Source organism: Pecten maximus, chromosome 9, assembly GCF_902652985.1.
Source record: "Pecten maximus chromosome 9, xPecMax1.1, whole genome shotgun sequence".
Taxonomy (NCBI): domain Eukaryota; kingdom Metazoa; phylum Mollusca; class Bivalvia; order Pectinida; family Pectinidae; genus Pecten; species Pecten maximus.
Genome location: NC_047023.1, coordinates 26411783 through 26555961, shown reverse-complemented (window position 1 = coordinate 26555961; position 144179 = coordinate 26411783). Strand labels below are relative to the sequence as shown.

At 35.4% G+C, this 144179-nt stretch overlaps 4 protein-coding genes across 10 annotated transcripts; 3 read left to right on the top strand and 1 right to left on the bottom strand.

Annotated features, from left to right (window-relative positions):
* Positions 1-10336: 10336 nt before the first annotated feature.
* LOC117334159 (neuroendocrine convertase 1-like) lies at positions 10337-35594 on the top strand. Of its 2 annotated transcripts, none has more exons than XM_033893632.1 (15): positions 10337-10851; positions 22323-22427; positions 23898-24029; positions 24673-24781; positions 26138-26175; positions 26549-26625; positions 26950-27038; positions 29738-29910; positions 31339-31551; positions 31756-31856; positions 32484-32723; positions 33282-33439; positions 34437-34570; positions 34895-35086; positions 35420-35594. In XM_033893632.1, exons 1-15 carry the CDS (start codon positions 10687-10689, stop codon positions 35564-35566), a joined length of 2073 nt encoding a protein of 690 aa, XP_033749523.1. In that variant the 5' UTR covers positions 10337-10686; the 3' UTR covers positions 35567-35594. The 2 variants fall into 2 exon arrangements, with proteins under 2 accessions (XP_033749523.1, XP_033749522.1); XM_033893631.1 differs by having other exon boundaries at positions 10344-10851; positions 35417-35594.
* A 12298-nt stretch (positions 35595-47892) lies between these two features.
* On the bottom strand, positions 47893-52860 carry LOC117334158 (protein canopy homolog 2-like). 2 transcript variants are annotated; one of them, XM_033893630.1, is made up of 6 exons: positions 52753-52860; positions 51744-51849; positions 51133-51248; positions 50492-50686; positions 50035-50137; positions 47893-49431 (listed from the first exon to the last, which is right to left on the bottom strand). In XM_033893630.1, the coding sequence occupies exons 2-6, from the start codon at positions 51829-51831 to the stop codon at positions 49190-49192; spliced, it is 744 nt and encodes a 247-aa protein (XP_033749521.1). In that variant the 5' UTR covers positions 51832-51849; positions 52753-52860; the 3' UTR covers positions 47893-49189. The 2 variants fall into 2 exon arrangements, with proteins under 2 accessions (XP_033749521.1, XP_033749520.1); XM_033893629.1 differs by having other exon boundaries at positions 48985-49431; positions 51744-51861; positions 52753-52837.
* Positions 52861-52937: 77 nt separating this feature from the next.
* LOC117334157 (methionine aminopeptidase 1D, mitochondrial-like) lies at positions 52938-61158 on the top strand. Its single transcript, XM_033893628.1, has 7 exons — positions 52938-53065; positions 54350-54666; positions 55669-55860; positions 56411-56574; positions 57167-57264; positions 60430-60483; positions 60954-61158. The coding sequence occupies exons 1-7, from the start codon at positions 53053-53055 to the stop codon at positions 61094-61096; spliced, it is 981 nt and encodes a 326-aa protein (XP_033749519.1). The 5' UTR covers positions 52938-53052; the 3' UTR covers positions 61097-61158.
* A 17835-nt stretch (positions 61159-78993) lies between these two features.
* Positions 78994-140962, top strand: LOC117334459 (ankyrin repeat and death domain-containing protein 1A-like). Of its 5 annotated transcripts, none has more exons than XM_033894096.1 (16): positions 109124-109567; positions 116869-116941; positions 128081-128184; positions 128872-128970; positions 132082-132180; positions 132394-132498; positions 133470-133568; positions 134187-134285; positions 134802-134900; positions 135368-135466; positions 135718-135816; positions 136505-136603; positions 136988-137083; positions 137494-137692; positions 138306-138434; positions 139525-140962. In XM_033894096.1, the coding sequence occupies exons 1-16, from the start codon at positions 109526-109528 to the stop codon at positions 139593-139595; spliced, it is 1611 nt and encodes a 536-aa protein (XP_033749987.1). In that variant the 5' UTR covers positions 109124-109525; the 3' UTR covers positions 139596-140962. The 5 variants fall into 5 exon arrangements, with proteins under 5 accessions (XP_033749991.1, XP_033749987.1, XP_033749986.1 ...); XM_033894095.1 differs by having other exon boundaries at positions 109125-109567; positions 132394-132501; XM_033894100.1 differs by lacking the exons at positions 109124-109567; positions 116869-116941 and adding an exon at positions 78994-79209 and having other exon boundaries at positions 132394-132501.
* Positions 140963-144179: the final 3217 nt, after the last annotated feature.

The following is a 144179-nucleotide window of genomic DNA, read 5'->3' as shown; positions in this document are numbered from 1 at the left end:
TAAATAAAAGAATCCAACACACTGTGACATTGTTCTGTAAACAATATCCTCAAAACAATGCCAACTAGCCTAAATGGTGTTGCCAAAAAGCTAAAATAGCCGATCGTCATAATCAGCTTAGAACAGGTAGAGTTGGTCTTTTCAAAATCGGACAGAATTTAGTGCTTCTGATTCTATCATAGATGGCTGCTGACTGAGGAAGGAAGGAGGTGCGGGCCATAACCTTAACTGACCAATAAGTAACCAGCCCTTACATCAGTACGATGTGGTAATCAGCATCCAATAATCAACACGCAGTACGGCATGCCTAGAGGTACAGTGAACACTCAAAGCATGCCCAGAGGTACAGTATACACTCAAAGTATGCCCAGAGGTACAGTATACACTCAAAGCATGCCCAGAGGTACAGTATACACTCAAAGTATGCCCAGAGGTACAGTGGACACTCAAAGTATGCCCGGAGGTACAGTATACACCCAAAACATGCCCAGAGGTACAGTATACACTCAAAGTATGCCCAGAGTTACAGTATACACTCAAAGTATGCCAGGAGGTACAGTGGACGCTCAAAGTATGCCCAGAGGTACAGTATACACTCAAAGTATGCCCGGAGGTACAATGGACACTCAAAGCATTTATACTATTCACAACTTTCAACAGGAAATGTTCACGACCAAGGACGCCAGGAAAATATAAGTTATAAACAATTAAAGCTTGTTATGACGCTATGATCATACATAAGTTAATTACTTAGCTGCATTGTATAAATATAGCAAGTGTCGTGCATTCCTTTTGATTTTCTTGAAAACTAAAAGCTAACCATAAACATATTTCATGTTTTGCATATAATATAAAGTTATTTATAGATTATGCAAAAACAAACTTTGCTAAATGCATGCACTACTGTAATTACTTTATATAAACTATCACATTGAATTTTTGTATACATCCGGATATAACATAGAAATTAACTAAAATTACAGATAGACATTAATGTTATTTTGAATTATTAAGAACATTTTGGTAAACAAATATGACAGATAACTGCATGGTTGTGATGTCGCCATATGAACGCAAGATTTACAACCTCAAGTACAAATTTTAATCAATTTTATCAAGACTTATTATTGGATCTGTATTACTTTAAAGACTTATTTTATAGTGATGAAGCCAAACTGGTTATCAACAATAATTAGTTATTGTTTTGGTGACTTTTTGCATCACCGCAAATATAACAATGTAGCTGATATTGTTTTTGCGGTACATGCAGTCGGATGGAGATTCTAGTGTTAAACTTAATCACAAATGAGATGGTTCGTATAATACAAGTAAAACAGGTAGTTGAAACTATATTCTAAGCTTAGCAGGTTAAAATGATCAAAGCCCAGTAAATGGAAGCCTAATAACCTCCCTCATCTTTCCGGACGTCATAGATACTTGTTGGGGTATAGAACTTCCTTGTTAGCTATGTAGCATGCACAATGGTATTGAACACGTCAGCGAGTAATGTTTCGGAATATAACGTTACAGTGATACTCACCATTGTATCGTTCAAGGAGAAAGATATTTAGGTCTTTAAATGATCCTTAAAATGTTAGGTCTTTCCCTTGGCTAATTGATTAGAGATCGCAGTCGATTATCATGACCTGGTAATTATCGTTAAGTGAGCCGAATTTAGATAAACCAGAAACCGGTTTAACGTTTAAAATCCAAGTAGTTGTTCCATGCATCAAAGAAACAATGGTATTATTGGGTTATGAAAACATCTGTATGTACATCACAACAGGTCTGGATTTTGATAATGTTGAAGCAATAATTTTGATTAGGGACATTTTCCTCTTTTACAGCAAATTGTTGACACATGAGAACAAATACACGCTTAACTTGAAAAAATCTATTCGAATTGAACGCTTCTGCCTAAGCGAAATCAAAGTGGTCGTTTTGTGTGTAAGTTGGAACAAAACGATTAGAGGTGACTTTCAACCCTAATTATTATAGTTTTGTAATTTATATGAATCGAATATTTCGTCTTTCTTGTCAGTTATGCTAGGGACAGCAGTGTCTTAAAGAGTTGTAATAAATGTTAGCAAAGACAAAGTGACTAGTCCGACTTATAAACTTTTATTAATTTTGTTTTTGGCGTATTCTTTAATTTTACAAGTAAGGAGTATACTTAGTAGCGCTGAGAAGTAGCATGTGGAGTAGAGGTAAACCGCGGGAGAAAGTGAGTTATTACATCGTGATAACGGCCTCACTACTTCCCTATTTGGTGATCGTCGCATTCAATAAATACATGCGTATTTCAAATACGATCTATTTGTCACCGATTTCATGAATGTAACATGCAGTTGCGCATTTAATTACATGACCCAAACTGTGTTATAAGCAGTAAATTTGGACTTATTTCGAAATATCCTAATGCAACTGTTAGACATTATACACATGTAGGTGAGTAAATCAACATAAAATAAAGGTGACAATCCATGCTCGATTATATGATCTGTTTTGATTAATGAATCTAAGCATCAGTAGTGTCTACCTGAAGAGTATTGCTAGAGCAAAGGCTTAGTACACCCGGTTTTTAGCGTAACTACAAAGGTTTAGTACACCATGTACATAAACGTAACTACAAAGATTTAGTACACCCTGTTATTAACGTAACTACAAAGGCTTAGTACACCCTGTTATTAACGTAACTACAAAGGCTTAGTACATCCTGTACATTAGCGTAATTACAAAGGCTTAGTACATCCTGTACATTAGCGTAACTACATAGGCTTAGTACATCCTGTACATTAGCGTAACTACAAAGGCTTAGTACACCCTGTACATAACCTAACTACAAAGGCTAAGTACATCCTGTACATTAGTTTAACTATAAAGGTTTAGTACATCCTGTACATTAGCGTAACTACAAAGGCTTAGTACACCCTGTACATTAGCGTAACTACAAAGGCTGAGTACACCCTGTACATTAACGTAACTACAAAGGCTTAGTACACCCTGTACATAACGTAACTACAAAGGTTTAGTACATCCTGTACATTGGCGTAACTACAAAGGCTTAGTACACCCTGTACATCAGCGTAACTACAAAGGCTTAGTACACCATGTACATATTGTAACTACAAAGGCTTAGTACATCCTGTACATTAGCGTAACCACAAAGGCTTAGTACACCCTGTATATTAGCGTAACTACAAAGGCTGAGTACATCCTGTACATTAACGTAACTACAAAGGCTTAGTACATCCTGTACCTTAGCGTAACTACAAAGACTTAGTACACCCTGTACATTAACGCAACTACAAAGGTTTAGTACAACCTGTACATAACGTAACTACAAAGGCTTAGTACACCCTGTACATAGCGTAACTACAAAGGTTTAGTACAACCTGTACATAACGTAACTACAAAGGCTTAGTACACCCTGTACATAGCGTAACTACAAAGGCTTAGTACACCCTGTACATAACGTAACTACAAAGGTTTAGTACACCCTGTTATTAACGTAACTACAAAGGTTAAGTACATCCTGTACATTGGCGTAACTACAAAGGCTTAGTACATCCTGTACATTGGCGTAACTACAAAGGTTTAGTACACTCTGTACAGTAGCGTTACAGCAAAGGTTTAGTACACCCTGTTATTAACGTAACTACAAAGGTTTAGTACATCCTGTACATTGGCGTAACTACAAAGGCTTAGTACATCCTGTACATAACGTAACTACAAAGGTTTAGTACACCCTGTACATAACGTACAGTAACTACAAAGGTTTAGTACACCCTGTACCTTAACGTAACTACAAAGGCTTAGTACATCCTGTACCTTAGCGTAACTACAAAGGCTTCGTACATCCTGTACATAACGTAACTACAAAGGTTTAGTACACCCTGTACATAGCGTAACTACAAAGGTTTAGTACATCCTGTACATTGGCGTAACTACAAAGACTTAGTACACCCTGTACATAACGTAACTACAAAGGCTTCGTACACCCTGTACCTTAGTGTAACTACAAAGGTTTAGTACATCATGTACATTGGTGTAACTACAAAGGCTGAGTACACCCTGTACATTAACGTAACTACAAAGGCTTAGTACACCCTGTACATAACGTACAGTAACTACAAAGGCTAAGTACATCCTGTACATAAACGTAACTACAAAGGCTTAGTACACCCTGTACATAAACGTGACTACAAAGGCTTAGTACACCCTGTACATTAGCGTAACTACAAAGGCTTAGTACACCCTGTACATTAAAGTAACTACAAAGGCTAAGTACATCCTGTACATAACGTACTACAAAGGCTTAGTACATCATGTACATTAGCGTAACTACAAAGGCTTAGTACACCCTGTACATTATCGTAACTACAAAGGCTAAGTACATCCTGTACATTAACGTAACTACAAAGGCTTAGTACACCCTGTACATAACGTACAGTAACTAAAAGGCTTAGTACATCATGTACATTAGCGTAACTACAAAGGCTTAGTACACCCTGTACATTAACGTAACTACAAAGGCTAAGTACATCCTGTACATTAGCGTAACTACAAAGGCTAAGTACATCCTGTACATTGACGTAACTTCACAGGCTTAGTACACCCTGTACATAACGTACAGTAACTACAAAGGCTTAGTACATCATGTACATTAGTGTAACTATAAAGGTGTAGTACATCCTGTACATAACGTAACTACAAAGGCTTAGTACACCCTGTACATTAGCGTAACTACAAAGGCTTAGTACACCCTGTACATTAACGTAACTACAAAGGCTAAGTACATCCTGTACATAACGTAACTACAAAGGCTAAGTACACCCTGTACATTAGCGTAACTACAAAGACTTAGTACATCCTGTACATTAGCGTAACTACAAAGACTTAGTACACCCTGTACATTAGCGTAACTACAAAGGCTTAGTACACCCTGTACATTAGCGTAACTACAAAGGCTTAGTACACCCTGTACATAACGTAACTACAAAGGCTAAGTACATCCTGTACATAACGTAACTACAAAGGCTAAGTACATCCTGTACATAACGTAACTACAAAGGCTTAGTACACCCTGTACATTAGCGTAACTACAAAGATTTAGTACACCCTGTTATTAACGTAACTACAAAGGCTTAGTACACCCTGTTATTAACGTAACTACAAAGGCTTAGTACTACCCTGTACATAACGTAACTACAAAGGCTTAGTACACCCTGTACATTAACGTAACTACAAAGGCTTAGTACATCCTGTACCTTAGCGTAACTACAAAGGTTTAGTACATCCTGTACATAACGTAACTACAAAGGCTTAGTACATCCTGTACATTAGCGTAACTACAAAGGCTTAGTACACCCTGTACATTAGCGTAACTACAAAGGCTTAGTACACCCTGTACATTAGCGTAACTACAAAGGCTTAGTACACCCTGTACATTAACGTAACTACAAAGCTTAGTACATCCCTGTACATATAGCGTAACTACAAAGGCTTAGTACATCCTGTACATTAACGTAACTACAAAGGCTTAGTACATCCTGTACCTTAGCGTAACTAACAAAGACTTAGTAACCCCTGTACATTAACGCAACTACAAAGGTTTAGTACAACCTGTACATAACGTAACTACAAAGGCTTGTACACCCTGTACATAGCGTAACTACAAAGGTTTAGTACAACCTGTACATAACGTAACTACAAAGGCTTAGTACACCCTGTACATTGGCGTAACTACAAAGGCTTAGTACATCCTGTACATAACGTAACTACAAAGGCTTAGTACATCCTGTATTAACGTAACTACAAAGGTTTAGTACATCCTGTACATTGGCGTAACTACAAAGGCTTAGTACATCCTGTACATTGGCGTAACTACAAAGGTTTAGTACACTCTGTACAGTAGCGTTACAGCAAAGGTTTAGTACACCCTGTTATTACGTAACTACAAAGGTTTAGTACATCCTGTACATTGGCGTAACTACAAAGGCTTTGTACATTACGGTACATTCACTGGGTACAGTACGTTACAGCGGTTTGAACCCCTATTCTACTTACAAATTTTGACTTGTAATTCGCTTCTTACATCCACAATACTAATTTTCCAATTAGACATTAGGTTTGAACCTTACCTTAGTTAAAATAGTGCAAATTTATTTTCTCATGCAACTTGTTCCTGTACATTTTAAGTAATTTACAATGGTTTAGTTGTTCGTAACTAGGTTAAATCGATCTTATAGGCGTTTACTAAGACTTGTACAGTACATACTACACAAAGGCTTGTACACCGTACCTAGTTCACAATTTAGTACATCATGTACATTGGTGTAACTACAAAGGCTGAGTACACCCTGTACATTAACGTAACTACAAAGGCTTAGTACACCCTGTACATAACGTACAGTAACTACAAAGGCTAAGTACATCCTGTACATAAACGTAACTACAAAGGCTTAGTACACCCTGTACATAAACGTGACTACAAAGGCTTAGTACACCCTGTACATTAGCGTAACTACAAAGGCTTAGTACACCCTGTACATTAAAGTAACTACAAAGGCTAAGTACATCCTGTACATAACGTACTACAAAGGCTTAGTACATCATGTACATTAGCGTAACTACAAAGGCTTAGTACACCCTGTACATTATCGTAACTACAAAGGCTAAGTACATCCTGTACATTAACGTAACTACAAAGGCTTAGTACACCCTGTACATAACGTACAGTAACTAAAAAGGCTTAGTACATCATGTACATTAGCGTAACTACAAAGGCTTAGTACACCCTGTACATTAACGTAACTACAAAGGCTAAGTACATCCTGTACATTAGCGTAACTACAAAGGCTAAGTACATCCTGTACATTGACGTAACTTCACAGGCTTAGTACACCCTGTACATAACGTACAGTAACTACAAAGGCTTAGTACATCATGTACATTAGTGTAACTATAAAGGTGTAGTACATCCTGTACATAACGTAACTACAAAGGCTTAGTACACCCTGTACATTAGCGTAGCTACAAAGGCTTAGTACACCCTGTACATTAACGTAACTACAAAGGCTAAGTACATCCTGTACATAACGTAACTACAAAGGCTAAGTACACCCTGTACATTAGCGTAACTACAAAGACTTAGTACATCCTGTACATTAGCGTAACTACAAAGACTTAGTACACCCTGTACATTAGCGTAACTACAAAGGCTTAGTACACCCTGTACATTAGCGTAACTACAAAGGCTTAGTACACCCTGTACATTAACGTAACTACAAAGGCTAAGTACATCCTGTACATAACGTAACTACAAAGGCTAAGTACATCCTGTACATAACGTAACTACAAAGGCTAAGTACACCCTGTACATTAGCGTAACTACAAAGACTTAGTACACCCTGTACATTAGCGTAACTACAAAGGCTGAGTACATCCTGTACATAACGTAACTACAAAGGCTTAGTATACCCTGTACATTAGCGTTACAACAAAGGTTTAGTACACCCTGTACATAACGTAACTACAAAGGCTTAGTACACCCTGTACATTAACGTAACTACAAAGGCTAAGTACATCCTGTACATAACGTAACTACAAAGGCTTAGTACACCCTGTACATTAGCGTAACTACAAAGACTTAGTACACCCTGTACATTAGCGTAACTACAAAGGCTTAGTACACCCTGTACATTAGCGTTACAACAAAGGTTTAGTACACCCTGTACATAACGTAACTACAAAGGCTTAGTACACCCTGTACATTAACGTAACTACAAAGGCTAACTACATCCTGTACATAACGTAACTACAAAGGCTTAGTACACCCTGTACATTAGCATAACTACAAAGGCTTAGTACACTGTGTACAGTAGCGTAACTACAAAGGCTTAGTACACCCTGTACATTAGCGTAACTACAAAGGCTGAGTACATCCTGTACATAACGTAACTACAAAGGCTTAGTATACCCTGTACATTAGCGTAACTACAAAGGCTGAGTACATCCTGTACATAACGTAACTACAAAGGCTTAGTATACCCTGTACATTAGCGTTACAACAAAGGTTTAGTACACCCTGTACATAACGTAACTACAAAGGCTTAGTACACCCTGTACATTAACGTAACTACAAAGGCTAAGTACATCCTGTACATAACGTAACCACAAAGGCTTAGTACACCCTGTACATTAGCATAACTACAAAGGCTTAGTACACTGTGTACAGTAGCGTAACTACAAAGGCTTAGTACACCCTGTACATTAGCGTAACTACAAAGGCTGAGTACATCCTGTACATAACGTAACTACAAAGGTTTAGTACACCCTGTACATTAGCGTTACAACAAAGGTTTAGTAGACCCTGTACATAACGTAACTACAGAGGCTTAGTACACCCTGTACATTAGCGTTACAACAAAGGCCTGGCACACTCTGTACAACGTATTACGTGTACTTTGTAGGGTAACGCTACAACAAACTCTTAGAAGAGCACATCATTTTTCATAGCGTTACTGTGAAGGTTTACATATTATACGTGCAATAACGCTAAAAACAGTTTAATTTCGTTCTCTCTACATACATTGAGAATCAACATTACAATACACACACATATATATGTATACAATAATGATGTGCACAGCTGATAAAATAGATACATTTATATACCTGTTTATTGAGGGCAAACAGCAAAATATAAAAGGGATAAATTTACAAAATTGTTTAGCAAGTAAGTAAGTAAGTATTATAAGTATTCATTAAGGACTGGAATGTAGTTATATTTATTCTCGAAGAGAAATAATCTCTTAAATAAAACTTTATTTTACTGGTAAATAAAGTACAAATAGTGAAACTCGTCTCGAACGTAATTTATTTAAAATTAGACTTGTAATTTACGCTTCTCTACGATACAATACTAATTTCAATTAGATTGGGTTTGAACCTTACCATTATTAAATATGCAAATTCTATTTTCTCATGCAACATTATTCCATGTCCATGTTTCAATTATTAATTTATTAATTGGTGTTTAGTTGTTCTTAACATAGTGTAATCCGATCTTTATAAGCGTTTACTTGTACTTTGTACAGTAGCAATATCACAAAGGCTTTTCAGACGGTAACCGTCTCATTTGTTTCCGATTTCAGTTCAGCATCTATCAATATAATGCAGTATCTTTTAAAAGGATATGTGATTTTCACTTAACGATACTTTATTACACCAACGTCAGGACATGAAACTGTCCCACGTAGGTTTCGAACTCGCAGCCTCCACCACTGGGTTGCGAGTTCGAAACCTACGTGGGGCAGTTGCCAGGTACTGACCGTAGGCCGGTGGTTTTTCTCCGGGTACTCCGGCTTTCCTCCACCTCCAAAACCTGGCACGTCCTTAAATGACCCTGGCTGTTAATAGGACGTTAAAAAAAAAAAAAACCAAACAAACTGTCCTAGATCTCCTTAGGATAACCTAATTTGATGTTTGTCTTCGCTATCATATGCTGTCGCCCGCTGAAATGGCAAACAACGGGGCATCCTAAATATGTTGATAGTTATTAAAAACACTATAAAGGGCATTTTATTCTATAAGGCATGTGTTGTGTGTGCAGAAAATAATCAAGAAAGAAGAACTTCAGCTATTTCATTACTCTAAATATGGACTCGTGTCTATAGATTTCGTAGGCTAATGATCCGATAGGTATTTTCTAATAATTAGTATTTAACTCTAAATATCGTTTAATCGTTTCGTTATCGCCAACGTATTTAATGTCCTTTTCTGATATATATTTTGTGACCTTTTGATTGGTCATTAAATACATCATGATGAACACATATTTTAGCAGCTGTTACTTGGAATCTAATACTATCCCCTCTCCAAAGACGCCTTTAAAGAAAATGTCACAAACCTATCCAAACAATTATGTTAAAGCCTTATAATGAATGCTTCCACAGGCTTTATTGAAATTATGCTTATCCTCTTCAACGTCCAATAAAGTAGTTTGTATTCTATCCTGTTAAGGCTAGATTCAGAATTCAGTACGTCAGAAAATCTCATCAGCCGGCGACAATTAATGAAGGCCATGGCTTTGTGTTGTCGATTATCCATCGGGGACCAATCTAAGCCAGTCAATTGTTTCTAAAAGGCCTATTAATAATATGGACAAGTTGTACATTATTTTGCTAAATTGATATTTCCACAAATATTTTAATGTGTCCAGATTTCCATTCATTGCTCACACGCCAGTGTTACGGCTCTGATTAGGTCTGGGGCTTAGGAAGAGGTATACCATTAGATCGTGTAATGCGCGTATTATGCACACGACCGAATGAGCGGGCGGTTGGAAATGACATCGAATACATATATGTGTGTATTGATAGTACTGGTATAGAGGTTTGTCTCATTCTATCAGTACTTTCATTCTGTGACAGCTGTGAACGAGTACTACTTTCTCACTGAAGTCGTGTTTCGTGCGGTATTATTATCTAATACCGACCCCGACTACTGATATGGCGAGGTGACAGAAGATTAGGATACTTTCCTTGGTCAGTACAGCCATTCACCAATCAGGAGCTAAATAGAGATTTTCTGTGTTTAGACTTTCTTCCATATGACGTGATTAAGTTCAAAAATCTTAATTTCTCTTTTCGAATTTCGATCCTGTGTGGAGATTCGTGTATTATGAGAGAAGGAATTATACTTTCTTCTGTCTATTTGTTCGTCCTTTATGTCTACAATGTCAACGCTGAAAGTCATTATCTGAATGAATGGGCTGTGAAAGTTACAGGAGGGCGTGATGAAGTTCAGCGAGTCGCCAGACATCATGGATACGAAGTAGTGAAAGAGGTACGTTACCCGTCCAGAAAAAAATTTAAATGAATTTATAGAATTTAAACCATTCTCGACAACAATAGTGTTATCGACAATAAAACTTTAATCAAATTTATCCAAGCGTAAATTTCATAAATTGCTAAGCCATAGCAAAGATTCCAATCTTCATAAATGATTTCATTTTTGATATTGCCGAACAAAAATATTTCATCTAACTGGAAGCAAACATCTGTTTCATATAGTTGTAGCCAACGCTTATACCAGTCATGAAACTTGGCTAAAATTGTCCTCGCAATTTACATATCAAGCAACAATTTCCCAAATCACCCATGTAATTACAGTGTAGTTATAAAATGTCAGAGCTAGCATTTGCAAAGTGCCACATCCATGTGTATTGTGTATATAATATGTTGCAGTAGTTAGTATGTATAATATCAACTTAAGTCATTGTGATACAACACTGAACTGTCGTAGTGTCTACCGGAAAGTTACCTTCCATTAAAGTATCGATCGGCTAATTGTAACGCTCATTAGATGGGAGGATAAGATAACCAACACCTGTTGTATAGGTACATAGACACACATGTATACAGGTTGTTAACTGTGGCAATTGTATGTACAGTTTCAGAGGTGAAAGATGACAGTATTGTATCAAAAGGTCATCAACACATGCCTAGGTTCTACTGAATACTTGTAATACAAAGAAATATAAGATATGAAATTTCTTGGATGCTTATATCTATTGGATTCATCATAAGAGGTTTAATGTAACCGAAGCATTAAATCAGGTAGTTCACATAATGTGTGAGACATTAACAAGATAACATGCAAAGTAAACATTTAATATATGATATATTAAAGAACAAACATATAAGACTAGAATGAATATATCAATACAAAAATAATTATCATACTATAAAATATATCAATACAAAACCCTTACGTAGCGAACGAAACAGGTGTATAGTATAATACATGTAAATAAACAATATAACGTACAATACCTTTAGGTAATGTGATATACAAACCAGAATGTAGGGTAGAAGACGCAGGCATCATCGACACTTGTTAAGAGGAAGAGGTTTTGGTGTGAAACTAAGAAAGTGATGCAGTTATTAGCAGAGACAATTTCACTTTTCGGAGTCATTTAATCAAACCATGGAAATAAGACCGCACATGTTGTGGTATTCATTCGACATTGACTTTGTAGGATCTATGTATCAGCAATGAAGCTTTGTTTCACAAATCCTATCAGTGAACGTTGTCTAGTTGTTCTTAATTGAGCAGGTAAATGATTACGCATAAAAGGGTCAATGGAGATGAGAACGTATTGTGACTGCATTACTTTTCTTGTGATTCAGATTAGAGAATATTGTTACAGGCTTGGAAACAGAAAAGTTGATATTAGAATATAAAAGCACCATACTGTGTGTGATTAACTCTTTGTAAAAACGTCTATAACATGAAGACATAATGTAATACAGTATATATGTTTTAATTCTGACAAATTACGGGTATATTGGAGACATCAAAGATGATAATTAAGAGTCATATATTGAATTACAGAAACATATTTTTTGATCTGATATTAGAATAGTGTTAGTTCCAATAATGCACATCAAAGTATGCATAATATTATAAATAAAACAAATAAATGAATAAGATAAAATAAAAAAGGCCTTGAATGAAGAATACGTCCATTCCAACGTCAATACCAAGAATGATAAGGTATTTTAAAGTAAAAGACCTATAGTTATTAACTGCTCATTTGTGTGAAAGAGTAGGTGACGTTCGCCTTATAAACGATATATTTTTGTGTGGAAAATTAGTTTTTGTGCATGACGTGTTTCAAAGGTACGGTTGATTCTCGTTATATCACTTGTCAGACAGAAAAAATAAACCTGTGTTAGTCGTGATATATACAAAAATAACGAACATGATACAAAGGAAAGGAGTACATATATATCAGACGTTTTTAGTCGATATTATACATGTATCTGTATACAATGTAATACAATGTTTCCTTCCAGACACATACCGGAACGATGCGGCAGTTATTTCACTTTAAACACACTACGTGTACGACCAGTAGGACCTGATAAAACGTCCATATGGCTGTCGATAACAAATCATTTATTTTACCTTTAATTAAATCAGAACCTGCAAAAAATACCACAAAATACAGAGAATATAAATATAGACATTGAATTGTCCTCCAATGATATTCACAATAAAACAATAAATTCTATGTTCATATCAACTACTAAGTCTAGATGTCATATGCGTTTAATTAACGATTGGGGATTGTAATAAATCTGTTAAAGTGGTTTCATTCCTGCTTTGTTTCTAAAATGACAATACAGTGTTTAACCACACCCGGAATCCGGAAATGCTCTCCAATAAAGCATTATGATGTTTTAAACCATTTTCACCTTTTTTCCCCCAGAAGTAAATTATCAAATTTCTTTAATAAGATTGAAAATGCAGAAGGATCTTCTTTTCTTTCTTTATTGGACATACGTACCTCACCAATTCACATATTTTTAAAGTGGAAAATGCATTCATATGTCATCCCGTTTACGGTAAAATGTTGCTTGATTACGATTTTCTAAGTTAAGTACTGCAGTACTTACAGGTTACGGATCAGGAAACCTATTCACACCGATGGATTTTGGGGAAACTGGTAGTTAGTTAATTCACTTTTAACAAGGACGGAGCCAGTTCATCTCATTATCTCTCAATAAAATCACCACACCTAACTCTTACTTCTAGTAAGATATTTAATGTCACACTTGTGCCCTTTCTTTGTAGAATAGATACGAATCTGCTATATCGAGATTTAAATCTGTTCATAATTATGACCATTGCTTGCTTAATCGCTAACGTTTTGACCACAAATTTTCTCATTACTATGAAGATTTTCCTACTTTTTCTGGTAAATATGTATTGACAATTTGAAACGTAATCCATCATATCTGAAATCATCAAATACTTAGTATCATTCCTCCATAATGACACTGGCTTTCGGCAGATCGTTGATTAAAAATTCAAAGTCGATAAGAAGCAGCCATTACAGTAATTGCGATGAGTATCTCTTTCTTTCTCTTCCCTGTTGTTCGCCATCCCATGATAACGGTTGCAGGCTAATTTATGAGGCTATTCATTAAATATAGTTAAATGTCACGCTGTCGCACCCATCATACCTACAACCATGTACATGTATATAGGGACATTTCTAACAGAACCATAGAAATTTAATTTTGCTTGATTTGTCCTAGACGGAACTAGTTTGCAGGTATTAAATTTCGCGCAACACCGACTTCCAAACATTCTGGCGATAAGTCTATACATTTTCTACGTATATAAATATATATTTATAATTTACGATATAATTTATTGTTGTGGTATACTCAATGACCAGAATTATCAAGAATACTGAGCTGAAAACGAAATTACGAACTATACATATATCTCCTTTTATTGTTCCTGAAAATCAAAATATAAAGAACAGTTGTCATACAGAGACGAAGAAGAACATTATTTACAAATAAACAGATACAATAACCGTACTGTTACACCTATGTTTATCTCTAAAATAATACCTAAACAATGCCTACATGTGAGGATAAACTTCAGTTTATAGTTCAGTATAGTACCACGCTATCCTTCATATACTTAAATTATTAGGATCACCAGTAACATATTGGTGTGGACGAACATTACCTACATGTATAACTACACAAAGACCAGTATAACACTATCACTCCTATCTATATACATTGTACCTGTAAATGAACACCTGTCATAAATCGATTAATAGACAGAATTAGGATAACAACAGAGAGAGTATGGGTTAACATTGCCTTATTAACTAATGGACATCTTAGTATAGGTTAACATTGCATTATTGACTAATGGACATCTTTGTCAGTATGGGTTAACATTGCATTATTAACTAATGGGCATCTTAGTCAGTATAGGTCAACATTGCCTTATTAACTAATGGACATCTTAGTCAGTATATACATAACGTATTAACATTACATTATTAACTAATTGACATCTTAGTCAGTATTAGTTAACATTGCATTATTAACTAATGGACATTGTTGTCAGTAAAGGTCAACATTGCATTATTAACTAATGGACATCTTAGTCAGTATAGGTCAACATTGCATTATTAACTAATGGACATTTTTGTCAGTATAGGTTAACATTGCATTATTAACTAATGGACATCTTAGTCAGTATGGGTTAACATTGCATTATTAACTAATGGACATCTTAGTCAGTAAAAGTTAACATTGCATTATCAACTAATGGACATCTTAGTCAGTATGGGTTTACATTACATTATTAACTAATGTACATCTTAGTCAGTATAGGTCAACATTACATTATTAACTAATGTACATCTTAGTCAGTATAGGTCAACATTACATTATTAACTGATGGACATCTTAGTCAGTATAGGTTAACGTTGCATTATTAGCTAATTGACATCTTAGTCAGTATTAGTTAACATTGAATTATTAACTAATGGACATTGTTGTCAGTATAGGTTAACATTGCATTATTAACTAATTGACATCTTAGTCAGTATTAGTTAGCATTGCATTATTAACTAATGGACATCTTAGTATAGGTTAACATTGCATTATTAACTAATGACATCTTAGTCAGTATGGGTTAACATTGCATTATTAACTAATGTACATCTTAGTCAGTATAGGTCAACATTGCATTATTAACTAATGGACATCTTAGTATAGGTTAACATTGCATTATTAACTAATGGACATCTTAGTCAGTAAAAGTTAACATTGCATTATCAACTAATGGGCATTGTAGTCAGTAAAGGTTAACATTTAATTATTAACTAATGGACACCTTATAAGGTGACAAAACCAAATGTTAGTAGCATTCTACATGGTACAATGAAGAGCATGTGATGTTGCACGCATATCATTGTGATATAATTAAATTACACACTCATGTATGAATGTATTTCCTTGAATGTTAATTTCACACCAAGCTGTCCAAAGTAAGGCAAATGATCAATGAACTACATATACCTACATTTTTAGGTCGATATCCAATGTCATCCATGGTAAAGTGAATATACCATATAATATTATATATCGTCATGAAACATGTGTTTCCACTTCATCCCGTCATTCACAATAGTATTTAAGTGAAATGCATGTTTTAGAAGGCACAAGCGAACTTTATGGTGATCTTGTTTTAGAATTAACATAGCTTCATATTAAAAAAAGAAATTTATGTCGGGATTACGATATAGATAAAGGCAATCTTGTACGGTCATCACAAACAAAAATGTAGGACAATTTGTTTGATAAATGATCAGAATTAAAACCAAAAGAAATAAAATCTAATAGGTACAAGAGGGTCATACTGTAAATTGGTATGATCAACGATGATCTTTAACAGAGTATGGCACACATTGACAAAAATATCACTTTATAACCAATTAGAGCGTTGATTATTCATATAAAAATAAATAAAAGCATCCTTAAAAATAACTGTTTATACGAAAAAATGCACTTCTTTCACAGATAAGATGACAAAAAGGTGTTACAATTAGTAATGTTTTACAACAATCTGATATACATGTAGACTTATAAGGTAACGACGGAACTAAACGTATTGTACCGTATTCTGTCACAAAATGTAAGACCTGCGTATAGATGGACAAAGCTGTTTTTATTTAGTATTTCAGACTCAACGGTATATTTGTGCAAAATAAAATATATATGACAGGCTATATTTACAAATTGGACGGTGTTTGAATTACATATATAATACGTTAACATATATAGACAATTAACAAAGATTTGGACGATTTTTACCAATCTATGCCCTCATCTCTTTATATTCTATGGTGAACCGTCAGTATAAACATGTAACATCTGGATTTTACAGGGTATATACACTGTAGACAGGATAAGGGTATAAAATTTTTGATTTGCGATGCAGAGGAGCAAAACTAAAGCCAGTATATATATATAAACAATAATATTTGTACATCATTCTTCAGAAATACATTTTAGTGTGACGGGGGAAAATGACGTCAGTTACCACCAAAGTAAAGTAGAACTCAATTGACCTATTGGTGTTATGTTATCGCGCGTGACGTCGTGGCGCGATTCATAGGCAAATCATGGGGTATTGAGGTCAGATGGGGTTATTGACGTCATTAATAATCGCCATGAGGGCGTAATACACGTACATTTCAGCTTTAATATATGCAAATAATGTCATGGTACATTATATTTAACCTCAAATAAGAAGAAATATTGAATTAAAATTCTCTTCCTAGTAGACTCAATGAGTGCGTAACCATGGCATCTGATATTATTTACTATCAACTAATAAAACCAGGATTTTTCAACGTGTTTGTGTTAAATAACTTTACTTATTATTATTTAATAACAATTTCATTAAATTCTACAATTTTATTTTTCTATGAGAAATTATAACTAAAAAACATCCTTTTAATTGCTACATAATATGAATTATGCTTTTAATGGACAATGTATTTCATTAAAAATTTTCGTGAATCTCGGGTCAGGATTTGCAACGAAGAAAAGACTATGGGATTACAATGTAATTTTCTAAGCGAATCAGTAGCAAGCTACTATCGGGTGGTCGTTTGGGGCATTATTAACACACTCGCCTTTCACATTACCGGATACTTAGTTTTCTACCCTCATAATCTGTCATCCGGGGCAACACGAGGATAAGTTGACAACAATTTAATGCACCTTCACTGCAATGAAGAGAGAAAATTATTCGTCGCCTATTTGTATTGCTACTTATAGCGGGCAACTGCTAAAATAGGGATAAGACTTTACTGAAATTACCTAAAAAGGTGATAGACTATAATTGTATATTACAAATCAGTTGTGCTTTTACAACGGCTACATTTAATGCGTAATAACGGTATTTTGTTCATCTATGTTTGTTTTTCTCGGTAATGCCAGTGTATGTCTATCAAACCTGTAGTCGTGCTTTGTTGTAATTAGCATTAGATGAATATCAATGACCAATACGCTATCATAGGACACAACAAACTGGCAATCGATACAGAACTGTCAACCATGAACTGTCGGAAGCATCAAAGTCATTACCGGAAATTAAAACAGATGTGTGGGGAGGTTCTGTACGCACAAACGAGCCAAAGATAATATAATGTTACTAAACTTATTTAAAAAGTTTCAATTTGATAATATAATATGTTACAATGCTCGCTAGTTTATTTTATTATTTGTAATTATTTCGCTTTTAAGGATACCATCAGTTTCTGGAAATGCCTACATTGATAAAACAACTATTAGAACTATTCCGCGTTTTCTATATTCCGTAAAAACTAAACATCATTCGTACTTCAAAAGCGTGGTAAATCAACTTAACTTAGAGCGTCCATTATAGTATTGAAAATACTACCACAGCTATATTGGTTTGAGGTCATTCGACAATAGTTATCTTGTCCTTTTTAACTAAGCCAGATACTGTGAGGTTTATGACAATGTCCACAGCGTCCTAGACAATTGATGTCATAAGACGTCACGGCGGATGTCATATACGATCCAGAGATTGTTTTAGCTTCTTGAAATTCATGACACTTCAATATGACTTTCATTTCGATTTTGTGTCATCTACATCGCCGAGTTCTGGCTGTATCCGTTGTGTTGCCCTGCTTATTATTTGCACGTCAATCTATGAAGTGATGGTTATGTGATTCCTGGAAGGATTGCCTGGAGCTTTCACCTTCCCATGCCGTTCTGGGAAACTACTGACGCACCATGCCCTGTTTGGAAATCATATATCTAATGATGTATATGGTCGCCATTGCTTACTAGGCTGTAACCAATGTTGTTCATTCCCAAGATTTTCTACCGGGCAGTGTGTACATAGCAGTTCTGTCAATTATGGAACATATCTATCTGTATTTGTTTATCAATTATTTCGTTTTGGGTTCATTATGTACACAAATATGAACGATTACATCCAATTAAATATAATAATGATATTTTACAGTGAATAACCGATTATCGAAAACGAGATACAATTAGAATATTTTCCATACAAATTTTATAAGATTTACTGAAATAATATCGTCTACAAAAATAAAAAAATAAGAAAGATGGCAACTTTTATGTATTAGCCCAATGAAACGTTTAACAATGACATACTGTTTTACTGATGTAACGTTAACAATGACATACTGTTTTACTGATGTAACGTTTAACAATGACATTCTGTTTTACTGATGTAACGTTTAACAATGACATACTATTTCACTGATGTAACGTTTAACAATGACATACTGTTTTACTGATGTAACGTTTAACGATGACATACTATTTCACTGATGTACCGTTTAACAATGACATACTATTTCACTGATGTAACGTTTAACAATGACATACTATTTTACTGATGTAACGTGTAACAATGACATACTATTTCACTGATGTAACGTTTAACAATGACATACTATTTCACTGATGTAACGTTTTACAATGACACACTATACATATCTACTTTCCTATATTCTTTACAATTTCGTAAAATTCTTGAAATTTCTAGATTGTGTATGCTCTTTAACGGTTTGGTTTGGTTTATCTTGTTTAATGTCCTATTAACAGCTAAGGTCATTTATGGACGGCCTCCCGTGCGTGCGACATGCATGCGTGTGGCGAGTGCGTATGTGTGTTTTGGAAGGCCAAGCACATATAGCCTATATTGATTAAATACACTTTTGTCAAATTTAACTCTTTATGACTTAATGTGTAGTATCTTTATTTTCTACCGCAGTTACCTGTCATGTAAATGTGAGTAGTCATCAAATACCTCTATCAATACAGGAAACGGTCTGTGCTTTGACAAGAAGGATACTTACTACTGATTGAATACCATTAGTATCTATGTATTGATTTCTAGCATGTTAAAACAGGTCGATATGCTATGTCACTCAACTCAAACTTCTCGATGTCAGAATGACCAACATCGATTGAGGGTTTTCTATGGGAAACATATTACAGGCGTAGAGGGAATGTTAAGTGGTTACAATTAATTAACCTACCCACGCTAATGATCCAGTCTCTAGATGGATATAACGTATGAGTGATGGTCTAATAATACCTAATTCAGCCACTATACAGTCACACGTCACACATAATCTAGTCTGATCCTTTTTCCGTAGTAGTTTGGAGGTAAAATGTTGTTAATAACAAAGGATGTTTCACAGTGTAAACATTACGTCACTGATGTCTCGCAACAATGATGCAATATACATTTTTTTTTAAATTATTATTATTATTATTTCGGTGATATTAAACGTATAAGTGGTGATTTTTGCGTGGGATTTAATCCCGCTATTAATAACGATCTCTCTAAATACAAGCAATATAAATATCAATGAAATATGTGTGTAGTGAATAATAATCTCTGTCAATGTATATAATATGCCTGGATTAAATATCGATTCTATGAATGTTTACTTATTAATTTGTTTGTATAGTGTTGTTGCTGCTTGAAATAAAATACCCGAGAAATAGTCCAGGAGGAAACAGCAATAATATCTTAACACGGCGAAGTTAACAACTACATGTATACAGCATATGAATGTTTGGATCGTATGGCGTGCTCACAGGACACAATTTAACATAAATGTTTTGGTGTTATTTTAATTGATCTCCCTTTTCAAATAACTAGGAAAATGTACAAATGAACTCATTTTACATTTTTCCTTATTACCTTTGCAAACCTAATTTGTCGTCTGGAGCAAATCAAGATCGCTGTTTGCACTAATCGATACGGTTAAGGTATTATCATTCGTTTTAAGTGATGGCAAAACAGACGTAGCGTTCCAGATTTGGTTAAATGAAAACTTTTTTCAAATCATGAAAAATATCTGAATATTATTAAACCACCATACACCTTTTTCATCAGGTCAAGCACGACATTGCAGTATAACACGTACAAGCCTACTATGACCTTTCAGGGGGAATACTGATGATTTGTATTGACGCAACATGCATTACCGACCATACGAGACTAATCTACAACACGCTATTAATTGAACAACGAGCCATCAAACCTTTGAATTGATTGTGGCGCAAAGTATTATAATTGAAATCCGTGCAAACCAATCTATCTTGTTCCAGTTTACAATGATAGATTTTGTGATACGGTAGGGAAAGCAGTATCAATTTAATAAAGGTGATATAAAACAGGAGGAAGTTAACGTTTGAGCGTTACCTATGCGTCTAAACCATAATTTTCCTTATGGTAATGTCGCAGGTGATAGATATTGATTCAGTTAACATGTACATGAAACCATATCGCTGATATATTTCATATAGATATATAAAGTTCAAATAAGAGAAACACTTTGTGTATTGTGTATAGATATAAAAAAAAAAGGAAAACGTTAGCGATAATAACATGGAATTTCAGTTGTCGTTTTAGTAATTCATTTATATATGTGACATTGACGAATAACACTACTATGATAATATCTAAATTAAAGTTATTTTGATAAATTCATAGCAGTGTATAGTAATTGGAATAGATTCCTACATTTAACCAACTAAATCAAAATCTAGCATAATATGCTTCTTTACATTTCGACATGTAGCCGTGATCGCTAAATAATGAGCCTTTAGGAATCACCAAACGCAGTCAAACGTGATCTGCTGACCACTCGCTTCTGTAGGGGTTCCTCTCTTACTCGGGGCGATGTATGCTGGGTTTGCTGTCCACTCAATTGCACGGTGGTTTTTCCCTGTAGTTTTTCTCCAACATTGCCTGCAACAGTGGTCACAGCATCCACGGAGAAGCTGGACTGATATTCGTAGATGATACTTGTGTATCACTTCATTTGCATCCTTGAATATATGTCTTAGTGTTACGATATGTTAGCGGAGAAATACATACATACATACAGTCCTATATAAATGTTGTCCGATTGACTGAAGTAACATATACGGTGGCCGGGTGACAGAGTGGCACACTTGTCTTTCACCTAGGCGGCAGGAGGTAAATTTCGCGTTTGGATGTGAAAAGGGTACAGGTTCACCTACCCGATCGTATAGGTTTTCCACTTTGGTACGCCATTTTCCTCCCACAGTAAAACCCCCGCGCTTCCATCTGGGCCAACAGGAGTACATGTATGCTACAATGGTAACATGTGTCTATCACCACCAATTAATTTATGGCGAGATAAATTCAGCATGGTTTTCATTATTTTATCATTTTAACTTTTACTGTCTATCCCAGTCCAAATATATTTCAATTATAGATCTTTGGTATCACTGACGACTCCCAGAATGACGAAATACAATGTAGCTGTATGTTGAAGTTCAATTGATTTCTGGCTCTACTGTATCTAACGACTTTTTATATTTTATGTTTGTGTTACAAAATCTTTAATGTGTGTGTGTGTGCGTTTTTTCCAGCTCAAGCCTTTTAATGATCATTACCTCTTAACACATGCGGAAGTACCCAGTCGTTCAAAGCGTAGCGCTGATCACCACACATGGCGTCTCCAAACGGACAACCGCGTGAGTATTACATATACATGTAGCATATCCATGGCAACAGAACCCTAAATGTATTTGGCCGAACAACCGTACAGCTTATTGCTTTGATATTCGCAGGAAGAAAAACAGTTCTTAAACATAAGGTTATGATGTCAACCTTTTAGCATCTGGGAATGGGACATCGTGTTTTTATTATCATATCATATATTTAAAAATCGTTTATCAGGAAGTAGTAACATTGTTATGTCAGGTCGAACCGACAATGTGTCTTCTTTAAGGGACATGCATATGTAATATTACAGCTGTTTAGGTATAACTGTCCATTTGAATGTATTTATTGTCTCGCGTTCTGGTCAATCCTCCAGGAATCGATATTAACAAAGTCTACCTAGTTAGGGAGAAGTAATTCCCGCGTTTATCACACCCATACGTCAGTCATATGACGTTGTGCTACCGGATCTCGTCTTTCTAGAGTCTGAATACAAACGATGTTAGGATTATGTATTATTGAGATATGGCTATCCTTTATCAGAAACTACGGAAATGAAATGCAAAGTAATGTTGAAATGAACAGCGACTATTCGAAGTCTGTCACGTGAGCTTATCTCACTTCCGGTGACGGGATTAACGCCGTTCCCAGCATTAATGAATAGCCTTATGGATTTAAGCTTTGATAGAATAGAAATCACTTCATTGTCAGGAATCATTACATCCGATATAACTCTTGAATCATCAGATCCAAGCTATTGCCAATCACCTTGCATTGCCCTACATTATTCATAGTAACATTACTCTTGTAACAATGTATGAAACTTTACCATTCAACCTGTCGCAATATAATTGACAATTTATTTTATCCACTAGTACGTGCATATAGATTTATATCAATCACAACGTGACATGATTACATTAATATGCTATTCGAACGTTTAGATTGACTTTGGATGGAAAATACGGTTAAGATCAAACAAATGAGTGTGTATAAACGTTACCTTATTATGAATAAACCGTGCGGTCATTGCATCATGAGTGGTTACTGTTACATACCTACATACGTGAAAAATGTTCTTCAAATTGACGTGACGTCATCGTTTTTGTTGTTGTCAACAACAGCACGTCAATTTAGTTTCAATGTCGATAGTGTTATTGCGATGACATCTATCACGATATGTAGGCGTAGTTTATTCCATCAACATTTCATAAAATTGATCCGTTAATGATGAAATAGGCGATTGCAAGAGGTGATATTTAAAATCTGGCAATATAAGTATAGCATTTACTATATATATCATATTTATTGCACGGGTTCATTTCTATCTGTGATAATCTGCAAGTTTATTTCAATATACAGTATATTCAATATTTTGTTAATGGCATTTGCTATTATTTTAAGTAAAAACTTGATTCTATTTTAATATTAAGATTCGTTGAATACCATATTATTTGCATAACTATAGTGAGTACAATATGATGTTCTTTATAATACTGTAGGTACACTGGGCTGAACAACAGGTTTCCAAAACTAGAAGCAAACGTGGCATCATTGAAGAGCGAGCTAGAGAGGAAAGGCAGTATATTCATATGGAATTCAATGATCCTCTGTGGGCGAAACAGTGGTACATAGTATGTACGGCGTCCAATGTGACGATTTACTTTACTTCTCATTAAATTACCAAAATATTAATGGAATATTAGAGGCTAAAAATAAATCTAGATTACCTATCAATTATCGATGTACATGTAGAGCATATTAACTGAAGTATTCTCTGGATAAAATAGCGCTTCTTGGATGACGCAATAAAACTAGGTTTTGGTCTTGCGGTTATTGACTGGAAAAGTAGGCAGTAAAATAAAGAATCGTCAATAAGGCTCGCAAGCAATATCTTTACAGTATATCATTGTATCGTATATTTATTGATAGATTAGTTATAAATGTAAACAAATGTGAAGTAAAATATGTTAACTCGACGAAATCTAGCATGGTAACAATACCAAATATGGTATGCTGTTTTCACTGTATAACATTGCCATTATGCCTAGGGAAGGTATATTTAGGATTTGTTCACGTAAAATGTAATATTGATATCAGACATTATTAACGATCACCTATGTTTGCATCTACATTACACTTTACATACAGGAACCATGGGACATATTTTGAAAATAAGCTTTCATATATTGAAATTTTGCTTGGTGATTTTAATAATAACTATCATATTTTAAATCAAATGTGTATTTCATTGGATATGTTCTCTATAACTCACAGAAAGATAAAGTCCATGACCTTACAAAGCAAAAGTTTGACCTTCATGTCATCCCAGTCTGGAACCAAGGCATCACTGGGAAGGGAATTGTCATCACGGTTCTAGACGATGGTATGCACAATTTACAATAAAACAATCATCTTTCGTGCACATTTCATTTAACTTTTACATTTCTGATCAACGTAAGTTGGTATAACTTGTTTCGCAATTCTTGTAAAACAATACGTACATATCCATGTTGAAGTCTGAGCATTTGCATGGTTTCATAATATTTTTTTTTTTTACAATGCCCATTGCGCAAAACTGCCAGGGCTGATTGAAATACTGTAAGCCTCATATTGAAGGATTTGGATTTTGCCTGACATATTGTGTTATTTTTCAACATAATCCCGTTCGGTATCTATACAATTTTGTTATCGGTGTTTAAGGGCCTCAATGCTACTTTTATAGAACTCCTTTTTCTGGCTGTTCAGTTAGTCTTCCACTGCATGAATGAGGTCACCATCGAATTGAAAGTGGGTGCCTGAAATAGCTGTTTTGGAAATTAATGAAAGTCAGATGGTGCGAGATCAGGTGAATAAGGCGGCTGCTCAATCAATTTAAAGCCACAATCGTGAATGGCAGCCATGGCAATGACAGACTTGTAAACAGAAGCATCGGCCTGATGGAATAACACACCTTAAGTTAGCTTTCCGCGGCGGTTAAGTTTAATTTTAACCGTAACTGCCTCAGAAGTGAAGCATAGTGTGTGCCATTATTTGCTTGCACCTTTTACAGATAATCTATCAACAGAACATCATCTGTATCCAAGAAAACCGAGGCCACAACCTTCCCTGCTGATTGAAAGGTTTTACCTTCTTTGGCGAGGGGGCGTCAGGGTGCTTCCATTTCGAATGTTGTTCTTTCCAGGACGGGGGTCATCCTCAAGGCTCTGTCGACCGCGCTTAAATCCCGCCACCAATCTTTTCACTGTAGCATATGAAGGGGCATCATTCCCTAGTGTTGCTATCATATCATTATGGATATCTTTAGGTGTTAAACAATGAACCACTGCTCTTTCACCGATTTTGCCCATTTTGCAGAAGCCGCTTGTCTTGTTGACTTTAGAGTGCTACAGTCCTTGGGTTCACGGCTCTATATAGTCAGAGAATTGTATGACTTAAAAAAAACATCCTTGAGTACCTCCTTCAATACGAGGCTGACAACATATCAATCATCCGTCGTACGAAGATATTTGATATCACGATGAATGCTAAAGTGAATTCCCTACTACGAAAAAATCATGCATATTATTAAAAAATTGCAATAAGATATACGTGAAGATCATCAATTACTTATATATATTACGCAGATATAAGACATTGTTTTGGCGATAATGGTAATATTAGAGACAAAATAATATTCTAAATGCGTCTTTAATTACTAGTTATTGCAATTATTCAAATATTGATACATTTGTTGCTACAGGTATTGAGCACAATCATACAGACCTAGCACAAAATTATGTAAGTATACATCAGTTTTCTAGTATCCAATCAAGAAGGTACACTTCGCGTATTTCTTTTCCAAACTATTTTCTCGTTGAGGTAAAGTAGATGTTTAGTAAATCATGTCTTTCTTTCTTAATATGAATTACAAGATTGTTACTGTATTGTTTACTGGATTGGACGTTTAAACATGTATATTTAGTGCTGGAATCATTAGTTGACACTAAGTATATTGTAACCTAAATGTAACTGAATGCATTCATTCAAGAACTACCTTCATTTAAATGCACAAGCATGACACCAAACTACCTTAATCTTTATCCTATAAATCATTAAGAAGAATACCTCAAACATTATATGTTTACTGCATATACGTTATAAACTGTCACAGGATCCTATGGCGAGTACGGATTTGAATGGTAATGACCGTGATCCCCAACCACGATACGACGATACTAACGAAAACAAGTATGTAAATGGTGTGCCTGTATTATCGAAAGTGTAAACAATTAAAAATGAATAATGCATTAAAATTAATGAAACAACGATAAGATAAATGGACGTCCATACCCATCTGATTTCGATGATTATGAAACATGATTGTAAAATAATAATTGATTAAGTCTTACAGAATTACAAAAAAAACAACTTAAGACAAAATTTGCTTGCAATTGATTAATCTTTCTGCATAATGGTTCCATTATAACAATGATTCACACAATAATACTATGTAGACGGAAAGCTCTGTGTTATGTTGACAGTGAACATGTTCTAGCGTTTTATATCTTACAGACATGGCACCCGATGTGCTGGCGAGATCGCCATGGTGGCTAACAATAGCCTGTGTGGTGTCGGTGTGGCCTATAACGCCAGGATCGGAGGTATAACATCATCATTGGTGAAATAAGAACAGCTTCAAAATTGTTTTTCTATACTTTCTGGAGGACGAATCTGCATGGTGATGACATTGGCAATTTTTTAATATTACCATGGTTTTGACAAATTATCGCCACTCGATGAGTTTATTATTATTGCGCCGTGAGACCTATTACTATGGATATATACATTGTAGAGTATGGGATTTTTTTAAAAAGAGATATACTCACTCTCTCATTTCTCAAAAAGTGTGAATAATAAATTTGAATGCACGAATTTCCTTTTGAATTATATCGATGCATTCTTAATATGATGCATATACCTTTTTATGGGAAACTTCCAGAGGTCGATTCCAGTTACAAATTATATTAACTGTGAATGCCAAGTGAATGAAGCCCAAATATAAGAGGCCAGACAATCATCAAATTATTATTTTCTAGGAAATTAATTTGTAGAAGAGGCCTCCCTGAATTCCTTCATTCCTATTCACATATTGCTTCAGTTAAATAAAACGATATTTCAAAGAATACATTTTAAAGGCGTCAATCGTTTGCTTTCATTTTATTTGATACTACTGCTATGTGTGGGAGTAGTAAACACAAGCTGAAGTGTTTATTCCGTAGAGGTTATACCCAATACCTATATTAGAAAATTACAGGTCTCTTCACGATCAACAGCTAATGGATATGCCTACCTGTATTTAACATTGCTTGTAATTTATCAACATGTTGTCTGCTGTTTTTCTGCAAAAGTAAGAATGATCTTTAGACCATTCAAAATGATGTATCCCAGGAGGAAGATTGTCTTTGTGACAAGTGTATATTTTTCCAGTCTCCGTTTCAGACTCAGCACAGAGCAATAACGCTATGTTTTACGAGTGGCTTGAAAAGCCTCGCGGATCATAAAGCCAGTGTTATTACACTTCTCATACATCAAATTCGATATTAATAGTAGTAAACGTCGTCCTGATTTCCCCATTGCCACACTCGCAGTCAGGCCAGGGACTTTGCACTAGTCATGTAAATCAGCCAGTACATTATCATTGATCAAAGTGGCATATGTAAAGTGTATTTCAATACATGTAGGGAATTATTGATGCATAAAATTAAACATTCGATGAACTTTTAACCAGGACGTTGCAATCGCAATATCTCTTAGTACTGAAAGTTACCCAACGGCAAAATAAACAACATATGATGATGAAGGATTTAAAAAAGGCACACATTGATGAATAGCACATTTATACATGAATTTTATTAGTAAATATGACATATGTGTACAACCTATACATGTTTACCTGGTAGTCAATAAGGGTGGAGTTTACGGTATGATATGAACCAGAGCGTGGAATATTATCCAAAATGACTCCAACAAATACACAGAGAAAATATAAAGCAAAGAGGTGAACTGACATCATTTTCAAATACCATTCTCAAATAGGCCAATCAGATATGAGTATGAGAATCAATTTCATAATTATACTGTGTAGTTGGTAATATTTGCGGGTGTTTTATTTTTGCTATATTCGCGGTCAATAAAACAACAAACAATTCCAATCCTATATTAATAAACCGATGAAGATGAAAACCAAGAGGAAGCGGCATCATGATTTAATTTGGAATTATTATATGTCCGTGTGCGATATGAAACTAGACGTGTTTGATGCTTGTTGCTGATACACCCAGTGGTTTCGTTATCATCCTAACTCTATTTCAGAGTGTAACTTCACTCGCATTTGACCTACATTGTATATTTACATGTCGGGTGTCGTCGATTACTCTTCCGAAGCACCTGGTCTTATTATCCTTGCACTATTCCATGAGTCTCCATGCACATCTGTATTTTGTTTATGTTTTGCCTTGGCTTAATTGATTTTATGTTTGAATTATGGCGTCGTAATTATGTCGATATTCTTTGTTGTTTTAGACATGATATTGTGTTTAACTTAAATGTTATATGAGTGACAGTTTCAACACATCTGAACTGATTATTGCCTACACATGTAAACAAGGTTTATCTACTATTAAACACATCAGAACCTCAAAAAATAATTAATTAATAAAGCGAAGGCAAATATGAACAAAAATAGATTGGTACGGAGACTCTTGAAAATGTACAAGGGCAATAAATCCATGTTTTACAAGTACAAGCGATTTCTTTCTCATCGAAGACGCTTACCATACAAGATATAGGTCAAATCTGCGGAAAGTCACATTCTCAGAACGTAGCCACCAGACATATCAACAAATATTGTCTAATATAGCGCAAATATGCACAGAAAGGCATATAAGTGTTTACTGCATTACGCTTACAAGGCATACATATGCTAGCTTAGATACCGGGAACTAGTTCCGATTGGGACCACCGCAAAATATTTACCTCATTAACTTTTGCTATATCAAAACAGAATACATGGAAACAGAATTGATTTTGACGGATCAATTGACACTCTGTACTAAATTGTTGAGGATGACAATCACTTGTAAACAGTTCATTGATATGTTGATAGTTACCAGAAACCAGATCCGCCAGAATATATTCGGCATTATATTTTTCTGTTAATATACCAAACACTGCTTCATTTTACATGTCAAAATAAAGTTACCATATAAATGTAAAATAATGATAATTTGTTTCATAGTTTAAATGCTTATTTACGATCAATCTTCATCGTTTGTTTCATGTTGCTATTCCTGATTTGTAGGCGTACGAATGTTGGATGGAAGAGTAACAGACAGTCTGGAGGGAGAAGCTATTGCCTTTAACCATAAATATATAGATATATACAGTGCGTCTTGGGGACCAAACGATGACGGAGCAACAGTGGAAGGGCCAGGATTAATGGCACAGAGGGCATTCGAACTTGGTATCAAAGAGGTCAGTACTGATTTTGTATTGGCAACTAATAAATTGTTTGGGCTGCTATGATTTCTGCATGAAAACAAAATTTCAAAGCAACTGATTACCAAAAAAACTAGCGGAAAAAAGAAATGCAAGTCTGTTTTTTCTAATATAGCTTCTAGACACATTGTGTCAAAATGAGTAAAATCTGTGAACTATGCAAAAAAAAAATGGTGACCTCGCTCGACACTGCATGTTTTCAGCAGATTTTTCAAGAAAGCGTGCATCCGCTCTTGCCCGTCCCAGGAGCAGACGCCCGTACATTACGTCGAGACGTCAAGATGGAGGCATATATCTCTCGCACCTCCGTAACTGATTTCAGACGGTGACGAAGACGGCACGTCAAGTTGCCGGCAGTCATGGTTGGCCAGTGTGTCAAAGAACGGTTAGAAATCGGTTGTGGGAGTTTCATTTAAGGCCACGACGTCCCTAAGTTGGTCCGCCACTTACGCAGGGGCGACGCCAAAATCAAATGCGGTGGTTGCTTGCGCATGCACCTAATTGGTTTCGTGTAGCCCGTTGGAGACGCGTGCTGTTCACTGACGAGTCTCGCTTTACGTTTTACATGTCAAATGGACGACAACGTGCCTATCGACGTCGTGGTATGCGATGTTCTGTCGCTTTCGTAACGGAAAGCAGCAGTATGATATCGGGGTGAGGTCTTGAGACCACACGTTATTCCTCTTATCCATCAACGTAACCTTACATTGCAGCAGGACAAAGCGAGCCCGATTGTTGCTAAGGTTTGTCGTGACTTTCTGGCTCAAAACAACGTTCCAGGTCTTGATTGGCCCCCATTCAGTCCAGATATGTCCCAAATTGAGCATTTGCGGTACGAGATAGAAATGAGGGTTATGAAGCGCGCCAACGTTCCATATATAATGCCGCCCAATTCACACAGGCCCGTATTCAGGAGTGGAATAATATCCCTCGAAGGGCGATAAACACTTTGATGTGGTCAGTTTTAAGAAGGGTAAGAGTAGCGACTGATGCCGGGGTGGACACACACGCTACTGATGCCGGGGGTGGACACACACGCTACTGATGCCGGGGGTGGGCACACACGCTACTGATGCCGGGGGTGGGCACACACGCTACTGATGCCGGGGTGGACACACACGCTACTGATGCCGGGGGTGGACACACACACTACTGATGCCGGGGTGGGCACACACGCTACTGATGCCAGGGGTGGGCACACACGCTACTCATTTGGATCAGTAAAAAAAATTGTTGCCTCTCTTTTTTTTCTTTATTAAAACAATAACCAGTTATATAAAGAAACAAATAGGATAACTGCTAGCAACTCGCTATATATGTAACATTTATAAATAGTTTGAATAAGCAACTGTATCTGTATTTTCAAATTACCATGATATGGATTGATTTATTTACATTATCCAGGGTCGTAATGGAAAAGGCGCCATCTATGTTTGGGCTTCCGGTAATGGTGGTCGTTTAGGTGACAACTGCGACTGTGACGGTTATACCGGAAGTATATACTCGCTCTCCATCAGCAGTGCATCGCAGCACCAAACGACCCCTTGGTATGCCGAGAAATGTGCTTCCACTATGGCAACTACATATTCCAGTGGGGAATATGGTGATGAACGTGTGGTATGTTTATTATTTTTCTGTTTGTCATTTTTATTAAGTAATTCATACCCATCATTTCAATACTTTGTGATGTCGTTGATAACGTAATACCTTCATAATGCCTTAATTAAGCTACTTACAGGTACCACACATTTTGATGTGCACGTTTGCACATTTCGTTATTTCTATCAGTACAAATTTGAAAAAAAAACATCATTTTGACAGGCGAGTGCAGACTTACATGGAGGCTGTACAGTACAACATACGGGTACTTCTGCAGCCGCTCCATTGGCAGCCGGTATCTTCGCTCTTGTTCTGGAGGCAAAGTATGACTAGATTGATTACTAGCAGCTTATTAGAGCTTTAAGTTGTAAATTAGTCTATTACTATATCGCTTTTGTCGCGACTAACGTTTTGTAGTTTCAATTACTTCATATAACTTACGTTGTTATCGTGTACAACATGAAGCTGTGAGATCATTTTAAATTGCTATATTTTTAAGTATTACCAACAATGGTTCACTTTAGAAATACTGTAAGCCTAAACATATAAGTGGTTTTCTATCTCTTTTCGTGTTAAGGGACTTTCGCTAAATTATAATTTCGCTAATCGCAGTTGATTAATACTGTTTCCTACGGCTAGTACTGTTTCCTACGGCTAGTACTGTTTCCTACGGCTAGTACTGTGAATGCGAGGATTTATTATACGCGCAAATTTGAATTCGCTGAAACACATTTACAGTAAACCCTTATTCACAATTGTTTAAATCTTCTGAACTGATTCAATTATTAAGTTGGTGTATCGTTCCATATTAATTACGTTTTTGTCGGTATATTTTCATATTTTCCCTCTAGACTTTTGCTTTCCTTAGTTTTTTTTCTGAAAGACGAAATAGGTAAATTCTTCCCTGTACTGTTTGTACATATGATGATAACATATTGCTATTAATTCAGTCCAGACTTGACATGGAGAGACATGCAGCACCTAGTAGCATGGACATCGGAATACTCCCCACTCCAGCATAACGCTGGGTGGAAGAGAAATGGTGCTGGATACTGGGTCAACAACGCTTTTGGGTTTGGACTGTTAAACGCCGCTAGTTTGGTGCAGGAAGCTAATCCACGAACATGGATCTCAGTTCCGGAAAAATACATCTGTACAGTACATTCGGATTCCAACTCAAACTTACCTCAGTGAGTCAACACGAGACAGTATTTTGTGTTTCTAACATTAAAGAGTATTCATTGTCTTCTGCAATAAACCTAAACGTCAACTAGAGAGGTTTGAACTCCTCCCAACAATAACACGTACTTACCAATTTTGTATAAACTACATAAATATATCTTTACAAAAACCGTAGTGAAAGCATCACTCAGGCATTACATGAAATTACACTCAATCCTATATACGAAGGTCACATTGAAGGCTTTATACGTTTGTTTACACATGGCCCTAATAATGCAGTGTAACATTTGCAACCAAAACAAGTGGTCTTGATATGCAGGTTTTTGTAATACAAAAGTTGACTTTTATATGCAATACACCTGGTATATGCATGAGCTCTATAGAGCAGTTTCGACTATAGTTTTACACGATATACTATCATTCCTCACGTGCTTTTATACGTTTTTGTATATACAAGAGAAAGTAACAATTTATACTTATATTTAGAAATTGTTTTCTTTGTCTCTTTGTCTGTTCATTTTTTATAGAAAACTATTGATAGATAACACCGTCACATTTTATTTTAGGCCACTTTCCAGCGGCTACAAATTAGATATCGACATGACTACCAGCGGATGTAGAGGACAGGCTAATGAGATAAGATACCTGGAACATATTCAGCTGCGGACCACCATGGACTATTCCAAACGTGGAGCTCTCCATATCAGTCTAACATCGCCAAGTGGTAATTGTCCATTATATTTTACTTTAAATTGTATTTGTTTGTGGTGAATGAATTGACGAATTCGATCACGTAAGGTATGAACTTTTGTAAGTTTTTTTTTCGTGGTGAACGATGCAAGCCCTTTAGATCATGAGTCTCTTACTAATTTCAAACTCAAAATATTCTTGTCTGAGGTAGACCGTTTGGATTATTTGATAGCACACGGTATCTACGGAGAATCGTGTGTTTTATGTAACACATATATTTTTTATATAAAAGATTTAACCTATGTTTAAGAAACTGAAGCAAGTCTGGTATAATTTTGGACTGAGAACGTCGCCAGTATTCAGTGATTATGTATTGTGACCATGTCAGTGTACCGGGCCGGCTATCACTGCGCCATTGAAACGTTCTTTTTAACAACGTGGATGTGTCGCAGCAGTATAGCTGTGGATATCTCTAGCTATACTTTTTAGCATATGATTCGGTGCCGTAGATCGTGAGCTCGAGGCCCGGTCAGGGTACGAGTCGGAAAGTTGTCTTCCATCGCCATTTGTGTTACAATTTTATACGTGTACATCATATCGTTTACTGTATATCGTTTGTCCTATGGAAACTGTCCCTAAAGGATAGCCTTGATAAATTTGTATTATATTGTTGCTAAAGCCGGTCTGCATTACAGACGTTTTGCCTGTTTTTTTATCATTTAATTTCCACTTTGATCGCACATTGAAGAAAACTACGCTAGGTAAAAATGCATTGAACTTTCTATATGGTTCCATAAAGTTCTTACAGAGAAGCTGAACACCTCATATAAATTTATGCCCGACATCTTCTTATATACAATTTGCGACTGCTGAAAGAACGTGTAAAGTACGATATATCAAATGTCTGCCTTGTTGTTAAAGTCGGAACAAAACCAGGTCCCTAAGCTAAAATAAAAAAGTAAGCATGTCAGGCGAAGGGCTCGTCGTATCGTAATGTATTTATTTACATCATTATGTACATACCCTTGTAGGTAATGAAACAATGTTGCTGTCTGAAAGATCAATGGATGGGTCATCTGCAGGTTTCCAGAACTGGACATTTATGTCTGTACAATCCTGGGGAGAGGACCCAACTGGTCTCTGGACACTTACCATTAAGGATGAGGTACACAATGAGGATTGTACATAAGACACACGCATGTTATCGTAGATAAAGCTATCCGATATTGTAGCTGTATATCAAATTTAATGTGTTGCTAATTAGGACACTTCAAGCAAGCAGATAGATGGTTTAAGATGATAAGTAAACAGAACATGAATTCATCTTCTGTTGATTGTCCGATATTTGTGGATTTTCACGTTTATTGCTTTTACTCATGAATACAATCTAACACGTCTTTGTGTTTTCCATGCGAACATCTAACAATATCTAATTACAAAATCAAGCATTATACGCTTGTTAACCTTGAACCAATGATATCGTTGACAGAAGAGCGGTAGTAATTACGGTAAGGTGAAGGGCGTTGAGCTTATCCTCCATGGAACCAAGGAGATGCCGGACCACAGGCGAAGGGCTGGTGGGCTTCGAATATACGATACGGACTTTCTAAACACCCACACTGTCACAACATCCAAACATCAAGGGGTACCCGTGCACCACGCACCACACGTGAAAACACACGTGAGTAACGTAATGCTACATTTTGAATAAAATCATGTTTATCAAATCTGTATGTATTTAACCATTAGATAGTCTGGGATTTATCTCTTTACATTTAATGGCCCTTACATCAGTCTATAAACCCAAAATTCTGATAAAGAACAATATCATAGCAACTGCTGCTTGTTCGATACCTTCTGCCACACAGGAAGGGCAATCGAGGATCATTTCTTACTGAGGGAAACTCCAGTTAAGTTTCTGTGTAACACTTGTCGCTAGCGATAATATATTGCATTGCATTATTATTGAATTGTTATTGTCACCATCGAATTATATATTTTGACCTTTCAGAAGTCGTTCCCTCGGCCCTATCAGCCATCATTGCCGAAGTCGTTCCTTGGGCCATACCAACCAGTACACCAGAGCTTTGGTACGCACCAGGGAAAATACCAGAGCCTTCTGAATAAAATTCGGTTACTGAATTGGAAGTTGGGAATCTAAGCGTCAATAAAAATCTATTTTCCAGTGACTTTTTTTTCTTTTCTTTCTGCAAAACATTGCTCATGAATGCATACGACCATTCTATTCACAAAAGCGAACTTCTTTTGAATCAAAGTTGGAATTGCACATGCATTTCTATAATTGGATGTGTATGTTAATCGATTAAGCGTTTACGGAGTAATATGAAGGTGTTAATGCCTTGTAACTTTATTTGATTATTGCGTTCGTATTGCTGTGTCAGTTTAAGCTCAATGTCATGATCTGTGCTTTTGTTTATCCATCATTTTGTAGGAATCATGTAATATTACCGGTTAAAAGGTGCCGAGAAGGTCATGTTTGATTTTAATCAGTGTAACATTGGTATCACCGTCTTGAGAGGCTTAAAGCTAACGAACCCTGCCAACAATTTATACTGGGAACAACCATGTTTTTATTGATGTCTTACAATATGATATTGGAATCGTGGCCATTACCAAATATTACCTAGTCCAGCTAGCAGTGCAGGTTGCAATAGAACTAACCTGGATATAATTAAATAACCCAATCAAATATACACGTACACCTAACATTCTGATAACCCTTGTCGGAACGCCTGGAACTGTTTATCAGGTATATGTATATGTGATCTTCCCATGCAATACAGTTACACAAATACTGTAACATTACGACATTTGACATCTGTAACATATATACATGTATGTTACAAATCAACTAGAGAAGACATGAGCTGCGAGTATATATCATCAGTAAAAAACAATCAATCAACACAGAGCGATAACAATCATCACAGAAAGGTAATTTCCGAGAAAAAAAAACTCTATTTATTGAGGATGGATACATATTTAGCCAAAGGCTAATCTATCACCTGGTCCATAACACTACGAGTTCCGGTTGTCCTAAATACTCTCTGTAGTACGGAAGCCCCATTGGTGCCAACTGAAATCTAAAATGAAATATTGCGTGTACGCATTACTTTTGTGAATATACGCTGTAGCAAACTAGGAAAACAAGATGACATCGGTGTACACACAAACTAACTCAATATTGATAAACAAATTCAAAAATATAGGCAAATGATACATATATAACTTTTCATTGTCGCCACCTCGTTCTAATTTTTAAAATGTAACTCAGCCCGGGTTTGATTTGGATTTACATGGCGTGTGACGTCAGTGAATTAGAAGTCGCTTGCTCTTCCGGATCACATGGTCTTATTCGCCTTTCAATTATTGACTGATCTTCATGCAAATCTATATTTATTACTCGTAATTTGCCCCCGTTTCATTGATTTTAAGTTAGAACTGAGGTCCCGTTATTCCATGCGTAGTAGAAGCATCGATACCGGTCTATCTTTGTATTGCGAAAGGAAATAAAGCAGTGAAATGACCACTAAACGTTTATATGTCGTCATTAAACAGCATTTGTCTATAACTCTCTATAACTATGCATTATCTTGACTATTCTGCAATTTGAGGTGTTTCTTATACTTAAAATATTGCATCATAACACTTGACCATTATACAGGTTTATTGTTCAACTATTCCACTGTTCCAGGTAGATCTTTACCTGTTACACTCCGACACCTTTTCACTTTGATTACCTTACTAAAAACATACTTGGTACACCATGTTTTGCATGAAATCTGTGAAAGTTTCACAGATAATATGGTGCTACTATTGAAACGTTTACTCGGTTCATTTTTCACTGTTCATGTTCAACATAAAGAATTTTGCACAGTACTGAAGTGAAGTTCTCACAAAAACAAAAACATTAATTTTGACCTCAAAAGTGATTTCTTTTGGAGATACATTTGTATATCGTGTACAATCGATTATATTTACCATCCTATGATACTGACACTATATGAATGTAGGGAAAAAAACGTTGTTCATTTCCACATAACTTCCAAAGCGTATGAATATATGTAAGCATTGAACTGCTTTAATTTGGTATTCATGGGCAGAACAGGAACATAATCAAGCAATGCAGGAAACAGAGCATGAATTGAAAAACCAACATAGCCGCTAGTTTCGGAATAGCCATGGCAAACTGGACAGTCAGTTATTTGAGACCTAAAGACGGATAGAAACAAAACGGCTCTAAACCGTCAAAGTGTGTTTATATGAAGTGAAAGGGAACATGTTATGTTTTTCTGACAAAGATCTTGATTGCAATTTCCAAGGTTTATAACATAAATACACAAAAAGAACAGAGTATCAAGGGAATATATACTTTATGAAATAATCACTGGAATTCAGTAATATTTTCGGGATATGTGTCGATTCTAAGATTGAAGTTTTAGCCAGACAAAAACGTCACGCTTCTGTGATTTCTTTTGGAGAGAAATAGTTGTGGCTTTAAAATTCTGGATTTATTAAATGATAACCTTCTTCGTGGATTATGGATATCTTTTAATTACTAATTGCTATTTTTCCATTTCATATTTGTTTTCAACATCAAAACAATCTATTGTTATAGCATGAAATATAGTTGAGACAAATCTACTTTTATCTCCTTCAACTATGGAATAGTTCTTGGATTAGGTTCATAACTATTCCACAGTTAATTCCAACTATTCCACAGCTGTAGGTGATAATAGTAGACACAAGTATGCATCAAGCTATAACAATAGATGACATCACAACCATATTTTAAATCTCACAACACCAAAATGCCACAATAACGTTCTATTAATCGGATATTTCTCTGAACATACAAAACAATTGTGTTACTTAGAGTCATCTGAAATAAGTCATGAATCGGATAGTGCTTTTTGGAAAAATCACCAGTAGGCATAGTTAACGTCGCAAAAAGACTCCATGTGATAGAATGAAGGAAACTAATCACATACACTTTAAACTGTATTTTAGATGTATACAAAGATTTTTTTTCTTTCTATCCCAGTACATATATGTTTTACGCGAATACATCAACGACAATAAGTCAAATATTCTCATGGATTTCAAAAAATAATTTAGTGTAGTTATTGGTACACGGCATTATCGCTGTAGCTATTGGTACACGGCATTATCGACAGTTGTTCCTGAAATTCCCTGCTGCTGAACTGCGGATGGATACCGAGGGGATCCTTATCCTTTAAATTGACTCAAAGTAAAAAATCTTACCGACTCATGAAGTTAATACCTTAATCATTCTCAGTTCATTTAACTGAGTGGTTGAAATGACTTTTCTTTGCGATATGTTCTACCACAGAAGCACCATTCGATGGGAGATTACTCAGTCTAGACTTCTACACATTTCTTGTATTGCTGTGTATGACACTACATTTGGCGTTTGTTTTGAATTCACATTGTTAAGTTCATTCGAATTATGGAATCAAGCGAAACGGCTTTTGATGGCTATCGTTAAAGAATAAAGGTCAATATATTTTTTAAAGAAAATGCAAGACATTAACATTTTCTACTAGATTTATGGCGATGTTAGTATAAAGGACAAAACAGACGATTCACAGCCAAATATATCTAATCCTCGGGAAGTTTTTTTAAACGACATTCATTACGTGTTAACTAGATAAATAAAACAAATTACCCCTGGTTATTTTGTTCAATATGCGATACACATGAAGTACATGTAAGTGTGCTCTCCTGAAACATGCATTTTTCGCATGATTTGTTAAATTTACCATCAGCTTAACATTTTTACAAAGTCAACAGTAAGGCCCGTGATAATCCATGATACATACTAACACTTTGATCAAATTAATTCTGATAATAAGTGATTGATAGGCTTGTAAAATATCACTGTATTTGCTGCTTAGATGATCCTTTGATGTATGAAGGCTGATTACGGCCATCTTGTTCTTGTTCTGTATACTGGAGTATTCCTCCAATATCTGGAGAACCGTTGAATATCAACGTGAATAATGGGTAGTGGCTTCGGATTTATCAGCAGTGTCCTTCAAGAATATATACACTATCTTAGCATAAACTTGAAATAAAGTTGGGAAATTAGGCTGACCTCGTGAGCGCGAGCAGTGACCACATTATATATAGAGTTAATGAAGATATCTATTTATTTTTTGTATGTATCATATGGAGAGGTCGTATTGTAGTAAGGCTGAAACTCTCATCTTCAACTGTTATACACTGTACAGGAGAGCAACCTTCATGATAATGTAACATGTGAGGCAATGTACATTACTATATACACTGATATCTGGATAGTTCTTGACTATATAAACGCAATTTAAAGAAAGTTCATGATGTCGATAGCGTATAACTATATAACAATAACTGTCGATATAGTCTAGATTGGATATATACACCTACGAAAAAAGTTCATGGTGACGATAGCGTTGCAACACGAAACTGGTGTAAGTCGTAACACAGACCCCTTGAGAGGAATTCTATCTGTCTCTGCACTGTCTTTGGTAAGAAATGTAGCCCCGAGCAATCCATAATGATTTGTTGGGTAAGTTCACTTGTAACGTACAGATTTGGAACATCCGACTCTTTACACATACTATAGTTAATCATTGAATTCAGCAGCCCTAGGTATATGGCCCGAATGTGATTTGATGTCGGGCAAAGCAGTAAAAATGGTGTCTATCTTCATACGCAGAGAGACACATCGGACAGGTTCCCGAAACTTCGTACTGGTTGAATTTGGATCTGTTGGATTGAAGGATGTATGTGTCCGACACAAATTTTACCTTCACCGCCGCTTTTTTGACGTTCAGGGTGACATGTCCAGCACTTTCCCAGATGTGTGGATTGAGCGTGGTGTCAGAAGTAAGATTGGGGGTGTAGATTTTGAGGCATACTCTGTTTTAAGTTTCTGGATCCAGAAGCGCGAGATGGTGATTGTGACCGTTTTCTTCCACGTAGCCTTCGATGGAGGGATCTCCAAGACGTCTCATACTGAGTTAAGACTGCAATGTAACAGGATATCGTATGCCCATACAAAACAACTACGGGAACTGGTGTCTTTTACCGCTAGTTGTCTTTTGCCTACATTATACAAGGTTGACGTTGTATCTTCCATGACAGATCTAAAGGTGTTGGGTACTCTTTTGTGTGGTGTTGCTTCAGATAGTGTTGGCGACCAACTAAGAGGTACATGGCAGCGTCTGCTGTTCTAAGGTCTTCTTGTAGAATATTGAGATTTTGGTGATATCTTTTTGTCTTAACCTTATGACGTCTAATTCGTAAAGAAGACGAGGAACGACGTAGCAATCTATCATGTGTAGAGAAACGGGGTTTACACCGTAAATACCATGGAAGCCCGATCCCATCAAGGCATACGCTCTTTTTCTTGCCGACTGGATGCGTTCATCTGCCACTTTGTCCGTACCAAATTTGCAGTTATCTCTGGTGATACCTACATGCTTGACAGTTGTTTCTATAAGAATGACGCAATTGTTTATTGAGCATGTGGGATCTGAATCGTTAGCGTTTAGCTCAAGTATGCTAGACTTTGTCTCGCCGATCTGGTATCTTTCATTGTTGGCATAGAACTCCTGTGTGAGTAACATAGTTTGTATCTTCTCAATGTTGTTAGACGCCAGACAAACATCATCAGCTGTTGTTGGACATCCACAGTAAACATTGCCACCTTTTATCCCAATGTTGTTCCTCTCTAAGGCGAGCAGTAGTGGGTTGATGAAGGCTATAGGCTGTCGGAGACCATGTTCCACCTTTACTTACCCCTTGAGATTCCCTAATGGGTCTGGATGTATTGCCTTTCCAACTGACCAGTGATGTTAGCCCGGAGTACCAGTTCTTCGTGAAAAGCCAATCCAAACCAGAAAGTATGAGTTGGTGCAGTTTTCTTAGTAGTGAGTCTTGCCATACAACATCGAAGGTCTTCAGAGCATAGAGGAATCCCGGATATAGTGTTTCTGTTTTTGATTTTCATTGATCTTACAACTTTGATGACTTGATCCGAAGACAGTTTGATTGCAGAGTTTGTTGAGGCTTTATGTATGCCCACTAATAACAGGTTGTCTAGCTTAACTTGTGATTTAAAGTCTTTGTTGAATGCTGCATGATCCTGCAACCCTGTTGAATGCTGCATGATACTGCGGGGTTGCAAGCTGTTCAAAGTAGGAGGCCCAGCCTTCGTAAACATCGCCACCACTGTAGGCTTCACTGTCGACTATGAGGAGGTGTGTATTCGTATTCACCATCACGCGCTTCGGAGTGTTTGTGTGGTAAAATGTTGTTTGGGATGTCAGCGCTGTAAAATGTCGCTTATGGCATGGCAAAATGTCATTTTGACGCTTTTTAATGGGTTCGCGACTTAACGCGGTATAAAATTGCGACATGACAACATTTTTTCTCTTAAATATCACTTTGGCGCGGTTTGAGAACGCTCCAACACGGCTACACAAGATGGTCATAATCAGGCACCATATTGACTGATACCACATGTGCCCCGTGTAATATCCTAATTATTTCGAGAATGTGATTAAAATAGTACAAAAGCACCGACTTTATTTACAAGAAGACGATGTTCTTCGATGAAGCACAAGACGTTTATCCCTCCGTAACATCTGGTCTTGCTCCATTTTTTACTCATTTTCGACAGCCTCTGTTCAAATCTATCTTTTGTTCATTTCTATTTAGGTTGTTTTGTTCACTAGTTGACATTCTTTTGCTGTTTTCATGGCAACTTTCTCCTATTTAATGTACAGTAATGCATGTATATATTATCTTGATCAGAAACTAAAATCTTCATACACTTTCAAATTGTATCAATTTTGGAATCATCATACCAACAAGTTTTTATTCGTCAACGTCGAATTCGTACCTTGCTATATTGGACAGACTTCAAACAAACATCACAAGGCTCAGAAACCATGGGCATTTTATTCAGAAAATAGCAGCTAATAAATTAGGTCTAAGATGATATAATACTTACATATCATTCTGTTACACACGTTTCAACTGACTCTACCTTATAAACAAGAGATCCCAGAGGGATCTTGGCGCCCACCATTGAATGATCTTCATAAGTTCCATGTCAGATTGATCTTTTCTCTACTTTTCCTTTCATTTTACTAATCTGTGCAAATTGAGACATCCCTCCAGTACTTTTCAAACAAGGGAATCCTAGCTATATAAGAAATTTGAGATTTAACGATAATGGCTGTTTGTTTGCCAGGTTGTTTTGAGGACAGACTGGTCCAAAAATGCAATACAAGGGACCAGGGGGAACCTACTTATGAGATTTGAGCAAGATCCATTCAGTACTTTGAGAAATAGAGATAACAAACTTCAATTGTCAAAATCCAAGATGGCGGTCTGTCGGCCATATTGTTTTCCAATTGATCTCAAAATGCAATAAACATAAAGAGGCACCAAGGGGAACCTCCATATGAAATTTGAGAAAGATCCCTTCAGTACTTTCTCAGAAATAGCGATAACAAACTTCAATTGTCAAAATCCAAGACGGCTGACTGTCGGCCATGTTATTTTCAGATTGGTCTCAAAATGCAATATGCATAACTAGGCACCAAGGGAAACTTACATAAGAAATTTGAGAAAGATCCCTTCAGTACTTTCTCAGAAATAGTGATAACAAACTTCAATTGTCAAAATCCAAGATGGCTGCCTGTCAGCCATGTTGTTTTCAGATTGGTCTCAAATCGCAATATGCATAACTAGGCACCAAGGGAAACTTACATATGAAATTTCAGAAAGATCCATTCAGTACTTTCTCAGAAATAGTGATAACAAACTTCAATTGTCAAAATCCAAGATGGCTGCCTGTCGGCCATGTTGTTTTCAGATTGGTCTCAAATCGCAATATGCATAACCAGGCACCAAGGGAAACCTACATATGAAATTTGAGAAAGATCTCTTCAGTACTTTCTCAGAAATAGCGATAACAAACTTCAATTGTCAAAATCCAAGATGGCTGCATGTCGGCCATGTTGTTTTCCGATTGGTCTCAAATCGCAATATGCATAACTAGGCACCAAGGGGAACCTACATATGAAATTTGAGAAAGATCCCTTCAGTACTTTCTCAGAAATAGCGATAACAAACTTCAATTGTCAAAATCCAAGATGGCTGCCTGTCGGCCATCTTGTTTTCCGATCGGTCCCAACATGCAATCTGCATAACTAGGCACCAAGGGGAACCTACATATGAAATTTGAGAAAGATCCCTTCTGTACTTTCTCAGAAATAGCGATAACAAACTTCAATGGTCAAAATCCAAGATGGCTGCCTGTCGGCCATGTTGTTTTCCGATCGGTCCCAAAATGCAATATGCATAACTAGGCACCAAGAGGAAACTACATATGAAATTTGAGAAAGATCCCTTCAGTACTTTCTCAGAAATAGCGATAACAAACTTCAATGGTCAAAATCCAAGATGGCTGCCTGTCGGCCATGTTGTTTTCCGATCGGTCCCAACATGCAATCTGCATAACTAGGCACCAAGGGGAACCTACATATGAAATTTGAGAAAGATCCCTTCAGTACTTTCTCAGAAATAGCGATAACAAACTTCAATGGTCAAAATCCAAGATGGCTGCCTGTCGGCCATGTTGTTTTCCGATCGGTCCCAAAATGCAATATGCATAACTAGGCACCAAGAGGAAACTACATATGAAATTTGAGAAAGATCCCTTCAGTACTTTCTCAGAAATAGCGATAACAAACTTCAATGGTCAAAATCCAAGATGGCTGCCTGTCAGCCATGTTGTTTTCCGATCGGTCCCAAAATGCAATATGCATAACTAGGCACCAAGAGGAACCTACATATGAAATTTGAGAAAGATCCCTTCTGTACTTTCTCAGAAATAGCGATAACAAACTTCAATGGTCAAAATCCAAGATGGCTGCCTGTCGGCCATCTTGTTTTCCGATCGGTCCCAAAATGCAATATGCATAACTAGGCACCAAGGGGAACCTACATATGAAATTTGAGAAAGATCCCTTCAGTACTTTCTCAGAAATAGCGATAACAAACTTCAATGGTCAAAATCCAAGATGGCTGCCTGTCGGCCATGTTGTTTTCTGATCGGTCCCAAAATGCAATATGCATAACTAGGCACCAAGAGGAACCTACATATGAAATTTGAGAAAGATCCCTTCTGTACTTTCTCAGAAATAGCGATAACAAACTTCAATGGTCAAAATCCAAGATGGCTGCCTGTCGGCCATCTTGTTTTCCGATCGGTCCCAATATGCAATATGCATAACTAGGCACCAAGGGGAACCTACATATGAAATTTGAGAAAGATCCCTTCAGTACTTTCTCAGAAATAGCGATAACAAACTTCAATTGTCAAAATCCAAGATGGCTGCCTGTCGGCCATGTTGTTTTCTGATCGGTCCCAAAATGCAATATGCATAACTAGGCACCAAGGGGAACCTACATATGAAGTTTGAGAAAGATCTCTTCAGTACTTTCTGAGGATTAGCGATAACAAGAATTGTTTACGGACGGACGGAGGGACGGACGGACGGACCACGGACGCAGGGCGATTTGAATAGCCCACCATCTGATGATGGTGGGCTAAAAAAATCACTTAAAGATTAATCTGTTTGACCCATTAGAACAGCTACTGTATGTCTGTGTTATCAGCATGACATGTTTCTCAAATGTTAGATATTTTACCTTTATTTAACTTAAGTTACTTCGCATTAATAAATGTGATTAGACAAACGAAATGATTTCATATGTTGAATCATTGATATAGTTCTTAAACGTATATTGCAATGTAATTAATTTTGGTACTGTATGAAAATATAGAATAGTCTTTTTTTGTTTCCAATTTATGGTAATTACTACTAGTACTTTTGTTGGTGATGTAGTATTTCTTAAGTTACCATAATTAGATAAACACTAGGACCTTCAGGAGATGGAAATTATAACATTCGCACCTGAAGAAAAGTGTATGCACATCCCCAATTATTGGGAAAACAAATGATTTTATACCCATTCAAGCACTTCAATCCGTAATCAAATGTATCTCGCTACAAATATTGTCATCATTCCTATTGCAGTTTATCTTGTGAAAATGGTTGTGGATAATGACATACCTGCTAGAGAAGGAAATTTTCCTGTAACCTAGGTACAAAATGTCCCAATAATCTAGGTACAAAATTAAATGTCCCAATAATCTAGGTACAAAATTAAATGTCCCAATAATCTAGGTACAAAATTTCCCTGTAATTTAGGTACAAAATTGTCTCTGTAGTCAAGGTACAAAATGTGCACATAGTCTAGGTTCAAAACGTCCCAATATTCTAGGTAAACAAGAGATCCCAGAGGGATCTTGGCGCCCACCATTGAATGATCTTTATAGGTTCCATGTCAGATTGATCTTTTCTCTACTTTTCCCTTCCTCTAAGTCTTACTAATCTGTGTAAATTCAGAAACAGCCCTCTAGTACTTTTCAAACAAGGGTAACCTATATATAAAATTTAAGATTTGGCGATAATGGCTGTCTGTTGTTTTCGGATTGGTCCCAAAATGCAACACCAGGGACCAAGGGGAACCTACATATGAAATTTCAGAAAGATCCCTTCAGTACCTTCTGTAAAATAGCGATAACAAACTTCAATTGTCAAAATACAAGATGGCTGCCTGTCGGGCAGGTTGTTTTCTGACTGGTCTCAAAATGCAATATGCATAACTAGGCACTGAGGGCAACCTACAAATGAAATTTCAGAAAGATCCCTTCAGCAATTTCTGAGAAATAGCGATAACAAACTTCAATTGTCAAAATCCAAGATGGCTGCCTGGCGGCCATGTTGTTTTCCGCCGATAGGTCTCAGAATGCAATATGCATAACTAGGCACCAAGGGGAACCTACATATGAAATTTGAGAAAGATCCCTTCAGTTCTTTCTCAGAAATAGCGATAACAATCTTAAATTGTCAAAATCCAAGATGGCTACCTGTCGGCCATGTTGTCTTCCGATTGGTCTCAAAATGCAATATGCATAACTAGGCACCAAGGGGAATCTACATATGAAATTTGAGAAAGATCCGTTCAGTACTTTCTCAGAAATAGCGATAACAAACTTCAATTATCAAAATACAAGATGGCTGCCTGTCGGCCATGTTGTCTTCCGACTGGTCTCAAAATGCAATATGCATAACTTAGTACCAAGGGGAGCCTACATATGAAATCTGAGAAAGATCCCTTCAGTACTTTCTCAGAAATAGCGATAACAAACTTCAATTATCAAAATCCAAGATGGCTGCCTGTCGGCCATGTTGTTTTCCGATAGGTCTCAGAATGCAATATGCATAACTAGGCACCAAGTGGAACCTACATATGAAATTTGAGAAAGATCCCTTTAGTACTTTCTCAGAAATAGCGATAACAATCTTAAATTGTCAAAATCCAAGATGGTTGCCTGTCGGCCATGTTGTCTTCCGATTGGTCTCAAAATGCAATATGCATAACTAGGCACCAAGGGGAACCTACATATGAAATTTGAGAAAGATCCCTTTAGTGCTTTCTCAGAAATAGCGATAACAAACTTCAATTATCAAAATCCAAGATGGCTGCCTGTCGGCCATGTTGTCTTCCGATTGGTCTCAAAATGCAATATGCATAACTAAGTACCAAGGGGAGCCTACATATGAAATCTGAGAAAGATCCCTTCAGTACTTTCTCAGAAATAGCGATAACAAACTTCAATTATCAAAATCCAAGATGGCTGCCTGTCGGCCATGTTGTTTTCCGATTGGTCTCAAAATGCAATATGCATAACTAGGCACCAAGTGAAACCTACATATGAAATTTGAGAAAGATCCCTTCAGTACTTTCTGAAAAATAGCGATAACAAACTTCAATTATCAAAATCCAAGATGGCTGCCTGTCGGCCATGTTGTTTTCCGATTGGTCTCAAAATGCAATATGCATAACTAGGCACCAAGGGGAGCCTACATATGAAATTTGAGAAAGATCCCTTCCGTACTTTCTCAGAAATAGCGATAACAAACTTCAATTGTCAAAATCCAAGATGGCTGCCTGTCGGCCATGTTGTTTTCCGATTGGTCTCAAAATGCAATATGCATAACTAGGCACCAAGGGGAACCCACATATGAAATTTGAGAAAGATCCCTTCAGTACTTTCGGAGGATTAGCGATAACAAGAATTGTTTACGGACGGACGGACGGACGGAGGGACGGACCACGGACCACGGACGCAGGGCGATTTGAATAGCCCACCATCTGATAATGGTGGGCTAAAAATGTCTTTGTAATCTAGGCACAAAATGTCCCTGTAATTCAAGTACAAAATGTCCCTATAATCTAGAAACAAAATGTCTCGGTAATCAAGAGGATGTAATTTTAACAACAAAAGGATTTCAAATCAAGGAAAACCAATGATGATTGGAAATAAAACAGTGCCTGAATTTTTTCTTCCATTGCAATACATTCATGTATAAAAATAAAGGATATCTAATGGAACATACATATTGGCGTGTATCCCATCCAAGCTTTCACACATTAAGATTTATTATGTATCATCAGACAATATCCGTTCCCTTTTTATAGTGAAAAAGGCATACTCTCTGTCCATGCTTTCACATCTGTCCTTGTTCACTTAATAACATATATTATACAACTGTATATATTAAAGTAAGTATTCCTGTAAGTTCATTCAATATTTGAAAATTAATATTTTTACCAAACATGTCATTTTGTTAGAATTATTCCAACAAGAGTGTAAAGGATTCAAGTTTTTAAGATTTCTTCCTAAATGATTTATAAATAATCAACATAATTGGTACCAGGAACTTTGAATTGTTTACTAGTTGAAAGCACTTAAAATGTGTATCACATATATATTCAAAAATCAACCTCCTATGCATATTTTTAAAATTCAATGTCAGAAAAAAATATTCAATCACAATATGTTAACAACTGTTATTATCACGATACTGTTTTCTTCTGTATTCTGTGTCATATGAACTTACAATCTTTTATTTTTCATTAAAATATTCCTTGCTATGGTATCAAATATAATTTTTTTGGCATTTATGTATTGCTTTGTCACACTGTTATCAAGCATTTATACAGTAGACAACCCATGCATTCTGGTCATTCATGTCATTACACATCTCTGTTCATAGAAACACGGTTAGGTTGAACCAATGATCAATAATTCAAATATTCTACCTGGGTTATTGAATTCAATAAATACAATATGATTTCTAAATAATGCAGGTCTCTCATACAGTATTTCATACACAATCATCACAAAAAAGTTATTTCCTGAAGCATGCTTCCATGTACTTCCGTTAAGAGTACTGGTGTGAGTGTTTGTATTATGCAGTGTTTGTGCTACATTTTCTGAAATCATTGTGGTTCGGTTTTTAATTTTACATTGCATTTCATGACAACAAAATTGTAGCAAGAAAAGGAAATGATGCTGCAGTGAGCTTAACTCTATGTAGTCTTTGTTTGTAACTTTTTCTTTAAAGGTACGATCTTTAACATTATTTCATGAGAAAGAATAAAGCAAAATGCAAATTGATTATTAAAAAAAATCATCAAGAAAGTGGTATGAAAATTGAACCTATTCATGAAAATACTTAAATATTCACACAAAAGGGCGACATGGGTATGATAGTATGACTAAAACAAACACTCAGAACTAACACACTAAAGAAAGAGACTAGCATCATAGCTCCTCCTTCTCAGACTTCTGTTCTGTCTCTTCTTGTTGATTTGTCATTGAAACATATTCCTCATCATTGGTGGAGACTACCTCTGGTGGACTGGCATCATTTTCTGAGTCTTCATCTTCGCTGTCTTCAACATCTGTCTCGTCACTATCACTTTCATTGTCCATTGCTGCTATTTCCTCTGCTGTCATTTCTGAAGAGGGCATAGATACCTGGAGATCTCCTTCTGAACACAAGTCTGTAAATTTATTTCAAAAATGATAAGTTTATTTGATATTCATTAGTAAATGTAGATAAGTATGCTTTATATTTCATTTATTTATATACAACCATGTATAATGAAGATAAATAAATAATGACAATCTTTCATATCCATTCCTGTATAAAAAAATATATAATACAGTCTTTCAATTTACCTATTTGTTGACCATACAAAAATACATATAAATTTCTATAGTTTATAATGTTCTCTACACAAAATCTATTGTGAACAAATTGGTGACATATATCCAATGATTTACTAATTAATAAAATAGAGTTTAGTTGACTTGTAACAGTTGGGGGTATTTGATGATGTGATGATAGATATTTCCATTCAAAAACAGATTGTCATCTCCTCCATGTTTCCCACTAGAAGATGGAGAAAGATTTTTCAGTAGATGGCCTCTTAAGACTTTATATACATACTGTGGGATAACACAGCTCAAGTCTTGCCTGGTTCACCAATCACGAATGTCCCATAAACAAAAGGATTAAGAGAAACTATCCTCAAGTCAACCATTACCCATTTTTTATCAGATTCAAAAGACTTCTTCATAGCAGAGTGTTAGATTGTACTTACTTGCTATTTCCCTACAAACTTTCTCCTCTGCTTCAGATTGCTCGGTGTATTTTTTGAAGGCTGCCATCATGTCATCCTCATGGTCTTCTAGTATTGTATCACACTACAAATTAGATGAAAAGTTAATTATAGAATATGTATATACCGGGGGTTAGTCATGATCTAATTGTTTTAATATAGTATGAAGCAAAGTTCACTTTTTATCAGGGAAAAGTATTATGAGCAATTCACAAATCCCTTTATTTAATATTGGACCATAACACCTAACCATTCCAATTCATGTACATGTATATTTATAAAGGGACATTTCGTTAGAGCAGAGTGAATGTGCCAACTCAACAATGTTCTAATCTGTGGTTATATGCTATAACTTGAGAGGGCATCAATCGTTGATCGAAATACTGAAATAAATGGCATATCAAGTAACATAAGAAAAATTAAATTTTGTTTTACTCACAGCAAAACGGATGAGTTTCTGTTTCTCGCTGCTGATAGATATATTTTGCAGGGATATAGGTTTCCCATTTCTAGAGGCCGTTCTTACTACACTTGTTTTTCCTGCACTATTTTTAGTTTCTGCGTAGTCTTTAAATCTTTCACACACTCCTTCCAATAACTCAGTAAGATGTATTTCTGATCTAGCAAGGGGAACCTGCAATTGGACAATAACTGTATTAAATACCAAAACATCGAAATAAACAAATCACAGGACTTAGCTAGATTAAAAAACATTAGATGCATACAAGTGAAGACAGGCCTGGTCACAACAAACTAAGATGGTAAGTCTATATCTATGTTTCAATTTCATTTGGAGACAATAAATATCTGGGGTTTTTTTCACCAAAATTTAATTGCTTCCTCCAATGTCAGTTTAATCAATTCTTGACAATTGACCTTTGATTTATCCTTAAACATAAAAGTAAAAGTTTATCAATTTTGTAAATTGCATGGTTACCGGTAAATTATTCTATAGCTGTCAATATATTCTTTATGTAAATGCTTATTTCCTAATCTTTTATCATAGCTACAAAACATTCATTTGAAGAAACAAAATCCTATCTAGAGAAAGGATTGAAAACCTAATTAACCAATCCTAACCTGCTTTGTCATCTGATTTCCTTTTCCATCAATTCGAAAACTTCCAACCTGAACCAATTTCTTCGGATCAACTTCACCAATACTAAAGCTAACTTCATCAACCAAGGCTCTGCAGACTGAAACCAAAACAATTAATAAAGGTTAGGTATAAGATAATAATCAATATTAGACAATACATGATTTGTGAAAATATCAATAAACTATGTAGTGCCTTATAATTATTATATGCATGATAATCTGTTTTTTCACAGGTTTACAGATTTTTTTTTTTAAATAGATCTATATCATGATATAGAAGGCAAAATGAATTTTTCAAGCCTTTTTAAGACCTTTTGAAAGCATACAATTACATTTTAAATATATATGGGATGATTTCAGTTTCAACAAACATTTTTTAAAAAGACAGACAGTTTATCATCTTTTTAAAGTAATTAATTGATTTTCACAATTGACATTAATTATCAGCAGTTCAAATACATCAGTGTATAACAGCCATAAAATTCAATTCGGCAGAAAGTACATGTAGATATATTTAAAAAAAAAATCATATTAAATACATCTTTTTTTGTTCTAATAACATTAATTTAAATAATATAATGAATGAAATTTACCAGCACAATAGAGCTCTTTGTCCTTCTTTGCTTCAGTCAGCATGAGCATCAGAGGGATGAGAAAAGCCCAGGAAATATGCAGATCCATTTCCTTTCAAATTATTGCCTAAAACAAAGACTACAATAAATACCATGCATTCATTTTCATACATATGCATGTTACTATCATTCAATATTGCAGCAATCTTTAAATTATATGTAACAGCTACAGCGCATGATTAATTAAATTCAAACCACTGCCTCTGCTAGCGATCGAACCAGGGACCTCTGGCTTATACTAGTCTTATGCTCAACCGATCGAGCTAAAGATAATTCTCTCTAGCCGTGCTGTATATTGCGGCTAGTATTTACCAGGGTTAAAAACTCCCCCTCCAGGAAAAGACCTTGTTCTCAAGTTTTCAGGGGTAACAGCGATGCTTTTGCAAGCAGCAATGAGTATCATATTCCCGAGTCCCTACATACAAGGGCACCAATGTAACAGAGCGCATATGATTGATTATAAATCACTGCCTCTGCTAGGGATCGAACCTGGAACCTCGGGCTTACTAGTCTTATGCTCGACCGATCGAGCTAAAGAGAAGGTCTATTTAGCCAAGCGGTATATTGGGGCTAGTATTAACAAGGGTTATATATTAGACAACATATACTCTTCTGTCAATATATACACCCAATGCAATGAAACTTAACTTGTGACATAGGGGAAATAACTCTTATTACATTTTTGTGTTAAACAAAATAGATCGAAAAAAATGTGATAACGAAACAACTGTAACTATCATTGCATATGAATACATGATGAATTATTTCCGTGCCAATGACAAGAATCCTGGCAACAACCGACACGTAACATTGTAATAACGAACAGGGCTGATGTGGGTGAATCTGATTGGCCACCACTTGGAATAAGGGTTTGTAATGCAAAAAGGGATTTTAAAACAATATTTTTAAGAATAGGAGGTCCATCAAGATTAACATATAACGAAAAGAGCTGATCATGTCCACTACTTACCTTGCGAGATAAAGTTTCACTTGAAATATCACCTAAATTGACACCGGTTCGGGTAAAGACTGGTGCACTTCGTTAAAAAAGTTCGAACGTGCCGCTTGCGATATTTAAAAAAAATGAGATAAGTCGTAAATTGAAAGTCCTAGATTTTATCTTTCTATCTAAAAACATGGCTAAAATACTCCGAGCAAATTTTTCGACCCTCATATATATATAATTGATAAAAGTAATATTTTCTTCAAATTTCACTTTTCCGTACAGTTTGTTTTTAGTTCAATAAGCGACGTAGTCGAAGTTGCTGAAATGAGGAGCAAAGGTAGACAATATCTAGGCCTAGATCTATATTTGATTGTAGAAACTAGTTTATAATTTTTTTTTCGTGAAAGAAGAGTGTGTTGAAGGTGGCTGTGTCCAATTGGAATTGTATTTTATTGTTATCAATTGATATAATCGCATGACACCTTTTCTTTCTCAATTAACAGACTTGACTTACCTACAATCACACTCGTGCAGTTACTCCACAGGTGCCTGATCATGACTCGTTTTATAAAATAATAACATATAAGAGTATATATAAATGAGAAAGGTTCTGAACTCCCTCAGGCTTGAAATCTGATGTATTTATTTATTACCGTAGCTTCGATTGTATCACAGGTGCCTGACTTGTTTATAAGATAATAAGATATATATTTATATGTACTCTTATACAATTGTATATGTTATTATTTTATAAATCGAGTCAGGCACCTGTGGTTACTCCAACTAGCCGAGTTTCCTCTGATCCTGACGCCATGAACACCAGACATGGCGTCAGGGCCAGAGGAAACTTGGGCTAATCACAGCGGGTACAGTAGGCGCGGAACTACATCACACAAAAATAATTGTCAGATGAAAAATTAGCCTCCTTTGTATTTATTTTATTTTGTATTTGTGCATGTCTTTTACTGTTGGGGTCGGTTTTAAAAGCTCATTGGAGCTAATGACAGTAATGGTGATTTGTTATAATATATGTAGCGGAACTGGACTGGGTCGACTATATGGGTACCGACTATAAAGAAAGTTTGAATTGAATTGAATTCCCGAGTATGGTCCGGTCAAGGACACATATACAGTACATGTAGTCGTGGGACTTTCTGGTGTTCATTGTGGGGAGAGGCAATGAAAACACATGGGCAAAAATCACAATTTCATCTATATGACTTATATGTACAGAGTCAGACTCTCTCAGTTAGAGTCTGTTTGACAAAAAACAAAGTAAGCTTAAATGTGTAAATTAAAGCTACCATGAACTGGCAGTGAATTTTCTTGACATTAGATAAACAAGCCCATGTTTTTTTGTTGATCATCCTGTCATTGGAGGATGTAACTTGGTGTGCACAGAGTTGGTTCACATTCATTTTTAAGATTTTTATTGCACACTTAAGTTATGAATTGTTGATGCAACTGAACAGACTTGAAGGAAGTCAAATGAAGATATATAAACCCATAGGGGATTATGACGTTTAGCTTGATGAAATTTTATATGTATAAACAAAAAACCATAGCTTTGAATAAAAACTTCTTTCTTTCAAGATACTTTCATTCTGTGTTTTACATGTAGTTGGAAGGCTGCTGTTGTCCTACAGACCATTTGTGAATAATGGTTCAAAATACTGCACATTGTCAGAAGTTACATCAGAGCAAGAGGTTTCAAAGTTCCATTATTCAAGGAGAAAGTTTAAACTTGTGCGTCCAGTTGATTGCACACCTCTGAGGGATTTTCCAAGAGATCGTATACCAATGCCTTCCTATGTTCAAAACCCTACAGTTGGCAAAATAGAAAAACTTGAACTGAAGAATAAAGAACAGATTGAAAAAATGAGAAACTCCTGTGAACTTGCAAGAAAAATTCTGGATGCAACTGCTGGACAAATAAAGGTTTGCAAACATTTTTTTTTTAATAATTGTTCATATTATAAGAATATGGACTATTAGTCACTAAAGATGTATTATAGCAATCAATGTGTGGGCAATGGTCAATTATATGATCTAGTATTTTTCGGCACCTGTAATATATGGTAAAACAACCTTGAATCTTTATTAGTTTCTCCAAAATATTATAGTACAGCTGTATATTGTCATGAGAAATATGGTAAATAAGTTGTTCTATTTGTTGACAAAATTATAGTAATAATGACAACATCGATGTTTATTCAGTTTTATATGAAAATGACAAGCTAATGATAAAGTACATGTTTGCAAATGTTATACAGGATAGTGTTTTGCTTTTCTTCCATATTAGTAAATTTACTCTGTCACCCTATGAAATCTATGTACATTGTATGTTGTGCTCATTTTCAAAACATTTATGAACCCAAATTTAATAATGTATGTAGTCTCATATAATTTCATGGCTGCACTCATCATGTGTTTATACACCAAACTTGTCATATACATGTACATGTACTGACATAGCTGAAGGAGGGAGCAGCAGATATATCAAACCAGAATACAACTCTGTATATGTTAAACATGGAATTCCCGACTGATGTTTGAAGAAGGTCAAATTTTAGTGCTGAAAAAATAAATACAGGTTCAGCCCCTAATATATATATCTTATTAAAGTAAATGGTCTAGGATTTGAAAAATGTTCAGGACTCCACTACGAAAGTGTCGAAACTGATGTTTACCTATATATATATTCCTTTTTTTTTTTATTAATATGCCCTTGTAAAAAAAATTCAGATCTTGAAGCGACTGACTGTTCTTTTGTTGTAGATGTTGATTATTACAGATCTCTAAGAACAGGATACCTGTGTAAACCGGCCAAATTGTCTGGTTCCAGTCGCATCCGGTTTAGACAGGTGACACTGTATTCCTTTCTTTCTGAGATATCTGTATTACTAGTACATAATTGAAATGTTGTATTGTTTTTGATAGGCTGGGGTAACTACAGATGAACTTGATGAGTTTGCCCATGAGATGTGCATTGAACATAATTGTTACCCATCACCTCTCTTCTACAACCTCTTTTATAAATCGATATGTACATCAGTGAACAATGTAATGATCCATGGAATTCCTGACCTTCGACCCCTGTATGATGGAGATATCATTAATGTTGATGTAACTGTAAGTATATGTTTCTGTTAACTGTTAAATCTATTACCTATTATGGACCAATATATTAAAATTGAAGGTTCTCTGCCTAAGTGTTAGTTCAATAAAGTCATAGACTTACATATCACATGTGTGATATAAAAGTCTCTGATAAAATGTCACTCTTTTGAAATTTAATGATACCACATTCAACCTAAATATCACTCCTGTCCCTATATACACACTTATGTCCTTTATCAGCGAGGAGATGGGTGGGCATCTCCTTATACAATGTACATTTATATATATATATGTACATGTATTCTTCTATCCTGAATTCAAATAAGTACGTGAACTTGTGAGTAGTTTTATTATAAGTCCTTTTCCCAATTTTTCTGTTGATTTGTTACTGTAGTGTGTTTATTAGGTAAAATACTGTTCATGTTAATGAAGATATTTATAGGTTTCACTTGGCTGTTGGGAATATTGGTAATACAAACTATAAATGGAATAATCTTCTACTTCAACAGTTCATTGTAAATTAATTATAAGCAAATTAAGATATAAAAAAAAATTGTTCCAGATATATTTGGATGGTTATCATGGTGATGTATCAGAAACCTATCTGGTAGGAGACGTTGATGAAGATGGTAAACATTTAGTGGATGTGGCGAGACGTTGTCGAGATGCTGGCATTAGTGTTTGTAGACCTGGACAGCCAATGAGTGTTATTGGAGATGCTATAAGGTATGGATCCATGATGACAAGATGCTGTTATGAACATTTGAAATACTTATAATGGCTGGCACTAGACTGGCACCAGCCCATATGGATTTGTAATGAATTTGCTGAATTCTAATACCAGGTACTAGATTATCTCCCCTAGTATCAAACTTATCAGACACATCCTGGAGACCAAAATTATAAAGCTATCTTTATTTATAATTTTTTAATATTCTAAAGACAGGGGATAGGCTACTGAAGAGTTATTGACATTTATTCAGGATTTTGTAAGACATGTTATACTTATAAAATGTTCCCAGATAATATATGCAGAGCTGGATTTCATCTGTATTGTTTATTTGTTTTGAGCTTGAGGTAAATGTATTACCACAGACTTAGATTAATCTATTTCAGTGGTATTTCAGTCACATTTTTAAACAAATGTTTTTTTTATATTCAGAAATATTGAACCAACTTTAAAGTTTGTGTTTCTAGAAAGTGGTAAATAGGATAAAAGTTTAATAAACTTGCATGTCATATATATATTTTATGATCTAATTTCAGAAATGGAGAGTGTCATTTTTCTAAAACATATACATATATTTTATATTTCAAGTGAGGTTGCTGAATCACAAGGACTTTCGGTTGTTCCTGAAATACTAGGTCATGGGATCGGTACTTACTTCCATGGTCCTCCAGATGTTATACATGTTGGTAAGTACAGTATTTATATCCACTTGTCCAAACATACAAAAAAATATATAAGATCTTATCATTGGCAAATAACTAGCAAAAATAAGTGTTTATGATATAAGATGAAGTCTGATATTCTTTAGAAAATATGAAGATATCTAGGTCAATGTGTTGGATAAGAAAAAGAACAAAAATCATGCCACTGTTTTTTTGAAAGAAAATAACTATACCTTCTGCTCACAAAGGCAATAGTAGTTCTGCATTTTAAAATAAGATGGAACACTAAATTCTCATATAAAATGAAGCCTTTATCCTTAAGCCTCCATTTTTCAACTACATGTACATGTATAAACTACATCCTTTAGACTCCATTCCTCATCCATTAACTACATCTTTTAAGCTTCATTCCCCAACTTTTAACTACATCATTTAGACACCATTACTCAAACATTAACTACATCTTTCAGACACCATTCCTCAAACATTAACTACATCCTTTAGGCAGTCAGTTCCTCAACTGTTAATTATATAACTACAACTTTTAGAATCCATTCCTCCTCATCCATTAACTACATCTTTTAGACTCCATTCCTCAGCTGTTAACTACATCTTTTAAACTTCCTTCCTCAACTTTTAACTGCCTCCTTCAGTCCCCATTCCTCAACTGTTAACTACATCCTTTAGACTCCATTCCTCATCCATTAACTACATCCTTTAGACTCCATTCCTACACCATTAACTCCTAAGTATATCATCTAGATTATTTTCCTGAACCCATTAAGAATCCATTCCTCATCCATTAACTACATCTTTTAGACTCCATTCCTCATCCATTAACTACATCCTTCAGTCCCCATTCCTCAACTGTTAACTACATCCTTTAGACTCCATTCCTCACCTGTTAACTACATCATTTAAACTACATTCCTCAACTGTTAACTACATCTTTTAAACTTCATTCCCCAACTTTTAACTACCATCATTTAGAATCCATTCCTCATCCATTAACTACATCCTTTAGACTCCATTCCTACACCATTAACTCCTAAGTATATCATCTGGATTATTTTCCTGAACCCATTAAGAATCCATTCCTCATCCATTAACTACATATTTTAGAATCCATTCCTCATCCATTAACTACATATTTTAGAATCCATTCCTCATCCATTAACTACATATTTTAGAATCCATTCCTCATCCACTAACTACATCCTTTAGACTCCATTCCTCATCCACTAACTACATCTTTTAGACTCCATTCCTCAGCTGTTAACTATATCTTTTAAACTTCCTTTCTAAACTTTTAACTACATCCTTCAGTCCCCATTCCTCAACTGTTAACTACATCCTTTAAACTCCATTCCTCATCCATTAACTACATCCTTTAGACTCCATTCCTACACCATTAACTCCTAAGTATATCATCTGGATTATTTTCCTGAACCCATTAAGAATCCATTCCTCATCCATTAACTACATATTTTAGAATCAATTCCTCATCCACTAACTACATCCTTTAGACTCCATTCCTCATCCACTAACTACATCTTTTAGACTCCATTCCTCATCCATTAACTACATCCTTTAGACTCCATTCCTCACCTGTTAACTACATCATTTAAACTACATTCCTCAACTGTTAACTACATCTTTTAAACTTCATTCCCCAACTTTTAACTACCATCATTTAGAATCCATTCCTCATCCATTAACTACATCCTTTAGACTCCATTCCTCAAACATTAACTACATCCTTTAAACAGTCAGTTCCTCAACTGTTAACTACAACTTTTGGAATCCATTCCTCCTCATCCATTAACTATATCTTTTAGACTCCATTCCTCAGCTGTTAACTACATCTTTTAAACTTCCTTCCTCAACTTTTAACTACATCCTTCAGTCCCCATTCCTCAACTGTTAACTACATCCTTTAGACTCCATTCCTCATCCATTAACTACATCTTTTAGAATCCATTCCTCATCCATTAACTACATCCTTTAGACTCCATTCCTCATCCATTAACTACATCCTTTAGACTGCATTCCTACACCATTAACTCCTAAGTATATCATCTAGATTATTTTCCTGAACCCATTAAGAATCCATTCCTCAACTGTTAACTACATCCTTTAGACTCCATTCCTCACCTGTTAACTACATCATTTAAACTTCATTCCCCAACTTTTAACTACCATCATTTAGAATCCATTCCTCATCCATTAACTACATCGTTTAAACTACATTCCTTAACTGTTAACTACATCTTTTAAACTTCATTCCCCAACTTTTAACTACCATCATTTAGAATCCATTCCTCCTCATCCATTAACTACATCTTTTAGACTCCATTCCTCAGCTGTTAACTACATCTTTTAAACTTCCTTCCTCAACTTTTAACTACATCCTTCAGTCCCCATTCCTCAACTGTTAACTACATCCTTTAGACTCCATTCCTCATCCATTAACTACATATTTTAGAATCCATTCATCAACCATTAACTACATCTTTTAGACTCCATTCCTCATCCATTAACTACATCTTTTAGACTCCATTCCTCATCCATTAACTACATCCTTTAGACTCCATTCCTCATCCATTAACTACATCTTTTATATCCATTCCTCATCCATTAACTACATCCTTCAGTCCCCATTCCTCAACTGTTAACTACATCCTTTAGACTCCATTCCTCATCCATTAACTACATCCTTTAGACTCCATTCCTCACCTGTTAACTACATCCTTTAGAATCAATTTCTCAACCATTAACTACATCATTTAAACTCCATTCCTCATCTGTTAACTACATTCCTTAAACTCCATTCCTCAAATGTTAACTACATCCTTTAGACCCAATTCCTCAACTGTTAACTACATCCTTTAGACTCCATTCCTCAACCATTAACTACATCCTTTAGACTCCATTCCTCAACCATTAACTACATTCCTTAAACTCCATTCCTACATCATTAACTCCTCAGTATATCATCTAGATTATTTTCCTAAACCTTTACCACCTAGTAAAATGACTTTCAGTTGTTACCTGCATTCTCACGAAATCTGCTGACTCGATTATGGGGCATTAAAATTGTGGGTACATTCATTGTCCCACTATAGTGTTTTAAAGATACTGTTATTGTCACCAGTGTTTCTCTGTAATATATAATTACTTATGTTTCAGCACATGAACCTGACGAGGAAGTTTTAATGCAGAGTGGAATGACCTTTACAATAGGTCAGTGAACAATTCAAGTCTAAATTATGTTTGGTATTAACATTGAAAGTTTGGCTCATGTATCAACTTCCTAAAACTTTACGAAAGAAATATCCCTTCTATATGTACCTCAGTATTATAATATGTCTTCTCTTTATGACACTTTACGAAAGAAATATCCCTTATATATGTACCTCAGTATAATAAACATGTCTTCTCTTTATGACACTTTACGAAAGAAATATCCCTTATATGTACCTCAGTATAATAACATGTCTTCTCTTTATGACACTTTACGAAAGAAATATCCCTTATATATGTACCGCAATATAATAACATATGTCTTCTCTTTATGACACTTTAAGAAAGAAATATCCCTTATATATGTACCGCAATATAATAACATATGTCTTCTCTTTATGACACTTTACGAAAGAAACAAACCTTATATATGTACCTCAGTATTATAATATGTCTTCTCTTTATGACAGAGCCACTGGTTTGTGAAGGAAGTACAGACTACACTGTGTTACCAGACGGTTGGACGTGTGTTTCCAATGATGGTGGGCGCTCAGCTCAGTTTGAACATACAATTCTTATAACAGATGAAGGAGCAGAAACATTAACAAGCTGACACAGAAAATAACCTATGTTAGAATTGTTTTTTAGATTAAAATGTATTTGAGGATTGAGTGATGATATTGTTTTGTTTGTGTGTTTTCATATACAAAGTGTATATCTTTATTTATACCAGCTAAATGTCATTAAAAGGCTGCTTCCTTGATATTGTTAGATTATCAGACAGCGAATTTTAGAAATTAAAGTACATGTATATAAGAAATATGGTAGAAATTAATGGTAAACATGTCACATTGGGGGTTCGGTGACTCAGAAGTAATTAAAATCTAACCATAAAACCCAACCTGTAAACAAATAGAATGAAAAATAATTTTTTACTGGATACAGCAATACCGCATATTATTTAGCAAAAGAAGTAACGGTAAATAGTTTGTAACCCTTTGATGTCCCACACAACTCAGCGACTCTCAGAAGGCAAACGTTTCTGATTGGTTGACCAATCAGTGAAACACTACAAGTTCGAATACAAACGTTCGATTGACGTACAATGTACTTGAAGTTTTGCAAGTAGGCGGGGCTAAAATAGTCGGTCAAAATTTCCGAATCATTTTTTCAAAATTAATAAAAAAAAAATCATTTTTTCAAAATTCATTTTTGTGCAAGCACCTAGAATGTTTATACATATAGTTTTAAAATGGTGTTTTCAGCAAGTGTTCAACATACAACAATCACATTTTAAGTAGCGAGTAGCTTAAAAGTACGCGTTGATTTGCAGAATTTTAAAAAGAATACGAGGGAAAGAGTGTTAGATAGGCTTTTATAACCATATAAAAAAAGATTTTCTTTTATTAGATAAGCCTACCCAATAAGCTAAAAATCTTATATCAGAGAACGAAACATGATGAATATTAAAAAAGATGAGTATATGACACTTGCTTGTATGGTATTTTGGCCAAAAACTTGGATAGTTTATTAGAACTATTTTAAATGTAACCTGTTTTTATTACTATTTTTTTTTAAATTGTGAGAATGAAGAAAACGTTTAAGAATATAAAAATATGTATATTAGAAACAATAACTACAATAATCCGTTTACTTTATATTGTTCATTAACTGCGTTGAACTTGAGGTCCAATTTAAACATTTAAATATGCAATATTTCGATAATACTGGAGGATGTCAGCCAATGATATTTCACGCAGTGCTTCGGAGATGATGGTCATAAGTTATTGGCATATTGCCGTGACAAATCACAGTACTGTTGATTTTATTATTATTTAAGATTTCATTTAAAAAATTATCATGTTAATTGTAGAAACACTTCTACAATAAACTGCATTGAAGTATCCCGATCCACGGTTCAGAACAGAAATTAGGGACGGGGATTACCATCAGTCCGCTATCGAATCACAGCAACCCTCCGTCATAACGACATCAAAGAAACGCGTGTATTGCACGTGATACCAGGAACATGTACATTCCCTCTTGAAAGAAAACATTGTTGTAGCATATTGATCATGATTAAAAAAAATCTTGTTTCGATCGGCGTCAGAGATATCCTCGACTATAACCTACAGTAACATTGTAAGTGAAGAACCGAGGATTTGCATTCCATTATAGATATAAAATAAAGTTGTCAAAAGTTACATGCAAGACAAATTAAAGTGAAAAAAAGTGTATCTGTGATATCGTGTGTAAGGTTTACATTTTGTATATGGGTAGGACTTCGCGTATTTAAAAAAAAATTCCTGTAGAAGAACACGAGTACTAAAAGTTTGCCTATGGCTCACTCTAGGAAAATAGCCTTGTCTATAATGATATTTACCGAGAAAATTATTCACCATATAATTCTTAATTTACGAACAAAAAATCATTCCAGTTGACTTATATCCAGTACCTATAATATTGGACCTTACCGTCGTTATTACTAACTAGACCCTATGTATCACGGAAAGCGTATTGTGATCGTAACCCCGCGAGTATCGATGATGATACCACTTCATATTTGTACCTCTATACCAGAAAGAGTCATGGTTTGATTAAAGAAGAACACGAATCTTAAGTCATAGACGTTGTGTAGATTATTTTAATTGCCTATCGACTGTGCTGTTACGTGTTGGTGTGGCGTCGATATTTGTAAACGTATTCTTGACCGTCGATGTGAAGCAATATTCAATTCAGTATATTCTTTTTAATTCTAGCCAAAAGTGGGCAACACTGAATACAATACAAACAAATAAAAATAGAGTGACCAACAGACAGGTAACTGACATGAGATTACATATACATGAACATATGGTATACATTTTTTAATTACATGTATGATACCCGATATATACATGTATACACGGTTTGTGACTTTTGACAGTGCTTCAAAAATATCGTTACAAGACCCTGAACAGGAACTAATGCATGATGAAACAAATCGCATTACGCCAAAACCGTCAGGTGGAAGAATTCGATGTGATACGCGTGTAACACTGACGAGTCCTTTGTAGTCGACTTCGATGGGTAGGATGTTGCGATTCGTTAGTGGGCTCGTCTCTGTAATTTAATGTGATTTAAGAAACTTTTCCTAATGGACCGATGAATCGGGACACTTGAATGCACTTGAATGTAAACAACCGAAATTTTAAGTGTTTTTTTTTAACTTTTGGGTAAAACTGTCAAATTCATGATAATTGGTCCTTTACGTAAAAAGACAAAATCCGGTTAAATACCAAATAATTTCAAACTCCGACTTGATCGACAATGCTAAAGTGGGTATTTCATCATGAATTTCTCGGGTAAACCCCGCCTACTCGAAACACTACAACGATATCGTGGGCCAATCGGAAGTTTGTATTCGAACTGGCAATGTACACTGATTGGTCAACCAATCAGAAACTTTTTGCCTGCTGAGAGTCGCCGAGTTGTGTGGGACATCAAAGGGTTACAAACTATTTACCGTTAGTTCTTTTGCTAAATAATATGCGGTATTGCTGTAAAGTAGTTGTAACACATACATGTAGCTCTTCTAATGGGCGCGTGAATACCGTGCGTATAGGTAGCTACCATTGAGCAATCCATGTACAATCTAAGAAGCACAGACCAAGTACCAATTTTGGTGAACAATGTTGAATGAACATGGATCTCTACATCCGGGACAAGATACTGCAATTAATTTCATCATTGAAAAATAACTCAAGGCTGCTAACAACTTATTGACCAGTATTCCGAGGGTTTCGGTTTTATCGGCCTTTTAAAGATATGATATGGGCCAATTAACCCAAATTCTATTTTTTAAAGTCCAATAAAACATCAGAAACCTTCGGATAAATTGATCATCCGCCAGACCTTTCCACCATACCAGCATGTACATGTAAAAGGTTATAATCGATATGTACAACAGAGTACCAACATTGAACATAAATTTAGTTCCAATCAAGTCTGAAGGAAGACTGGTGTGTGTAATCATATCGATATGCTACTTCTTAGGAAAAACAAAGAAAAGTATATAATAAATCCAGAAGACACTTTAAATCGTAATTCTTATCCCACTAAACAAGTTAAACATACTGATGCCGTTGTACGAAGGAAGATACTTCTTACCGTGGATGTTGTGATATTACTTAATAATTCCAGTCAACTGTTGAAATTGTCGACAAATTCCATGTGAAGTGCTAAATTGTTACGATAAAGTCTAGAAAACCAAATAAACTAAGTGATTGAAATTCTGTTTTACAAAATAAAACCTTCCGAAGGTATATACAATATGGTTCCACTATAACTATATCACCTGACAAAACTCCAATGGAAATGAACTTCCTGAATAAAACCAGAGACTTGCATACATTGTATGTATACGTGTCTTCCATTGAAAATTACTACCTGGTTGTAGTGACTGATAATGTGGAGAACAAAGAATTACATACATTTGTATTTGTAACAGATATAGATCGCCTTACTCGGAGATATGATGGAAGACTGATATTAGAATATAAAATCCCTCTTTGACTCATCACAAGCATAGTTCCTAGCAGATACAGTACCATATTTTCAAAATCAATGTTTGTTCGAAATATTGCAGGAACTTATTTTATATTTCTTGATATAGATTGCACAGACTGTATACCGAAATATTGAAATAATGATGGAAGATAACACAAATCGTTATACATGTACGAAACATTACATGTTATATCAGGAACTTGTTGGTGTAATTCTACTTAAACTGATTCTGAAACAGATGATTCGTGAAATAGCTTCATTATCGTTTTACTAAGGAAAACTATTGATAAGTCCACATGTTCTAGTTCTTACAAGACCACAAGAGTTACTCCGCTTTAAGAAGACTAACTATAACTAGTATAACAATCGACCTTTCCATTTTCATTTATAAATATAATGTCAAAGATTATTCAAAATATGCCGCATAAAACTATCAAACAACCCCAGAACCAATTAAAGTGGTACATTACGCACAGAAGGGATTTACCCATCACTAGATGAGGTGTTTAAGTGTGGTGTCGACATCGAAGGGTCCGGTATTGATGAGAGTTTGATCGCATCACTGTAAACACGGAAATTTACGTAAGGGGAGAATTTACCCTAATTACGCGGAGTCCTTTTATCGCGAAAATTCCCCCTCGCGTATTATTTTGATTAAGAAAATGCAGGACTGGTTATATTCAATGAAAATAGACAAATTTGAACTGCAAATGTTCATTAACTTTTTTCCATACGAGGCTGATTATATTGAAGAGATTATCAGAATAGGTAACGGAGACCTCCATGTACCTTTAGATTAATGAACTGCTGTCTAAATATAAGAAACGCATAATGACAAACAAAAAAACCTTTATTGGCAAAATGCTAAGGAGCTTATCAATACAGATCATGTGTGCCTGATCTTTCGTAATAACATTAAATCAAGTTTACATGTATATATTTAAAATTTCCTTAACATTCATCACGAAAACCACTCTAAAAGAGTTATGAGGGATTCAGAGCAGGCCTCGAGTTCACTCCGTGTCGATGACGTTAACGTTGTAGGGGGGCATGCCATCTATCCCATCCCTGTTTCCCGTAAAACTAAGAGGAGAAGGCGATTCACTTCCACTCCACCAAGCTCAGCCAACAGGGTGGAATTGTCACACATCTAGGAGTGTCTGGGGGAAAGACATTCTCTCAAAATAACTTCATGGAACGTTAACCGTGGTTTAGAGCATAAATTGACCGACCCGATGTTTGTTAACATTATTTCGTGTTTCGATATTATATTCTTGTCGGAATGTTCGGTCATTCATAATAGCGACCTGAACTGTAGTCTTCTCCAGGATGATTATGATGTTTTAGTCATATCCTCGTCAGAAAGAAGGGTAAAGGCGGACCTAGGCCTTGTTGTAATGTATAAAAAGAAAATTGATGTTTCAGTCGTCAAATTTGTAGCAGATACACTGCTCTGGATAAAATTAGGCAGTTTGGTGCTGATGACATTTATATTTGTTTTACATATATATCTCATGAAAACAATATATATTATACTGTATAGGAACTCGATGTTTTCGATATCCTTGCTAATGATTTAAGTTTTTTTCACAGGTTGGTACCGTACTTGATTATATAGAGATGGATACTGTGCCTGGGCCAATCCTTCATACACTTTCAAATATTTTTCCATATGATAATGCTACTGTTATGTCTAATCGTAAATCTGCTGATGGTACTGTTAATAGTTTTGGACGTAAATTATTACAACTTTGTAAAAGTACTGGCCTTCGGGGATACAGGTTTTACTTTATACAATCATTTGGGGTCAAGTGTAATTGATTATGTTCTTATAAAGAATGATTCCTTTTGGTTGATCACTGAATTTAAAGTGTGTGATTTTAATGAATGGTCTGACCACGTGCCAATTAATTTTAAATTAAATGTATCATTTCGACCAAGTGAAGTACTGTACATGCAAAACCTGCTAACCAGGTAAATAATGTAAATAGCAACTTAACAACAAAAATATATATGTGGAATGACGATGAGGAAACTCAAATGAAAATTAATTTAGATGATAACATCGAATTATTACATAATATTGTTAATGACACACAGTCCTCGGTAGTCTCGGTAGATCATGGTGTTGGCCGTTTTTCATCTGTCATAAATGAAATATTTAGCCCATGTTGTAAATTCATGTCTCCAGCTTCTACTGTATATCAAACAAAACATCGTGTCCACAAACCTTGGTTTGACGATAATTGTAGACGACTCTACAGCTTATATCGACGCAGTTTATCTTTTTTTAATTCCGATAGAAGTCCTACGAACAGACTCTTGTGGAAGTCAAGTGTAGATATAAATACTATGAAAGACGTGTAAAACGTAAGTATTTTAGATCAGAAGGCTACCGTATAAGTAGTACGTAGAAGAAACCCCAAACTTTTTTTTCATTTTTTTTTTTAAGAAAAAGTCTGACTGTCAAAAAAATGATTTGAATATTGGTGACTTTTATGAACATTTTAAAGCTGTAAGCACTGTAAGTAATGGTAAGGCAGATTTTGATAATCTACTAGATATTAAAGACTTTGAAGATTCAACTGTGTATGACAAGTTGGATCCCCCTATTACGAATACAGAAGTAATGGAAATTTAAAAAAGCGCTAAACTAGGTAAATCGCCTGGAATTGATAACATTCTTAATGATTTTTTTGTCAAACATAAGGAATCATTTACTCCTATTCTTGATTCAGGCGTCTTTACTTCAGTCTGGTCTAAGGGTATTATTTTTCCTTTGTTCAAAAAAGGTGACGCGAATGATACAAATAACTATAGAGGACTCACATTGGTAAGTTGCCTTTCTAAATTATTTACTTGTGTTTTAAATAATAGACTTTTTGAATGGTCTAAAGAGTACAATATTGTCTCGGATGCCTAATTCGGGTTTAAGCCTGGTTTTGGAACTAATGATGCTATTTTTGCCTTACATAGTATTATTCATAAAATGCTGTCTGATAAGCGTAAGCGATAGTGAAAATAGAAATAAATTATTTTTGAAGCTTTTTCATAAAGGTATTCGAGGAAAACTACATGTACTAAATACTTTGAGATCTTTTTATGACGGGTTAAAGTCATGTGTTCGGTACAAATCTGAACTGTCTGCTTTTTTTTCAACCTAACAAGGCTTGATGCAAGAGGAGGGGTTATCTCCCTTCCTTTAGTCCATGTATGTTAACACCGGTACCTCCTGAGACGCTTTATTCTTAAGAGATATCTCTTTGTTCCTTCTTATGTATGCAGATGACACGGTCCTCTTTTCAGAATCTGCTTCCGGTTTGCAGAAAATATGAGACTTTGATGGGAAATTTACAAAAACGCAATCAACAATCGCTGAACAAGGTCGAAAATGTATGTATAATGTAATACGTATTTGTAATAGTTTGTCCCTCGATGAAGAATCTAAACTGAATGTTTTTAATGTTTATGTATCCTCTGTTCTTAATTATGGTTGTGAAACATGGGGTTTTAATGCTGCGGAATCTGTAGAGAAAGTACATGTTGGTTTTTTAAAAAGAATATTGGATGTTATGAAGAGTACGCCATCTTTTATGGTTTATATTAATTAATTAATTAAATCTGATAATTGTATTCTAAAGTCAATTTATGACGAAATGTATAATTGTAATCACAGAAACCGTAATTTGCGTTGTCAAGTTAGAAATGTATTACTGTCTTCTGTTTTCGGTGATGTTTGGTTTACTCATTATGTCAATAATGAAAGGGTGTTTTTACATTGTTTTAAGCAGCGTCTGATAGACAATTTTATTCAAGCTAGAAATGATTTTTTTAAATGTCGTCAAAATGCTTTTTTGTATAAATTCCTTATTGATAGCTATACGTTACAATTTTATTTAACAAAGTCTATTCCCGATATATATCTTACATTCAGTTCGAAATTACGACTGTCATATCAGCAGCTCTATGTAGAAGAAGGTAGGTATCGCAATATCCCAAGGGCGAATAGAATCTGTCGTTATTGTAATCAAAACCAGGTAGAGGACGAGTTTCATTTTGTTTTAATATGTCCATTCTATAAACATAATCGAAAGAAGTTCATTAAAATGTATTACTGGAATCGCCCATTTTCATATAAACTTATCCAGCTGTTGTCTGTAAGTAACAGGAAAGATCTTTGTAATTTAGGGAAGTACTTCAAATTGTGTTTTACAGCACGTTCTAGATTTCAGCTTTAGCTTATTTTGTTTTCACTCATATCAGTTCTGTTTAGCCGTCTATCCCCTGACTACACTATTGTAAACTCCACTCACTTATCCATTCGATATCGCCGCTCAGAAATGTCAGAACATCTGTAACCTTACTATAATATTTATATGTGAAGTAATTATATTAATGCTGTCCATCTTTCGTAAATTTGTATTATATATTAAGGATTGTAAATTATATGCTGTAATCTTTTAGTATGCTTATGCGCCGTAAGGCTTAAAGTGAATAAAACATTGAACATTGAACACAGTTCCTGTTGGAAAGAATATGCATGTTATTCAGTTTCTGATCGTTATTAAACTGATTAAAATTAGTGTCAGTGTTTAAGCCTTTATTTAAAAAATGTCATGCATATCCTCATTAATTGGACATGTCACTACTAGCTACTGTTGCAGTTGAAAAACATATATATGTTTGACCAAGTGACAACCCTTTTTCTGCTGCTACAACAGTAGCTACTTTAGTAACAAGAACATAATCATCACCCGAAATTTAGCGAGGGCATTACGTTACGGTGTGACCGTGTGAGGGTCACTTTAATATACTTTTCACGAATAAATTTGTCTTTGGAATCACTTTATGTCCCGTGTTTATTTCTGAACGTTCTATGCCGTGTTCGCGGATTACGTAATAATTGCGACCAATCATATTTAAATTTGGCAACATTGCGTCACTGACCAATTTGCAGGCGCTACAATCAGCCGCTAGCCTCGATCTTTACTCATATCATAACCAACAGTGACGGCCTACATCTAAGCTGTACAATCTCAATTTCCCAACGGTTATGCGTCATCACGATGGATTCGATATCCAAAGACTGGTTCCTACATTGTATATTACCACGATTTCAACAACTACTAAAGCATGCTGGGTTTCGAGAGATGGACGTTGGGGTTAACTAAAATCTAACGGTACATTTGGAAAAGTCGAAATTATGAGAAATAATCTATTTACTTGTGTGATATTGAGTCAGACATGTTCTATGTTTGTTGCCTAGTTGTTCTATTGTCACAACACTGGATCTTATTTTGAGGATTTTATTTGACCAGGATCAGACCTAGACACCATGGCTGATGTCGTCAATGAATCGGAAGACGGTTACCCGCCAGAACACCTGGTCTCATTTGTCTGGGACTTCAGCAATGGTATACACACTACTATATATTACCTTTGTATTTCTCTCCTTTTCATTAGCCCACCATAATCAGATGGTGGACTATTCAAGTCGCCCTGCGTCCGTCGTCCGTCGTCCGCCCGTACTCACTCAACATCCTTGTGGAGTGCATTCACCGATTCATTTCGTCAAAATATCTTCGTCGCCTATAGGAGACGAATTTTAAAGTATTTTTTTACCCATAAATCAACATTAAATCTCACTGCGCAAAACACTGCACCCCACTAGTCGACACTGGCCGTTTTTCCGTCCGTCCGTAAACAATTCTTGTTATCGCTATTTCTTAGAAGGTACTGAAGAGATCTTTCTTAAATTTCATATGTAGATTTTCCCTGATCCGAAGCTGTGCATATTGCATTTTGGGATTGATCAGAAAAGAACATGGCCGATAGGCAGCCATCTTGGATTTTGACCATTGAAGTTTGTTATCGCTATTTCTCAGAAAGTACTGAAGGGATCTTTCTAAAATTTAATATGTAGGTTCCCCTTGGTCGCAAGTAATGCATATTGCATTTTGGAACCAGTCTGAAAACAACATGGCCAACAAGCAGCCATCTTGGATTTTGACAATTGAAGTTTGTTATCGCTATTTTACAGAAGATACTGAAGGCATCTTTCTGAAATTTCATATGTAGGTTCCCCGTGGTCCCTCGTATTGCATTTTGGGACCAATCTGAAAACAGCATGGCCGACAGACAGCCATTATCGCTTAAACTCAAACTTCATATATAGGTTTCCCTTGTTTGAAAAGTACTGGAGCGATGTTTCTCAATTTACACAGATTAGTAAGAGGAAGGGAAAACAGAACATCAATCTGACATGGAACCTATACAGATCATTCATTGGTGGGCGCCAAGATCCCTCTGGGATCCCTTGTAGGAAACGTTAAGGTTTCAAAACGTGATTGTAATTGATACCTAGCTGCAAAAATTAAAAAAAAAATTAAAAGGAAATAAATTAGTGTTTATGTGAAAGCTTATAAAAATCAACAAACGTGATAAGTCATGGCAAACCGCATATATATGGTACTACAACATACAGAAAAAGGTGCATAAAACAAAGCTAATGAAGAGACACGAGATTAGGTAACTCTGCTACTAGCCCGAGTTCCTCTGGCCCTGATACCATGCCTGCCTACACCAGACATGGTGTCAGGGCCAGATGAATCTCGGGCTAATCTAGATCTGCTACAAGTCATTGACGAGCACTCCAGCATTGAGATGGAATTGAATCATTTACCTCGTCATGATTCGAGAATACTGTGCAATGTTTTTAATATGTGGTCAATATACTGACATCTCAGAAGACGGGTCCTGATTTCGATCATATATTGCTCAGCATAGCATAAATAGAACATTTGAGGATGAAAACCTCATCAAACCACAACGATGCTGAGATCAACTGAACAACTTAATCACATCCTCATCAAAATAAACTGCTTTGAAATCGAGTATGGTATCCAAATAAGGAAAACAACAGGTAAATTAATCTTACGTCTCATATTTTCAGTTCAGATTTGGTATTCAGCTCACAAGCAGGTAATCACCGAATCGAATGATTGATGTGTATTAGGTGAATAACGCCTTGCCGATGAATACTGATTCATTTATTGTCTAGATCTCCATAGCTAATGCCTTTGAAGATAATAAAGTGTATATTAAACATAGACATTATTTGCGTCAGACTAATCAGAAACGAAGAATCAATCCAACAGAACAGTGGTACTGTCGTCTCTGTTATTTGTCCCTGGTCAGCTGCTTGTTAGGTCCAGCAGTAACTATAATCACGCGTGCTGTCTCCTCTGTGACTATTTTATTGCTTGCTGTATTCCTGAGCGGCATTGATTGAAATTGTAATATTTATATGATTGATGTTATGACATGGATTTGTATATTTTATCTATCAAACGTATGATGACCCCACAGATAAGATACAAGCACATGAAAGTAGACACACTCAAAACCGCAGCAAAACAGTGTCTAAAACACGGAAATGGTTCTTTCTAAAAACTTTGTTAACATATGGTCAGAAAAATAAAAACTATATTGAAGATATATAAACAACTGTTTACTGTTCCAGGCGATAGCACTCCAGATTAATTTCAATATACGCACTCATACTTAAGTTTTGCCAGATATCTGCCAAATTCATAGGATGAAAAGGTAACCGGACTGATATACAAATGTAAGAACTCAATCATTCTAAAATCAACGTTTCATCTTGTTGTGCGCATACAATGGTATATGCCAAACGGGATAGCGCATTGCATGTTCATCGACAATTAAAATGTACTTGGTGTTTATTTGTAAATGATTGAGTTGTCTAAGTATCTAGATATTGGATTTCAACAATTACCAGCCCATGTGACTTTCATCTCGTGCTGCTTATCATGGAAGTGATCCATTTCAATTTGGTTTCTCAATATCTCAACGTCTGTTAAATTACCTTGAATAACTATAACAGACACGTGAATATAGCTACAGAATTACTGAACCCTCTTGAGTGAGTGAGTGAGTGAAGGAGTGAGTGAAGGACTGAGTGAAGGAAGGAGTGTGTGAGTGAAGGAAGGAGTGTGTGAGTGAGGGAGTGAGTGAGTGAAGGAGTAAGTGAAGGAGTAAGTGAAGGAGTTAGCGAGTGAAGGAGTGTGGGTTAATGAGTGTGTGAGTGAAGGGGTGAGTGAAAACGAGTGAGGAGTGACTAAACAAGTGAGTGAAAGGAGTGAGTAAAGGAGTGAAGGAGTGAGTGAATGAAGGAGTGAGTCAATCAGTGGGGAGTCGGTCAGTCATTCAATCAGTGAGTCAGTCAATCAGTGAGTCAGTCGACCAGTGAGTCAGTCAATCAGTGAGTCAGTCAATCAGTAAGTCAGTCAATCAGTGAATGAGATAGTAAATCAGTGAGTCAGTCAATCAATGAGTCAGTCAATCAGTGAGTCAGTCGATCAGTGAGTCAGTCAATCAGTTAATGACATATTAAATCAATGAGCCAGTCAATCAGTGAGTCAGTCAATCAGTGAGTCAGTCGATCAGTGAGTCAGTCAATCAGTGAGTCAGTAAGTCAGTCAATCAGTGAATGATATAGTAAATCAGTGAGTCAGTCAATCAATGAGTCAGTCAATCAGTGAGTCAGTCAATCAATGAGTCAGTCAATCAGTGAGTCAGTCAATCAATGAGTCAGTCAATCAGTGACTCAGTCAATCAGTGAATCAGTCAATCAGTGGGTCAGTCAATCAGTAAGTCAGTCAATCAGTCAATCAGTGAGTCAGTCAATCAGTGAGTCAGTCAGTCAGTCAATCAGTGACTCAGTGAATCAGTCAATCAGTGAATCATTCAATCAGTGAGCCAGTCAATCAATGAGTCAGTCAATCAATGAGTCAGTCAATCAATGAGTCAGTCAATCAATGAATCATTCAATCAGTGAATCATTCAATCAGTGAGCCAGTCAATCAGTGAGTCAGTCAATCAGTGAATGAGATAGTAAGATAGTAAATCAGTGAGCCAGTCAATCAATAAGTCGGCAGTCAATCAGTCAGTGAGCCAGTCAATCAGTGACTCAGTCAATTAGTGGGTCTGTCAATCAGTGGGTCAGTGATTGAGGGACGATTAATTGATTATTTGTTCCGTTTAATGCAGTTTCCAAAGGCAGACCACTTAAACGTAATTGTTGATGCAGTTTATGGCAATAAACCTAACACATAACTCGATACAGTGTTAATTAAATAATGTTTTACAATGTAGCATGTTTCAGCTAACGTATCATATAAACGTTTTCAAATGACAAAATAGACTTGTAAGAATGCGTTTTCATTTCACGTTTAACATGGATTTAGATAGTAAATGACTGGCGCCAAATGTAAATTGGATTATAATCACAACGACGGTAATGGCAAATAGAAGAAAAAAAACAATCTATTAAACGGGAAAACGATTCACGATCCTAAAAAACGATAAAAGATTTGAGTGCTAGTGATTAACACCTAATATTGATTGTACTACGACTGTAACACCCAAATGTTGTTTTCACCATAGTCCATGAAATGGTAATATTTCAAGCTGTACCCGACCAACACCTCATCTATTTCAGAGGGATCATTAACCTAGATTCGAGGGTTCTGCAACAAAATCTGAACGAGAAGCTGGCAGCAATCACCCCACCACGATCGTTGTATGTCGGGATCGATTTCAAGGTGAGATTTCAGCGGCGAGTAATAAACGAGAATATCTATCAAATGGAAATTTGCATGACACTAACATACAATGTCACTTTTGTACTTTTCCTTGGAGATATTGAACACGAACGAATTGTCGTTTGTGTAACGTTTTGGATGGAAATGAAAAAAATAAATGTCGCCTTAAAGTTATAAATAGTATATGCTGATATTACTCTCACTATATTGATGTGTGTTGGATATCTTACTCTACTTAAAACAGGAAAAAGTAGCAGTTCAGATATACGAAATTGATTAAACTTGCACTCTACATGTGTACTTTTGGACATATCTATCCACGTCCCCTTTGACATTATGGATTACAGTTATGTGCCATTTCCTATCACCGTACTGTTTTAGGCTAATTCATGAACGTAAGTGTCACATTTGTCTGCTAATTCTGTGTTGTAATGTACCTCTTGAACGCACTTGTCACAGTAGTGTACTACTATTGGAAATACAGTACATACATGTGTAACAGAACCAATTTGGAAAGCCATTTAGGCGTTCGATAACATATACATATATATAAAGGATATCACGCCGTGGTGTCGGCAATGATAAAAAAAGAGTACGCCGTCGGTATATAAAGAGAATTTTTTAAATGTTATCACGGGTCTCGAAATATGTAGTAAAAAGGCACCAGCGTGGAATGCAGATTAAAGAATTGAATTTCTTTTTCGATGCCAGTATCATGTTTTGATGGATTAAATTGTGTTGATATGTACTAAATAGCATGTGCATAGTGATTCTTTCCATATAATAGTGCACATTCATAAAATTGCATTATACGAACCTCATTCTGAATCTGATAAAAATAGTAGGGCAGTAGCCTGAGTGGGCCTATGACTTGTTCCCTGTGTTTTCGCTCCTAGCTAAATTACCTACCGACAAGTTGGTCTATAGATATTTAATGCTTGCGCTTGTGCAAGTCTAGGCAAAACGTAGTCGATTATTGAATAATTTTTTCCATAAACTGAGACAAATTTTCCTATTTCGTAATGCTTAATATATTTTCCACGAAAACATTATCAATGAAAAACTCATTAGTTCATCAATACTTTCATATTTAGAAAAAAAACTGCATAAAAGCAATTCAAATTCTATGATGGATTGCTAGTTGTGTAAAATTAAGCCAAATATGTATACCCATAGGCATTGCTAATCTGGTTAAACGCATGGGCAAATGGAACTGAAAATATGGTAGTTCCACCTTGACTAGCTTGTACAGAATATAGGAAACTGATAGACTCTTGTTTGATCCTTCATATATAGCATGTCAAAGTGTTACACTGAAATATATTTTGAAGAGAGGTGTCGTAGAGAGTGTTAATTAGAGGGTGAACGCTGCCTCTGTACATAACACACAGACAACCCTTTCCTACTCCCTCACCTGTAACCTGATATACGAAGTACCTATCGAAGGTATAGTGTGTCATTTGCGTTCGCACCAATCGTTATTGTTACAGTCAAGTCCGTCGCCTACTATTGATATAGCGCGCACTCATCTTTGGCATATTACATGGTGCTTATCCAGATAAGTGATTGTTAATGGTACAATAACGCCGTATCTATCAGTGTCGCCGATATTCACATTGACGTTAACCTGAATTAGAAATGAATACTGATTTCGTCATGGCGATAATTATAGTCGTTTGGATAAAGAAGAAATGCAAAAAAGCATATTGATCGATCATTGTATTGAATCGCATTAAAATTTGACTCGTTGTGTACTACAATTGATTTGTAATTACAATGCAGTTATTTTAAGAATTCAGCATATTTGATATGCCGGATGGATGAAGTCATCGGCAGCAATTTGCATTGTTATTTTATCAATCAGTATGTCGGTCAGACTGACTAAATCAATTTAATCGCAATGACAGTCTAACCTACATAACAAGAGCCTCCAGCACCACTTACATGTGTTCTGAATATCAACGTGATTCATGTATTTGTCGATAGATATTGAACATCGAGTCCCCAAACAGATGTACATGCGCGCATAAGGTTCGAATTTGTATATTTTCTACGGATAAAAGCCAATGCAATCCAACCATAGTATTGCCTTTTTTACACTAAATAACCGATGTGCCAAAACAGTTAGCAATTCGAACACATTATATAAGCAATATATCCTTATTTGTGACTCCTTATGTGTGACAAAGAATTAGACTACAGCTGTATTTCTCAATTTTATCGTGACGGTGAACATTAAACTTGCATTAATTAACATCATCTACACACATCTCGAAATGTTTTGCTTCAGTAACAAAGTCCAAGTATCTCTCGGAAATCATCATATCGACATAACTTTGGATAGCGGATCAACTGAATTACTCAGACATACGTTGGGAAATCATTGATGTTACTATTCAGAAAGAGAAATTTCGCAATAAAATAATCACACTTTTCAACTAACTGCTAATTTATCAATACATGTACGTAAAACTGGGATTCCCGTGCGTATATTTGTTTGTTTTTAACTTTCATTTTAAATTGATATGTTTGATAGTATTTCACTAAAAAATACTCGACTGTTACCAGGATTGTCGTCATTTCACGACCAAGCGTACAATCAAAGACTCAAATATGTGAAGACATTTAGTCATCTTTCACCAAGATAATGTAATAAATTAATATGAATAATGCTTTTACTTTTGGCCGTAATGCGATTGCAGCTGTTACCGGTTTATGCGGGACTCAAAATTCGCCGATACGTTTTTAGCTCACCTGGACCGGGGCCCAATAGGGGAAATATAGGTAATGCTATTAATCGCTTCTAGTCATTAAGTTATGAATGAATTTGAACCCAATTTGATCAGAAACATCTTTGGAGAAAGCAAAACAGATTTTGCATTAATGATGACTATGACCCCCAAGGGACCAAAGGAGTGGGTCATCATAGGCGCTACTAGTCATAAAGTTATTAATGCATGTTGTTAACTTAAAGAGTCTGGACTTCATTATTTCTTTAAAGCAGTTGGAATTCCAACACTATAACCATATATAGCATTGTTTGAGGTTGACAAACAAAAGGAATTGAACATGAACATTATTTTGACATTTGGTCAAATCCAACCAGGTGAACGATACAGGCCCCATGGACCTCTTGTTGTTAACCAAATGCTATAAGTGTACTGTGATTAATAGTAATTGGTCTATATGATGGCGTCTGTGCTGTTACGTGATTAGGTGGATTACCATCATATTGCAAATATTTCATTCAAAGAAACACAACAGAGACTAGAAAGGGAAAATATCGCTTTGATACAATGTTTTCAAATCTTGTCCGTTAGGTAGGCGTGTCTTGCGAAATCAGTTTATCTATTATTGATTTCAACAAATGTTTCACAATGGGATGTAATGTTTGTCAATATTATTTTTGTATCTGTAGATATTGTGTCTAACATATAAAACAATAAGGTGATACAGGTTGGGAAACACCATGAGTTTTTAAGCTGATGGATGGTATTACATGTAGGATGTTATTTTTTTTCTTTTTGAAAATAAATCAGTCTTGAGCAATCCATTTCACATAGATTACTTAGTGGGGTTCTTTGAAGTCGTAAAAGGTGTTTACCCTTCCGGAACCTTCATGCTTTCAACCTCCTACGATTTAGAGGAGTTTTGTCTAAATCATAATTTGTCCTCATATCCTGAATTTGGATTCAACAAAACTGGCGTACATCAAGTTTCCTCTCGTTTTCTCTTATCATTTCATTACAATCTTGCCATTAATAGCTATCGCACCGCAATAATCTGGATACAATTAGCACGTCTTACTTTGATCTGTCCATGACATGTACCAGGATACGTTTAACACATAGGAATAACTGGGCTGGTATCGAGGAGGAATACAATTGGTGATTGTCCTTTCAACTGATTTCATTAAAACAACCCCAATAATGTCCATCAATATCTTCACATAAACGATAATGAATGATGTTTGTTTATTTATACTTTCCGACGTGCAGGAATAAAGCGTTGGCTTGTGTGACAGAACGTGTTAATAGCAGGACTGGCGCCGTTAAAACGGGTTTGGTCATCAGATAGGTAACGATCTTAATTATAAGGTGCTACAGTATCGGTAAGCCGGTGTGCCGTCGTGCAGACTGCCGTCAATTCCATCGGGAAGGCCACGGAACACTTACATTTTCATCTCTGTCAATTGGCCGTGTTCCCCCGTCGTAACCTGACACGTCCATGCGTTAGCCGCCATATACTATATCGCCCATAACAAGCTCGCGAGCGAATCGATGTTACCAAGTGCGTTCTAGTAGTAGCGCTTTTTACAACAGTGTGTTTGACATGACAAACGTTCACGATATTGTCAGTGTCGACTGGTCTACAGATTGCATCTCCCTGCAGATATACATCCTCATTATATAAAAAAAATAATACTGTCACGTCTAAATCATTAATGGGAAGTGCTACCACCATGTGAGAAGAAGGATTTTGTTAACGTGGTTTAAAGACTTACATTCATCAGCAAACATGGTACAACTCGGATATTCGCAAGGTTATACAAGTAAGTGGTTGCCTTTTTTGTTGTTGTTATTTTTACCTTATTTTTAGCTAGTGTCCGGAGATTAATATTGATATCCATTAACACTGTTAACAATGAACTGACATCCATATGGTTCGGATATTAATATTGTGCTTTGTACCTTTCATATCAAAATGCAATTTATCAAAACTGATACCACTATGTACAATATAGCGTTTTCCTTTGAAGGAATTATGTTTAGATGCGGATTCAGTATTAACAAGTAGCACTAATAAATCTGCTCTAACTATTTTATGTTAGACATTGTGCACCTCACGAGTCCAGAATAGTAAGATTGATGTATGTCACGCAAATTACCGGCAGAAAATGCATCCTGAAGCAAGTCAGCAGGACAGTATCACTGGTATAAACACACATTAACAATTATCGGTCTACGCTTTCAAGATTCACTATAGTCTCACCATTATCATAACACCGCTAAATTTAATTGTGTCAGTCGATGTCGATTAAACTAATAACAGAGTATATGGAATTTTAGCCATAGATACATGACATCATCGATTTACTATCATATTGTCAATAACGACGACTGTGTCAGCTGGCGGTAATACCACAGATATTTATTTACATGTAATACATTAATTCATAAATATGCCAGCTTAAATATGTGGCGTTGATTTCCATATTTACTTTTATGTATATGTATAAAACATGTTTCATAAAATGTTTACCTATATAAACATTACAGTTGATATGGAAATAGGCACACGAAGTCTGCTAAAAATGAAAGTGTTGTGCCCTTAGACAATAGGGTGTGTTTTTATTCCGGAGTCTATATCTTTTACTCTCCGATTGAAATGATTGCTCTTTTAGTATCGTTCCCAAATTATTGTCCTTCAGGGTATGGCTGCTATGTATGAATGTGGTTGATAACTCATGCTATATATAAAACTAATGTATGCTGTTTAAGGATTGGAAAGTATTCTTTTTCACACTGGTCATTTACGATCATAGGATTTGTGATTTATGTTTTTTTTCTGCGTTTCATATAATTTTGTCTTAAGCTATTGCCATACATTAATATAAAATGTCAACATATATTGAAATTGGTATCGTCTTTCTTTAATGCAGTGACCAGTGTCCTCATACTCCATATGTTTGATATTTAGATACTACTAGAAGAAAGAGGGCCAGACTAGGTGTTTGCAATGACAAATTTTACTAAAACTAATAATCTTAAAATGGTATGTATACTGTGGTCATTATCTCTAGTTTTCGTATTCAATGGGAACTCTGAATTTCCTTCTATCTTAGCTCTTACAGGTACTTACTGTTGTTTTGGTATCGACTTTTGGGATGGACTTGGGGTTTGTTTACAAATATTTCCCACCTTTAAGCTGTAGTTCCCACATCGGTGCAATCTTCAATAAAACGTCAAAATATGTGATAAAATATTAAAACGAAAACTCATGAAAATGCATTCAAAGTACAATGCACTTTTCAATATTGTATCAGTTGAGCTTCCAGTTTCTGTTTGGTGCTAGTGGAGTCTTTTACTGCCAAAGAGCCACTTTATGATAAAAACTGCTCTAATGTAATTTTGTGGAGTTTCTGTCGCTGTACGTAATTATTCTTTATGGCGGTATTGGTTATCATTGAGAGCAGATGTGGATATTAGACATAATTGAACACCTCACACTGGAGTCCAGTGGTTAACATCTGTGATTTCCCTCGTGTGTCCACTGACCTGATTAGCGTGGACACGTAAGACTAGATCCATTATATGAACTCCACGGAGACCAGGACCAACTTCACACACAGACAAATCACTTAATTTTCGTATCACCTTGTCGTATATACTTTAAGTCTTTAGACGTTTATGTATCCATCATGTGCTGTGCTTAGATACCAGTGCTTCTGTTTAACTCAGCACTTATATTTCAAAAAGAATAAACATTATTATTTCATTTTCATAAACTGTAGCATTACATTTTTTTTATTGGGATGACAACAAATCCGCGAAATATTAGCCTATTTACTACGAAACTATATCATTTACTACATATATTAAGTTTACTGTGATTCATTGTAAACATATCGTGTAACCATAATTGAATTGTTTGTTAGATACTAATAAATGATATAAAGGGGTTACACAACTGGTGGTTGTTGTGGATAGTATTTCTTTCATTATTTTCAAAACGTTTCAAAAACAGGAGCTTCAGCTTAAGTTTTTCTGTAACGTTTGAAACATAACTGACGCATGTGAAAGAAATACAGTTCACACAACCAGTGGTTGTTGGATATGATATTGATTTTACTCGCGATAGTTAATCTTTAAAAGTTACAAAATACACGCTTTTATGAATTGTTTCTACCACAATATTATAAATCAGTAGTGACGGGATTGTACACAGGTTTGTGACTTTTTTATTGCATAGTATCATATGAAGAAAGTAATTTATTAATGTAATTATTTGTTTTTTTTTTCAAATTCAGTCAAGAAAACATGTATGACAAACCCATGATAGTTTTTTAAAACTTAAATGTCCCCAGTTCCTTAATTATCAAAATCGCGGACTATATGCGTGTTTTGTATGTTGCTCTGTGTTCAAAATGTCCACTAATACACGTCACTGTCAGAGCTAAAGACCCTTTCAATCGGTCGCTTTTTACGGATAACCTTCTAAAAGGAATCTAGGCTTTCTTCACGCCACTGAGAGTTTATATCTGATGCAATAAGCCATCAATACCAAAGACATCAGATAAATCCTTATAAGACCTATTTTATCATTGGTTATGGATATTTTGCTAGGTCTGGTAGAACGTCGCAGTTTCCAACACTGTGACAGATAGCTTCAGCAGCAGTTTGTCAAATCACGACATGGACACAACGGTATGACGTCGAAGCAATTCCTGGTGAAGTAAATAAAATATCACGCGACACAAAGCACACGAATAAAAGTAGTTCGGGTGAAAAATCAAAATCTCAACTAATCAAAAGACCGGAAGGTCACATTGTCAGTATATCGATACATTTATCTAGCAGCAGTGCGTTTACACAATGATCCGACAGTGGAATAGCACGGCATGTTCTGGAAGAAAACTCTGATAACTGATACGTGAGCTGAAATTGAATCAATTATCGCTCGCTCTAATTGTCATTAAAGTTGTAAGTGTCTCGGTGGAGGTTTATCAAAGGATAAATTTTAGTATGATATGAATAGTTGAAATGCACCAAGAAAAATATCACTAGAAAGGCAATTGAATGCTTATATTTACTGTCCATACTTAATTAAACTTCGCTTTCGTTTGGTTTTGACATGTTCTTGAAACAGCCCCAAATAAACAAAACAAAAAAAGGGTTAATTAGATGAATCAGTTTCGCTTGGAATTTCCTCAAAAATGTACAGTTATACCTTTCGTTACTTACCTATGAACTTTGTTAATTCAATATGACATGAACCTAAACTAATTCTAAGCATTGAAACAATATAACGGCGAAACTTTTTTGAACTTTTAAACGTTACTCTGCATGCTATCTAATGTGGTTAAGATGCGGCCTTAATTAATCGTAGGCCTACCTAGACGGAAAGACAGTTTGTTATTCAAGTTTGAATGCTTGGCTTACGATCTACTATGATAACTTGGAATTAAACACCATTTTGATACCGTGGACTTCGTAAGTATTCCATAGGTAAAAGATGACATTATGGTCAACTGTGAAAGAGGTTATTCCACAGTGACAACAGCGCAAGTCGTGTGATGAACATTTGGATTAGGCTTAACGCAGGTGCACACGAATAGAGTGGACCGTACTTGATTCAATTTATTACCTGTAGATAATATCCGTGAACATAATTTGTCGTATGGATCATATTTGGTTATTTGTAGAAGTTGGTTTTCGGGTCAGTTTATCGATACGGTACATGTACGCAAAACCGCGCCAGACTGACCGTAACCTACTAGTTTTATCGAAAAATATAATTCAGCCTTTGGTCAAAATCAGATCAGTATATACTATCAATTGACCACTGTCTGTAAATATTTCAAGATAAACGGATGCCAAACATTGATCATTGAATACTTATCCCCATAATCATTTGAATTCATAATGACATGTAACAGTCCTGTTTAAACGACAGTGAGATTCGACGATTGAGATTTGTTGGCAGTTTTTTGGAAATTTTCGGAATCGTAGCAGTCGCCATTTGTACATTTCGTGGTAAAAGAAAAAAATGACTTCGTAGGAATATAATTCATAGATAATTAGCGATCTGCCTGTACGAGTGCAATGATAACATTTCACAAAGAGAAATTACATTTTCAAATTAGACATATCTGAATTGTCTTCATCATAACAAATTCGTGCAAACAATTGTAAGAATTCATCCATTGAGGAGTTTTAAAAATAATTAAATTTGATGACAAGAAGAATAACAATAATCCAATACCGGGTTATTATCAACATGGATAAATGTTATCAGCAATAAGTAAAGCGAACATGTATGCTGGTATTCAAACAGTTTAGAAGATTTAGAATATTGAATCTACAATTGTTGAAAATTGGTTATGTTAATAAAAGGAATTGCTAAATAGCGAAATGTATTGTATCATTTGCGAAGGTTAACAATCCATTGTATTAACCTAAAAAGTCAATAACTGTTTGTTTTATGAAGCTATATCAACATTTGTCGTAAAATGTAAACCTGAACGTTTACACCAGGGCCCAGTTGTTCAAATGGTGATTAGCTTAATCACTTGATTAGTGAAAATTGTATTTCTAATTTGTTGCGAAACCCGTGAGTATATCATCTTTAAATTATGCCAGTTGGAAGAGAATTAATAATTACAGAATTTCATCATTTTTTGTCAAGCTAGTTCGACCAGAAATTATTATATCAGGATTTGAAAGATGTTGTTAACATGTGATTAGCCTAATCAACTGGGCCCAGAAGTACGTAATTCAAATTCAGGTAAACAATATTCATGTATTGGCATGAAGTTGAAGCTTATCAAGCTCGACATTCTTTTGGTCTGCCAGTTTGATTAAAACACGATATACCCCAATGTTCGACAGACTTCCTAGTCAACTGGATGTTTTAAAAGATCTAATAATGTTTATGGGTGGCGCATGACTGACTCTATCAATGAACTATTGAAATAATTGATTTAAAAGGACCATTAGCGGATTGATTTGCTTAACATTTCCTTTTAATGTTGATGTGAGAGCAACTCTGTCAAATCTTGTCGCACTGGTACTGTCAATGATGAAGATCGAATGTGTTTATCCGCCCCATTTATTCGTAATAGTATTGAAGAACATGATAATGGTTAGAACGGTTCAGAAATATACCATTCGGTAAACAACGCATGAACTGTACAGAACCAATGCCGTTAAGATTATATTGGGGAGTTTCTAATTCGACGTTTGCAAGGTAGCACAGTACAGAGTACTAACACAGTGTAATCAATATTGACAGGTTAATTATACAAAACGTGATAATACAATAAGAGACACAATACGATATATGACAGTGTGTTAAGTAAAAAGTACATTCAGATTACAATTTTGCTGATCCAGGATATCCTTCTTATCAAACATGTAGTTCTAGATAAGTAGTAATAATAAGTACTATTGCGGAAAAACAATTACTACAATGTTTCGTAAACTGAAACCAGTATATGTTGAATAGCGTAATCCACCTATTTGTACAATATTCTCATAACATTTTTATTCCAATATAATGAAGTTCAAAATATTTTAGAAACATATTAATAACAAGTTATAAAGAATTAATCTATTACTTGATTTGGTGTCCAGGAGATCGCAAAAACATGGAATTATCATGGGAATAATTAAGAAGTCAATTCCTGATATACCCCTAGCTGTTTGGCTTTCATTATACATGTTGCATATCATGAGTCTTGTGGAAACGACATGCAGTTGGTTGAACTGCTGAAATATATCGCAACGAGCACAATTTGATTTTAATTGATCATTTCAGGGTTCTTTCATTCCGTATACAACAATCGGAGAATAATATATTTACAAAATCTATTATATGATGAAAACGTTACATCGTTACTTTATCGCAGTTAATCTTTGCCCAGTGGGTGAGATAGCACATCTGTATAATGTCAGTGATATTAAAGTACATGATGTAAATGTACATCTCAGAAAGAATGATGCCTTTTTATTATACTGAATTTAATGATTGCTGCCTATTATCCATTTTAGCGTTAAAAACATAGCTACATAATCCTGTTAGAATCGTAAATTGTCATGAATTTCTTGTTTACCTAAGCTGTCTAAATGTCTGCTTAATAACAGACTATGTTTTGCAAATATTGTGTTGATTATTATTATTAACTAAACTAATAATTATACTGACGAAGTATTACATGTATCTTTACGTAACAAAAGATTGATTGACCATATCGATATACTAAATTAAAGGCAAATCAGACTCTTCAACATCAATCTCTCATTGATTTTTTTACTTACAACGTAACCAGCAGGCACAACCTACATATAAGTTGTATGATCATTTTAAATTCTCAGTTGAATTTTTTCCATTTATATATATACCAACATCTACCTATGGCGTTTTAATATCCAATATGATTTCATATCAAAGGACATTATGGTCAGTGTCATGATCGTATTTGAAACTATTATATATAAAGTCAGATTTACTCGAGGAATGAAGACATGCCTAGTGTTTCTATTGTCGCCACCGTAGTTTTCATTTTGAGGATGTGGCATAACTAATATTAGAGTCTTTTTCTGCAGTACCTAATCATATTTCGCCTCGGTATATATCTTGAATAATCGAGAGCAATGATGCTATTGCTAATGATGTTATATTCTCGCTTTGGTGTCTTTTTGTTTTGCACGTGTTTGACTAAACAGGTCTATAACTGTCCCCGTGTTTGACTAAACAGCTGTATAACTGTCCCCGTGTTTGACTAAACAGCTGTATAACTGTCCCCGTGTTTGACTAAACAGCTCTATAACTGTCCCATTGTTTGACTGAACAGTTCTATAACTGTCCCATTGTTTGACTAAACAACCATATTACTGTCACCGTGTTTGACTAAACAGCTCTATAACTGTCCCCGTGTTTGACTAAACAGCTCTATAACTGTCCCCGTGTTTGACTAAACAGCTCTATAACTGTCCCCGTGTTTGACTAAACAGCTGTATAACTGTCCCCGTGTTTGACTAAACAGCTGTATAACTGTCCCATTGTTAAACTGAACAGCTCTATAACTGTCCCATTGTTTGACTAAACAGCCATATAACTGTCACCGTGTTTGACTAAACAGCTCTATAACTGTCCCCGTGTTTGGCTAAACAACACTATAACTGTCCCTGTATTTGAGTTAGAAGGATAACATAACAGCATTATCTATACAATTGTATGCGTATACGTTATTATTTTTGTGAATAAATACATGTCATGTTGAGGTACCATGAAATGATTATTAAATTAATGTCCGTAAATACTTAATTATGACGTCATATGGAAGACATTTACTGAAGAATCACGATAACTACAAACAATACAACAAACGTACTTTATCAGGAAATAATTTGATATGCATAATATTAAATCCATTTATTAAAATTTATTTCAAATAACACCATTTTTAAAGACATGTATGTTTATACTCAGTCTAACTAATATAATATTATGGTTTTCTGTTACTGTGTGCGTTAGTTTTTCCGGAAATCACGTCACACAGACAGAGATTAATGAAATTAATAATTGCTCTCAAAGTGAGGCGGAATTACATGTTATTCCAAGAGTAAGCTCTAACGTCAGGGCCAACTGAGAGCATTAACGTCATAAACGCAAATTATGAAATTGCCGACGGTATACCGCCATTTAACTGCCGCACATTATCATCATTGATGTTTCCATATCCCGTGCTACGTCCATAATAAATTGAAATATGCATGTATGAAGCACTCTTCTTGTTTAATAATTTTTATAGTTTTGATCTACTCTCAGCATGCACTTAACTTCGCGTCTTATACTATTGTGAGATCACATCTTGAAAACATTTCGGTTTGGTTTTAAATTATTCATTGGTAAGGCATGATTATGACAGGTCGATTTCCTGTGTACAGATAGTGTTGTAATACATATCAATGTTCCATGGTGCAGATGTTACGAAATATGAATCATGTCGATATCTTAATAAAAAAATCTAATGAATGAGCTGTGAGTAAGTTGACAATATGCTCAAACGAGTGTCGTGATACCATGCTTTGGCACGTTTGAGTGTTATCCATTTACTGTAAACGTATAAGATTGTTTTGATTACTTAGTATATCTAAATGATTTCAATGTGTTATATTTAAGATATGTTTTCGTCAAAAGCCTATAATTAATTTTTCTTTGTTTTCATGGTAAATACTCAAATGTGATTGGTCGAAAATGAAAGAAATTCCGAGAATGGCGCGAAAAATGTGACGTCACAATACGACAATTGACGTTGCGTATTGATTTGAGAAAAAGAATCCCATTTAAAACCAGTAAAATTGTACAATAATACATGTTTTAAATTAGAAAATTATTTTAAAAAATTATAAGCGTTGATGTCAATTATTTTTTAGTTTCATCGGGGTATGAAACAAATTTTGATTGCAAACTTCTGTAAGAATCCGCTACGCGGATTCATACAGTTTGCAAACAAAATTTGTTTCATACCCCGATGAAACTAAAAAAAATGACATCAATGCTTAAATACAAAAATAAACATCTAACGGATAGTTATCTTGCTTACCATGACAAAATGTTATAGTTCACTGACAACAATCGATACACTGTTAGTTATTAAAAACAAAGTGATGACACCAGTATCGTAATGTTTCCACTATATCCGTTTATAAATATCAACACGAATCGGTCTACTTTGTGTGTAATTACTAGGGCATTAGATAAGCGACATCTAAATACATTTTATCAGTCGTAGCGTCGGGTTGAAAGATTTGATAGGAAATTTTATCTGGAAGTTAAATTCCATTTATTCTTTGAAATCTATTGATTTGTATCCCGAGCTCGGGAGTAACAGTATAAGGTATGTTTTAGACAAAGGCAGATGTGTTCGCTTTCGCTCTGTGACGCTGAATGTGATTTATTCTGGGTCTGTAACAGGGTCGGTGGTGGAATCACAGACATAAAGACAGCGCTAAGCTAGGGCCGAATAACCAAGCTTCCATTCTCGGTAATTACTGTTATGTAATCTACGGATACAACCATGTATGCCAACAATCTCCAAGGAATATATTGATGAGAATGTAATTTGGTTTATGACAGCATCATACTTCTACTATTGACAATTTTATGAAATTTATGAATACATATGTGCATTGTATCACTAAATCATTGTGGATATCTTAAGAGCGTATGTTTTAATACACATACATGTATATGAAACATTACATTTATTTTATGTCTAAATAACGTACCTAGAGAACAATAAATGTATGATTGGTATAGCATAGTGTCGTAATAAGGATACTGGTTTCAACACTATAGAGTTAATTTTATTGTTATGGTATTTTAATTTACAACAGTCATGGAAATGGGTAATAATTCCCAATAACGCACTCGGTGAAACGTATTTCTTTTGATTTATATACGATATATATACTTATGTCATCAGAGATGTTTGGTACTCGTCGAAAGCTGTTGTCATCAAACAAGTGCTCGTTTTTATAATGTGATATATAAGCTAAACTTGTCCTAGATTAACATGGCTAGTGTCATCGGTGACGCAGGAGACGCTTACCCTATCAAAACGCCTGATCTGATTATTCTTGGAATTTTGCAGAGGTCTCCATACCAATCTATTTTCTAATAATATTTTGTCCTTTTTTCATCGCTTGTTAGTTAGAATTATATTTTGATTATATTTCAGTGTTCTCTAATAGTCTTGATATTGTCACAGCAATTTCTAATATTTCGTTAAAGACAATTTCATGTTGAAGAATATCAATGATAATAAGTGTTGACAAGATGTCAGCATCAAGTTTATGGTTGTGTACATATCATAATTTCATATTTGCATTAACCTTTTTTATACATATAAAGACATAAAGATATCGCACATAAAAATGCTTGATTGTGAGTAAGGTAGTACATGTTTATATGTGATATGTAGTCCTTCGCACTTCTAAAAGTACCTCATTCAATCAAATTGGCCTTTTACAATGCATTTTATGATTCAAACAACCGATGAAGGTAGCTTTTGTTTCTAATTTCAGACGTTTATCTGATCTCATGTCAGAATAGTGGTTTTATATTCAATATAAAGTAACAATAAGGATACAGAAATCCATAAATGTAACTGGAGAATCAGAGTGCCATTCACGCGATAGAAATCTTCCGGGAGTAATTACCTCCCCTTGACGCCACTCTCCCAGTCTAGATTTGATTGATATTCTTATAAAAGCTACAACATAAATCCTTGTGTTCTCCTGTTTACAATACGTCTGTCCTCTGCCCTCGGTATTCAGTGACAAGCGTATGGTACGTTATAAAGATAATGACGTCGGTGCTCTACTTCTTCACACTGTTGATTGATGTACAAATAGAGACTAGAGAATCGAATAGCTTAATTTAAGCAGTAAATACCTTAAGTATAATAGATAATTTACTTACAGAAGTACAAGTTAATGCAGTTTGAATTCAAATTTGTTTGTGTATAAATGATGACAAGTAAGAGAGAACCTCTACATTACATTTGAAGCATAACCATTTGTCAGTTGAAGAACACTTCTTAATTTCCGGAAATTTTAGCATCATTTGGTGGCATGAAATATAAGTTAAATTTATATTGAATTCAAATGGAACGATGCAGTATGGCCTAGTCTTTCAGATATATCACTCTTAAAATGCGTCATTGTTCAGGCATGCGCATATTAATCTGGTGGTAACCCTGACGATGTCACATATATAAACATGTACCGTCTTCCTATTGTAGCAGAAATATGTACATCTTCGAAATTCGAGGTTTCGTTCTCGATATATCATGTCGCCTGCGCAATAATAATGTATCAAGAAAATCGAACCAAATGTTCGCGCCAACTGGTGGATGTAACTTTGCTTTATTTCTTTGAAAACTGTAGCAGAATCTTTATCACCGGTGATGTTGTTGTTACATAAAAAACTGGATCGCACGGGAATTTGAAAACAAAACTGGCCGTCTGCGAACTTTCTTGTAAACAGACATATATTTCCCCATTAATTGGTAAGATTTGTAAAGTTAGGAATAATAAAAATCCTAAAATTCAGAGGGAAAGAGACAATTAATGCATTTTTATAACGGAAATTTCATCTTTTGATTTCCAAAAGTGTCTTTATTTGTACATAAAGTATTTTTAGTATATAAATCAATTGCATGTTCCATAATGCCTGCTTAAAAATAAAAACCTATATGTTCATATCTTTGAAACAAGATTCGTCTTCCTGAACAGACCTTGAATAACATACCAATACAATATTGATTAGTTTCAAGTTATTATACATGTTTTTCTAATTACGTCATTAATTTCTTTGATCATAAGACCAAGTCCATTACCATGAGAGCAGTTTCCATGTTTATTGTGGCACGAGATTCAGTTCCATATCAGATACCGACTGTACCGCCACTAATATTCTTTGAACATGATAAGAAGCCATATTACAACTTCAAACGAAATGCAATAGCCAACGTATCTGTTATCAGTATCGACACTGAAGCATGCTATCTAGTTGCAACAGATAAAATTATCACAGAATACCACCAGGAACTGATGAACCACCTATCAATACCGGTATATCGATTGCCATACATGTACTCTTGTGTAATGCAAGTGTACACCAACGCTACGATTACACAATAGGGTTCAATTTTCGATTCATATACTGTTTGAGTCAATGTTGAATGATATATGTATAACAGGTCTCAATATTGTTGAATACTACTATACAAAATAATAACTCTTTTTATAAGATTTATATGTGATATCTAATGTCATTGTCGTGTTAGATATTCATGAATTATCCAGTATCTATATAATACATTGCATATAGATTAGATACCATGTTATCGAATCAATTACAAGATTTGCCTTTTAGATAATCCCTTTGTTGGTTTGGCATATGTCATATATAAACACGCTGTTTCCATTTTCCAGGAACGAAAGGTGAGGTGGATATTCCGTCTATAAAAATCAATAAGTTATTTATTTATTTATTTTTCTTTTCGTTTCTTATTTTTCTTCAACCAAGCACCAAAAATGTCAAACATTTTAAACTCCACCCTCCAAACAGATGTTAATTTGTGCCATTCAGCATTGATTTTTCTCAAGTGAGATGACACTGTGATATGTTTTATATTTCATCTGACAGAACAGTACAGTTCTATTTTAAATCAGAGGCTGCTACTTATATAATTAAAGGTAAACTAACATTCAATAATAAAAGTCTATAAAAAAGTCATACTCGCTGACGGGTTTTTTTTTTCAAAACGTAATTAGGTTTAGTTTTAGTACATGCAATACGCAAACCTTTCGTTGTGTTTTATGATTAAATAATGTGATGTAATTAATTCAACATGACGAACTTCTATCCTTTTATGGGGACTTGCTTCAGATTTGGTCATAAAGAATAAGTAAATGCATTGCCAAGATTTCATACTTATCACCAGCTTTGAAGACAAAATATTGTAATACACACGGTGTGTTAATATAGCTAACTGTGTTCTTTGTAGTATTGTTCCGTCATTAAACAATGCATTTAGAAACATTTCTTTAAAAACTGCTAAATTCTGTGCTTTATTAATATTTTCCTCGTAATAAGAATTGCTGATATTTGAGTTCCTTGCATTTGCAGTACATCCTGAATCACCGTCATTGTAAGCTTTGATAATAACCACGTGACTGAGACGCCATTATGGAATTTTAATTTGTAGACAATATCGCAGCGTCTCAGAAGATGATGCTCTAACTATTAATGAAACCTCAACAATTCGTCAACAATTATGGCGGAAGATCAGTGATGAAACAATTTGCAAATTGTACTTTCAAATCAAACAATTATATGAGTACTGCAAATAACTGTAAAATGTTTTGACATAACCGTAGTTAAACAACGAAGCAGAATGACAAAGTGTCGCCCCAATGATAATTCCCAATCGAAAACCTTACACAGAAGCAAATAATGCAATTATTGTAAGGTGAAATTCCTTCAGAGAGAAAAGCTGTGGACCTGGTTTTATCAACGTTCTTTATCTTATCTAACTTATCTAATGTTCCAAAAGAAACTTAAGACAGTATTTAGGAGAGCGTTGTTCTTGTAGATTTCTTTTGAAACGGGTTTACTTGCTTTATTTCAATCTAAAGCATTCTTAACAGGCGTCATGAGCCATATAGTTCATCAATCGTTATACCCGTCATGAACCGGTTTCAGGGAAACGTATATGTACGATGTATTGAATCAAACCTGTATCATAGTAGTCAACAGGACTTCAGTGTCTAGTGCTGTTTATTACGTCGATACGTGTGGTGTATAAATCATCGTATTACTTGTTACGTTATTCTTAAGTGGCAACTGTATTGGAAAAGTTGCAGTAGTTTTTTTGACTGAGTCACAAGCGAGACACGTCGGCAGCAATACAACGTACGGTACTACTCTTCCTGTCACGATCACTTGCTAATTTACGCCTAGCGCACGAACACAGCTCATTCACAAGAAACGCTAATTAGAAATGGCATTGTCGACTTTTATGTCATCTACAAGTCTTTCTCGGTGGAATTCGAGAACCTTGAACTTCAAACTGGTGTCAATGGTTTATGCGCGATGATGCACAGAAGAACATGGTGAAATAGAAATGTTTATGTTATAACATGTTCATATTATCCTTTGTAATACAACCATTCTAAAATATATCGGTTGAATATATGAAATGATAGAGTTACTTATCATGAGTCCATAAGGAGAGAAGATTGCATGCTGAGTGATTTGGTATATTACACTGTATGTCTCCGAGCGTAATGTTAGCACAACGTGTTTATATTTGTCAATGTCTTTATCATTCCTAGACGCATATATATGGTGGCTGATTACTGCCATCTCATGCTGCCTTTTTTGACACCTTGGCGTGTTGTAGTCTCGTTGCTTGGGCTAGTTCTCAAAATCTGCAGCAACCTGAGATCCTATAGATAAAATGTCGGCCTTGTCGGGTCTTCCCAATAACGTTTGGTGTATGAGCTGCTTTCTGCTGGATTGATGACGCGACAAGACAACATTTTGTCTATTATATGTCCGTTATCAGCCACCATACGTATCACTTTAGGACAGGGCATGAAGGGTAACGAATGCATTAAAGGTATGGATACAAGTACGAGGGGTAGCGATGGTATAAGAAACAACATATCAGAGTCAATTGCATGAATGTATACAGTATTTGCTGGAGGACATTGATAGTTTTTTTGTCTGTCACAATGAAAACTGTCTCTAGTCATTGATTTTGTCTGTTATATCTGAACAGATGATGAAAGAGAACCTTCTTTCTGGAGTAATATGATGTAAAATGAAGCATGTACTAGAGAGTCAGTAGAAAAAAAGTCATTTAGGCAAATACGCTATAATTCTGCTTAACAAAGATCGGTCTAGGTATGGCACAGTACACTGGTGATTATCGTATTTCTATTTTATGATCAGACCTTAGTTTATAGAAAACATATCTTAAGGATCTTTTTACAACATGAATTACAAATACGAGATGAAGTTTGTGATGTGATGAGATACTAGAAACTACACTGTAAGAGGTTATACTATTTCCATTCAAGACGAGTTCACTGTGTTTATCCTTACTGGTTAAGAGATGAACGTAGTTTCCCAACTAATCCTATCTAAGCGATATCAAAGTCAGGTGTTCTTCGAATCACTACAGTGTTGCTGCAAGATGATGCACTCGTTTGTTGTGTAAAAGGATTGGACAAACAATGTAACATATTCCAATACAACATATTGCTTGTCAATAAAAATACCTGCAAATCTTATTCATCTATTATACATCTGCATTGGTAAGCTACCTGGACCAATGAATAATGATGCAATCTATTAGCGGAAAGACACTCTTCCTCTTCAGTGCAACATTACATGTAAACTGAAATTACCCAGATATTTGGTGATTGAAAGTGTACACTAGCTTATCATACGATAAGCCAAATCTTTCCAACACAACTGAAACTGTATCAAAATGGCAACTGAAAGGATTATAAAAAGGAATGCTCACTTTGTTCATCAGTTCATAGCATTGAATAACCAACCAAGTAAGTGAACCTGCTAAATCTTCGCATCATACAACCTGTTGGACAATATCTAGTAGTGTCACTTTGCATCGACCTCGAGTTCAAATGCTCTTGTTGTGTGTTCACAAGACAGTACCTGTTATGTGTTACTATTTTCTTTTGCCAATACCGATTAAATGGATGGTAAAGCACAAAATAATACAATATCAAAATGAAAAGCGGAATTGGAAATGTTTTACAAAAACGAAATTGATATACGGTTTTAATTTTTTATTCTTGTTTTTGCTTCTTTCTGGGGTTTTTTTATACAAAACCGATTTGTCATTACATAACCTATATGTTTAGGGACATGACTTTAAGATAACTGTTATCTAAAATGTAATGCACCGACATCGGGAACACTCAGTATAAACCGTATAACTAACACAAGACACAGAAATGTCATACGCCCCGAGGGACTCGATATATCGACTTCTGTATTGCTTAAAATTTCAGAGAACCGATTTTGCAAGGATATAAAATGTTATCATTACAAGCGACTGATTTAATGATACATGCGGAAGGGAAAACATTCAGAAAGGAAAAAAGAAAAGTAATCGATAAATGCGGTTCGGACGTTCTGGATGTATGAAAGGAAGTTCATATACATCCATTCTGGTTCATATATCATTATAATAGGTTCATGAATTAGACTTTATGACGGTAAAACAGTGTATCACACGTTAATTTCCATCAATGACGGTAAAACAGTGTAACACAGGTTAACTGTCCGTCCATGACGGTAAAACATTTTAACACGGGTGTATTGTCCGTCCATGGCAGTAAAATAGTGTAACACATGTTTGTTGTCCGTCCATGACGGTAAAACAGTGTAACACAAGTTTATTGTCCGTCCATGACGGTAAAATAGTGTAACACACGTTTATTGTCCGTCCATGACGGTAAAACATTTTAACACACGTTTATTGTCCGTCCATGACGGTAACACAGTGTAACACACGTTTATTGTCCGTCCATGACGGTAAAACAGTGTAACACAAGTTTATTGTCCGTCCATGACGGTAAAATAGTGTAACACACGTTTATTGTCCATCCATTACAAATCAATGATGGCCATTTCACTCCCGTATTATCAGAGCCTAATGGACACACAACAACCGCAGCGGGATATTTATCAGACCTAACAGTGCACCACCATCATTGAATGAAACAATACCCATTAGCAGTCACGTGAACTGGCCAGTATTAAGAGGGAAAGGCTAATCATGGCATTTGTGTTATCGGGGTGGTTTTTGCCATATTCCTTTTTCCAGCAATGCTAATCTTCTTTTATCTACGGACTATCCTCTGACACGACATTATTGTCCAGGAATAAATCAATAATATTTATACTAATCTTAAGGCAATACAGACTCATTTGTCAAATATTATACTGATAGAATTGACTCCACACTTCGCTACCATGATAATTTATGGTATATTTTTTGACAATAGACTTTCAGGGACCAGGGGAATTGATACATATTTTTAGATAAATGATGTCAAATCAATACAAAACCACAGACCAGAAGTCACGTGATGAATACAGCAGCTCTAGATAACAGATCTACGTTTCCGGTGGTAATGGAGCAGCGATACTATCACGGGCTTAAGATTGAAAATCGACCTACATATACCATTTATAAACATCACACAGCCAAGACGGTTATATTAACACCGATGACGTTCGACCTATTGTTAATCAAAAAAGGAAACATTTAATTGCTATAATGTTATAAATCCAAAGGAGTCCCCAAGGAATACATCCATTAGGGACTTGGTTGCGACCGCCCTTATCAGGAACGAATTAACAGGAAAACCATTACCGCGGTCCTAATTGCAAACTAATAGTGGCGCTAAATCTACAGGGGAATTTAAATTGGGTCCATTTAATATATTCTCTTTATTAGATAACACTTCACTTTCTTCCAAAAGTGGGCCAATGAGACTAAACCGAAGCAAATCTCACTTATGGAAGCAAAACGGAATAAAAACAAATACCGACATGGAAGGATCGATACAAACAGGAAAAATATGAGCAAAATATTTACATGGAAAACATGGAAAGCCTTAACAGGTAGAAATAGAGTGAAAGCGAGGACAAAATATCAGCAAATATGAATCTTGGTGGAGACCATTGATATAAGTCTTTGGGGAGTAAGTTCGTGTCTTAGAAGGGTTAGTGATTCGTTAACGCCACCCGCTATGCAAATTAAGGGCCTGTTTCCAAAATGGCCCCTTCTCTGATTCAAATTTCCTGTTGGTGGTGCATTGCCCATGCCGTTGTGGTCACAAATCTATAAAGTATAAAGATTTAGGTCACTTGGTTTGTTTTTTATGGCTCCTCAAAGTTGTACCTTTCAGAAGCTGTCTAAGTGTTGATAAAATGTGATATGTAAAATATTAATGAAAATATAATCAAATGATGGTAAAATCCTAGGAACTCAAATTATAAAACGAGGGAGCAGGGCGGTAACAAGTGAACCGTTAGTGAGATTAACGAGAATTGAACGCGACTGACTTGATATCATAAGTAGTCTACTGGTAACGGTATAAGTAAAGCGGCTGATCTTCAAGAGTCTTTGTGACATTGCCTCCCATCAACATGGTCAATAACGTTATGTGTGGGTGTGTGTGTGTGTGTGTGTGTGTGTAGGGAAAGATGTATGAGTGTCAGATTAAAAGACTTTGAAAAATGTCTGCTTCATATTCTAATAGGGTCTTCAATATAACTAGTGTCGAGTGAAAACAAAATGATGGCCCATATAAGGAAAAGTTTTCTCACGTGGGTATGCCATTTTGTCTGTTGGAAGATATTGAAACCAATATAAACTAAATGCTGTTGACTAGAAATGCGCTTCAGTAAAGTTCACAATCATGTACTTGTAAACTTGTTCGCCTATCATGAGAAATTATGCTCTCAGAATGAGAGAACGAAACTATTCATAGTCTCGGATTAATGCTTTGATAAAAATACACGAAAATTTGAACAGTATCTGCGAAATAAACTGCACGTGTTAGATACATGTAGTTTGTAATTCAACATCGAAACATTTGCGAAAATTAGAAATGCGTTTGTAAGTTTTAATTCGTTGAAATTAAATATACGGTAAAAATTAGAAAATGACGTGTTATATACTGTTTGAGCAACCATATTCACGAAACCTCCAGTTCCGAACGGGTTTACAATGAATTCACTAAAGTATCTTGATGACAACAAATCTTAGAGTTTGTGTTGGGCGATTTAAGATGTGCAACTGGTTTTGTTTTTATTATTAGTATCATTCTACAAAATATTGAAATCCAATTTAATAAATACGTTTCAAAGTACTTATACCTATTTCCATAAAATATAAAATCATTGACATTTTTAACAATGGAAGTATTTGAAAAAAAAAATCCACTTTTAAGACCTATTTTGATGATACATAGATTATCCTCTCCCTAATGTTAACGTGGCTTTGCCATAGACAAATTACATTGTATTGTCATTTTACATTCAATGGGAAGCAACTCGTGTTTTTCTCGTCAGTATCGTCTGGCGTATGGGTTGTGCCCCTTCCTTGCCTAAGTGTGTGTGAGGATGGTAACATATCAACATAATTAGCAAATACACCAAACACGACAAATGGATAAAATACACACATACTGAGACTTAAATGTTATTTACAGCGTCTGCTTATGGCTTCCTGCTCAGCCATGCACAGAGGATTTTAATCAGATTGTGAAGTATTTTACGGGGTTCACCTATGTTAACCGTTCTGTTCATTTGAACAGTTCTCAGAATCACAATTTTTTATGTAAAACAGATTAACCTGAACGAATGTTATTATTTTGTCTTTTGAATGATAGAATTCAGCAAATATTTCATCGTCATTTCAGTATATAATTTGATGGTATTGTGTTAGAGTTATTGAAATCACATTAGTTACAAATGAGAAAAAGTGATGTACAGTTTCATGGGCATTATCTCAGGTACACGTTGGTTTTCAAGAAGATGATCTATGTATAGATCAATATTAATGTTATTTGAAGGGTTTTCAAAGCTGGCAGATTAGGATGTATTTTACCTACGTTGACATAGATATAGAGTATATATATTTGTCTAGTACCATGATGTCACTGACAGCTCTCTTGAATTGTTGTTATTCAAAAAGGCAAAATGATGTAAATTGCTGAAAGTTCATCGTAATCTTTAAGTGTCGACGGAATAAAGTGTTAGGCATAAGTATGTGTTCTACACACAGGAAATGTAATGAATCGTTCATTTCTTAAAATGTAATTCAGTTAAATGAGTGGGGGTAGTTTCTGTAAGAATTTTGTATAGAAGAATAAGATTGCTATTTTAAAAGTTCAAATTCCAGTAAATGATTATATCAATGCGTATTTTTTATTTATTATTATTTTTTTTAATATCTTATTTCTAATATTTTACTGCGACAAGTGTAGAAAATGGACGGTTATTTGAGACATCTTTTTATCATCTTTTCCTTCATATATAGTATTGATATTAGCAAGTTTCCAAGACGGAGAAATAAAACCAGTTGACAATGTTTCATTAAATAACATAGTAAGGGGAATAATTAGTAATGGAGAAAAAAATTTAATAACTTGAGGTAAAATGTCATACCCTCAGTCAGTTGTTTCCTTATATCCTGCTCTTGAAATAAAATGTTAATACGTATACAAAGGATCAATATTGTCAGAGGATGTTTTTATTATAACATAATCCACAAGGCATTCATCTTTATCAAGCGAGTTGATAAATCAAACAATGTTATTGTAACTGAATGGTTGAATAGAGGCGACTTGTTGTTGTAAGTTTTACAATTATCCACCATTTAGAAGATGAGACATTGCGATCATTTAGAGGGTGTTTTTAATTTTGAAAATATAGATATTTGGACGTACGTACATGTATTACGCTAGTGGTTGTATTTCTGATGATCCTAAAATTAGCCCGATGACCAGGATTACTGGTCGGTATTGTTTTTTATAGACTCTATTCCTCTGTCTTATTTTTGAACTTATCGCGTTTGACATTAATGGTTTATCCTTTGGTCAGATAGTAATTGTTTTTATTGGTCATCTATAGCTGTATCTATAGCATCAGCAAATACAACATTAAAACCTTTTATTTTTTGTCTATACTTACCTAATTTATATCATCAATAATTTGATTCATTCTGATAACATCAGCATTATTACACATGAGAATATTTATGTGAAAACACAGAGTAGGAAGCAATGAAAGTATTACAGAGTGACCAAATAGGAGGTGATACAATTATATTTTTAACACTATTACAATAAATATGTTTTAGTACAAATACGATATATCTATCAGTTAAGTGACTGTTATCGCTATAGTAACCAAACATTCACTGTAGAAGCTTATTCAGAGTGCAGTTCGGTTATTGATTGAACGATTTGTTGTTTTATAGGTGAAAACTTCAACACTTGAAGGAATGCAATCTATAGGTTGATGTTACGGTAATGCTTTCCAAGTATCAGGTGCAGGAGCTAGCACTCACTTAAACCATCGTCCATTGATTCGTCTGTTCTACATGTATCTTAAGTGGTATTCCTAGTGTTAATCCTATCTGAAGGAGCCTGGATCTGCGAAGCCAAACATACGTATGCCAATGACAGCTGTGGTAATGTAATTCGTAGCTGCTGACCTTGCTAGCTGTTTGAAGGAAATCGAACTTTTCTCTCGACGTAAACCATTCTCGACGCCCAGAACTTCTCCCAAGGTTATGGGCTTCGTGGAAAATCTTTTGAAATTTTAATTGGTAGACCGGCCCCCGTCATAAGATGTTTATAGTGTACAGTGTCGACTTGGAAATACATCATATTAGACAAGAATGTGGATAAAAGTTATTTCAAATAAGCTTTCAATTCTCAACGGACATCGCTTATGTTTATCTTCTGTACAGCTGCTATTTCATAGTCCTGAAAGCAACACGAAAATACAGCCGTGTAAACAATTTTGTAATGTCTGTTTAATTCCTAAGGCAAATTATGGGAGTACAATGTATAAGACTTTTGTTTTGTCACAAAAAAAAAATATGTTTTCAGCCAGGAAGTTCAATTGTCATTGATTAAGATTTCGTTCCCATATACTTCATACCGGCGTTTTCCCCCCCGAAGAATAGACTCTTTCTACTATATTGATTTTTTTTCAATGTTCGCATGAAAATATTTTCGTTCAATTTGGTCTAATATATTGTAGTTTACAATGCCACAGACAAATATTGTAACAAAACATTTTTGAGGAATTCATAACCAAGTTATCTAATAAAATATCTGGTTATCTTCTAGACTTTTGGCGGACCTTAGCATCACTGACGAGTCCTCGAAGAACGAAACAGCTATATGATGCATTTTTTTCTTCTTCTAAAATTGCATTCCATTTCTGCAGTATATATTGTCAATCTTGAACAGTTAGGTAATGTGTTTGAAGACACAGACCAGTGTTAAAACAAGCCATTAATACATTAATGATTATACTACCGATGCACATCAATATCAGAAAATAAATGCTGATCATGATATAAATATACAATCTAGGATATAGGTATGACGTCTGATAGCTAATGGGGATGGATTACAAACTCCGGGACAATGGCTTATTACAGGCTGTTTGTAACTAATGGTAAAGTATATAGACTACACAGTGGTATTTTTGTTTAATGATGGGGGACAGACTCGATGAATCATATAAAGAAAGACTCTCCGAGGGGGCAGACTCGATGAATCATATAAAGAAAGACTCTCTGTCGCTCTGTTATATTATAGGATTGTCCACTAGCACCAGAGCATTGTTAATTATACAGGGGAATCGATATAAATCTATTGGTTTCCTCTCAGAAAGCGATATATATTGAGGAAGAAATAATAAGTAGCAATATATCACGTGCCCTGATTCAATTTGATGAGAAACAATACACTGTATCTACTGGTCTTCATCTCGACGACAACGCCCCCTGGCAGTTTCATATTAGTGTGTACAGCATTGTGGTCAATAATACTATCTGAAAATTGTCTTCTTAGAATTTCTCCACAAAACTGAGAAATGTCAATTTTCAACGCCAAATGACCACATGCTGCTCAAAAGTTCAGCAAAAACTACATGTTCAAGTATTTTGCTTTTGTTTGATTCTGTCAACGATTGAAACACTCGATCATAGCACTTTCATATAATTTTTTTTTTTTTTTTTTTTGAAAACGAAATATGAATGTTATAAAATATTTTTTGTATTTTTGGTAAGACGACTTTACATTCTCTGATCCCGAACAGATCGAACTTATTAACAAATCAAACGGTGCTGCTACTACTTCAGTCGATTCACTTTATTCTCGAGATCATTTTTAAGATCTACAAAAAAATTTAATTTCTAAATCCTAATCTTAAGGTTCGTCTAAATATTTTTGAAAGTTGGAATACAGCTTATCCAAACACATTGTTGCCATGAATACTTTCGATTCTTGGCTGACCTTTCCTCTAATGATATTTCGGATGTTGTAATGTACAAATCAATGAGCTTCCTCGCCTGCAGCCACACATTACTGAAATCTCCCGTCCAGTCTGATTGCAGTGTATATGGTGATACATGCTCTTTACTTCGACATAGGGTGTACGCTAATATACATTATTGTTATTTCTTAAAGAACCGGCCCTTAACAAATTACCACTAGTTTCGAATAGGATGGTATATTTTACGTGCCCTAAAATGAAAGTTTGAGACAAGGGTATAAGAAGCATTTGCACGGAATGCCCTATCAACGAGATTATAAGGCATAGCCTGTATTTGTCACTGACACAACAGCTCAGTCTACTGGGTGTTTTAATTGAATAGCATTGTAGCCCTGTGTGATAATATCAGGGGAATAGTCTCCTACTGGTTAACATATATTAAAACATTGAAGTCAACAGTGAAACCAAAAAAACTTTTATTATACCTTCACGTTTTTTTCTCTTTGTAAAAGTAATGTGATAATTTGACTATCAGCCTCGAGAGGGTTGCGCATGTGTTTCCAGGATTATCACACCGTGTGACAGTTCGAAAAAACTGTCACACGGCAAACTGTCACACGGCGAACTGTCACACCCCTGCTGTAACGTCGTCAGAACGTTTGAAAGACACAACGACATGCAAGCGCTTAATTGACACAGATTGTTTGTTGTTGCAGACGGTAGCTTAACATTTTGTTTTCTCTCACGAAACTGTCAAACATGGCTCAACACACGCGTTTTCAAAACGCCACAGACGTAGAGATCGAGTCATTATTAACGGACAGATATAGCCAAAACACTAAAAGGGTCATACAAACGTCTGTTAAGTTAATGGAGGACTATATGGCAGATTCTTATACCAGCACAAACATCTATATAGAGAAAAAAAACGTGAAAGTATAATAAAACAGTTATCAAATGGGGTAATTCGGGCAATAGTAATTTTGTCAGCCCCTCATCAACAACGGTTGCCCTCTGGCTAAAGCCTTCGTGCAACAGTTGTTGCTTCGGGGCTGACAAAATTACTATCGCCCTCATACCCATTTGATAACTGTATAATATAACCTATTGTATACAACTGTTTCATCAGTCTAGGATTCATTTGCGATCTTACACATTTGAAGTATTAATTAATTGCTATTGAGATGACGAGAGAAACTCAAATATAGGTGGAAAGAGTTTTCGAAATCTGGATATTGTGCAAAAGCCCAATTATTCAATGAATTACATGATTTCGATCTTAAATTTCAAAGAATGTCAAACGTATGTGGATATTTAGGGTCAATCAACTATTCAAATGTATTTAAACGAGACATGCAGTCAACTGGCAGTGTTTACCACCTGGAATCCCAAAGGTTTATATAAGACACACAAGACGTTAGCACCTCTCAATATAAATCCTAGTTTTGATGCAGTAGAACCCAAACACGATTTAAACTTCGTCATATATTTGTTTCGTCAATCTAGTAATTGTCAGTGATGCAAAGGGCCATTTGGTTTAGTTTTAATTAATATCTTATCAACAGCTATGGACGACCTCCTCTGTGTGCGAGATGTGTTTATGAGATGAGTGTCCTTTCGGAGACTACGGTATATTCGTGTTTATCCTAGTGATAGCGCAGAACTGACGCCGACTTGGTGCTTCCTCGTAAAAACATATCAGGACACCCCAATCGGGTCACAATATAATGGCAATGGCAAACCCGTCGTCCCACTCCCAAAATTAAGCAAGAGAAGCAACCACACTTTAAGAGACACGGGTATGTTTCCGCCAGGGAACAGAACCCAAAGCCTTATTTAAAGGGGTGAATGCTCAACTAAAAATCAGAAATGAGGCAATGTCAAATTGTAAAATGTTGATAACTTGAAGGCGACCGAAAACAAGCCATGAAACATTTACAGGGGAAGGTTCTTGTGTACAAGACTGTCTTGAAAACAAGCCACAATATCTAACGATGTAATCTTGGAGTGTATTACAAACTACAAGGCTATGACTTGTACAACTGTTTCACTTATTTATGATGACTATCAGATAAAACAGTCGGTCACGTAGTAAAAGGTCAACACGTATTTTACTGTTGATGATATGACAAAACATTTAACCCATACTATGCTGATATTATACAAAGTAATTATGATTCCGAATAACCTCCAAACTTTTGCTTGAAAATGGGTTGGTGCTTCTGCTCTGTTTCAGTTGACACAAATGTAGTCCAATCGGTATCTAATTCCTTCCTAGTTCACCTATGAGCTCAGTTAGGTCGAAAACGTTTTGACGCATTTCAATTAATAATTCAATTTGACTTACAATGTATCTGTCTAATAAATCCATAGATATTTCGATGATATTTTGCATTTTTCATTGCATTTTATAAAAAAAAAAAGTGCCTTCATTCCGATGGGCGATATTTGATCTGGCAGGGATTGAGGCTTCGACTTTTAAAAGTGTTATTCTAAAGTCCTGAAATATCGATGGTTCTACATAATGCGATAATACATCTCACAAAACTGATGTTTCTGCATTCTCCTTTCAGCGATTTTTTTTAGCATTTTGACGAAAAGGACAAACATATGCTCCCTATCTATCAGTTAGATATGATCCCTAACCATCTCAATTGGATGTACTATTGAATAATACATGGTGCCATCTCATGCAGTCTAATTCGTTCGAAATAAAATTTCATCAAGTTAAACTTCTTAATCCCTTATGGTTACTGTAAACGTACTTATTTTAGCGCAATCAAATTTTAGCTCATTTGCAGATTTTAGCCAGTTAGCGCAATGATGAATTAGCGCATCCACAGAACTTTCTATAGAAATAAAACGTACAAAAAGTAATTAGCGCAATCATAATTTAGCGCAAGGCTTCCAGCGCGCAAAGCGCTAAAATAAAATTACCGCTAAAATATGTACGTTTACAGTATCTTCATTTTATTTTATTTTATTTCTTATCAGTAACGATAACAAATCATAAGTAAAGTAATTATTAAACATATAAAAATAGAACGTGAATCAGAATCTGAGAAGTTTCACTGCCAATTCATCCTGGCTTTTTATGTTTAACCTGCATATTGAAAGAGGAATAAGACGTCTGTGCAAGTTTTTCAAACACTAACATCAAGATGTACATGTATTAAAAGTAGAACTGGAAACATCCACCTGTATTCAAGTTGACCCAATTCCTATGTACAATTAGTTCTAAATATTTAATAATGCTGAGCAAATATGTTTATGATGCTACACAACTATGGAAAAATTATGATTTAATGTCTTATGTCATGACTTGTCCATTCTCAATACAATTTATATTTTGTCTGCTTTACACTGCTTTTATGCAGTGCCCGATTGTACAATGTATGAATTGTTATATAAACTGGTGAGCTACAAAGCTGTAAAGCTCAAAGTTAATAAACAAAATGAAATTGAAACATATCTTTTATGTTTGTCTAACAGCGCACGTTAACTATGTAAGCAGTAGATGATGTGGTTTTGCTCACTCTTTTTCTTTGCTTTCCGACAGCAACCAGTACATTTGAGCGACTTTGGGCTTCTGATGCATTACTATGATCACCTTTTTGCTATTCCCCAAAAACAAAAGTTTGCGCATGTATGTATGCTATATTTTCCACGGCTCATTTACACATAGAGAGTGGAGCACCGCATTAGAGATACTCCGTAGTCTGTGTGTTGTTTCCCAGTTTTAATTGTAATTATGAAAAACTACTGTATTAATCTATTCTACTTTTTAACATATTTTTGTAATTTTGTCAAAATCTATATGTTATGAAAACATAGAGAGGCTTTAAATTGATCGAGTAGTGTTCCTCCAGAGATCCGTCTGTATTTTTACATTTGTTTGGATTCATAAATTGCCTTAGTTTCTGTCCTAGATTTCGATATTAGTGGTCTCTAACATTACTGACATTTCCTAGAAAGACAAAACATATGCATGACGTAGTTTTACATTCATAATTCGATTTATACTCTATCTCTATCTATTCCCTAATGTGTATTTTGTACAATTATGAACATGTATAGCATGACTGTTTTGATTCCATTCTTCATGCTTTGTTGCTGGAGCGTGGTCTCATTGTTCCGGTATTTACTGACTGTTGGGACAAGCCCTTCTGCAGCTAATGGATGTCTCTTACAATTTATGTCTTTATCGGGAAACGTGTCACAATAGGTTGTGTTTGTTTCCTCTGCTGTAAAATGGTCGGACAATCTCCTGCTTCATCACACGCCTAGAAGAGCAGTCTTTCTATCATGCTAAGTAACTGGCATCTTCACCATTGTCCTGCTTGCTTAAGGAAGAGTCGTATGACAGATTGGCTGGATACTACTTAATTATAGTCTGGCGAGTCTGGCGGAAGATGTATATTCTATGACTGATACATATTTGAATGTCTCAGACATTTACAACAATACGACAAACAGAATACAGACTTTTTATTCAGAATACTATGTGCATTTAAAAAAGTCACTTAGACCTTTGTAGTGGCGCCTTTAGATTATAGTTTAATGATAAACAAGCACTTACTTTGTAAAAGTGACATCCCAAACGGAAGTCATTGTATAGTGTTCAATATGATACACAAACATTGCATGGCAAGGCTAACATTACTTTTGGACCAGAATTTGTCCCGGGTGGCCCATATACAAATTATTTCAATATGCATACATGCATCTGGATATCTGTTTGTTCAATGAAGCAGACAGATTGGTAAAAGCATATGCATGTAAAAGTCATTAACCTTTATGGTATACACAATATAGGTAATTACATACATTGTATGACTACTCCAGGAGACTACCATTACTCCCACAACACATCACGCCATCTGCAGGCAACTTACCGGCATGAACGGTGCCGGAAACGTACACAAGATACAAGAAACACAATTGCTGACATGAAGTCATCAAGTTGTATTGATTAAAGAAACCTCCAGGGTCACATAGATTTCTACTGTGGAATAACGACAGGTGCCAAATGTGTTACATGAAACCTCTTTCCTACCACAAACTATTGATTTTACGTACTATTCTCCTCGTACAGGTAAAACATGTGTCTATTTCGTTGATAGATGATTCTACAAACGGTTTCCATTTACCATGATAGTTAAATGAGACCAAAAATAAGAAAACTGCTTGTAATATGAAAATATTGTAAGAATTATACTTTCTCCGGGTGAAATAGAATCCTACCAGGCGATAACTTAATGCAATAAAGTTTTTGTTGTTATGAAGACCGTGACATAATTTAAGTTAAATTGTGACGTTATACATTGTTATTCAAACAATCGAAATAAAAAATAATGGCATTAACACCATGTAATATTGGTGCAATGTGTTTGTTGAAGCTTAATTGGTCGGCTTGTTTTCGTGGCAGAATGATTTTCACAATAAATGAATAAACAATTAAATCATTAATTAAATAAATATGCAAACCCAGCATTATTTATTTCCGTCTGTAATTGACCTCGGTTGCGACTATAATGCAAACAAGTTCACAACATAATGTGAGGACGTCGTCATTGAGAAGTCTCTCTAGTACAAACCCATTGTTCATTAATTATTAACGCTACATAGTAAATGTGACAACCTGCTGATAATAATGCCTCTTGAGGATGTTCGGATTCCATTCGTTGATTGATAGGTTGAGCATAGACCTTGTTGGCTGGGTTCATCAGTTTGTTCATCCCCTTCCCGTTTTGATAAATATATAAATATAGATGAACGAAAAGACACACGTTTCAGGTGAAAACGGTGTCACATGAGGAGGGTATGATCTACCAGAAAAGTATTATGTCAACATTAAGAGTATTTTCAAATCCATGTCGACAAACATAATCCCATTTTATATCTACATGCAAGTGAGAGAAAGAAAGGGAGAGAGGGTGAGAAAGTGTCGTTATACTTTGTTGACAAATATGATATCAGCGTTCTGCACAACAGCGTTGGTTTTCAATATCGAACAAACCCTTGTACTAGAGGTGTATCACTCTATAGAATCCGATAAGTACAGCGGACATATACTCCTGGATTTGTACAACTTAATGCGTTCTTATGCGATTAGGTTCATTGGTATTTGTTTTTCCCGGAATCAATTGCGTGTATAATGTATCGTGTTTAACCGAGAAAGGGGAGCCGTATTGATTAAATGCTTTATGCCATTACAATATTTCCATTGTATAATAGACGTATATTGATGCAACTTAAACCCAGCTATAAAGTATATGGAAATTGCAAATATGTTTCTAGGACCTCAATGCACATAGACAATTATGAATGTTTCAGTATATTGTATTGCAAGCTATCTGTCAATCTATAAGCCATCCTACTGGAATGAAATCCCCGTGTAGCTGGATTTTAGACTCCTGACTCCTGATTGGCGCTGGTATCAAATATTCAAATGGCGCGGGTATACCTTATCAAAACCACCATGGGTTTGAAGCAGATATATATACTGTTTTGATGCCAGTTGAGATCAAGGGACCGCACATGTCCCAAACCTTATACAGGAATTTTGAGCTGTTTGGATATTTCAGTCGCCAGCAGAACTCCGTTTCAAGGACGTATTTCAGTTCCACTAGCTGTGTTTTTGGACACCGGTAGAACTATAGGTATTTTAAATTTTTATCTCATGGAAACCCAACGGTGGTGGTGGTAATGTTTTAATCCTTTTGAGCCTATTAAACCTATCGCCTGGACGTTTTGGAGTAGCTTGCAGGGCGCCTAATACAAGGGTGTACTTTATCAGTTCTAATTAGAATTGAGGCTGTCGCAAAAATCTGGGTCACCAACGCATCTCCCGGTGTCATGGGAGTACTTTCCCGAACCTTACCGTGGGTATTTTGGAGACATAAGCACTACGGAAGTAACCACAAATAATCATCTGGAGACAACGAGATGCCCCTACCATGAGCGATTAAGTCGTAGGGCACATAGAAAAAAATCGAAACTGTGTGCTTTCGTGGTGTGCGTGTATAAGCCACCAGTGGTGCAATGTACACCTGTCCTCGTTGCTGTGCTTTCTGGCACTGTTTTAATGAAAATTCTATTGATTTGCCAGCCATGTTTAATCATGCGAGCGCTGACAGTACTCCCCAAGCGTGACATGTCATAGAAGACAGTAGTCTCTGTATCAAGCCTACGGTGAAATCTATTGGAAGAAGCACGTGAAGATAGTTAGAATATGTGTATGTTATCATTTTAAGATGATGTTGTGTTCCCATGGTTACATGGATATTGAAAAATACCGCACAAGACACGTTATTTATTGGAAATTTCCTAAAGCATGTCTGCTAATGTGAAGGAAATATATAATGGTTGGCTGGTGATTTTCGCCTGGAAAACCGATGGACAGCCGCCCTAGTTTTGTAGGCAATTAATATCGTTGTTAGGAGCTGGTATCTGACATTTGGTTTTACATGTGGATCTGATTCCGTGATCAAGACGCCAGGATGGACTTGTCCAGGATCATGGACATTCTCCCTTCCTTTGAGGTTGTATATTTCCGTCCTCTCTATCTATATACTTAATATGCAGTTAATCTGCAATGGGGCGAATTTTTATATTAGGCGGTGATAAATAATATCAATAACTTTTAATATGGTAATAATATTACACAACCAGTATGTGCTTACATTTCTTATATTTTTAAATTAAAAAATGTTTCTAATTACTTTTTTAAAACCATATTGCAAATAGTGACATATATCTGTTTTATTTTTCATTTCTATATTCAAGGATAGAATATACTTGTAATGAACTTTAGCGTGATAAAATCAAGTATGTCTCACACGAATCAATAGAGTTCTTGTTCCATGTTACAGTTGTAGCGCTAGACATATTCTCTAAAGCCTAGTATATACTGCCGCGTTTCCTTTGTATCTTACTTAACAACAAAGGCCTATTGACATTTAGTATTGATTATATGTGTCGTAAAGACCGACTGACACTGGCACCTCTATCCACCATTAAGCACCTGTTTGAATGCACAGTTACCTCCCTTATATCCGGGTTCGACCGTTTACGGCAACGCAAACAGTAACGTGATATGATTTAATATCGCATTTGCTTAAATGACTATGTAAATAAATAGCATCATACTGTATTGATTCCTCCGTACACTTAACATCGTAGAAATGATATATAGCTGCGGTAGTGGTTATATTAAGAGTCAATAGAGAACCTCGACCAGGATCATTCTCCACTACCGTGACATGCAATGAATATTTTAAGGTTTCACTAACACACAACTGTTTTGTTCCCGTACAGACAAATCGGTCATGACAAGTCAACGGATAGCACCCCGTCCTCCCAAGCACAGCGTCGGTATATAGACTGCTGTTAAATCATGAGGTCGCTGTGTCTTAAGCAAGCAGGGAAGGGAATAGTAGTTTGGTTTGCATATTACCAGTCTCAGTGGTCTTGGGTTTTGGTCCATCGTTATAGTTTCAACGTTATATCTTAAACTGACAAAATGAACTAGTCAAAGGTCAGAAAGTGCTTCAATATTCATTATTGATAGTGTTGCTATTTTTTGTGTAATTGACATGTTATAGGTATATAACACCCCCAACTATTACTAATCCCAAATCCCTACAACCCCAACCCTTCCCAGCCTCCCAACCCTTACAAATCCCCAACCCCCCATCCCCAACCCCTGTTTCAGTGATGTCACCATCACTTCATGACATCTCCGCATGCATTGTAAGGTGACAAAACGACATGGACTCTAAATATCGTCATTTTAAATTATAATTGAACAAGCTCGGTTAAACCATGTTCCACCTTTATCCATTTTCTAAAATGAAAAATTCATGGATTTTTCATCAATTCCATATGAAAATGAAAGTGATATAAGATCTTTCATCAGTTGCAATATATAGTTTATACAATATGCATTATGTTTGGTTGTCAGATTGAGGTTAACCCAGACCATCAATATATGCGATACATCTATCTAAGTTATGTTGCCTTATGCTAAATTGAGATTATGTTCTTCTGAAAGATAAGGATTCGCTGACCTAAGGCTATGCTTCAGATGGCTCTGGTCATATGTAGGCCTCTTCCCCGAGGACAGCTTTTGGTAAGAATGGACTGGTCGTTAATCAGATTTGGTGAATGTGTCAGTAGGTGAAGGAAAATAACTATTGTCAATACGAGAGTGTCTGCTATAGAAGTCAGGCATCCGTTCTGGGTGATGTAACAGGACATTGGTGCGTATGCAGTGTAATTCCGTTTTTGTATTGGTATTCTTCACGAACAGCCATTGCGGACGTGTATTGACTCTCAATAGAGAGTGGATGGTTGACTCTATTCAGGATTGTTTCGCATTCATACCAAATCAAATGTTGGTGCTTAAAGATTGACGTGGCAGTGGCATTAAACTCGCAATATATCTAACAAGGTTCTACCATGTCACTGTACTTAATGACCTAATATCACTTTAACACAATGACACGTATGTACTAGTAACTAGCAAATAGTTTATTTTTCGGTATGTGAACAAATAACGATATTGAATTTATTAGTAATTAACTGTTTGGTAATAAAGATATGCTAGGCTATCGGTGAAAATTAGTTATTTATTTACATATTTAGATTGGAAATTCAGACTGGAATATAGATAGGGACTGCTATATAAATTCGCCATTGTCTGGCATTGTTTTCCAACTTAATTGGTTGTTGTTATATCTGCCAATAAAAGTATCATATGAATACAACGAATGATACACGGAGCTGTAATATGCATTATTCCATTCACTATAGGACGGTGTCATCAGCAACTCATTTTATAGATTGTTTACATCATGTGAACTGTCAGGTTAGTTGGCGACTTACGGTCTGGCACTGACATCTTCGGTATATTCGTTTCGAGGTTTGTGTTCTTTTTGTTTTGTTTATATCATTTCATTTTCTTGCACATGAAATTATACATTCACACCCTACAGATCCGACACACTTTGATATATAAGTCAGTGATTTGATTCATGCAGCAACAGATAGGATAGGTCCCAATGTTTATATCGAATGCTGCAAACACATACTGTTGTCAATGAATCTCAGCTCTGAATATCATCACATGTACTCTTGCAACACATTCAGTTCCAACACCTATTAATCGATCCTTTCTGTCCTTCTTAAAACAGAAATAGAGTCATCATTTCTACCTCCATAAAGACTATTATAGTGTCGTCAATTTGATTGTTTTACTGGGAAGAATAAAAATCAATGACAAGGCGAGAGGTTAGCTCGTGCAAGCCTTCCATCATACCGTGCTCAGATTCAAGGTGACAAATCGTCCAACAAATCACATTGAAAAACACTTCCTCGAATGGTTCGCCATTTTGACATGAAATATTCACAATTCAAGCTACCATCGTGTCTATATATAGAAAAAATGGTGTGAAAACTATGTTGAACATCGTAAAAGGCACAGCTATAGGATATAAAACGTTTTGTAGGACTAGAAGCTGGCCAGTAAGTCAGGCTTCCTTCCCAGAGTATGTTACATATGTGCCTAGTTCTGGTTATGTACAGTGGATATTACGAAGGATGGGATTAATGCAAGGCATGGCAATAAGTGTGAATGCATGGTAAAGTGAAAGGATTCCTATACATAAAGCTGACTCTGTAGGATTGTACTACATAAACTACTGCAATGGAGTCATGCAACAGAGTGGGACCACAATCACCCAAATATGGATCAAAAGTATTCACCACGGGCATGGAATATGGTATGGCCTTTTATGAAATCATCATAATTTCATACTTCAAAGTAACAATGGTACTGTTTGATATCAAACAAGCCTGTCTTTGATTTATAATTATTTCTTAACAACTGATGGTTGGTGATCGTTGTATCGGTCTGTCGTCATTCCTATTACAAGAAATCCCACAGTGATTACTGAACATGGTGTTCATTTACATAATTTATTGTTCGGAAAGCTCAAAGACCAATTGTGGAATATTATGAGGGTTATTATAATGGAGTTGCCTTTCCAGTGCTCAAGTGTTGTTCTTTTATTTTCCTTTTTCACATGTCAAAATGGCGAATCATTTAAGGAAGCCTGTGATTACCGACCAAAGCCTTTACCAAGTAGAACGCTGTGACAGCGACAATGTATCGTTTATAGTCCCTTTTTTATCTTTCATTTCTTTATCTGTCATTTCTTTATCTGTCATATTGCTATAGAAATCCAAAGAGATATCGCTAATACTTGTATACTTACAGAATACATAGTTTGGCAAACGTTAACATTTTTTCTATAAATTAAGCGTTTTAAGCAGCTGGCAATGTTTTCCAGTGGAACATTTAATCATTCTCATACTTCAATTGTCTAGGCCTGGTGAGTAGTTCAACCGCAAATGTAAAAGTTTTTTAAGAAAGATAAAAAGAAGATTGTACCGTTTGCGATGGTGTCATTTATCACAGAACCGTTGCTACAGACCGTCTCATGATAACTTGTTGGATTTTTTCATATTCGTCCTTCAATCCATCAAGTTTTGTCACTTTCTACTTCCCGGTTTTAACGTGTGTAAATTCCTTCAAGTTTCAATGAAACCACAACAACTCTCCTGAGCCTTGTCGGAGAAAATCGATTACTTCATTTTCCATTTCCCTGTTTTTACTGTAGGCGAATATCTTAAAAGTTCAAATGTATAATTACATTTCCTATTTTACGATTTTACGGGCATAGACGTCAAATTATGTTGACGATTCTAGAAAGCTGCTGATTTCACATTGTATACATGATATATCATACTGGGATATAAGTTGTCTTTTTATATTTTAGTATAGTTGCTTTACTTCTCCAAGGTCAGGTGCCAGTTTTATCAACGTTCCTAAACTTAAGGAGATTCCTTAACTGAGATATCCAAAGGTTAAGCACTATACAAAAGAGAAACATCTTAGATATGGAAGTGTTTAGATTTAGTGTTTTTGAACTGACCGGATTACAGTTTGGTTCATATTTCCTCTACAACTGAGAATAGCATCATTACCGAATGCATACTTCCTCGAAACTTTAATCAATATCAAATAGAAACATAATTCCGATTTGTTTGATCGTCTGTTAAACATGCAATATTGGCTAAGGTATTGAGTTTACTTTCTGTCTAATCAAAGATATTGAGTTTACTTTACGCGATTGAAATGTAATTGTTATTACAACAATGAAATGTTTATCTTTCTGTTGTGAACCTAGAAGATGGGGGAAGACAGTTTCTGTCATCATTTTAGCCCCCGGATAATTGTATACTTCTATAAGGTAGAGCCCATATCCTATTAAGATAAAGGATACTGGGATACTGTACAATAAGCAGTAAGAGGTAAGCCATATTAGACCTCCGAACAACGTCTCTGTTAACAGAATCTCTTACTTTTCCGTTCTATTTTATACCATATCCCATTCAAATTGAATTTTGAGAAAACACAACTAATTTGATTGAATTATCATTTTGTTGGTGGTCTCATATTTGTTGAAATTGATGGCAAAAAAACAGATATTGGCATACCTATAGAAAAAATTCCCCACGATAGGAAACAATGACCTTTCTAAGAAATTCATTTTCACTATGGGATTTTTAATCGTATATAAATGCCTTCTTCCTGAAATTAAGGACACTTTAAAATCTTTAACATTATTTTCCCCAATTGGACAATGAAACTAACCTCAACGGCTAACCATGCTACATTGTACATGCTAAACATGATTATTGTTCAATTCTAAAGTTTCTCAATAGTACCATCCATGCTTCCCAAACAATAAATGCATGTCGCAGTAATTCGAGATTAGATTATTCCCCGTATCGCGATTCCCTTGAAGATTGTAGGCTCTGATACAAACTCTTACAGTGCACTTTCTGGAAATACAGGTTATTGGAGTTGTCTCATAACCGCCATTGTGGCCTCATTCGACTTTTTTATTTAATTTTCTGTTGCGATATGAAGTCTTAGGTGACCGATGCTCTTTATACGCCCGGTGGTGTCACTGACTATACATTTTTACATTAGTTAAATAAAGTTACTTGGATTCTACATAGGAGTAGTAGAAGTTTACCGCTCTTGAAGATCAGGCATTTTTCTTGATTTTTCATACCTTGAACATCTGGCCTTTTTCTTGGTTGTTCATACTTTGTCAAAGTTCCATACCATGGCATTACATTTTTGATTAAGTGTGGGTATATTTCCCATCAAATAGAAACTTATCTGGAAAGTTGAAATGTTTATCCTTCATACTCACAAAATATATTCCTGCAAAGTACAATTTATTTTCAAAAGAAAAATGCAGATGGATATATCAGAAATTGTAATGACGACATGACATACACAGGTCTCATGCATCATACATTGGTCTACAATTAAGTCATACTTTACACTCAATATATAATTCCTGTCTATGGTAACATAAACCTAGATCTGTATTGGGGTGTTTCCGTTACGTGTTACTCTGACTACTCACTAATGTCTGTACATTTATCTGATGCAATAAGGCTTACGTGTATGTAGGGCCTATAGATATAATAACTTTACATGGAGCCCTACTCACGGGTATTTATGATTTCATAAGGTTAACATACATGTAGGGCCTTGATATAACTTTACCCTGGCTATTCACGAAAGCCTGTATATTTAAGATTCCATAAAACTTATGTACATGTAGGGCCTAGATATGATTACTTTTCCCTGAATACTCACGAATGTCTGCACAATTATCTGATTACATAAGGCTTACATACATGTATGCTCTAGATACTGCAGTGGACCTAGGTGATAACATGATGCATTATCACATATGTAGTCCACGATTTCGTATTACTGTACACATAACGGCTCAAGCCGGGATAAAACAATTACCCAATTCCCTGTTGCGCTGACGTTGTTATTGTTTCGGCAATAGCTATAGAGTTCATTATGTAGCGAACGTCGATGCATTGTTTTATTTTCGCAACAAATGACATGTCACATATTTCGTCTTTATCCTTTTTTACTTAACATTAGCCAATATTGTGTTCATGTACATTATAATACAATCAAATGAATGGACGTATAACACAACACGCTCAAATAGCAACGCAACTGACGACAGGAGAAAAAGGACTCAGGGGGGATAACTCTCATACTAAACCGTGTTCGGCGATACATATGTATCATTTCTCATATATAATTCATTTGTTTCGATTCTAGAAAGGGAATCATTGTATTGAAATAGAGTGCATATCAATACGATATACGGTATAGAAGCCACTTGACGAAGGTGATTTCAAATTGATTGCAAGCAGAGATATGTTAACCTACTTTATGCCCAGAGCGGCCAATCCGGGAATTAGGTATACCGTGTAGTTTCAGTAATCGCTGATGAGAATGTACGGTAGCAGCAAATTCATTATCCGCTTAGTCGCGTCCTTTTCCCTGTCCGACACCTTTCCATATTGAAGGGATATTAGTCTTGTTACGCGGCGGGTGGACGTCTATATAGGGTCATAAATGACTTACAGAGCGAGCGCACGGACTGATAGATCCGAGATACAATCCACGGTCCAGTGAACATGATTTAGTGGTAATGTTTAAGCAGTGTTCTGAACAGGATGTATGTATTATGCATACAGGTGAAACGGAACATGAACACGGATATGTGTGCTAGAGGTGCCAGTGTCAGACACCCGAGTAAGAGAATGGTGTTAATTGGTGCGATTTAAGGGTCTAGTGGCAGTTTTATATGAGCGCCCGATTGGGAGTACCGGACAATCTACATCTGTAGATATGACGGTTAACACAATGGCGATTAATTCACAGGTTGAGGAGGAGCTGAAGAAAAAACTCAAGGACAATGACTGCGGAATGTCAACAATGCTCCAGGCCGCGGCAAGTAAGCATCCAACCCTACTGTCGATTTTAAAAAAAGTACTGTGTTTACATATATATATATATATATATTACTAACATTTGAATATATAGAGTAGAATATTTGACGTAATACCCTCTTAACTAGTAAATATACGCGATTTCTGAAATCAATATATATACAATAATCAAAAAAGGATTTCGCATTATAATTAGCTGTTCTATTAAGAAGTACACAAGCACCTGTCATATGTGGCCATATATAGATGCTATAAAGAAGAGGATGTCAGATACTTACAGGTGTCTGTCGTCACATGTTTACTAATGTCTAATACCATACGTATATGATGCTGGTTGTATTATGACGTCATAAGACGATTTCCATGACGTCACATTCTTACAAATATCTGCCGTCACATGTTTCATCCTTTCATCGTTTACACTGCTCCTTATAAACAGGTGGAATCTATATACACTGAAGTCTAGTTTTTATCGACACAATCTATTACAGGATGGTTTTTAAGATAGTACAACTGAAACATCACTCACTTATATGATGATAATGTTGTTTTAAAATACATGTACTGTTTTTGGTATCGCCAGTGACACACTGAAGTGGATGACAGTCGTCAGATTTTAAAATGTTTTTGCTGTTTTAACATTTATGTGTGAGGGGTTGAGGTTGTGTCTGTTTCTGTAGCAACACACCGTTAGCTTTCTCAGAGTATCATCTTACAATTGTCGTAGTCTCGTCGCAGTAGGTATTTTGTTTGTTTTAGCCTCGCGCAAGATTTCTAGGTTTCAAGATTGTGTTCGTTCAGACACATATATGTGTACCCGTACAAACTGCTACATCCTGAGCATATTTAGGACTTTTATAGTGATTTTCAGTGTTCTATACAGTTAACACGTGTGAATCAGTAACCTCAACAATGCCAATCCGCTTAACCGCAAACTTACTAAACTCATTACGATCAGATTATTAAGCCTTCGCCAGTGTTAGAGCGAGAAACCAGCAGGAAGCACAAGATTTGATCTGGGTGGAATGTATATTCATGTATATCAAGAAAACTATATACGTATTCCATTTTAACGTCATTTCACAATTTTAACAATAGCCACTTTGTGTACATGCATATTACTTTTAAATGAAGGTGGCGGGAGAGTGAGTCATCTAATATTCAGCACCGACCTCGAGGTCTTTAATAAATATAATATACAATGTACAACACATTAGATCTAGCGTCCTTGGATTGTCGGCAGTGATGCGAAACAGTGATAGTTTTTTTCACCTAAATTTAACTTATTACATCCGATGATGTGTCTTGCCGTCTTACCTGTACACAGTAGTTATATCTATATTTTTGTTTGTATCAACGGTACATAATTGTACATGCTTTCAAATAATGTATCTTATTGTATTTGCCGACAACAACAAAATAAGAGACTGGATTGTCTTTCGATGATTAGGTTCACATAGTACATTGTAAGTATTTTGAAATGAAATACCATGGAAACGGTTAAGGTGGTGTAACATTTGTAATAAAACGTGACTGATATATTTCCTAAAATGAACAGTTGGTGAAAATAAGAAGACATTTTATTTAAAGATCTAGATAATTACAGTTGCTGAATGAAATGTTTCTTAAAGGTTCACGTTATTGTATCGTGGAGTCGTTTGAATGAGAACAATTATTCTATGCTATATGCAGTCAATTGTATACCGTGAGTGTTGGCGATGTTTGAATGAAATATTTCATAATGATTCAAGGGGAAATACAAGTGATCGATGTATTTCGAGAAAGTTCTTAGATACTTGCTTATTTCATTGATAAACAATATATCTAGCAGAGGTGCCTGGTGCTCTAATAAGGTCATGTTTGAATGGGATAATTTGTGAAGGTTCTAAGCAGTGAATTTATATTGCGCACATGTTCTCTATGGCAGGTTTATTGGAATAAGATTTTGTATATATATATATATGAAAAGGCACTAGTGTTGTTTTGTTGGTGGTTGGGCGCTTGAATGAGGAGTTCCGTGATATATTCCTGGAACGTTGTGTGTAGTGGGAATGTTTGGATGTATTAGCAGTATAATTGCCTGTACATTCGAGCTGACCATGTCTAGCGCTGCCATCCGTCCGCCATATTAGAGTAAATAATTAATGGTTCGGAGTCGGTGAGCCTATGACCCGGAGCGTGTGTGTGATGACTATTTGAGTCCGTCTTTAGATACTGATAGGCCATAAATAGAAACATAATCTTCCGGCTCGTGATTAAAATTTTCATTGGAGATAAACACGAAAACCATGCTAGATTTCTTCCATCACGTTTATTTTGATTATGACTAGTGGTAATTAGAAACAAACGTGTTGCCAGTATTGTGTACACCGTTTCCAACCTCGTATGGACGCCTTTCTGAAATTCCCAATGCCGGAACACTACTGTTAGAGTCCCAGTGCACTTTCCTCTGTAGATGTTTCCATGGAAACGGATATTGGCTTTTTGAAGATACATGCGATATACATCTATATATGGTCTGTTTACTACTCTGTGGTGGTACTACACAGTGCTGTACTAGTGAGAGCTGTGTGTGTGTGTGCTGAAGCCATATTTACAATCATTCAGTTTGATGTAAAACACAATCAACGCATTTATTATGTTGTAAATTATCTATAAATCTCTAGGCTTTCCCTGTGTCAGAATGGTATACGATTGTTCAATAATTTCCACCAGCAATCGGCTACAGCTATACACTGCGAGTACGAGCGTGGTTATTAGAGGGAAACATCAATTTTCTGTGATACTTTATTCTTGATGGCAATTAACTTTATTACGCGATTTCAATTATGAATAATGGGTTTTTTCTCCGACATGCTATAGGGTGTATAACGTGACAGATTCAAGCATTGAATGACAAAAAAGTGTAGTTAAGTGTAATTTGCGAAAAGTGGAGGTGGGTTTTTTTTTTGTCGAAAAAAATACTGAAAATTTATTCAATTTTGGAATTTGTTTGAAACTTACTATACGGACACATCTGGACAGGCGAGACATATAATTAATTATCTTTCTTGTTAATCCCATAAAGTGTTTCCACCTTTGTTAACTTTTTTTCAAACATCCTAATTTTCCGCTATCATTAATCTCAATAATGTTTTTCCCCACTTCATAGGAAATATTCCGAGTGGATCGAGTTTCACAAAAACAAATAAACGAGATTTCGTTAAAGATAAAAAGGACAAAACGTGTACTTATATCAGAGTGACTTCTTAAACTAATTGCTATTCCATTAATTGAATTTAATTAATAGAAAATACATTATTAGAAATTGATTTAGATAAAAATCCATTTTTGATCCTCAAGATTCAGCTGTGAGACTGGCAGATTTTGGAGACTGGAATTGATGATGTATATCATCACATCCTGGTTATGGATACAAAGTGAATGGTACCGATTAGATTATCACAATTGTGTAGCGAGATCTTTCAGCAATGACGCGGTAGGCTCTTTCTACCTTTTGTCTATCCTAAACGTAAACAAAAACAAATATTACATGAATACATAAGAGTAATAAAGCATTTATATTCATCCTTTTTTTTTTATGAGACGGCGGACATGATTCTGAAATTTAAGAAAAATAGGGAAAAGTTACGGGTAGAATAGAATAATTACCTCGAACGCTGTTTTTCACCAAGGTATATTTTGTTACCTGGTACACCAGGTATATTAAGTGTGATAACTCATTAGTCCCTAGTAAACCCGACATCAACGCTTCACAGCGATACATAATTTACATTTACGCTCTACAAATTCCCAGGCTTCTTTTATCGGTTATTACCAACAAAATATTATATGCTATGCATCAAATATTAAGACAAAATTTCCTTTGTATTGAACGATGGAATTTATTGTACTATTAACTATGTATAAGCTTCTGGTATTTACATTGAGTGTATTTATGACTTATATAATAAACCTACATATATTATTGGCATTTATTTTTTAACATATATATAACTCACTTCACTAAAACGAAACATACCTTGTTTTCACGAGTTAAAAGTGACTAATGTGGTTGATTCTGAATGAGGGGCCAGTAACAATAAGATATGTGTCATTATCTAGCCTCTTTCCCAGGATTAGGTCTGTACGCGGACAACATACTATGTCATTACCTAGCCTCTTTCCAGGATTAGGTCTGTACGCGGACAACATACTATGTCATTACCTAGCCTCCCACCCAGAATTAGGTCTGTACGCTGAAAATAGAATATGTCATTAGCTAGCCTCCCTCCCAGAATTAGGTCTGTACACTGTCAATATAGTATGTATGTCATTACCTAGCCTCCCTCCCTGAATTAGGTCTGTACGCTGACAACATAATATGTCATTACCTAGCCAAAATTGCTGGATTTCCTCGGTATTTTTATACTGATATATATCCTTTATTATGAAGTTCGATATTATAGGCAACATGTGTGATCTTGACAGACAGGTACAGGAACAGGTATAGCACATTTTTACACGACTTACTGGGATTCATATTCGGTTACGCTTGATACGCTTGACACCTGTTGGTGTTCATTATATAGATACTTTTTTCTATAAAGGCGAGTCAGTTTATCAAACGTTAATATATACCCCTAAAACAAACTAGAATAGGACTAAATATATCTAGACTGTAACACGTGCTTTAAGGTCCCCGTGGAAAAAAGCAAAACACAACCACAAGTTGCCGTAATATGTGGTACCTGTGGGCTAAAAGGAAAACAAACTGGCAGTGGCAAATATCACAATGTATCGGGTCTCGTGATGTTAGATAGAAAGTGCTCTTGAATTAACATCGATGATCATGTCGTATTCTTTCATGCATGTTGATTGATAAGGTGAAAAACACAGAAGCCGGTATGTAACATGTCTGTTGTATCTCCAATAATATCGCAAGAGTCCGTTCTTAATATGAGCCTGGTTTAGAGAGGACATTAAAATCATTAAAACAAAGTTAATCTGCTCTGCAAGTTCAAATTATGAATAAGAGGATAATTAACAGTACAATTAATCATAAGATGACTGTTGTATTGTTAGTATTTTGTTTTCTTGTTGTAATTTATAGTTCTCCATCATTTGTGATATCGATTTACAATTTATAAAACATATCTAAAAACTGGAATATTTATTTTTTACACTGGTCAGTGATATCCATGATTTTCTCACTCCAGGGTTGAGGCAAGCTACACGTGCTCTTAGCACGTCATCGGTAAATGTATGGTAGCGGCAGATAAATGTTGTAATATAAATTTTAACTATTTCTGAGTTATGCTTTGTACTTGGCTCTGTCAGAATGTACTTATATAACTGATTTTGTAGCTTAAGAGCTCTCTTGCCTTCTGCTATTATCTTGGTCCGCCATTTTGAAAAGACGCGTCTCTAACGGGTACACAGACATTATCTATATTAGTATATACACTAATATGATTCTGACATTAGTCTGAGGAAATCTCTTTATAATCCATTTACGGCAATATGTTCTCGTAGGAATCAAATAAACGTATCCGCTTTGAATACAAGTGACCATTTGAATGCTTGATCGATACGATTGCTGGATCGCTGTCGAGATGATGTCCCAAGAAGGCCACTAAATTCGCTACATCACTGATATAGCGTTCATTAATCCCGTGTAATTGTCGAGAAAAGTTGGGAGAGTTAAGTCCACTATCGATAACAATGCTTTTCGGGTGCTGTACACACCTTCGTCCACAGTTCTTGTGTCTATATCTCAGTGTTTATGGAACGTGAGGGCGTTAATCATTTGATGTTTGTTTATTTCTTGAGTGAATATGTGGTCCAACGACTGCGGATTCTGTCATTCAAGTAAGTATACTATATGGCATTGTTCACGTACAGGAATCTCTTATTTTACCGGTAGCATTAATGCATTCTCTGACAGCCGCTCTGGCATAAACATACAGAAATTGCACAAAACGTTTTAGACAATATCGTAGACTCTACAGCGTTAAGTGTTCATATGTCAAAGTTAATGCATATGGACGCGCAGCATGTGCGACCTGGTGGTAGGACTGTAAGAGTTGTGATGAACTGTCTTGGCATGTCGTGTCGAAGGGCACGAGCATTTACACGTACAGATAAAATAGTTTCGGCCGTTCTAGGGAATTTGGTCGTCTACGCAGGGACAAAAAAAAATATGATCTAAATACTGTTTATTTCAGAATAGCATGGCAAAGATTGCAAAAGTTTGTTTTCACTTTGCGTGGATTGGGAGATGAATAGATACACCTTAATGTGTACCAACCGATGTATTTAATGCGACATGCTATTTCAGAACGAATATTAAAGCTGTGGTCTGTTACAGACTTTTATTAGTAAACAGATGAACATAGTACAGCATGCTTTAAAACGAGCCTACTTATTTTGAGAGCCGCTATATACATGTATGTATATCATCAATGGTGATTTGCAGAATCATTAATTAAAAATTGATGAAAGTAGTTTTTTCATCGTATCATATTGCATAATTTTCATCAAAAGTTTAATTCGTTAAGATATTCCGAACAAGCATTTTCTTCATACCTGTTATCTAGTAGTACAAAACCGTTGCCAAGACTTCACGCCATCCTTGTCTGACCTGTTCGACCTTTCTTTTCCGTACATACTTCGGAAAGGTGATTTTGTCTGTCTATACACGATTAGAATACTGCTGTGGAGACATTCATGGTGATTAAATGTATTTGGATGTCTGGCGACTCGCGCGCACGTTAATAAAGTCCGATTCAAAATAAAATTGATTAGGTTCAGTTAATTAACTCGATGCACTACACATTAGAAAAAATATCAGGGTTAATCTCAAAAAAATAATTTTAACTCGGTTAACGTAATATTGTCAGTTTTGTGGTGACTGGCTACTGACACAGTAAATAAATCCAGTGCTTTATCATGTTATGTGACGGGCTCTCTCGATAGAACTATGACCTTTTTCATTGTGATTTGCGCTTAAGCAGTCAACCGAATCACGCTGTTTATGGCGATGACCCTGGCTCATTCACCGGAACCGTACACTTTTTCTGATAATGCTGATCACGTAAATGATATAGTTAATCTACGTGTATCAATGAATTGTTAGAGTTCCTCTTTAGTCCTTGTTATGGCATCATAATTTTAAAGGGGCCGCAGTGGCCGGGTGGTTATGTGTCCCGACACTTTATCACTAGCCCTCCACCCCTGGGTTGCGAGTTCGAAACCTACTTGGGGCAGTTGCCAGGTACTGACTGTAGGCCGGTGGATTTTCTCCGGGTACTCCGGCTTGCCTCCATCTTCAAAACATGGCACGTCCTTAAAATGACCCTGGCTGTTAATTTGACGTTAAACAAAAACAAACCAAACCAAACATCATAATTTCATATCGACATGAAAAATACATATAGAGCGTATATCGTATTCGTTTTCATTTTGCGCTATGCTGACAAAGTTTGTCACGTGTTTGGTGTAATGTTTACTTCTTATTCCAATGTAGACAATATACTTAATAAGGTCATGATGTTATCACGTGATTGACTTGACCTTAGCCAATAGTATCAAGTACGTTACATCAGATCAAGTATTATTGCTAATCTCTCCTAAATGTAAGATGTCGGACACCCATCCCCGATTCCATAAACCCCTACAATGAGTTGTCTTATACTAAATGATATTATTTGAATATTCCATTAACTTAACGGAATTCGTATTAACACGATAACCACATATCTCTAGTTATGACCTTTTAATACGAGGTGAATCTTCACATTTGTCCTTGATATATAGTAAGTGACAGTTTTCATACATTTTGTAGCAAATCAAACGGTATGTATAGCTCTATTTGAATAAACAGTTGGTTGAACATTACACGCCTTTATTTTCAGCATAATCAAAATGCCCATAGTCTGAACAAGATTATCAATAACACTCCATACAAATTGTAAGAACGGACCGAGGTTGGCTGCTTTGTACGTGCAGGCACCACTTAAAATTCGACAATTCGTTCATGTGAAAAGCATTCCAAAAGATGTATTGATTCCTGCAAAAAATAAGCATGAGATCATTTGTCATTTCATGTCACGAACAAAATGCCAACCAAGACAAGAAAAACATCCTAAAAAAGCTTTCTAACTCTTAACCTTTTCCGCCAAATTTCCCAGAACGTCTAGACTACGCATTCTGAATGTCTGCTAGTCATTTATGATTCAGTAATTGTCCGTTCACAACAATTTGTCGTCAAAGGTCCTGCAATGTCCTGATTCCATCGATAGAAATAAAAAGCCTATGACATTTCTGGGAACGTTTTGCGACGGACATAAAATAACATAATGTTATAAAGACTAATGGTAGCATCGGTTAAGCATTATCATTAAACATAATTGTTAGGTGGCTGTGTAATATAATATCAGTAGAAAAGCAAGCATACACATCAATGTATAGTATCATTTGCGTATGGAATATTTTCAAAAATAATGCCTTGGACGTAAATAAAGGAAGTCTTAATCGAAGTGATGACGTAAATATAGTATACCGCCTAATTATGATATTTCGTCAGGTTTTTTAATTTTTTTTATTGAATATGCCTTCTCAGATACGATAAAGACAGACATATAAATTCTCCAATTACATAACTACAAGGTATTTTCATATGATAACATTTGTCGATCAGAAAATAAATACTACTACCGGCATAACAATTATTACGCCATAAGTGTAATCATGTACGCATCGCCCTGTTCTACCCAAAATATTCCCTTGTTGGTAATTACTAGCTATTTAGCTAATTGAATGAGAATTTGCATAATACTATAGTTACACGAAGAACTGTTTATATTAATAGAATTATCAAATCTGAAAATGATATGCAAAAATTAAAAATAAAAAATTGATTAAAGAAATGGGTTTACGTATCTCCCCTGACCCCAGTTGCATCAAGTCTCTTATCTCAAGGCATTTTCCCATAGGAGAGCAGTACAGAATTTAAGGGAATTTCCTCTACTAAGATTCCCCCCCTTAAATCCAACGATGCTTTCCTATAGACAGCTTTCAGTTGAAATTCCCTGATGTTAACGAATATTGATGAAACTTGCCCCTGGTATAGTTTAACATTTGCCACGGCCTGTATTGATAACCCTTGTTGATTCCCACTCTTCTGCGCCAGCATCACTGGCGTATGATGCAGTTTTATATTAGTGATCCGGCGGATAATGCATCAGTCATTAAATTCATATTAAATGTGATAGCGACTTCTCTGTGTTTAGAACAATCCATTTAGACAAACATTACATTCTGTAAATACCCCATACTCCTCGTTAATTACACGAAATTTTGTCTATTAATAATTCAGAATCCTGCTAAAATTTAATAGTCCCAGAATTGGTTCAAGTGTGATTTGGCTCATGGACATTCAATTTTATCACTCGAGATCCAAAGCAGCAATATTCAGACATTATATTTAATTTCATCGTGTTTTTATACCCAAATTTTGCGTTTACAATGTCGCCATCAGTCAGTGCTAATCAAAAAATGTAGTCAATCATTGAGTATTTATATCCTTAACACGTGTTGGAAATAAATATTTCTTAAAACAGCAATTTTTATATCAAGAATGGTTTTGGTCGGGCAGATTACCCCAATACTTTTTCACGTCTGATTGGGCCATCGAGTTGAAAGACGAGTTCGTTACCACGGTACCATCTAACCACCCAAGTTGATGAATTCGTTAGACGTATGCATTAATCATTATTGCTACTAAATAATGTACGAGTGTGCAAAATAGACACAAACGGTTATCATAATGCTGTTCGCTCAGCTCCATCAACCAGTCATATTAGTATTTACTTTTGTTGATATTTAGCTTAGATACGAGTGAAATAATAGATGTCAGCGAAAAAATTACATAGGATTAAGGTGACAAGACAATAATTACTCCGTTAAATCTTCCATAAATTGTAATACATTCCTTATAAAATGAACGTAAACAGTCCCAGCTTTAACATTGAAACTGTTCTTAAGCGCATGGCCGCTATCGATTTAGCATCTGGTGTGTATCATATACCACGTTTGTCCCTGTACATTATACAGTCGCCACATGTGGAGTCCGGTGGGGACGCAGTATGATAACTGCGGTCTATCATGCAATTCCCTTGGTGGTACTGGCTATGATTTAAGGCTCTTTATACACGATAACCCCTTGTCTTTATTCAGCATTGACTGACTTGACCATTGCTCACTGTTATAGGTTCATACCACACTCGTTGGTTATTTCCGGTTGTAAACATATGTATTGAGCCATATTCCTAGTAGTTAAATAAACTATATATGTGAAGACAACTTCCAGACTGATTATTATTCTAATTGCTTTATTGTTTTGTTTTTATGCCGTTCTCTTGTGTAATGAAGTTTCGTAGTACGTCCATACAAGGTATCCGCGTTAACTCATCGTATTATTTGCAGTAGGCCTATTCCTACTGTCAACGAGTGCTGCAGCTTGTTTGTGTACAAACAAATAAGCAGTGTAGTTCATTTAGTATCACTGTATTAAACCTAGCAATATTAGCTGAAAATACATGAACGATATTATAATGTAATAACGGAATATTATGGCAAGGTCGGTAGTGGTGTGGTAGTAGTGTCGATAGCCACACATAGCTACGCGATGAAGCCAATACCATTTTATGCTACAAGTATATGTGACACTACAAATATCATATTAAGGGGAATCCTGGAAATGGGTTTATTATAAGGTCAATAGTGCATGTTTATGCTCACAAATAGAGCAAACACAATAAACTTTGCCATTAGGAACCAGTACATGTACAGTGATAGTGTTACACTTTCTGTGATGGCCACAATTGCATTATTTAATTAACACTACAGATTACAATCTAGACAAAGGGTTAAATATTCTTTCCTTCAAAAAATTGTGATATATAACGATCGCCATTTTTCCGTTCACAACATTAGCTGATGTCAGCAGAATCATACTAGATCAATAATTTAGATTGCATCTCTGCAGAAAGAGGCAGTGTACTGACCACATGATGTGATATGATACATACGTTAGTCTAAGTTAAAATATAAGTGGAAGTGAACTGTAACAGGCGTTATTCAGTCTTTATTTGTATTGACAGTGACCAAGGGTGAAATCAACTTCCACAACGCTGCCAAAGAGAATGATTTACCGGCTATAGAAAAGCTACTCACCGACAGGGTCGACATAAACTGCAAAAATAATGTAAGTTTTGTTTCGTTAGATTTTCGAGTTTTGCTTTTAATTTCAAATGTTTTATAACATTGCTCGTTATATCATCTGATGTTATGTATTGTTATTATCGAGGGTTTCCACACATATCAGTACCATCATTTTCCTTAAGATTAAATTATTGTAATGTTTCTTGTAATGGCGCCCGTTCTTGTACAATGTTAAAATTACTGTCCTTTTATACATAGATGAACTTTATATTCCGTTAAAACGACTTGATATTTTAAAATGTGTATCTATTGATTGTTATTTTGTATCAATATAGGGGCCGCGGTGGCCGAGTGGTTAAGGTGTCGCGACACTTTAACACTAGCCCCCCACCTCTGGGTTGCGAGTTCGAAACCTACGTGGGGCAGTTGCCAGGTACTGACCGTAGGACGGTGGTTTTTTCCGGGTACTCCGGCTTTCCTCCACCTCCAAAACCTGGCTGTTAATAGGACGTTAAACAAAAACAAACCAAACCAAACCAAAGTATCAATACATTTAAATCGTCACAAAATCTTCTAAAAAAGGTAAAATAAATATTTCGCATGTATTGCAGAATGAGCCACGACTTCAATCCGTTTACTCTTTTTAAAGTGTTAGAATTATTCGTCTTGACGAGTCTGTTAGATTTGTATTTGGATCTCGTTGTAACCTCAATTTCTATTTTTTTTTCAGCTCGATAGAACAGCACTTCATTGGGCTGCAGCCAATGGCAATACTGCTATCATAGAGAAATTGATTGAAGGAGGAGCGGATTTAGAGGCCAAGGACAAGGTGATGTCGCCTAGAGAGTCAGTTATTCATATTTTATGTCTGTTGGGACGTGTTGAGGCGACAACTTCAATACTACATCACAGCGAAAATCCATTTTGATGATCACGTGTCATTGTTAAATGGCTTATTTCCTTTTTAAATATCTAAAATAATATTTCCTTAATATTGTTTGGAATAGGACGCGTCATAAGCTTGCGAATCTGTTTTAATGTAAGAATACTTCGTAATATGCCTTTCACAGAAAGTGAGTATAGATATTGATTTTGTGAATTATCAACAAATCCTGAACTTTCTAAGGAATTTAACGCGCGCCTTTTCCGTCTTAATAATGAAATGAACAGAAAGCTGAATGGTTTCCTATTGAATATACAGACTGTAACATATATTTCACTCATATGACAGAAATCCATATCTTCATTTGTGTGTCGCAGTCGTGAAAAATATCGATATTCCCTCATACTCTCGAAATAGATGGCTTATTTAGTGGTTAACCTTTACTTACTTACTACGCCGAATATTGACTATATATTTCAGCCATCGATCATGTTCTGCAGACTGATGATGAAATTTTGTCCATTATTGGCCATATTGTGTCCATTATTGGCCATATTGTGTCCATAATTGGGCATATTGTGTTCATTATTGGTCATAGTGTGTCCATTATTGGTGATAATGTGTCCATTACTAGTCGTATTGTATTCATTATTGGCCATATTGTGTCCATTATTGGGCATATTGTGTCCATTATTGGTTATAGTGTGTCCATTATTGGTCATAGTGTGTCCATTATTGATCATATTGTGTCCATTATTGATCATATTGTGTCCATTATTGGTCATATTGTGTCCATTATTGGCAATATTGTGTCCATTATTGGCCATATTGTATTCATTATTGGTCATAGTGTATCCATTATTGGTCATATTGTGTCCATTATTGGTGATATTGTGTCCATTATTGGTCATAATGTATTCATTATTGGTCATATTGTGTCCATTATTGGTCATATTGTGTCCATTATTGGTGATATTGTGTCCATTATTGGTCATAATGTATTCATTATTGGTCATATTGTGTCCATTATTGGTCATATTGTGTCCATTATTGGTGATATTGTGTCCATTATTGGTCATATTGTGTCCATTATTGGTGATATTGTGTCCATTATTGGTCATAATGTGTCCATTATTGATCACGTTGTATCCAGTACTAGTCATAGTGTTTCCTCACCCGATCATGTTTTGTCCACTATGGACCATGTTGCATGTATATCCACTATCGATCATGTTTTGTCCACTATCGATCATGTTTGTCCACTATCGATCATGTTTGTCCACTATCGATCATGTTTGTCCACTATCGATCATGTTTTGTCCCCTATCGATCATGTTATATCCACTTTCGATCATGTTAGTCCACTATCGATCATGTTTGTCCACTGTCGATCATGTTATATCCACTATCGATCATGTTAGTCCACTATCGATCATGTTTGTCCACTGTAGATCATGTTTTATCCACTATCGATCATGGTTGTCCACTGTCGATCATGTGTGTCCACTGTCGGTCATGTTTTGTCCACTATCGATCATGTTAGTCCACTATCGATCATGTTTGTCCACTATCGATCATGTTTGTCCACTGTCGATCATGTTTGTCCACTGTAGATAATGTTTTATCCACTATCGATTCTGTTTGTCCACTGTCGATCATGTTTTGTCCACTATCGATCATGTTTGTTAACTGTCGATCATGTTGTGTCAACTAGTGATCATGTTTGTCCACTGTCGATCATGTTATATCCACTATCGATCATGTTTGTCCACTGTCGATCATGTTTTGTCCACTATCGATCATGTTTTGTCCACTGTCGGTCATGTTATGTCCACTATTGAACGTGTTGTGTTCACATCTGGTCATGAATCAACTGCAATTTTGTGTTGACTACCGATCAATACCTGTCGATCCCTGGTTTAAGTTGGTTACCTTCTTATATCATTGTATGAAAACAACTGCTAGTTAATCATTGATTGTTAACACATTGTCGACTACGGATACTAAAATATTGCCTTTTTTCCTTTGTTGACTTCTGATTAGTTTTCCAAAGAAATGTTCGCATTTGTCGACTTCTGTTCATGGTCTGCCGACTGTTGATGGGACAGTGTTTACTACTGATATGATAGGCCGACTGTTAATGGTAAAAGTGTTTACTACTGATATGATATGCCGAGTGTTGATGATACAGTGTTGACGATACCATATCGACTGTTCATGATACAATGTTGACCATTGATGTCACAGTGTAGATGATACAGTGTTGACAGTTGATGATACAATGTCGACAGTTGATGATACAGTGTTGACAGTTGATGATACAATGTCGACAGTTGATGATACAGTGTCGACAGTTGATGATACATTGTCGACAGTTGGTGATACAGTGTTGACAGTTGGTGATACAGTGTCGACAGTTGACGATACAATGTCGACAGTAGATGATACAGTGTTGACAGTTGACGATACAATGTCGACAGTAGATGATGCAGTGTTGACAGTTGACGATACAATGTCGACAGTAGATGATACAGTGTTGACAGTTGACGATACAGTGTTGACAGTTGGTGACACAGTGTCGACAGTTGACGATACAGTGTCGACAGTTGATGCTACAGTGTTGACAGTTGACGATACAATGTCGACAGTAGATGATACAGTGTTGACAGTTGACGATACAGTGTTGACATTTGGTGATACAGTGTCGACAGTTGATGATGACGATACAGTGTTGACAGTTGGTGACACAGTGCCGACAGTTGACGATACAATGTCGACAGTAGATGATACAGTGTTGACAGTTGACGATACAATGTCGACAGCTGATGATACAGTGTTGACAGTTGACGATACAATGTCGACAGTAGATGATACAGTGTTGACAGTATATGATACAGTGTTGATGATACTGTGTTGACTATTGGTGATGCAGTGTTGATGATACTGTGTCGACTACCGATCATGTCCTGTCACGTATTGATTATGTCTGTTTTGACCTTTATACAATCAGCTACTGATCCTGCTTTTATCGATGTTAATATTTTTGTTTTGTTTCAGTATGGTATGCGGCCAGTACTATGGTCAGCCTGGTTTGGCCACTTGGATGCCCTCAAACTCCTCATTAACTCTGGTGCTACTGCTAAATGTTCTAACAAGGTGCGTTGAGTTGATTCAAATATTTTTTTCATACCTTTGATATCCTACGACTTTGAAGGCACGTAGTGTTTCGTGATATTCAAAAATGTAGTTTTAATTGAAAAGCTGAGGCTTTTGATTGCCCTACGCATCTTTATTTAATGTTAATAGTATGATGGTGTTTTTATATCTCCATATATATTAATTAAAATTATTATTGCGACTGTTTTTCAGCAAGGGATGTGTATACTCCACTGTGCTTCTCAGAACAATAACGTCAACGTCATAAATTTTGTGCTGGAATCTCTCGAGAACGTTAACGTCAATGAAATGGAAAAGGTAGTACGTATACAATCAATATTACGAGGTAGTATTACTCCATCAATATCACAGGTAGTAAAGTAACAATGCCATTAGTGATTTAAATGCAAATTTATACAAATGGAATTGCAGTTCTATAGTTTCAGTACCTAATACTTTTTCTGTAACGTATAATCGATTGTTTCATATTTATCATGTATACAAGATGTTATCGAGCATGCTTGTTTTAAATTGAAGAACACATTTTATGTTAGATATATGTAAAAGCAATTATTCTATTTACAGTTATATGTACTTGGTTTACCTAAATATCAATACTCTTAAATATAATTAATGAGTCGCTTATCCTTTCGGAAGACATGGTCTTACCGTCCTTGAATTTCTTGAAAGATTTTCATATAAATCTATTTTTCTTTATACTTTTAACCTCGTTTGATCGATATAACTGAGAGCTACAAGTCGGCTATTCTCTGTTTCTATTGAATTGGTTGTGCTTTGTGTGCTTTTACTCCTTTAGCTACATGTATATGCACTCATAGTGGCATTGTGTAACGTTACACAACAACAGATATTGTATTATACAGTAAAACAATTTATAGCTTTTTACATCAAATATTCATCTATTCAGTTTGAAATAATTACATTATATCAGTTCTCTTTATGACGTTAATTAAATTTCGGTAGAGACAGTTATTCTTTAAGCACTAATATTTCCATGGTGAAACTAAGTTATGGAGATTCAGTCTAGATAGATTACGTTTTGTATTTTGATGACGTTTCTTTTGTAGTTTGACTGATATTTTGTTTCAAAGAGTTTCATCAGAGTCGACAAAAAGCGATAGCCGTTTTAATGCCTAATGGCATAGTCTATAACACAAAGTACTTCTGCGTTATCTGATTAAAAGAGTTAGTCAAAGAGAATCCATAGTTAAATTTGTCCTGTAAACCACTTCTACAATTTCAATGCTTCCTATGTTTGATATGTATAGGGAGAGCGAACAGCACTACATTTAGCCGCGGAGGCAGGTCATTTAGAGACGGTGATGCGGCTTATAGACATGCAGACTGATGTCAACAAACGTGATAAGGTGAACTTCCATGCACATACTATTTCAAGTTCGTAGTAATATATCTGCAACTGCTTTTTGTCTTGCGTTGTATTTTAATCCTAAACATTACCTAACTGGAAATACATTAAAAAGTCTTTATGCCTGATTTTCTGACTTCCCTGATATTTCCCTGATATTGGTCAAAAGCATCACTGACTAGTCCTTGATGTAATAATTTAATGTTTTATATCCATTGACTTTATCTGTTACGTGATTTATGTTTAAAGATGATGTTCACTAGTGTTACTTTTGAACCAACCATTCTTTTGATGAGGTCATGGGAAATATTTCAACACTCGAGATAGAATAATGGAGAGAAAATTCCAAAAATGTTTTTTTTCTTCGGTCTGTCACCATTCGGTATAACATAACCTTATACATATCTCATCCCCTGGGAAAGATTTAAGCCCATTCAAGTGTAAATCGATTTGATAAACTGAATTTGACATGTTTTGCTCTTTGTATCCATGGATATCTAAACGTTGCATGAAGGAACCAATCGATGTGAACCGTTAAGGTGAATTTGATTGATATCTGACTAATTTGGTGTGTCGTTGTCCTTCCGATTCCTAACCTATGTCGGTGGTACATTGGCAGGTTGGGGAGACAGCCCTTCATCTAGCGGCCCGTAACGGTCATGTAGAGGTTATTAAACGTCTACTTATGGTGGGTGTGGAGATCAACGACAGGGACGTGGTAAGTGTGACTAGTCCTCACCGCGTACTGTAAACTACTGACATCTGTAGAATTTACTACGACACTTGGTATGTACCATTTATTACAAAACATGATACATGATTTCTGGCAATTATACCATATAACACTATGTCAATTCACCAGAAGCAACGTTGTGTACTCTGCAATGATACCCATTCTCATTAAACATATGAGGTGTGCCGGACATTACCTAATCATCTAGGCAGATATGCCATTTATCGCCAAACTCTTTATCATGTTTAATGGATACTTAACATGTCTTGACTGCAGTCCTCTTTGATGCTTTGCTATTGAAAACTACACTCTAATGAAAAACCCAGAAAAATAAACTGTAAACTAAACATTGCTGCACTTCGATAAGATAATTATAACAGACGTTGTACTTCTGCTCTAATAAAACAATTTTATTTGGTTATGGTATTGTATGTCACACAAATTCTGAATTGGATAATACATATACTTGACCACAATTACAATATTAATTTTCTCTTAAAGGACGGGCGAACAGCGTTACACATATCGGCGGAGAGAGGTCATTCAGAAGTGGTGGAAGTGCTTGTGGAGTATAACGTGGGCTGTAACGCTGAGACAATCGTAAGTGGTATTTACGTGGTATTGTTTTAAATCTAACTGTAAACATACACACTGACCTAAAAATAGAAAATATGTTGTCAAGTCGTCAATCCAGTTGCCATGGCTATAAATAGGAGCGGGAATAATTTCAATATTTTCATTATGTTAACATTTTGATGATCACAAAAAAGTTCAGTGTTTAGTCGATCATCGAGCTAAAAATGGAAGAAAATGGTAGATGTCTCTTGATTCAGAGTTTGACCTGTCTGCTATCATGTATAAACAAATAATTTCAATGTAATAATTTCTTATCCTTCTGTTCAACTTTGATATATTAGCCGTGATTTAAATCATTAAATGAATTCCAGCGTAATGGTTTTGTGTTCCGTTGGAAAATGTTTTACTTCGTATTAATACCAGTGTTCGTTCCTGTCCACGAATAACACGTGCAATAACATTGAAATATGTATATACTCTTATATTTCTAGAAAGAGTTTACTCCCCTTCACTTGGCTGCAACACATGGTCATTACGACGTGGCCAAAACACTCATAGAGCACGGTGCTAATGTCAACGCTCAGAACTTTGTAAGTTTGAGGATCGTATGATTTATTAGGTCAATAATGATGATGTTGAACAATGCAAAACAGTCAAAAGTATATATAATCATGCACACAGGCTATCACTGATATATGTATATTTAAAAAGGTCGACAATTAAGATGAAATAAAATATTGTTTGTAATGATATTTTTGGAGTCTTCTAGTAACACTACTTTACCCTGGTACAGTATCTATTTCCTTGTTAATTGAGGTATAACATGTTTTGTGTGTAACAGCAAGGAAATACAGCTTTACATCTTGCCGCCACAGGGAATTATAAAGAAGTCGCACAACTGATCGTCGAGTCAAACGCACAAATAGATCTAGCGAACCTTGTAAGTTTTTTTCCGGTTTGACCTTGTTTTCGGATTTTACCGTCACACAGTACTCTCCTTACATGTATTCTCTTTTAACAAAGCTCTCATTGATAATGATACATCAAGGTCATCAAGCATCATGATTTTGAAAGAACATTACGTCACAAATGTCTCCAAAGATACCTGGTACTTTTCAAAATCTATATTTAGGTCATTGATAGTTGATATGTAGAGCGTCCTGCAGGTTGAACAACCGGTTTCCTTTGATACTGATATCTAGTTATCTACGTGTCGATCTGTGTTTACTGCTACTATGATAAAAAAAACGTTATGTCGGTACAAGCGCCGGCTAGGGCTATGTAACGACCTCTCTTTGACACATAATATGTATCAACTGTCCTTGGCTGCTATTTAACGTTACGCTCCCATCGGCTGTTGGTGTTTTTTATTCAGTAATAGTGTTTTATTGTTAGACATGTAGCGTTTCATTTCTGCACTATTTAATGAAATCGTCTTGCATTGGTTAATTACCCACATTGTTTACATAATTAAAACACAGATATATCGTTTACCAGCCGTACAATAAAAAATATGTGTGTTTCATTTCTTTGTTTTAAATATAAGCTGTAAATTCATAAATTGCTATAGATTCATGTACATGTAGTAATCGATGTATTAATATGTATGTGTGCGAGTTATTCTGCAGAGGTCGCAGACAGCTCTTCATGTAGCAGTAGAGAATGGGTTCCAGGACACGGTTGAGGTCCTGTTGGCGGGAGGAGCCAGTTTGCTCACGAAGGAAAAGGTACGTCATATTGGCCTCGAGCATGTGTCTGTAATACATATTAGCCATCGAATTGGTTATCTTGGTGATAATTGCATAGCCCATTTAATGCACGATGCCTCTATTTCTCTATCAAACAACTTATAGTACCATATATTGCATAAGTTTATGATATAATGTCGTGATATAGTAAATGATAATAGTAAAGTTTCGTCAAAAGGAATAGAGCTAGGAGAAATAATTCGTTCCTTTTTTCGTTTGTCTCTTCTTCCGGAACAGATTTTCGTAATGTAGGTATATGTGACTATTTATATCAAGCCTTTCGTTTAAGGAAATGAATGATATCATTTGTATATTAACAATATGTGATGACGTTAATTGTATGTTTTTGGGGTTTATTTCTAGTTAGGGAAAACACCTTTGCAGCTAGCATCCCGAGGAAGTTTTGTTGCCATTGTCGACATGGTTATCAAAGCAGAACGTTACTACGCTGTAGCAAGGGTGAGGATACTTATAGTTCATTTATGACATTTAGTGAGTTGAAAATCAAGTAATCTAGCAGATATATTGGGTTGCGCCATCCGTTGTTGTCATTTTGTATTTCCTGTTGTGTTGATGCCTCTGCTACCATTGTAGTCAGTTTTAGGTTTCGATGTGTTAACGCCGCTTACTAATTATAGTGACATTAAGAAACACTGTTTCAAAAAAAATATATCATACAAATTTCAGATTTCGATGGTTAAACAATCACTGAATACAGTAAAATACATATGTATTTATAATCAATTGGATTATACTTTCGATAAAACTAAAATACTTCGTAGTTTTTTTTGTTTTTTTTTTTGTTACGGCCTTTATAGCATTATAGGTATATGTCGATAATAGCTGATCTGATATAATACCCTGCTCAGGATTACCACGAAAAAGAACTGGACTACGTTGATCCACATCGGTACCTCAGACAACCCATCCACCCATCATCCATCCAAATGAAAGATATTCTCTGGCGATTAGCCACAAAGCAACTTAAACCTGGGGACTGGAAAAAGCTGGCCATACAGTGGAAGTTTACAGCAGAACATGTTCGGGCTATTGAGCACCAATATACAGGTATACCTTTATATAGTTTTACCACAAGGGCCGCTACCGGAACATATGAGTTAGACAGGTTAAATATACACACACGTGTCAGTATAATGTACATATAAAAGATAAAACCAATTCTCCAAATATTTTTCTATTACTGAATATATTTATAAATTATAGCAGAATTCATCTAGTTTTATTATACATGGCTGATCAATTGTAATACCCCCAGCTGAAATAAAGACTTTATGTGAGCTATGTTCATTGTAATGTCATTGGCGAAAAAGAGTTATTTCCCTTTAACGTTTACTATACTATATAAGTTATCGGTCATATGGTGGTAATGTAAATAATCATTGCTAATGGGCATATGGGCATATAACATGTAATTAGTCACTTACAAATATCGACTGTGTTATTGATGTACAAATAATTTCATACAAGTACAATGTATCTTTGGTTAGATTTTTGAGAATAAGTAGACTATGTCCGGAAAAAGAAAATAATTTTTTGTTTCATCATGTAACAGTCACAAGGAAGTGTTTTCTTTAAATATCTTTCCAGTGTAATAGACGGAATGTGTAACTCATCAAAATAGGTAATTATCATGGTTTTGTTCTTAATATTTTGTTCCCAGGAACAAGCAGTTATAAAGAGCACGGCTTCCGGTTGATGATGATATGGTTACACGGAGTCCGAAAAGATGAAAATATCATGAAACTACTTTTTGAGTCATTAGTGGCAATAGACAGACGGGTGCTGGCAGGTAAAGGAAGTTTTCAAATAACTCTATATAGTGCCATGGTATATACTGCAGAATATATATGCATACTTTTTTGACGTGTTGGTATATTATAAGCACACAAAAAACTGGTTTAAAGTGTGACAATGACAAATTCTCTAGAAAATAATTTACTTCCGTGAAGTTCAAGAGATTCTAGGGATAGACGTATATTCCAATATATTCAAAAATACGTAAAACATAGATTTGCCCAGGCACCATTAACTTATATTCTAGGAATTATCCCTATAAAATGATAAAAAAGTGATAACATATCCTCTCATTGAACAAAATTTCTGGAGTTGCATACTATCGTAAATGTGTTGCATTTTTAAGATTTCTGTTGTAAATTACCGTATTGATTATCGATAGACTATGTAAGTGAAAAGTTTAAAGAAGTTATCAGATGAAAATTGCACTTTATTCCTTTAATGAATCAGATTTACTTGATTTTTCGGTATAGTGTCTATGAAGTTTTGGAGCGCAGTGCAAAAAACCCGTATATTTCACGCCTACTATATAATATTTCACATTTAATGGTTCAGTGTATAATGAACATTGGTACTTCATGTAATACGCATCAAAATTAATAAGTAAAAGTTCTAGAACGGAAAAGATTAAAAACTTCCTAGGTTCTGAACACTTTTGCAAGCGATATATGTTTTAAATGGTGTGATACTATTCCGTAGAAAAAGACAATCATTTTACTAAATTTATTTCCTTCATAATGCTAGTTACGCAATTTTGAATAACACCATTCGTCCTGTTATGAACTATTTTCATATTTCAAACAATTCAATTTTACACTTTTGAAATTACAAATTTTATGGCTAAACATGTTAAAATAGGAATAATAACAAAATGTATATAAAATACTAAATCAAATAGGGTGTAGGCCTGTCTTCCTCAGCATTAATGACTGTTCAATAAATAGGGTTATAAAAGATATAATTGCGCTCCTCAGCTACTATCATATGCGCGGCACTGCTAAGACTTGTCAATATGAAATATCAATTTATATTTCTTTGTTTATTTCAATATGAAATATAAATGTATATTTCTTTGTTTATTTCAGAACAAATCAGACGACGGGCTGATTATGGTCACGACAAATTTTGTATGGGAAATGTTTGTAATATTGCATGACGTTTTGCAGACATAAAAAGACAATTGAATTGCAGACAATCTTTGTCAATGTTTTCAATGGTGCATCTCGTGACATACAGCAACACACCGGTTCACAAAAGTTGATAATTAATAATTATATTTTGTTAGTATAACAGACGAATTTTTTATATTTACAAATAAAGCCGAACAGATAGTGATTGTATTGAACTTGTCTCCTTTCCTTCATGCTTTACGATTCTGCTGAGTGTCGGATTAGACGAATTTGCTTGTGCAGGGAGACATTATGTCTAACTATATCTAAAATACTTTTTAATATCATCACTATCCTTTATGCATGTATTTCGTTGACATAATTTTCGGTATAATTATATTGGTAATTGTCTTTGCTACCATATCTACGGTGCCTTATATTAAGTTGTGGGCGATGCATGCGTCGGGATGGAAGTCAAGTGAAGCGCCAATGTGTCTTCAATAGACTTCTACGACTTCCTCATACATATCTGTATTACAGATAATTACAATATTTATCAAATATTGTTTAAGCCGTCATCGTGTCTTTTTAGTAAATTCCAAGTATGTTCCCTGTCATCTCTACAAAAGGCATATAGGTCAAATAATTCCTAGTAAACGCTGTCATGGATTTCTGTTTACAATGTTTTATTTCAAAATCCATTTTTGTTTTTTGTAAGTTTTTTATATACACCTGTAATAGGCGAATGCATATCCGTATTTCTATTTAGAGGGACCATTTGTTTGTCAGATAGGTTCATGCATATCATTGGTGTTATTATTGTCTATTTGTCGACATAGCTTGTTTTTTTTCCTTATCAGCGAATTAACAAATAAATCGTCTTTCTATGTTCCTGGAAGCATTAGGCTAATATCTTGTCAAAAACCTGCAATACAACAATGATACATCACCTTTTTTAGCATTAATCTTTGTTTTGAGATTGAATTTTCGCATCTTTTGATTGATTGATTGATTGATTGATTGATTGACGTTTTTATCCTCGCAAGATATATGACGATATTACGGTGGAGAATCACGTGGTCTGAAGAAACGAACTCAAAATGGAGGCCACCTTATGTGTCCTGGAATAGTCCGTAGTTTTCCGTAACATTCTGACCAAAGGTTGGATTCGAACTCGTCAGTTTAATTGCTCCGACGCGAGATTTTGGTCAGAATGTTCCGGAAAACTATGGACTGATCCAGCCCAAACGAGGTATGGTTATGTCTAGATCATACTATAACATATGCTTAGGAAAAACCTATGTAATGAGTATTTTCAGCCTTTTAAATTTTTTATCTTCAGATCACGTGATTTCCACCTTGGATATCGCATATGAAGAAATGCCTAGATATTTAGGGGGGGGGGGGGGGGGGGGGGGGGCATCAACAGAAAAAAAGGATAAAATTATAGAGAGATCCCGAAATTTGCAGTCCATCAATTTTCATATTTTCAGTGTTTCTTGAAAAGTAACACAGAAGATAACCCCTGATTATGTACCATTAAGTTTTCGAGGGAGGGAGAAAAAAATCCAAATTTTACAGATATATTAGATAAATCTCATTAAGTCTTACTAGTTTATATCTGCATGCAGTTTCTTCCAAAAATAGGTTATTTTTCCTGAAACTATTTCTATAACGAAAATGTTTGTGTATTAGCTTAATAGCCTGTAACTTTTTATATTACGATTTATACATAACGCGCGTTTCCTTTTTGTGTTCAATTAAAAACACGAACGCATCATTATCATATGAACATAGCTATAAGATACTGTGAGCTAATGCAGTTGTGATTTTTAGTTGTGTAGATAAATATTTTAATAGTTTAGTTTCGAAATAGAAAGTCATGTTCATTGTATGTTTCAAACATATTTTATCGCATTTTTAATAGCAATGGGATTGGCTGCAATGTGTAGAACATATTCAAGACCATTGACTGTTTTAGTGATTGTGGATGAATCTGAATGTGTGTTGGTGCGTGAGTTAATGGTCGTATGTATGAAACCTTAGCCAAGAAAAGATGGACCTTTTACATTGTCATTTAATCATAGTTTTTAATCATGTTACATAGTCTATATGTCATTTCCAGCTAGTACCAGATTATATAAGTCTCGTTATTGTTTTATATACGATTATTTCAATTATTAATGTAGACTTTTTTATCTTTGTACATGTTACAATTTCTTGTATATATCCATTATAAGTTTTATTTGTTCATTGGATCGTGCAATCTATTATGTTTGATACGAAATCAAATTAAATCGAAAATAAAAATGATAAAACAATTTAATTTATTTCTTCTTTTTTTTTGAAGCAGCACACTTTTTTGTGTAAATACAACCCAACAGATGCTATCGATATAACGACATGTTATCAACATCTGTGAAAACAAACATGTATTGTACGCTCGCATGTTACTTTGCCTGATAATATGATCGGAGATCGGCAGACTCACTATACGATGATATATCCAGTTCGTGTTAAATACTCATACTGTATCTGTACCGAAATATATTCTGGTAAAAAGACATCACTTTGTCTTTGGCATCGCAGCGAATCCGGCCCCAACACAATGACGTCCGCCGTAAACATAGATGGCATTTCCGGTTGTGTAGGACGCCATGTCTGACGCGAGAAAAGCAATCGTAATTGCCACCTCCTCTGGTGTTGCAAGTCTTCCTAAAGGATGCTTCGGGTGTTCTGCCGTCATCAGCATCTGTAATTTCTTGTATTATACACATACCATTATTGATACACATACCATTATTGATACACGTATCATAATTATTATACATACCATTATTGATACACATACCATTATTACACATACCATTATAGATACACGTATCACTATTATTACACATACCATTATTGATGCACATACCATTATTGATACACATACCATTATTGATGCACGTATCATTATGATAAACATACCATTATTGATACACGTATCACTATTATTACACATACCGTTATTGATACATGTATCATTATTATTACACATATCATTATTATTACACATACCATTATTGATACACGTACCGTTATTGATGCACGTACCGTTATTGATGCACGTACCGTTATTGATGCACGTATCGTTATTGATACACGTATCACTATTGTTACACATACCATTATTGATACACGTATCATTATTGATAAACATACCATTATTGATGCACGTACCGTTATTGATACACGTACCATTATTGATACACGTATCATTATTGATACACATACCATTATTGATACACGTATCACTATTGTTACACATACCATTATTGATACACGTATCATTATTGATAAACATACCATTATTGATACACGTATCACTATTATTACACATACCATTATTGATACACGTACCATTATTGATACACGTACCGTTATTGATGCACGTACCGTTATTGATACACGTACCATTATTGATACACGTATCATTAGTATTACACATACCATTATTGATACACGTATCACTATTATTACACATACCATTATTGATACACGTATCCGTTATTGATACACGTATCATTATTATTACACATACCGTTATTGATGCATGTTGTTGTAACACCTGAGATCTTTTACAATGGACGTATTTCGAGCATGTATCAAGTTATAAGGTATGAGTCAGATTACCTTTCCTTTATTGCGGAACTTACCTCTTCAGGTCACGTGTTAATCGGGAACTAGTAGCATTTATATAATTTTACAACTAGCGTCACTGGCGAGTCATGACAAAACATAAATAAGTGTTAAATTGTACATTTATTACTAGCTTCATTTTTAAAGGTTTTGTTAATGTGTTGCCTTTTTAAGATAATTACCTCAGTATCTCAACCCATACAAGCATCATAGAAGTTCGTGTTCACAGTGTCAGGCCTATAAAATGAAGTATAGTTTCAGAGGGATATTTGTGTGTTTCAATTAACTTATAATTCCAATGTTATAATAGCCAGAGCAGAGCGATATATTTATCTTATCTTACTTCGTTTACACGTACTTCTTTTGGACCAAAACCTGATGCTGATAGATTGAATGGATCTGACATTCTAACATATATCAAATTAATTGACAGATTAATTTCTTATATATTGTGAAGATTTGTTAATATAATCTATATTATATTGCTTTTGAGAATTTCCTATCGTATAATCAGTAACGTTTTCATATGTTAAATCTTTATAACAGTTTAAGCTTATTTTGTGCATGTGTTGACTGTGTTTCATAAAAGCGCAATATATTACCAAAAAACAAAATAAAAAGTATGTATATATAGACATAGACAACATGAAAGTCAACAGTCGTGCGTTTTAATGAATTTGACTATACTAATCTCTTGCTACACGAAGTAAGAATGTTTTTCAAAATGTAAATTAAACGACAGGTTCATCTTACCGCTTCCTCCGATGCAATGGTTGCTTTATTCACAATGTTCACTGTAATTGCACGAGGGATATACCATGCAATATCCATTTATTCTGATGCAGTAATAATATTAAGCATTGTAGGTGATGCTGAAACGCCGATTTAGTCGGATTCTGTAATAACATGAAGTAAAGTGAGTGATGTTGTAACATCCATTTAGTTTG

Excerpts from the sequence above, each read along its gene's own strand:
- LOC117334157 (XM_033893628.1), top strand. Across the intron at positions 55,861-56,410 it reads TCATTAATGTTGATGTAACT|ATATATTTGGATGGTTATCA; the intron begins GTAAGTATATGT and ends AAATTGTTCCAG. Across the intron at positions 56,575-57,166 it reads GTTATTGGAGATGCTATAAG|TGAGGTTGCTGAATCACAAG; the intron begins GTATGGATCCAT and ends TTATATTTCAAG.
- LOC117334158 (XM_033893630.1), bottom strand. The coding sequence starts at position 51,831 with ATGGATCTGCATATTTCCTGGGCTTTTCTCATCCCTCTGATGCTCATG. Across the intron at positions 50,687-51,132 it reads GAAATCAGATGACAAAGCAG|GTTCCCCTTGCTAGATCAGA; the intron begins GTTAGGATTGGT and ends GTCCAATTGCAG. Across the intron at positions 49,432-50,034 it reads AGTTTGTAGGGAAATAGCAA|ACTTGTGTTCAGAAGGAGAT; the intron begins GTAAGTACAATC and ends ATAAATTTACAG.
- LOC117334459 (XM_033894095.1), top strand. The coding sequence starts at position 109,526 with ATGGACTTGTCCAGGATCATGGACATTCTCCCTTCCTTTGAG. Across the intron at positions 109,568-116,868 it reads ACATTCTCCCTTCCTTTGAG|GTTGAGGAGGAGCTGAAGAA; the intron begins GTTGTATATTTC and ends ATTAATTCACAG. Across the intron at positions 128,971-132,081 it reads ATTTAGAGGCCAAGGACAAG|TATGGTATGCGGCCAGTACT; the intron begins GTGATGTCGCCT and ends GTTTTGTTTCAG.
- LOC117334159 (XM_033893631.1), top strand. The coding sequence starts at position 10,687 with ATGAGAGAAGGAATTATACTTTCTTCTGTCTATTTGTTCGTCCTTTAT. Across the intron at positions 31,857-32,483 it reads GCTCTTGTTCTGGAGGCAAA|TCCAGACTTGACATGGAGAG; the intron begins GTATGACTAGAT and ends CTATTAATTCAG. Across the intron at positions 35,087-35,416 it reads CACCACACGTGAAAACACAC|AAGTCGTTCCCTCGGCCCTA; the intron begins GTGAGTAACGTA and ends TTGACCTTTCAG.